The sequence below is a fragment of the Strix uralensis genome, chromosome 35 (genome assembly GCF_047716275.1).
Source record: "Strix uralensis isolate ZFMK-TIS-50842 chromosome 35, bStrUra1, whole genome shotgun sequence".
NCBI lineage: Eukaryota > Metazoa > Chordata > Aves > Strigiformes > Strigidae > Strix > Strix uralensis.
Window position 1 is genome coordinate 1,418,168 of NC_134006.1, and position 129,166 is coordinate 1,547,333.

Consider the following 129,166-nt stretch of genomic DNA (forward strand, 5'->3'; position numbering starts at 1 on the left):
CACCCTGGAGACATGGCCACCCAAGTTATGGGGACACCAGGAGCACCCACAGAACAGGGACACTATGGGGACACTCAGGGTTAGGGCACTGGGGGCACTGGGGGGCACTGGGAGAGCACTGGAGGACAGCAGGGGACACTGGGAAGCACCAGGGAAGCACTGGGGTCACTTGGGGACATTTGGGGACAGGTGGGGACATATCAAGGTGGCATCAGGGCCAACTATGGCTGAGGAAGGAGGTGGGGGGACACTGGGAGCACTGGGATGGGGACACTGGGGTCAGCTCTGGGGACACTGGGGACCCTCAGGGACACTTGGGGATGCTTGGGGACATGCAGAGGTGACATCAGGACCCACTATGGCTGAGGAAGGGGGTGGGGGACACTGGGAGCACTGGGCTGGGGACAGCAGGGGGAGCAATGGGGACCCCTGGGGATGCTTGGGGACCCCTGGTGACACTTGGGGACCCTTGGGGACATGCAGAGGTGCCATCAGGGACCCCTAAGGCTAAGGAAGGGGGGGGGGGGAGGGGGGATGATGACACACTGGGAACACTGGGCTGGGGACACAAGGGGGAGCAATGGGGACATTTGGGGACACTCAGGGATACCAGGGCAGCACTGGGGAGGACACTTGGGGACCTACCAAGGTGGCATCAGGGACCACTATGGCCAAGGAAGGAGCAGGTGGTGCACTGGGAGCACTGGGATGGGGACACTGGGGTAGCACTAGGGACCCCAGGAGACAGTTGGGGACCATTGGGGACACCTGGGGACTGTTGGGGACACTCAGGGACCCGTGAGGACATGCAGAGGTGGCATCAGGGCCCACTATGGCTGAGGAAGGGGGTGGGGGGGCACTGGGAGCACTGGGATGGGGACACTGTGGGGAGCAATGGGGACATTTGGGGACCCTCAGGGACACTTGGGGACACTCGGGGACCCTTGGGGACATGCAGAGGTGCCATCAGGGCCCACTATGGCTGAGGAAGGAGTTGGGGGGGGCACTGGGAGCACTGGGATGGGACATGGTGGGAGTAGCTGGGACACTTGGGGACCCTTGGGGACACCTGAGGACCCTCAGGAACACTTGGGGACACTCAGAGACACTTGGGGACATGCAGAGGTGCCATCAGGGCCCCCTAAGGCCAAGGAAGGCGGTGGGGGGGGGGGGTGGGACACTGGGAGCACTGGGCTGGGGACACAAGGGGGATGCCTGGGGACAAGGGGGACCCTCAGGGACCCTTGGGGACACACAGAGGTGGCATCAGGGCTCACTATGACTGAAGAAGGGGGTGGGGGACATTGGGAGCACTGGGATGGGGACACTGTGGGGAGCAATGGGGACATTTGGGGACCCTTGGGGACACTCAGGGACCCTTGGGGACAGGCAGCGGTGGCATCAGGGCTCACTGTGGCTGAGGAGGGAGGTGGGGGGCACTGGAGGCACTGGGATGGGGACATGGTGGGAGTAGTGGGGACACTTGGGGACACCTGAGGACCCTCAGGGACACTTGGGGACACTCAGGGACCCTTGGGGACATGCAGAGGTGCCATCAGGGCCCACTATGGCTGAGGAAGGAGGGGGGGGACGGAACTGGGAGCACTGGGATGGGGACATGGTGGGAGTAGTGGGGACACTTGGGGACCCTTGGGGACACCAGAGGACCCTCAGGGACACTTGGGGACACTCAGGGACCCATGGGGACACGCAGTGGTGGCATCAGGGCCCACTATGGCTGAGGAAAGGGGGGGGGGGGGCACTGGGAGCACTGGGATGGGGACACCGTGAGGAGCAATGGGGACATTTGGGGACCCTTGGGGACCCTCAGGGACACTTGGGGACATTTGGGGACCCTCGGGGACATTTGGGGACCCTCGGGGACATTGGGGACATACCGAGGGCGCAGCGGGGCCCGCCGCGGCCGGGGGGGCAGGCGGGGGTGGCGCAGTGGGGGCCGCTGTGGCCGGGGAAGCAGCGACACCGCCCCCCCCGGCAGCGCCCCTGGTCACTGCAGCCGAGGGGACAGGGGGGGGAGGGGCGGGGGGGGGGGGGAGGGGGCGGCGGGGGGGGGGAGGGGGGGAGGGGCAGTCGCAGCCAGCCCCGGCGGGGGGGGCACAGAGCTCCCGAGCCAGCGTGCGACCTGCGGGGGGACACGGGGAGGTGGGGCGGTGACACACGGGGGGGACAAGGTGGCACGGCCACCCCCATCCCCCCCATCCCCCCCCCCACCCCCCCAATGTCCCCATGTCCCCCCATGTCACCCCATGGCCCCCCGTGTCCCCCCGACCCTCCCCATGTCCCCCCCAATGTCTTCACAACCCCCCCATGTCCCCATATGCCACATGATCCCATGTCCCCCTGACCCTCCCCATGTCCCCCCCACATTCCCCAATGTCCCCCAATGTCCCCCCCACGTCCCCCAATGTCTCCACCACCCCCATGTCCCCCCCATGTCCCCCAATGTCCCCACAACCCTCCATGTCTCCCCATGTCCCCACAATCCCCATGTCCCCCACCATGTCCCAATGTCACCCCCTGTCCCCCCATGGCCTCCCCATGTCCCCATGACCCTCATGTCCCCCCAACCCTTCCCCAAGTCCCCCCCATGTCCCCCAATGTCCCCACATCTGCCCCATGTCACCCCCATGTCCCCACAACTCCCATGTCCTCCCACCATGTCCCCATGTCCCCCCACATCTCCCCCATGTCCCCACGTGTCCCCATGTCCCCCAATGACCCCACGACCCCATGTCCAAGTCCCCCCATGTGCCCCCAACTTTCATGTCCCCCCACATCTCCCCCATGTCCCCCAACATCCCCCAGTGTCCCCCCACGTCCCCATGACCCTCATGTCCCCCCAACCCTCCCCATGTCCCCACGACCCCCCCATGTCCCCCCATGTCCCCATATGCCACATGTCCTCCCACCACGTCCCAATGTCACCCCATGCCCCCTCCATGTCCCCCGACATGTCCCAATGTCCCCCCATGACCTCCCCATGTCCCCATGACCCCCTCGACCCTCCCCATGCCCCCCAATGTCCCCACGAGCCCCCAATGTCCCCCACCCCCATGTCCCCACAACTTTCACATCCCCCCCACCATCTCCCAATGTCCCCCCATGTCCCCCGCATGTTCCCACAATCCTCGTGTCCCCCCACCATGTCCCCTGTCCCCCAATGTCCCCCCACATCTCCCCCCCGGCCCCCCCGTACCGGTGCCAGCCTGGGGTCCCTGGCTGTCCCCGCACTGTCCCTGCAGCGCCCGCACTTGTTCCTCCAGCTCCCGCAGGCGCCCCAGGACGGCCACCAGCGCCGCGGCCCCGCAGGGGGGACTTGGGGGGGACCCAGGGGGGGTCCCCGCCCCCCCCCGCAGCGCCAGTGCCAGCAGCAGCAGGGGCAGCCCCGGGGTCATGGTCCTGCGGGGAGGGGACAGATGACACCCATGCGGACAACCTGGGGACACTCATGGGGACACACACAGGGGACACCCAGGGGACATGGGGATATCGTAGGGGACCCAGGGGACACCCAGACACCATGGGGGTCACCCAGACCTCACAGAGGACATCAACAGGGACACACGGGGGACACATGGACACCCAGAGGGGACACCCAGGGGACACAGAGACATCATGGGGGTCACGCAGGGGACACAGGGGACATCAACAGGGACACATGGACATGACGGAAGATGCTCAGGGGACACAGGGACACCCGTGGGGGACACCCAGACACCCACAGGGGACACCCAGGGGACACAGGGATATTGTAGGGGACCCAGGGGACACGCAGAGGACACCCGGACATGATGGGGGACACAGGGACACCCACAGGGGACATCCAGGGGACACGGGGATATTGTAGGGGACCCAGGGGACACCCAGACATGATGGGGGACACACGGACACCCACAGGGGACATTGACAGGGACACACGGACATCATGGGGGACACCCAAGGGACACCTGGACACCCATAGAGGACACAGGAATATCATAGGAGACACAGGAGACACCCAGGGGACACCCAGACATCATGGGGGACACCCAGACACCCACAGGGGACATCGACAGGGACACATGGACATCATGGGGCACACCCTGGGGACACAGGGACACCCGTGCGGGACACCCAGACACCCACAGGGGACACAGGGATATTGTAGGGGACCCAGGGGACACCCAGACATCATGGGGGACACCCAGACACCCACAGGGGACATTGACAGGGACACACAGACATCATGGGGGACACATGGACACCCAGAGGGGACACCCAGACATCATGGGGGACAGCCAGGGGACACAGGGACACTCATGGGGAACACCCAGACACCCACAGGAGACACTTGGACACCCATGGGTGACATCCACAGGGACACCCGGCCACCCAGGGAACTCGAGGATATGGTGGGGGACACCCGGACACCCACAGGGGACATCAATGGGGACACACCGACATCATGGGGGACACCCAGGGGACACAGAGACATCTTGGGGGACACCTGGACACTCACAGGGGACACCCAGGGGACACAGAGATGTTGTAGGGGACCCAGGGGACACCCAGGGGACACCCAGACACCCACAGAGGACACTGACAGGGACACCCGGACATCATGGGGGACACATGGACACCCACAGGGACACCCAGGGGACACTCAGACATCATGAAGGGGCACACGAGGGACACAGGGACACCCATGGGGGATGCCCAGACACCCACAGGGGACACCCAGGGGACACAGGGGACATCATGCGTGACACCTGGACACCCAGAGGGGACATCAATGGGGACACACGGACATCATGGGGGACACATGGACACCCAGAGGGGACACCCAGGGGACACCCAGACATCATGGGGGACAGCCAGGGGACACGAGGATATGGTGGGGGACACCCGGACACCCACAGGGGACATCAACGGGGACACACCGACATCATGGGGGACATGCAGGGGACACCTGGACACCCATAGGGGACACCCAGGGGACACAGAGATATCGTAGGGGACCCAGGGGACACCCAGACACCCACAGGGGACACTGACAGGGACACCCGGACATCATGGGGGACACATGGACACCCACAGGGACACCCAGGGGACACTCAGACATCATGAAGGGGCACACGGGGGACACAGGGACACCCATGGGGGACACCTGGGGGACACAAGAGATATTGTAGGAATCCGGGGGACACCCAGGGGACACAGGGGACATCATGGGGGACACACGGACACTCACAGGGGACATCAACAGGGACACACGGACATCATGGGGGACACCCAGGGGACACCCGGACACCCCTAGGGGACACCCAGGGGACACAGAGATATCGTAGGGGACCCAGGGGACACCCAGGGGACACGGGGACATTGTGGGGGACACCCGGACACACCCGGACACACCCAAGGGACACCCGGACACTGACCCAGGGCACCCACCCACAGCCCTCGTGTGACCCGGCACCAGTAACCCCCGGCAGCCCCCAGTCACACCAGTAACATCCCCAGTAACCCCCCAGTGGCACCAGTAACCTCCCCAGTAACACCAGTAACCTCCCCAGTAACCCCCCCAGTGGCACCAGTATCCTTCCCAGTAACATCAGTAACCTCCCCAGTAACCCCCCCAGTGGCACTAGTAACCCCCCAGTGGCACCAGTAACCTCCCCAGTAACACCAGTAACCTCCCCAGTAAACCCCCAGTGGCACCAGTAACCTCCCCAGTAACACCCCAGTGGCACCAGTAACCTTCCCAGTAACACCAGTAACCTCCCCAGTAACCCCCCCAGTGGCACCAGTATCCTTCCCAGTAACACCAGTAACCTCCCCAGTAACCCCCCAGTGGCACCAGTATCCTTCCCAGTAACACCAGTAACCTCCCCAGTAACCCCCCAGTGGCACCAGTAACCTTCCCAGTAACACCAGTAACCTCCCCAGTAACCCCCCCAGTGGCACCAGTATCCTTCCCAGTAACACCAGTAACCTCCCCAGTAACCCCCCAGTGGCACCAGTAACCTCCCCAGTAACACCAGTAACCTCCCCAGTAACCCCCCAGTGGCACCAGTAACCTCCCCAGTAACACCAGTAACCTCCCCAGTAACCCCCCCAGTGGCACCAGTATCCTTCCCAGTAACATCAGTAACCTCCCCAGTAACCCCCCCAGTGGCACTAGTAACCCCCCAGTGGCACCAGTAACCTCCCCAGTAACACCAGTAACCTCCCCAGTAAACCCCCAGTGGCACCAGTAACCTCCCCAGTAACACCCCAGTGGCACCAGTAACCTTCCCAGTAACACCAGTAACCTCCCCAGTAACCCCCCCAGTGGCACCAGTATCCTTCCCAGTAACACCAGTAACCTCCCCAGTAACCCCCCAGTGGCACCAGTATCCTTCCCAGTAACACCAGTAACCTCCCCAGTAACCCCCCAGTGGCACCAGTAACCTTCCCAGTAACACCAGTAACCTCCCCAGTAACCCCCCCAGTGGCACCAGTATCCTTCCCAGTAACATCAGTAACCTCCCCAGTAACCCCCCCAGTGGCACTAGTAACCCCCCAGTGGCACCAGTAACCTCCCCAGTAACACCAGTAACCTCCCCAGTAAACCCCCAGTGGCACCAGTAACCTCCCCAGTAACACCCCAGTGGCACCAGTAACCTTCCCAGTAACACCAGTAACCTCCCCAGTAACCCCCCCAGTGGCACCAGTATCCTTCCCAGTAACACCAGTAACCTCCCCAGTAACCCCCCAGTGGCACCAGTATCCTTCCCAGTAACACCAGTAACCTCCCCAGTAACCCCCCAGTGGCACCAGTAACCTTCCCAGTAACACCAGTAACCTCCCCAGTAACCCCCCCAGTGGCACCAGTATCCTTCCCAGTAACACCAGTAACCTCCCCAGTAACCCCCCAGTGGCACCAGTAACCTCCCCAGTAACACCAGTAACCTCCCCAGTAATATCCCCAGTAACACCCATAACCTCCCCAGTAACCCCTCAGTGGCACCAGTATCCTCCCCAATAACACCAGTAACCTCCCCAGTAGCACCACTAACCTCCCCAGTAACCCCTCAGTGGCACCAGTAACCTCCCCAGTGGCACCAGTATCCCCCCAGTAAACCTCCCAGTAACTCCCCAGTAACCCCATTCTCCAGCAACTCACACCAGTAACAGCAGCAACAATTCCAGTAACACCAGTAACACCAGTAAACCCAGTAACACCAGCAATCCCAGTCACTTCCAGAACCAGCAACACGTCCAGTAACACCAGTAATACCAGTAACACCAGTAACACCAGCAACTCCAGCAACTCCAGCAACTCCAGCACCACCAGTAACACCAGTAAGCCCAGCAGCAGCTCCAGCAATCCCAGTCCCTTCCAGTATCACCAGTAGCGTCAGCAACTCCAGTAACACCAGTAAGCCCAGTAACACCAGTAAGCCCAGTAACACCAGCAATTCCAGTCACTTCCAGCACCAGCAGCAACTCCAGTAACACCAGTAGCTCCAGCAACGCCACCACCAGTAACACCAGTAACACCAGTCACACCAGTAACACCAGTAACACCAGTCACACCAGTCACCTCCGGCTCCAGCAGCTCCAGTAAGCCCAGTAGCCCCAGTAACTCCAGCAGCACCAGTAACCCCAGTGACACCAGTGACTCCAGTCACACCAGTAACACCAGTACGCGGCTCCGCTCAGGCTGGGGCGGGGGCTGGGGGCGGGGCCACATCCCACGCACCTGCCCCCCCCCGTGTTTATGGGCTGGCGGTTGCCCGGGCAACCAAACAGCTGGGCGGGAGCGGCCAGATGTGGGCTGCGGCTGCCAGCGCGGGGGGGCCGCTCCCAGTGACACCAGTGACACCAGTAACACGGCACAGCCTGACCCAGGGATCCCAGTAACACCAGTAACACCAGTAACACGGCACAGCCCGACCCAGGGATCCCAGTAACACCAGTAACACCAGTAACACCAGCCCCACAGCTCCAAGTGCTCCCAGGAAACCAGTATGGTCTGTCCCAGTGCTCCCAGTAACACCAGTAATGAAGCACAGCCTGTCCCAGTGCTCCCAGTAACACCAGTAACACCAGCCCCACAGCTCCCAGTGCTCCCAGGAACTCAGTATGGCCTGTCCCAGTGCTCCCAGTAACACCAGTAACACCAGTAACACCAGTAACACCAGCCCCACAGCTCCCAGTGCTCCCAGGAAACCAGTATGGCCTGTCCCAGTGCTCCCAGTAACATCAGTAATGAAGCACAGCCTGATCCAGTGCTCCCAGTAACACCAGTAACACAGCACAGCCCGAACCAAGGGATCCCAGTAACACCAGTAACATGGCACAGCCTGTCCCAGTGCTCCCAGTAACACCCACCCCACAGCTCCCAGTGCTCCCAGGAACCCAGTATGGCCTGTCCCAGTGCTCCCAGTAACACCAGTAACACCCACCCCACAGCTCCCAGTGCTCCCAGGAAACCAGTATGGCCTGTCCCAGTGCTCCCAGTTACACGGCACAGCCTGACCAAGGGATCCCAGTGACACCAGTAACACCCACCCCACAGCTCCCAGTGCTCCCAGGAAACCAGTATGGCCTGACCCAGGGATCCCAGTAACACCAGTAACACAGCACAGCCTGCCCCAGTAACACCAGTAACACCCACCCCACGGCTTCCAGTGCTCCCAGGAACCCGGTATGGTCTGTCCCAGTGCTCCCAGTAACACCAGTAACACCAGTAACACGGCACAGCCTGACCCAGTGCTCCCAGTAACACCAGTAACACCCACCCCACAGCTCCCAGTGCTCCCAGGAACCGACCATGGCCTCTCCCAGTGACACCAGTAATGTAGCACAGCCTGTCCCAGTGCTCCCAGTAACACCAGTAACATCCACCCCACGGCTCCCAGTGTTCCCAGTAACACCAGTAACACAGCACAGTCTGTCCCAGTGCTCCCAGTAACACGGCACAGCCTGACCCAGGGATCCCAGTTACACCAGTAACACCCACCCCACAGCTCCCAGTGCTCCCAGGAACCCAGTATGGCCTGTCCCAGTGCTCCCAGTAATGCCAGTAACACCAGTAACACCTGTCCCAGGCCTCCCAGTGCTCTCAGTGACACCAGTAACACCAGTAACACCCATCCCAGTGCTCCCAGGAACCCACCATGGCCTGTCCCAGTGCTCCCAGTAACACCAGTAACACCCGCCTCACAGCTCCCAGTGCTCCCAGGAAACCAGTATGGCCTGTCCCAGTGCTCCCAGTTACACCAGTAACACCCACCCACAGCTCCCAGTGCTCCCAGGAACCCAGTATGGCCTGTCCCAGTGCTCCCAGTTACACCAGTAACACCCACCCCACAGCTCCCAGTGCTCCCAGGAAACCAGTATGGCCTGTCCCAGTGCTCCCAGTAACACCAGTAACACCAGTAACACTCGCCCCATGGCTCCCAGTGCTCCCAGGAACCCACCATGGCCTCTCCCAGTGACACCAGTAATGTAGCACAGCCTGTCCCAGTGCTCCCAGTAACACCAGTAACACCCACCCCACGGCTCCCAGTGCTCCCAGGAACCCAGTATGGCCTGTCCCAGTGCTCCCAGTAACACCAGTAACACCCACCCCACAGCTCCCAGTGCTCCCAGGAAACCAGTATGGCCTGTCCCAGTGCTCCCAGTAACACCAGTAACACCAGTAACACTCGCCCCATGGCTCCCAGTGCTCCCAGGGAACCCACCATGGCCTCTCCCAGTGACACCAGTAATGTAGCACAGCCTGTCCCAGTGCTCCCAGTAACACCAGTAACACCCACCCCACGGCTCCCAGTGCTCCCAGGAACCCAGTATGGCGTCTCCCAGTAACACCAGTAACACCAGTAACACCCGTCCCAGTGCTCCCAGTGCTCCCAGTAACACCAGTAACACCCATCTCAGTGCTCCAGTGCTCCCAGTAACACCAGTAACACCCATCTCAGTGCTCCCAGTGCTCCCAGTAACACCAGTGGGGCCATGTCACGGGTGGGGCCATGACTCACCCCCCCCCCCCCCCCCGCTGCTGTTGTTGTTGCCGCAGAACACGGCGGGGGGGGGGGGGGGGGGGGGGGCAGGTCCGGGGGGGGTCAGGGGTCGCCCGGACACTCGCGTCCCCCCGAGAGGCCGCAAATGGGGGGGGGGGGGGTGTGACGTGAGGGGGGGGGGGACACGCCCGGGTCCCCCTTAGAGACTCGGGGGGGAAGGGGGGGGCACGTGGGTTCGCCACGAGGTCTGGCGGGTCCGGCCGGGTGTGGGGCGGGCGGGGGGTCCCCTGGGATGGGGGGGGGGGGGGGGCAGGGGGGGGCCCCGGGTTTTTTGGCCGGGGCGGGTGTTTTGCTCATCGCCCCCGGGCCGGGCGGGGCCCACACGTGTGGGGCCGGGGGGGGGGCACGTGTGGGGCTGGGGGGGGGCACTTGTGGGGCTGGGGGGGCGGGTAAAGGGATTTGGGGGCTGGGGGCAAAGAGGGGAGGGGGGGACACGTATGGGGCTGGGGGGGGGCACTTGTGGGGCTGGGGGGGGGGTAAAGGGATTTGGGGGCTGGGGGCAAAGAGGGGAGGGGGGGGGGCGTCCGGGGGGCAGATGTGGGGCAGGAGGGGGGGAGATGGGGCAGATGTGGGATGGGGGGGGGCACTAGTGGGGCGGGGGGGTACGTGTGGGGCTGGGGGGGCACTTGTGGGGCTGGGGGCGGGGGGGGGTAATGGGGATTTGGGGGCAAACAGGGGGGGCTGGGGGGGGGTGTCCTGGGGGCAGATGGGGGGGGGGGCAGTTGTGTGGCTGGGGGGGGGCACGTGTGGGGCCTGGGGGGGGGGGGGTCATAGGGATTTGGGGGTTGGGGGCAAGCAGGGGGGGCTGGGGAGGGGTCCGGGGGGCAGATGTGGGGTGGGGGGGCACTAGTGGGGCGGGAGGGGCACTTATGGGGCTGGGGGGGGGTCATAGGGATTTGGGGGCTGGGGGCAAGCAGGGGGGGCTGGGGGGGGGTGTCCGGGGGCAGATGTGGGGCGGGAGGGGGCAGATGTGGGGCGGGGGGGGGGTTGCTGTGGGGCACGTCTATGGGGCCCCGAGGCCGGGGGGGGCCGCGGGCTGCGGGGGGGGCCTGGCCCGGCCCCACGGCGGCTCCTGCCAAGGAATTTTCTCAACCTCCATCAACACCATGAGGTCATGGGGGAGGGGGGGGGGGAGGGGGGGCCCAGGCGTCCGGGTGGGGGGAGGGGGCGGATGATGCAGACACGGGGGGGGGGGGGGGGGGGGGGGGGGAATGTCGCGGGACCCCCCCACCCCGCCGCTGCCCCCCAGGATCCCCAGTCCCGTGGGACCCCCGGGACGTGCGTCACGCCTGGTCCCCCCCAACCCCCCCCACGTGGCCGATGTCGCCCCCCAACCCCCCCCCCACGTGGTTGATGTCCCCCCCCCCCACCCCCCCCACCCCCACCCCCCCCCGTGGCCGATGTCCCCCCGGTCCCCCCCAGCTCCCACCTCTGTCCCCACTCCACGGCCCCGCTCTGCCGTCCCCATCCCCCCCCCATCCTCTCCTGTCCCCATTGTCCCCTTCCCCCTCCCCCCCCACTGTCACCTGGTGCCTGGCACCTCCTGGGCATGTCACCCCCCCACACCCCTGGCCCCACACCCCTCCCCCTCCCCCAGTGTCCCCATCCCAGCTCCTGGTGTCCCTCCCCCTCCTTCCCCGTATCCCCATCCCCCGCTGTCCCCACATTGTCCCCCGTTGTCCCGCGTTGTCCCCTGTTGTCCCCCCACCCCACAGCAGCAGCTCCCACGGGGGACCCAGCAGCCCCCGACCCCCCTTGGCCACCTGCAGCGGGTGACATCGTCAGTGGGGACCCCCCGGGTGTGGGGACACGGGGGACGTGGGGACCGGGAACCGAGGGGACGCGGGGAGTGGGGATGCAGGGGACATGGGGACAGGGACGTGGGGGACATGGGGCCAAAGGGCACAGGGGACATGGGGGGCAGGGACACAGGGGATGTGGGGACAAGGGACACAGGGATTGGGGACCCAGGGGACACGGGGAGCAGTGACTCATGGGACACTGGCAGAGGGGACACAGGGGACACCAGGACTGGGGGCCAAGGGAACCCAGGGACCCGGGGGACATGGGGACAGGGGACCAAGGGGACACAGGGGCCAGGAACCCAGGGGACACTGGGCGTGGGGACAAAGGGGACGATGTAAAGAGGAGACCCAGGGGGACCCCCAGCGACCAGGATGCTGCCAGCCAGGGGGACGGAGGGGACACGGGGACAGCAAGGGGACATGGGGACAGCAAGGGGACATGGGGACCTCCTACCTGTGTCATAGCCCCGGGGCAGGCAGGTGACAAGGGGGTGGGGTGACAAATGGCTGCCACCATCTCCTGCACCTGGCTTAAGGTCCCTGGCCTGGGGACATGGCAGGGACATGGAAGGGGACACCGCAGGGGTCACGGCAAGGATGCAGTGGGGACATGGCGGGGACAGCTGGGGACATGGTAGGGACATGGCAGGGATGGCTGGGGACACGGCTGAGAGGTGGCAGGGGACAATGCAGGGACATGGGGATGTGGCAGGAGACATGGCGGGGACAGGGCAGGGGACGTGGTGGGGACATGGAGGGGACATGGTGGGGACATGGCAGGGTTGCAGCAGTGACATGGCAGGGACATGGCGGGGATGGCCAGGGACACTGCAGGGGACATGGCAGGGACAGCTGGGGACACGGTGGGGACATGGTGGGGATGGCTGGGGACACGGCTGAGAGGTGGCAGGGGACAATGCAGGGACATGGGGATGTGGCAGGGGACATGGCGGGGACAGGGCAGGGGACACTGCCGGCATGTGGTGGGGACATGGAGGGGACAGCTGGGGACATGGCAGGGTTGCAGCAGTGACGTGGTGGGGACATGGTGGGGATGGCCGGGGACACTGCAGGGGTCACAGCAGGGATGCAGTGGGGACATGGTGGGGACACGGTGGGGACACAGTGAGGATGTGGTGGGGAGGGTGGGGACATGGTTGGGGACATGGCAGGGACATGGAGGGGACAGCTGGGGACATGGTGGGGACACAGTGGGGATGTGGTGGGGAGGGTGGGGACATGGTGGGGACATGGCAGGGACACGGTGGGGACAGCTGGGGACATGGTGGGGATGTGGTGGGGACATGGAAGGGACAGCTGGGGACGTGGCAGGGTCACGGCAGTGACATGGCGGTGACATGGCAGGGATGGCCGGGGACACTGTAGGGGACACAGCAGGGATGCAGTGGGGACAGCTGGGGACATGGTGGGGACACAGTGGGGATGTGGTGGGGATGTGGTGGGGACATGGTGGGGACATGGCAGGGACACGGTGGGGACCAGCCGGGGACATGGTGGGGACACAGTGGGGATGTGGTGGGGAGGGTGGGGACATGGTGGGGACATGGCAGGGACACGGTGGGGACACAGTGGGGATGTGGTGGGGAGGGTGGGGACATGGTGGGGACATGGCAGGGACACGGTGGGGACCAGCTGGGGACATGGTGGGGACATGGCGGGGATGGCTGGGGACATGACTGGGAGGTGGCAGCATCATGGTGGGGCCGTGGGGACTCAGTGGGGCCGTGGGGATGTGGCAGGGGACAGTTGGGGACACGGGGGGGACGTGGTGGTGTCACGGCTTGAGCCCCAGGCAGCCGCTCGCTCCCCCCTCCCCCCCCCAGCGCTGGGAAGGGGAAAATGACTCCCAAAGGCTCCGGGATGGAGATAAGGGAGGGGGGGGGTGTCACACGCCCGTTAAGGTCACGGGAAAGGACGGACTCGTTAGCGGAGAAATTAATTAATTTAATTCCAAGACTAACGAGAACGACACGGAACAGGCAGAGGGTGTCACATCCCGCCCAGAGCAGGGGGACGAGGGACTCGTGTTCGTCAGCCCCCGGCGGGACAAGTCCCCAAGTGCAGACGTTTGTGAACCGCCCGCAAGGGGCTGATTAGAGACACGTTAATTGGTGAGTGTGTAACGAGCTGTGGGGAGGAGTCCAGCGGGGCTTCGTGGGGGGGAGGGGAAAGGGGGAGGTGGGGGAAGAGGGGGCGGAGACCCCGCTTGGGGTGTAGAGTGGTGGGGGCTCCCTCAGCCTCCTCCTCCTCACACTGAGCCCTCACAGGATCATCGGGGTTGGAAAAGCCCCTGAAGCTCCTCCAGCCCCACCATGAACCTCCCCCTGACCGTTCCCAACTCCACCAGATCCCTCAGCGCTGGCTCAACCCGACTCTTCAACCCCTCCAGGGATGGGGACTCCCCCCCTGCCCTGGGCAGCCCATTCCAACGCCCAACAGCCCCTTCTGCAAAGAAATCCTTCCTAAGAGCCAGTCTGACCCTGCCCTGGCGCAGCTTGAGGCCATTCCCTCTCGTCCTGGCGCTGGGTCCTTGGCTCAAGAGACTCCTCCCCCCTCTCTGCACCCTCCTTTCAGGGAGTTGCAGAGGGCCAGGAGGTCTCCCCTCAGCCTCCTCTTCTCCACACTAAACCCCCCCAGTTCCCTCAGCCGCTCCCCATCAGACCTGTGCTCCAGACCCTGCACCAGCTCCGTTGCCCTTCTCTGGCCACGCTCGAGTCATTCAATGGCCTTTTTGGGGTGAGGGGCCCAAAACTGAACCCCCTCACCGAGGGGCGGCCTCACCAGGGGTCAGATCCCTTCCCTGTCCCTGCTGGCCACAAGCCAGGATGCCACTGGCCTTCTTGGCCACCTGGGCACGCTGCTGGCTCGTTATCACCCCCCCCCAGGTCCCTCTCTGACTGGCAGCTCTCCAGCCGCTCCTCCCCCAGCCTGTAGCCACGCAGGGGGTTGTGGTGGCCCAAGCTCAGCACCCGGCCTTTGGCCTTAAACTCAAACCAAAACTCACTCCCAGCTCCTTCCATCGCTCCTCACAGGATTTATTCTCCAGCCCCTTCCCCAGCTCGTTGCCCTCCTCTGCCCTCGCTCCAGCCCCTCGAGATCTCTCTGGGATTGAGGTGCCCAAACCTGGACACAACCCTCCAGGTGTGGCCTCACCAGTGCCGAGCACAGGGGGACTGTCACCTCCCTGTCCCTGCTGGCCACGCTGGTGCTGGTACAAGCCAGGATGCCGTTGGTTTCTTGGCCACCTGGGCACGCTGCCAATTTGATACCCACGTTCTTTGGGTCTGTCCCCAAGGTCGCCCCCCCACACCTATGTACCCCATGGACGGGGAGGGGTCAGGTGTGTCACGGGATGATGTAATTAGCATGATCATGTCAGCCCTCATTAGCATATTGGGGGTGGCTAACGAGGCAAAGGCCCTTCACCACACAGATGCCCCCTGGAACTTGGGTGCCCCCCCAGCTCCCCACCGCCCCCCGCGACTGGAGTTTCCTCCTGTGCGTGTCTGAGACGTTCCTCACTCGCAGGGCCCCCCCCGGCCCCCCCAGCCCCCCCTTTATCTCTCTCTCAGGCTGGTTTTTCTCACAGGCCTGTTTCTTGAAGGGTCTGTTTTTACAAGTCGTGGCTCACGGAGGGGACAGGGGGAGGTGTCACCGTGTCTTAAAAAAACCCCAACACCCACCCTCCCCCCACCCCTCCCTTGCTCCCAAGCTCAGTTTTGGTCCCGATCCTCTACCTGCCCCCCCCCCGGTGCAGGGGTGGGGGGTGCGGCCAGTCCTGCTGCTTCTTCCACCCGGATGGGGGGTGTCTGCTCCCCCCATGGATCCCCACGGGCCACAGGTGGGTCCCCATTTCCCCGTGGGCCCCCACGGGCTGTGGGTGGGTCCCTGCTCCCCCCGATAACCCCCACAGGTAGCAGGTGGGTCCCCACTCCCCCGTGGACCCCCACAGGCTGCAGGTGGGTCCCTGCTCCCCCCATGGACCCCCACGGGCCACAGGTGGGTCCCTGCTCCCCCCGATAACCTCCACAGGCAGCAGGTGGGTTCTCACTCCCCCGTGGACCCCCACGGGCTGTGGGTGGGTCCCTGCTCCCTCCAATAACCCCCACGGGCAGCAGGTGGGTCCCTGCTCCCCCCATGGACCCCCACGGGCTGTGGGTGGACGTCTGCCCCGCCATGGACCTCCCAGACCCACTTGTCACGCCAGGTCGACGTGGCCCTCCATCCCACCATGCTAGCCCTGGGACTCCGGCCACTAGCCCAGGGTGCTGTGATGGCCAACGTCAACAGTGGCCAACTCTTCTGAGGAGCTGGTGGCCTCCATCCCACCGCTCCGGGCGGGTCTCCACGCACACGGCGCTGACGAGGTGAGTCTGGTCTGAGGGACAGCGGGACCGAGGGACACGGGGTGACCCCGGGCTGGCGGCTGGGGGGGTCCCGGGGATCCCCTGTCCCCTCCCCCGCCCCCCCGCGCTGCCTCCGGCGCTTTCGCTTTCGCTTCTCAACCTGCGCAGACGGGATCTGCCCGGCGCCCGGTGACGTCAGAGGTGGGTCGGGCTGCCATTGGCGAATGGGCGGTGGCTGCGCCAATAGCGGGAAGTGGTGGGGCAGGTGGGCGGGGCTTGTGGCGGGGCCGCAGCGGAGCGGAGCGGAGCAGCGCGATGGGTCCGGGCCGGGCGCTGGGTGTGGGGCTGCTGCTGGGGGTCCTGGGCGCGGCGGCGAGCGGTGAGCGGGGACCCGGGAGCCCCCCGGGCACCGGGACCCCCTGGACCCCCCTGTTCTTGGCACCCGGACCCGACCCTTCACCCCCCCACACCCATCCCCGGCACCAGGACCCCCCTCGGACCCCCCCAGCACCCCCGTGCCCCGATCCCCTTCCTTGGCACCGGGACCCTCCCTGCACCCCTCTTCCCGGGCACCCCAGGTCTCCCGCCCCCCCGGACCCCCCTTTTCCTTGACATCGGACCCCCCGGGCTCCCCTTCCCGGGAACCAGGACCCCCCTCAGGACACCCCTCGCTCCCCCCATCCCCCCCAGTCCCATCCCCCCCCGTGCCCCTGACGCTGCCCCTTCCTCCGCCCCTGCTACCTGGGACCCCCCCAGCCTCGCTGCCCACCCCTGGCCCCCTTCACCCCTGTCCCCCCCCACCCCTCACCACCCCCCGTGTCCCCGCAGGGTCCCACTCCCTGCGCTACTTCGCTGTTGCGGTGTCGGAGCCCAGCCCGGGGGTGCCCGAATACATGTCCGTGGGGTACGTGGACGGGAACCTCTTCTCACGCTACGACAGCGACACGAGGATGGCCGTGCCCCGGGCGGACTGGGTGAAGGGGGCTGTGGACCCGCAGTTCTGGGACAGGGAAACCCAGATCGGACAGAGCAACCAGCAGATTGTCCGTGTGAACCTGGACACAGTGCGGGGCCGCTACAACCAGAGCGGGAGTGAGTGCGGGCTGGGACGGGCTCCGTGGGCCCCAGGCAGGACGGGGCAGCTCTGGTGCTGGTGCCCGATTCCCCCAAAGCCTCACGCAGGGCTGGAGTGGGGGGTGCTGCCGGGGGCTCCGCGCCCCACTGCAGGCCCAGGGCTGCCGCAGCCCCTCAGCCCCGTGTCCTGGTTCTGTTTCAGGGGCTCACACACTGCAGCGCATGATCGGCTGTGACATCCGGGAGGACGGGACGTTTATCAGGGGGTTTTGTCAGCACGCGTACGACGGGCAGGACTTCATTGCCTTCGACATGGACACGATGACGTTCACCGCGGCGGACACGGCGGCGCAAATCACCAAGAGGAAGTGGGAGGCGGACGGGACGGTCGCTGAGCAGTGGAAGCACTACGTGGAGAACACCTGCGTGGAGTGGCTGGGGAAATACGTGAGCTACGGGCGGGCGGTGCTGGAGAGAAAAGGTGAGGGCGAGCCGGGGAGCCGGGGAGCGGGTGCTGTGGGGGCGTGTGCCGGCCCTCACCCGCACCCCCTCCCCAGAGCCCCCCACGGTGCGAGTGTCGGGGAAGGAGGCCGACGGGCTCCTGACCTTGTACTGCCGCGCTTACGGCTTCTACCCGCGGCCCATCGCCGTCAGCTGGCTGAAGGGCGGCGAGGTCAGGGACCAGGAGACCGAGCGGGGCAGCGTCGCGCCCAACAGCGACGGCACCTACTACACCTGGGCCTCCATCGAGGCCCGCCCGGAGGAGAAGGACGAGTACCGGTGCCGCGTGGAGCACGCCAGCCTGCCCGAGCCCGGGCTCTTCGCGTGGGGTGAGCCCGGTGGCCTTGGGCACGGGGAGCGGTGGGCCGGGCTGGTTGCCCTCCCCCTCCTCACGGCCCTGCTCTCCCCCAGAGCCGGAGTCCAACCTGTTGGCCATCGTGCTGGGGGTGGTCGTTGCCGTCGTGGCTGTCATCACCATCATCACCGGATACGTCCTATGGAAGAGCAAGTCAGGTAAAGCGCTGGGGCCGGCGAGGCAGAGGGGTGTGGGAGTAAGGCAGGGCCTGGGGGGCCGGGAGGGGCTGCGGGCAGGAGCCGCTGCGCTCTGGGGAGCCCCTGAGCCTGGCGGGGAAGCGCGGTGGATGCTGACGCCTCTTTCTCTCTGCAGGGAAGAAGAACAAGGACTACAACATGGCGCCAAGTGAGTACCGGGGTCAGGTCCGGCTCCAGCCACTGCCCAGTGCCGGGGCCATCTCGTGGCTCCCGTTTCTAGGCGCTGCTGGCATTTCCCGCCCCCCCGTCCCCCCTGTGCCGCCCGTCTTCCAAGCCTCATGGCAGGGACGTGTGGGAGAGGTCATGTCTCCCCTCTGTTGCTGGTGGCACCATCACAAAGACCCCCAGACCAGCAGTTTGTGGACAAGGAGGTGGCCCTGGGTGACACTGTCTCTTCCTCTGGTCCCCACAGTGATTAACGCCTGACTGCTCCAGGAGGGGCCGGCTCGTGGCTGGATGCGGCCCCCTGCCCCCTCACCGGCTGGATGCAGAGAGAGGACACGGCTGCGGCGGTGGCTCTTCTGGCTGGTGAACTTGCTGTTTGCAGAGGCTTTTGGAATCTTTAAAGATCTTCAGTTTAAGGTTCTTCAATCTTATTTTAATCCCATTTGCTGATACTGAGTTGCTGATAATCCGGCACTGCCGTTATTAACGATGTGTTTTCATTTTGAGGCTGTAACTGATTTCTGCTCCACGTGTACTTGTCCTGGCAAATAAAATAAACGCTTGTCCCCCCGCTCCGTGGGGCTGTGCCTCCTCTCCCGGTGCCTGGGCCGCTCTCACAGCCTCGGGTCGAGCCTGGGCTGGTTTTGGCTGGGATAGAGTTGATTTTCTTGCTGGCGGCCCAGCAGGGCGGGGTGTTGGGGGTGTGTGACCCCGGCGGTGTTGGTAACGCAGCGATGGGTCTGAACAGCATTGGCACAGCGTCAAGGCCATCTCCGTTTGTCACTCGGCCGCCCCGGTGAAGAGACGGGGGTTGTGCAGGAGGTCGGGAGGGGCCACAACCAGGCAGACGACCCAACCTGCCCAGAGAGATCCCAGGCGCCATCAGATTGTACTTGATGAGAAAAAGGCAAAAGAGAGGGTTGAGTGGGACCGGCTCTTCCTCAGGCCCTGGCTGGGTGTCGCTGTCCCTGGGCTGAGGTGGTGTTGTGAGGCTCTCAAGAGTAACAGATAATAACTAAATGATAATTAATTTTACAACAACCACTTGGCGCTCCAGCCATCATTCAGAAAGGGCAGATCCCAATGTCCGTGAGAGGAAAGAACTATCCCTGCACAGACTCCTCGGATTTATCGACAGTCCCAAGCGCAGTAGGGTGGTGCCTGTGCCCAGTCCTGGCAACGCAGCCTGGGCGAGAGAGACGCGGGCTCCTCTCCGGGTGAGGAGGGGTTTGGGGTGCGGTGGCCAGAGTCGGGTAACGGATGCTCCAAGCGGGACGAGGGGTCCTGCCCCTGGCTGGGCTGAGGAAAGGGACAAATGGATGCGACAGCTTCGAGAGGGACCGACCGTCCTTCACTGGATCAGGATGCTCAAAGTTCCCGTCCAACCTGGGCTCGGACACTCCCAGTGAGGGCGTGTTGAGGTTGGCCAGTGCCCTGCGGGGGTGGCTACAGCACTGGTGGCAGAGGTGAAGCCCCCCCGGGCCGCTGTGTTCTGGCAGCAGGACCTCGCTGCCTGGGTAGAGCCCCATCGCGGAGATGGCCAAGAGCCAGGCCCCTGGAGAGCACCAACGCGAGGAGCAAGTAGAGCAGGCGGCCAAAATGGGAGCGGTTCAGGTAGTCCTGGGCTGGGAACGTCGCTGGGAGCTGGTCACAGCTCGGGGGGCCCGTGGGAGAGACACAACGTACGGGTGGGCTCGTGAGGGAGGGGTGGACCCGGCCTGACCACTGCAGCCACCGCACAGGTCCTTCACCCGCGGCAATGATGCGCCGGGATGGAGCGCGGGAGCCTCTGGGCTATGAAGGACGGTGGCTGCGACCTCACGAGGGGGAGGCAGCAGATTAATTACCCCCGCCGGCTCCTCGCTGAACCAATTCTGCTTTATTTGGTGCAAATTTCTGTCCCAATGGGGCCACAGGTTCACCCCCAACCCCCCAATGCTGCCCCCATCCCTGCAACCCCTTTCCCCCCGCACCGCTCCGGTGTTCCCCGACACATCCTGGGTACAAACAGAAGGATTTATTTCAAACTCTGTGTCCTGTGGCCAGCCCTGCCGGTCACCGGCCCCGCGGGCACCTGCTGGCACCTGGTGTCACCCGGTGTCACCGTCCTGGGGCAGGGACAGGGCAGCGTGCCCAGCCTGGCACCCACACTCCCCCCTCACAGCTCTCACAGTCCCTTGTCACAGCTTTTGCTGTCCCCACCCCTGCTCTCGCTGTCCCCACCCCTGTTCCTCGTGTCCCTCTTGCAGCTTCCAGTGTCCCCATCCCTGATCCTGGTGGCCACATCCCATGTCTCAGTGTCCCCATCCATGTTCTCACTGTCCCCATCCCTCGGTGTCCCCAGCTCCTGCTGTCCCTCCCCCTCATTCCCCACTGTCCCCCGTTGTCCCCCGCCCTGCAGCAGGCGCCAGTAGCGGCTGCCGGGGCGCAGGAGCTCCCCGGGGGACTCCAGCTCGTGCAGTCGCCCCCCCTCCAGCACGGCCACCCTCTGTGCCCGTGTGGCCAGGGCCACCTGCCCCGTCACCAGCAGCACCGCGCGTCCAGCCCCGCTGGCTCCAAAGATCTCCTGCTCCACCTGGGGAGGGTGACAGCATCAGTGGGGACCCCCCGGGTGTGGGGACATGGGGGATGTGGGGCCCAAGGACACAGGGGACATGGGGACAAGGGACTGAGGGGACATGGAGAGCTGGCACCCAGGGGATGTGGGGACAAGGGACACAGGGGACACAGGGATTGGGGAACAAGGGGACACAGGGGCAGGGACACGGGGGGACATGGGGATTGGGGAACAAGGGGACACAGGGAACATGGGGACAAGGGATACCAGGGACAGGGGGATGAGGGACCCAGGGGACACCAGGATTGGGGACAAAGGGAACATGGTGACCAAGGACTCATGGGACACTGGAAGAGGGGACAAGGGGCACAACCTCCCCAGGACCAGGGGGCTGCTGGGAGACAGACCCAGGGCACACCAGGACTGGGGGCCAAGGGAACCCAGGGACCCCTGAGACATGGGGACAGAGGGCACACGGGTGTCCCCTCCCACCTGCAGCTGGCTGTCGGCGTCCAGGGCGCTGGTGGGCTCATCGAGGACGAGGACACGGGGGTCCCTCACCAGGGCACGAGCGATGGCCACCCCCTGCCGCTGTCCCCCGGAGAGCTGCACCCCCAGCTCGCCCACCTCTGCACAAGACAGGGGTTAGGGTGGGGACATGGCGACATGGGGACGGCGAGGGGGGGGCCACCTCCTACCTGTGTCATAGCCCTGGGGCAGGTGGGTGACAAAGGCGTGGGCACCTGCCTGGCGGGCTGCCACTGTCACCTGCGCCCGACTCCAGGTCCCCAGCCCGTAGGCGATGTTGGCGTGGAGCGAGCGGGAGAAGACCACAGGCTCCTGGGGGACAGCGGCCACCTGTGGCGGAGGGGACAGCTGGGGACATGGCGGGGACATGGAGGGGATGGCTGGGGACACGGTGGTGACATGGCAGTGACATGGCAGGGGAGTGGCAGGGATGGCTGGGGACTTGGCAGGGAGGTGGCAGGGGACAATGCAGGGACATGGGGATGTGGCTGGGGACATGGCGTGGACAGGGCAGGGGACACTGCCTGCACGTGGTGGGGACATGGAGGGGACAGCTGGGGACACTGCAGGGGGCACAGCAGGGACAGCTGGGGACATGGTGGGAATGGGTGGAGACATGGTGGGGACACAGCGGGGACATGGTGGGGATGGCTGGGGACATGTTGGCGACATGGGACATATCGGGGATGGCCGGGGACATGGCTGAGGATGCAGTGGGGTCATATGGGGACAAAGCAGGGATGCACTGGGGACATGGGGGGGATGTCTGGGGACGTGGCGGGGGACGTGGTGGGGACATGGTGGGGACACAGCCTGGACATGGCAGAGATGTCTGGTGACACGGGGTGGTGGCGGTGCCTTGGTGGGGACAGCTGGTGACACGGGGGCAGCAGTGGGGACCTGTTGGGGACATCGCGTGACCGGGGCAGTGGTGGCACCTGGCAGCGCAGGTTCCGGTGCTGGTAGGCAGGGAGGGGGTGACCGTCCAGCAGCACCCGCCCGGCCCCCGGCGGGCGCAGGCGCAGCACCAGGGACACCAGGGTGCTCTTCCCCGCCCCCGGGGGGGCCACCACCGCCAGCACCTCCCCGGGGTGCAGCTCCAGGGACACGCCCTGGGGGGGACAGAGGTGACACCCCTGTGACCCCTCCCTCAGTGTCCCCGTGCCCTCCCCGTGACCTCCCTGACATGGCCCCACCCTGTCCCCATGGCCCCCACCATGGCCCCACACCCTCCCCACCACCTCTGGGTCCCCATGTCCTTCCCCACCATGTCCGCATGTCCCCACCATGTCCCTGTATCCCCCCAACGTGTCCCCACACCCTCCCCACCTCCTCTGGGTCCCTGTACCCTTCCACAACACGTCCCTGTGTCCCCCCACCATGTGATCATGTACCCCCACCCTGTCCCCATGTCCCCCTACTATGTCCTTGTGCCATCCCCACCACCTCTGGGTACCCATGCCCTCCCCACCATGTCCCCATGTCTCCACCATGTCCTGCTGTCCCCTCACCATGTCCCCACACCCTCCCCACCTCCTCTGGGTCCCTGTACCCTTCCATAACATGTGCCTGTGTCCCCTCACCTCGTGACCATGTACCCCCACCATGTCCCTATGCCCTCCCCACCATGTGTCCATATCCCCCCACCATGTCCCTGTATCCCCCCACCATGTTCCCACACCCTGCCCCGCCCCTCTGGGTCCACATGCCCTCCCCACCATGTCCCCATGTCCCCACCATGCCCCCATGTCCCCACCATGTCCCCACCATGTCCATGTCCCCATGCCCTCCCCACCGTGTCCCTGTGTCCCCACACCATGTCCCCACGTCCCCATGCCTTCCCCACCGCGTCCCCCCATCGCATCCCCGTGTCCCCCGCCCTGTCCCTGTGCCCACCTTCAGGACGGGCTCTTGGTGCTCGGGGTAGGAGAACCAGACGTCCTCCAGCTGGAGGTGGCCCCGCACGACATCGGGTGCCAGCGTCCCCGCGGGTGTCACCTGCTCCTCCTGGTCCAGGAACTCAAAGATCTTCTCGGAGGAGCCCACGGCCTTGGTCATGTTGGGGTAGTAGCGCAGAAGGACCTGGGGACATAGAGGGGACATGGCAGGGAGGGTGTGGGGACATGGGGACACAGGGGACAGGGACAGGAATTCACCCAGGAGGAAATGGGGACATGGGGACAGAGGGGATGGGGATGTATCCAGAAGGACATGGGGACCTAGAGAATGGGCATGGGGACACCGCTGGGAGGGCGTGGGGACATGGAGGACGTGGGGACATGGTGGGGGGACAGGGGAGGGCACATGGACATGGTGGGACCAGCATGGGGACGTGGCAGGGAGGATATGGGGACACAGCGGGGGACACAGGGAGAAGGAGAGAAGGGCATGGGGACACAGGGACATGGCAGGGTGGGGACATGGGGACATGGGTGGCCACGGGGACACACTGGGACTGGCACGGGGACACGCGGGGAGGACGTTGGGGACACGGGCTCACCTCCACGGCCTCGGTGAACTGCATCTGGTAGATGAGGAAGGTGACGAGGTCCCCGGTGCTGATGGTCCCCAAGGCCACCAGCTGTCCCCCGTAGCAGAGGAGCCCCAACTTCAGGGCCAGCGCCGAGAACTGGGGACACCACAGGGAGGTCACCGCTGGGGGACACCAACGGGGGGGTGGCCCTGTCACCCTCCTCACCGTGGCCACCTCTCCAGAGGGACACCAAGGTCCCAGCCTTGCTCTGTCACCTCCCCCGTGCCACCATACTCCCCCCATGTCCCAGAGATGTCACATCCCCCATGTCACCGAGCCCCTGTGCCCCACAGCCACCACGCTGTCCTGCCCCTGTGTCCTGATGTCCCCACCTCATCATGTCCCCCACCCCTGTGCCACCATAACCCCATGTCCCCTAACCCCTGCATCACCACGTTCCCCCAGCTGCATGTCACCTCGTCCCCGTGTCCCCCAGCCCCGTGCCACCACGTCCCTCTGCCACCCCATTGCCATGTCCCATCGCTCCCCCACCATCACATCCACCTGCCCCTGTGACACCGTGTCCCCATGTCCCCCAGCCCTGTGTCACCACGTCCCCATGTCCTGCCCCTGTGACACCGTGTCCCCATGTCCCCCAGCCCTGTGTCACCACGTCCCCATGTCCTTCATCCTTGTGCCATCATGTCCCCCAGCCCCGTGCCACCATGTCCCCATGTCCTGCCACCCCCCACCATCACATCCCCCAGTCCCGTGTCACCCCATCCCCATGTCCCCGTGTCACCCGTCCCCACATCCCATTGTTCCCACACCATCGTGTCCCTCAGTCCCGTGCCAACATGTCCCCATGTCCCCTGTCCCCAGCCGTGTGCCACCCCATCACCATGTCCCCTGGCCCCATGCCACCATGTCCCTGTGCCACCCCATACCCACATCCCATCACTCCCCCACCATCACGTGTCCCCAGCCCCATGCCATGTCCCCATGTCCTGTCACCCCCACGCCCTCACATGCCACAGCCCCGTGCCACCCCATCCCCATGTCCCCAGCCCCCCACAGCCCCCCCGTCCCCGTGTCCGCAGACCCCGCTGGCCCAGAGGGTGCTGGCGTAGGTGGCCGCCTCCTTCGCCTCCAGCCGCTGGACGTCCCGCAGGCGCTGGTGGTACCGCTCGGCCGCCCCGGCCTCGTGGGCGAAGCTGCGGATGGTGGCCATGGCCTGGAAGGTCTCCACCGCCACCTTGGTGGCACCCGCCAGCGCCTCCTGCACCTGCCGCGACAGCCCCTGGGGACAGCGGTGTCACCTCAGGGCCGGTGGGTTCAAAGAGGGGGGACAGGGGGAGCAGGGAGGGGATGGGGGGGGCAAGGAGGGAACAGGTGGACCAGGAAGGGGACAAGTGGGCACACGGAGGGGATGGAGGGAGCAGGGAGGGGACAGTGGGGACAGGGAGGGGACAGGGAGGGGATGGTGGGGACGGGGAGGGCACAGGGACGGGACAACGAGGGGACAGGAGGAGCAGGGAGGGGACAAGTGCGCATATGGAGGGGATGGGGTGAGCAGGGAGGGGAGAGTGGGGACAGGGAGGGGACAGGGAGGGGATGGTGGGGACAGGGAGGGGACACAAGGACCAGGGAGGGGAAAAGCAGGCACAGGGAGGGGACAAGTGGGTACATGGTGGGAAACAGAGGGGACAGCAGGCACAGGGAGGGGACATGGAGTGGTATGGTGGGGACATGGAGGGACAAGTTGGCACATGGAGGCGACAGGGGAGTAGGGAGGGGACAGTGGGGGGGACAGCAGGCACAGGGAGGGGACAGGGGGTGCAGAGAGGGGACAGGGACATACGGAGGGGACAACGGGAACATAGAAGGGACAGCGGACACGGGAAGGGGACAAGTGACCTGTGCCGTGTCCCCCACCCCCGGTACCTGCTGGATCCGGCCGATGCCCCGGGGCAGCAGCAGGAGCACGGGCAGTGACAGGAGGGTGACAAAGGCCAGGTGGGGGGACAACCAGGCCATGGTGACCAGGAGACAAAGGCCCCGCGCCAGGTACCACAGCAAGAGGCTGAGTGTCTCGGCCACCGCCGCGTGGGTGGCCTCCACGTCCCCCGTCACCCGCGCTGTCACCGCCCCGGCCCCCGTCACCTGCAGGGAGGTGACATCCCGGCGCAGGACGGCGGCGAAGACGCGGCGTTGGAGACGTCCCAAGGCCCGGCTCAACGTCCCCGTGTAGGTGACGTCGCAGGTGAATTCGGTGACGGCGCTGCGGGGGTGGCACCGGGGTGGCTCAGCCTGGGGGACGCGTGTGTGTCCCCCCCACCCCGCGGGACACCCCCGCTGCCACCGTCCTACCTGCTGAGCCCCAGCAGCGCCATGGGCCAGGCGGCCGCCACCTCGTCCTCGCTGGCCACCCAGTCGGTGACGCGCCCCGTGAAGTAGGGGACGGCCACCTCCCCTGGGGGGGGCACGACACACACGGCGTCAGGGTCATGGGGCCCCCCCGCGTCCGTGTCACCCCCGCCGGGGGGGGGACCCCGCGGTGGGACCCCAAGGGGCTGCTGATGCATCTGCTCCCCCTGACCCCGTCCCACTGTGTGCTGCCCCCCTAAACTGGGTGCTCCCCCCCATAGCTCACAGTATCCCCCATGGGTGCTGCACCCCAAAGTCATGTGCTGCACCCCCTATGCTGAGTGCTGCACCCCTCAAAGCTGGGTGCTGACCCCCCCATAGCTCAGAGTATCCCCCCCTCTGGGTGCTGCCTCCCCAAAATTGGGTGCTGCCCCCCCCCCCAAACTGCATCCTGACCCCCTCCAAGCTCAGAGCATCCCCCCCTGGGTGCTCCCCACACCAAATCTTGGTGCCCCCCCCGCAGCTCAGAGCATCCCCCCACCTGGGTGCTCTCCTCAAAGCTGGGTGCCGCCCCCCCATAGCTCAGAGCATCCCCCCCCCCCTTGGTGCTGCCCCCCCAAGCTGCATCCTGCACCCCCAGCTCAGAGCACAGACCCCCCCGGGGTGCTCCCTACACAAATCTGGGTGCTGCCCCCACCCCAGCTCAGAGCATCCCCCCCCCCAGCGTGCTCCCCCCTGAAATCTGGGTGGTCTCCCCCCACCCAGCAAGCTCAGAGCCTCCCCCCCAAAGTTGCAGCTCCCCCCCCCCAGCTCAGAGCATCCCCCCCGGGTGCTCCCCGCTGCTCCCCCCGAAATCTGGGTGCCCCCCCCTCAAACTTGGGTGCTCCCCCCTCTCCCAGCTTAGAGCATCCCCCCCCGAGGTGTTCTCCCCCCAAAAAAGTTGGGTGCTCCTCCCCCAGCTCAGAACATCCTCCCCCCCCCTTGGGTGCTCCCCGCTCAAACTTGGGTGCTCCCCCCACCCCCAGCTCAGAGCATCCCCCCCCCCACGGCTGTTCCTGCCCAAATCCGGGTGCTCCTCCCCCCACCCAAGCTGGGTGCTGCCCCCCCCCATCTCAGAGCACCCCCCCGGCTGCTCCCCCCAATCTGGGGGTGTCCCCCCCCTCCAGCCCCCCCCGGTACCGAGGACCGAGGCCGCCATCAGCGCCGCCACCACCGCGCAGCGCCGGCGCTCGGGGCTCAGCAGGGCCAGGAGCCGGCGGGCGGGGGCCGCCCCCATCGTCCGGGCCGGGCCGGGCCCGGGACCCTCGTCACGGTCCGATCACGGTCCGCTCACGGTCCGGTCACGGTCCGGTCACGGTCACGGTCACGGTCCGGTCACAGTCTCGGTCCCTCCCGGCAGCCGCCGCCGTTTCTCGGAAAACGAAACCAGCGGGGCCGGGACCGGCGGCGGCTGCGCAGGGTCCAGCCCCGGGCACCGGGGGGGCACCGGGGGGGCACCGGGGGGTCCCTGCGGGTCCCGGGCACTAAAGGGGGTCCCCGGGGGTCCCCGCGCGCCGAGTCGCTGCTCAGGGGGGTCCCTGGGGGAGGGGGAAGGGCAGCGGGAGAGGGAGGGGCAAGAGCCGGGAGCGCGGCGCTGATTGGCCGAGTCGGAGGCGTCACCGGTTGCTGGGCAGATCGGGCTGGAGCAGGTTAGAACGGCGCGAGGCGAGGGGCGGGGCGAGGACCGGAGGGGGCGGGGCCGCGGAACTGAAAGCGACCGGCGGCATCGTGCTGGGAGGTACTGGGGGGGACTGGGACTACTGGGGGGCTATACTGGGAGCACTGGGTGAGCCTCAGGGTGTCGGGAGGGGCTGAGGACGGTCAGGGGAGCTGATGCGGCCAGAATGAGAGCACTGGTGTTGACTGGGGAGCACCCCAGGGTGCTGGTCAGGGTCTTGGGGATCCAGGCTGGGACTGGGGGACCGGACTGGGAGCACTGGTGCTGAATGGTGAGCACTATAGGGTTCTGGTCAGGGTCTTGAGGATCCAGGCTGGGACTGGGAGACTAGACTGGAAGCACTGGTGTTGCCTGGTGAGCACCCCAGGGTGCTCGTCAGGGTCAGGGGATCCAAGCTGGGACTGGTGGGCTGGAGTGGGAGCACTGGTGTTGACTGGTGAGCACCCCTGGCTGCTCATCAGGGTCTTGGGGATCCAGGCTGGGACGGTGGGGCCAGACTGGGAGCACTGGTGTTGACTGGTGAGCACACCAGGGTGCTGGTCAGGGTCTTGAGGATCCAGGCTTGGACTCCGGGGCCGGACTGGGAGCACTGGTGTTGACTGTCATCTTCCCTAGGGTGCTGAGCGCCATCCAGCAGAGCTGCACTGGGAGCACTGGTCTTTACTGGTGAGCACCCCCGGCCATGGCGCTGCTCCCCGCCGTCCGCCTGGCCTGCCTCCTCCTCCTGGTTGACCTGGTGGTGCTGGCGGCGCTGGCCCGCTTGGCCCCGGCACTGGCCCGCTTGGGCCCGGCAGCCGCCTGGCTGGAGGCCGCGCTGCGGCTGCTGGCGTTGGGCGCGGCCGCGCGGCTGCTGGTGCCGGGGGGTCCCCGCGGAGCCGCCGTCGTCCTCGGCCTCACCCCCGCCACCTTCCTCACCCTGCGGAGCCTCGTTGTGCCGGACGGTGCCGCGCCGGCACTGCTGGCGACGGCCTCGCCGCTCTGGTTGACCTTGACCCACGGCGCGGCCGCCGCGGCGCTGCTGCTCTGGGCCGCGCCATCGCCCGGCGGGGCCGCGGGCGTCGAGTCGACGGCGGCCGTGTGGCGGCTGTTGGCGCTGGCCTGGGCCGAGTGGCCCGTCCTCGGCGGCGCCTTCATCTTCCTGGCGTTGGCCGTGTTGGGTGAGTGATGGCGGATGGGGGGTGGGCATGCGGGGTCCCGGTGTCACCGCCAGCACCGCTGCGGCACTGACCCCCCCTCCCCCGCCCACCGGTGCCTTCCAGGGGAGACCGCGGGGCCGTATTGCACCGGCAAAGCCCTGGATGCCGTCCGGCACGGGGACGGACTGACCGCCGCCACCGTGGGGCTGGTGCTCGCCGCCGATTTGGGCAGGTGGGGGTCCCTGTGTCCCCCTTGGCCGTCCGTCTGTCCCCCACGGCCGCGCTGACGGGGGTCCCTGTGTCCGTCTGTCCGTCCCCTCCCTCCCAGTTCGCTGTTTGCCGGCTGCCGCGGGGGTCTCTTCGTTCTGGCGCAAGCCCGGCTCAAACTGAGCACCCGCCACCGGCTCTTCTCCCGCCTGGTGCGCCAGGATCTGGCCTTCTTCCAGGGGACCCCGGCAGGTAGGGGGGTCCCCATCACCCCCAAGCCCCCACCCCAGGACCCACAACCCCCCCACTGACCCTCCACCGTCTCCGCAGCCGAGTTGTCCGCCCGGTTGGCCAACGACGTGCCCTTGCTGTGCTGGGCGGTGCCGAGCAGCGCCAACGTGGCGTTGAGGAGCTTGGGGCTGGTGTTGGGGTTGGGGGGCTTCATGGTGGGGCTCTCGCCCCGCCTGGCGCTGCTGGCGCTGCTGGAGGTGCCCCTCGGCGTCACCGCGCGTAAGGTCTACGATGTCCGGCACCAGGTGACGATGGGGACAGGGTGGGATGGGGACGACGTGGGATGTGATGGTGGGAATGGGGATGGGTGGGATGGGATGGTGAGGATGGGATGGGACAGTGGGATGGGGACAGGATGGGATAGTGGGAAAGGGATGGGCACCAGGGGGATGGGATGTTGGGAATGGGAATGGTGGGGATGGGATGATGGGATGGAAACCAGATGGATGGGAATGGTGGGGATGGGATGGTGGGATGAGGCCGAGGAGATGGGACGGGGTCATGGGATGGGAACTGTGTGGGGTGGGATGGTGGGAATGGAATGAGACAGATGGGATGGTGGGGATGGAGTGGAGACAGGATGGGACATTGGGAACAGGATGGAGACCAGAGGAATGGGAATGGTGGGGATGGGGACAGGATGGGATGGTGGGGATGGGATGGTGGGAATAGAAATGGTGGGGATGGGATGATGGGGATGGGATGGGATGTTGGGATGGAGACTGGGAGGACAGGACAGTGGGGACTGGATGGGATGGTGAGGACAGGATGGTCGGATGAGTTTGGGGAGATGGGATGGGATGGTGGAATGGGGAGTGGGTGGGGTGGGATGGTGGGAATGGGAATGGTGGGGATGGGTTGGGATGAGATGGTGGGGATGGGGGAGACTGGATGGTTGTGGGATGGGGATGGTGGGGACTGGAATGGGGACAGGATGGGACAGTGGGGACTGGAGAGGTCGGTGGGGATGGGACAGTGGGATGAGTACAGGGAGGATGGGGATGGCATGGTGGGGGTGGGGACCCTGGGGTGTGGGAGGGACCGAGGTTTGGGGCTGGTGGGGGTGTCCCGTTGCCACTCCCCCCCTCCCCAAGGCGCTGCAGCGAGCCACGCTGGATGCCACGGCCAAGACGGCGGCGGTGGTGCAGGAGGCCGTCGCCTCCATCGAGACAGTGCGGACCTTCGCCGGGGAGGAGGAGGAGGAGCGCCGGCACAGCCAGGCAGTGGCTGAAATGCTGAGGCTGAAGAACCAGATGGACGTGGAGTGGACGCTCTTCATCCTCATCCGGCGGGTAAATTCGGTGTGGGAGGGGACCCCGTTTCCTGGCCGCCGCCCCATTGCCCACCCGCTGACCCCCGTCCCTGCAGGTGCTGCAGTTGGCCACGCAGGTGCTGGTGCTCTGCCACGGGCACCGGCAGCTCCGCGAAGGGACCATCACCGCCGGCAGCCTCGTCACCTTCCTCCTCTACCAGGCTAAAGTCGGCCACTACGTACAGGTGAGACCACGTGACACGTGTGCCCCTCCCGTGTCCCTCCCGTGCCCCTCCCGTGTCCCTCCCGTGTCCCTCCCGTGTCCCTCTGTCCCTGGTGCCAGTTCCTCTGCCCCACACAGGCGCTGGTGTTCGGCCACGGCGACTTGCTGAGCAAAGCGGTAGCCGGTCGCAAGATCTTGGACTACCTGGACCGGGAGCCCACAGGGGACGTGGGGGGCACCCACGCGCCCGCCACGCTGCAGGGCCATGTCACCTTCCGGTGCGTCTCCTTCGCCTACCCCACGCGCCCCGAGCACCTCGTGCTGCAGGTAGAGTCGGGGGTCCCCAAGGAGGGGCTGGGGGAGTCTCTGAGCACCTGCCACCGCATCCTGCCCCCCCCTCCCCCCTCCAGGACGTCTCCTTCGAGCTGCGCCCCGGTGAGATGACGGCGTTGGCGGGACTCAACGGCAGCGGGAAAAGCACCTGCGCGGGGCTGCTGGAGAGATTTTACGAGCCTGGGGCCGGGGAGGTGCTGCTGGACGGGGTGCCGCTGCGGGACTATGAGCACCGCTACCTGCACCGCCAGGTGAGGGCAGCAGCGGGCAGGCGGGCGGGCAGCACAACGGCGCCGAGCGGTGCCCGGGCTCAGCCTGCGCCTGGGGGCAGGTGGCGTTGGTGGGGCAGGAGCCCGTGCTTTTCTCCGGCACCATCCGAGACAACATCACCCTCGGGCTGGAGGGCTGCGGGGAGGAGGAGGTGAGGGCGGCCGCTGACGCTGCCGGCGCCCTGGGCTTCATCTCGGCGCTGGACCAGGGTTTCGACACCGGTGAGTGCTGGGGGGCTGTCGGGGGGACCCCCAGGGTCCCGGGTCCCGCTCAAGCCCCAGCCTTTCATCCCGCAGATGTGGGGGAGAAAGGGGGGCAGCTCTCGGTGGGGGAGAAGCAGCGCATCGCCATCGCCCGGGCCCTGGTGCGCCGACCCACCGTCCTCATCCTCGACGAAGCCACCAGCGCCTTGGAAGGGGAGGGCGAGGCGCTGGTGAGTGGCGGGAGGTGCCAGGGGTGGGGGGTCCCAGCCCCACGGCGGGGGCTGAGGGGTGCTGGTATCTCCCACAGCAGCGTGTGCGGAGCTGGGGGGTCCGGACGGTGCTGCTGATCACCCACTGCCCGCGGACGCTGGAGGCGGCCGATCGCATCGTGATGCTGGAACGTGGCGCCGTGGTGGAGACGGGGACCCCGGCCGAGCTGCGGGGCCGCCGTGGGCCCTACAGCCGCCTGCTGCAGTGCTGCCCTGGCGCGGGGCGGCCAGAGACCCCGGGGATGGGCTACAGGGAGAGGCAGCCAGCTCCTGGCCTGGCAGCTGGGCAGGAGGAGGGGGCTGCTCCCACCAGGATGAGGATTTGAGTGAAATAAAGCAGAATTGGTTCAGCGAGGAGCCGGCGGGGGTAATTAATCTGCTGCCTCCCCCTCGTGAGGTCGCAGCCACCGTCCTTCATAGCCCAGAGGCTCCCGCGCTCCATCCCGGCGCATCATTGCCGCGGGTGAAGGACCTGTGCGGTGGCTGCAGTGGTCAGGCCGGGTCCACCCCTCCCTCACGAGCCCACCCGTACGTTGTGTCTCTCCCACGGGCCCCCCGAGCTGTGACCAGCTCCCAGCGACGTTCCCAGCCCAGGACTACCTGAACCGCTCCCATTTTGGCCGCCTGCTCTACTTGCTGCTCGCGTTGATGCTCTCCAGGGGCCTGGCTCTTGGCCATCTCCGCGATGGGGCTCTACCCCATGTGTGTTGGGTTTGAGCGAGTCACGGGGGGGTTTTTGGTAGTGGAGGAGGGGGCTACAGCTGTGGGACATGTGAGAAGCTTCTAGAAGCTCCTCTGGCTCCACGCCGGACCCGTTTTTGCACCAAGGCCGGGGCAATAGTGATGGCGGCTGCGCCTCTGCGATAACGTATTTAAGAAGGGGAACTTGAAGGGGGTTTGGGGGGGACATTGAGAAGGAGTTGGGAGAAGGACACGTCTGTGAACGCTGAGGTCAGTAGGAGGAAGAGGGGAGGTGCCGGTGCAGTGCCCCCCTGTATCCCTTGTGACACGGCAGTGCCCCCCCCGCTCCCATTGGGGTCACCGGGGAAGCAGGGACCCACCTGCAGCCTGGGGGGGACCCCGGGGACTCTGAGGGGAGAAGCCGCCTGCGCTGGTGTAGTTCAGCGCTGGGGGGTGCGACACGGGGCGGGGGGACCCACTGGCCCATGGGAGGGGCTCGTGTGGGGGCTGGTTTGAGGAGGACTGTCTCTGGGCGGGGGGACCGCGCTGGTGTTACCGTAAAAGCCGGCAGAGGAACTCTGTGAGACTTAGTGTGAAGTTTTGGAAGGCAGGCGTCTGTGTTGCGGAGGCACGGGGGATCACCCCACCCTACGTGCACACGCTAAAACTAAAATTCATCCTTTATATCCCTTAAAAACATGAATATTCAGACATTTCCCAAGAAGTCTCCACCTTTCTCCCTGTCTGCTACATTCACATAACGCTGGCGTCGCAAAACTCCACTACGCCTGCGCGGGGGGCTCGGGTGGTCGTTTGGGGCGTTACCCCCCTGCTCCTTTTTTCCTTTTATGGTCATGAGTCTTTTGAGGACAATTTCTTCTCCTTGGCCATTTCCCGGCTCTGTTGCCCGGCCAAGCTGCTCTTTCTCACCCGCCTTGTTTCAGCAGTTCTGCGGGGCTGGGGCTGGTCTCAAGGTCAGGAAATCTTCTCTGCACACTGTAACCGCTCCGGCCCTGGTCAACCCAAAGTTAAACGTTGTTTGGGAAAAGGTTTGTTACTATTTAAGGTCTAATGTGTCACTAATTGTTACAGGCCCCGACGTGCTCGCAGGCACCCGCTCGCGGGACTCACTGGGGCGGGGGGGGGCAAGGCCAGGAGCTCCCCCCGCCCCGAGGGGGAAGAAGCAGCGGGACTGACCGGACCCCCCATCCCCTGCGCCCTGGGGGGGGAGGTGGAGATTTGGGGAGCAAAGCTGAGCCCGGGGAGAAGGGAGGGCTGGGGGGGTCCAAGCTGTGGTAACGCCGCTCCCAGCCCTGCTCTCTGTTACCTGCAGGTCTTGGTGTCTCTATGGAATTTATGTGCTTTTTCTTTTCTTCCCCGAACGAGTCATTTTTTGCCGGTGACGTAAAGGATGACGTCATCGCTCCTTGTCCTTCTCTTGCCCTGGGGCTTTTGCTTCCCTCGGTCCCAGCGCTGGGGGGGAAGGGGCGGGGGGCGAGCGGCTGCCCGGGGCTCAGTTGCCATTTGGGCTCAACCTGCGACAGCCGGGGGGGCAGAGGGGTGCGGGGGGACCGGAACGAGGGACAGCGGGACCGAGGGACACGGGCTGAGCCCGGGCTGGCGGCTGGGGGGTCCCGGGGATCCCCTGTCCCCTCCCCCGCCCTCCCCGCGCTGCCTCCGGCGCTTTCGCTTTCGCTTCTCAACCTGCACAGACGGGATCTGCCCGGCGCCTGGTGACGTCAGAGACGGACAAAGCTGCCATTGGCGAATGGGCGGTGGCTGCGCCAATAGCGGGAGGTGATGGCGCAGGTGGGCGGGGCTTGTGGCGGGGCCGCAGCGAAGCGGAGCGGAGCAGCGCGATGGGTCCGGGCCGGGCGCTGGGTGTGGGGCTGCTGCTGGGGGTCCTGGGCGCGGCGGCGAGCGGTGAGCGGGGACCCGGGAGCCCCCCGGGCACCGGGACCCCCTGGACCCCCCTGTTCTTGGCACCCGCAGCCGACCCTTCACCCCCCCCCCCCCCCCCCCCCATCCCCGCACCCGGACCCCCCTCGGACCCCCCCGGCACCCCCGTGCCCCGATCCCCTTCCTTGACACCGGGACCCTCCCTGCACCCCTCTTCCCGGGCACCCCAGGTCTCCCGCCCCCCCGGACCCCCCTTTTCCTTGACACCGGGACCCCCCGGGCTCCCCTTCCCGGGAACCAGGACCCCCCCCCAGGACACCCCTCGCTCCCCCCATCCTCCCCAGTCCCATCCCCCCCGCGGTGACCCTGACGCTGCCCCTTCCTCCGCCCCTGCTCCCCTGGGACCCCCCCAGCCTCGCTGCCCACCCCTGGGCCCCCTCAGCCCTGTCCCCCCCCACCCCTCACCACCCGCCGTGTCCCCGCAGGGCCCCACTCCCTGCGCTACTTCGATGTTGGGGTGTCGGAGCCCAGCCCGGGGGTGCCCGAGTTCATGTTTGTGGGGTACGTGGACGGGAACCTCATCGACCGCTACGACAGCGACACGGGGAGGGACGTGCCCCGGGCGGACTGGATGGCGAAAAACCTGGATCGAGAGTACTGGGACAGAAACACCCAGATCGGACAGAGCAACCAGCAGATCAACCGCGTGAGCCTGGACATACTTCGGGACCGCTACAACCAGAGCGGGAGTGAGTGCGGGCTGGGATGGGCTCCGTGGGGCAAGAGAGCTCCCCCCAACCCCTCCCAGATCCTGCCCTGCCCCACGCTGCTGCCCCGGCTTGTGCCAGCCCTTCCCTGCCCGGTGTCATTGTCACGGGGCTCCCAGCCACCCTGTGCCCCAGCCCGGGGCGTCCCGGCTGCCCTGTCCCAGCCCCACAGTGCTGGGGATCCCCTGTCCCAGATCCGGTGGGATTCTGGCCACCCCAGCCCAGCGCATCCCCCGCCCCACAGTACCCAGGACCCCAGCCCAGGTCTGGCCGCTGTGTCACAGCCCCTCGCCAGCCCTACGGCAGTCGAGACCCCCCAGAACCAGAGGGGCCCCCACCCCCAGTGTCCCAGCCCCTCGCCCTCCCAGTGGTGCTCAGGCCCCCATCCCAGAGCCACAGGGACTCCCCCCACCTCATCCCATCTCCTGGTCCCCCCCAGGGCATTCGGGACCCCATCCCAGCCCCTCGCTACCTGTGGGTGCCTTGGGGGTGGGTGCCAGCCCCCCCAACGCCGGGTGCAGGGGGGCTTCATCGCGGCTTGATGTGACACCCCGAGGGCTGTGGGCCCCGGGCAGGACGGGGGCAGCTCTGGTGCCGGTGCCTGATCCCCCCAAAGCCTCACGCAGGGCTGGAGTGGGAGGTGCTGCCGGGGGCTCCGCGCCCCACTGCAGGCCCAGGGCAGCTGCAGCCCCTCAGCCCTGTGTCCTGGTTCTGTTTCAGGGGCTCACACATGGCAGCGCATGTACGGCTGTGACATCCGGGAGGACGGGACGTTTATCAGGGGGTTATATCAGCACGCGTACGACGGGCAGGACTTCATCGCCTTGGACATGGACACGATGACGTTCACCGCGGCGGACGCGGCGGCGCAAATCACCAAGAGGAAGTGGGAGGCGGATGGGATGGAAGCTGAGCGGCGGAAGCACTACCTGGAGAACACCTGCGTGGAGTGGCTGAGGAAATACGTGAGCTACGGGCGGGCCGTGCTGGAGAGGAAAGGTGAGGGCGAACCGGGGAGCCGGGGAGCGGGTGCTGTGGGGGCGTGTGCCGGCCCTCACCCGCACCCCCTCCCCAGAGCCCCCCACGGTCCGAGTGTTGGGGAAGGAGGCCGACGGGCTCCTGACCTTGTACTGCCGCGCTTACGGCTTCTACCCGCGGCCCATCGCCGTCAGCTGGCTGAAGGGCGGCGAGGTCAGGGACCAGGAGACCGAGCGGGGCAGCGTCGCGCCCAACAGCGACGGCACCTACTACACCTGGGCCTCCATCGAGGCCCGCCCGGAGGAGAGGGACGAGTACCGGTGCCGCGTGGAGCACGCCAGCCTGCCTGAGCCCGGGCTCTTCATGTGGGGTGAGCGCGGTGGCCTTGGGCACGGGGAGCGGTGGGCTGGGCTGGTTGCCCTCCCCCTCCTCACGGCCCTGCTCTCCCCCAGAGCCGGAGTCCAACCTGTTGGCCATCGTGCTGGGGGTGGTCGTTGCCGTCGTGGCTGTCATCGCCATCATCGCCGGATTGGCTCTATGGAAGAGCAAGTCAGGTAAAGCGCTGGGGCCGGCAAGGCAGAGGGGTGTGGGAGTAAGGCAGGACCTGGGGGGCCGGGAGGGGCTGCGGGCAGGAGCCGCTGCGCTCTGGGGAGCCCCCGAGCCTGGCGGGGAAGCGCGGTGTATGCTGACGCCTCTTTCTCTCTGCAGGGAAGAAGAACAAGGACTACAACAAAGCACCAAGTGAGTACTGGCGGCAGGTCCGGCTCCAGCCGCTGCCCAGTGCCAGGCCTGTCTTGTGGCTCCAGTTTCTGACCACTGCCGGCATGTCCCACCCCCCCGTGACCCCTGTGCCACCCCTCTTCCAAGCCCCATTGTGGGGACGTGTGGGAGAGGTGGTGTCTCCCCTCCGGTGCTGGCGGCACCGTCACCGAGTCATGGAATCGTGGAATCCTGGGTTGGGAGGGACCTCAAGGATCTTCTGGTCCAACCCTTCTGGCACAAGCCCGCTCTAGACAAGGTGGCCCAGCCCCAGTCCAGCTGAATCTTCAAAGTGTCCAGAGTTGGGGAATCCACCACTTCCCAGGGGAGATTATTCCAGTGGCTGCTTGTTCTCCGTGTGAGAAATTTTCCTCCTGTGTCCAAGCGGCCTCTCCCCAGCAGTAACTTGTACCCGTTACCCCTCGTCTTTCCCATGAGCCTCCCGTCCAAAGGGAGTCGCCGTCTCCTCTGCAGCCACCTTAAACACTGGGACGTGGGGGTAAGGTCTGCCCTGAGCCCCGCAGGAATCCAGGCAGACAATGTCCACTGCTCGCCCCCATCAGCCGAGCAGGTCCCTGTGTCGGAGCAGGCGACCGTCCTCCTCTCCCAGGGCTGCAGCGCGGCCGTGGCTCCCGGGCGGCTCCTGGCCCGTGCCCGTAGCCAGCCCAGGGCCGGCAGCTCACGGTTCTTTCTCTCTCGCAGGCTCGGATGGGGGCTCTGGCAGCTCGGCCACAGGTACGGCGTGGGACCAGGGGGGATGGACGGGGCGGCCCCAGCTCTCTGCTCCCCTGTGGGACCCGCAGCCGGAGCAGCACGGGGCTGTGGGAGGGGGACACTGAGACCCCCAGAGCAGCGGGTTGGGGACAGGGAGGTGGCCCTGGGTGACACCGTCTCTTCCTCTGGTCCCCGCAGTGATTAACGCCTGACCGCTTGAGGAGGGGCCGGCGCGTGGCTGGATGCGGCCCCCTGCCCTCTCACCGGCTGGATGCAGAGAGAGGACGCGGCTGCGGCGGTGGCTCTTCTGGCGGGTGAACTTGCTGTTTGCAGAGGCTTTTGGAATCTTTAGTCTTTAAAGATCTTCAGTTTAAAGTTCTTCAATCTTATTTTAATCTCATTTGCTGATACTGAGTTGCTGATAATCCGGCACTGCCGTTATTAACGATGTGTTTTCATTTTGAGGCTGTAACTGATTTCTGCTCCACGTGTACTTGTCCTGGCAAATAAAATAAACTCTTGTCCCCCCCCTCCGTGGGGCTGTGCCTCCTCTCCCGGTGCCTGGGCCGCTCTCGCAGCCTCGGGTCGAGCCTGGGCTGGTTTTGGCTGGGATAGAGTTGATTTTCTTGCTGGCGGCCCAGCAGGGCGCGGTGTTGGGGGTGTGTGACCCCGGCGGCGTTGGTAACTGCCCCTCCCTCTCCCGCTGCCCTTCCCCCTCCCCCAGGGACCCCCCTGAGCAGCGACTCGGCGCGCGGGGACCCCCGGGGACCCCCTTTAGTGCCCGGGACCCGCAGGGACCCCCCAGTGCCCCCCCGGTGCCCCCCCGGTGCCCGGGGCTGGACCCTGCGCAGCCGCCGCCGGTCCCGGCCCCGCTGGTTTCGTTTTCCGAGAAACGGCGGCGGCTGCCGGGAGGGACCGAGACTGTGACCGGACCGTGACCGGACCGTGAGCGGACCGTGATCGGACCGTGACGAGGGTCCCGGGCCCGGCCCGGCCCGGACGATGGGGGCGGCCCCCGCCCGCCGGCTCCTGGCCCTGCTGAGCCCCGAGCGCCGGCGCTGCGCGGTGGTGGCGGCGCTGATGGCGGCCTCGGTCCTCGGTACCGGGGGGGGCTGGAGGGGGGGGACACCCCCAGATTGGGGGGAGCAGCCGGGGGGGTGCTCTGAGATGGGGGGGGCAGCACCCGGCTTGGGTGGGGGGAGGAGCACCCGGATTTGGGTGGGAGCAGCCGGGGGGGGGATGCTCTGAGCTGGGGGTGGGGGGAGCACCCAAGTTTGAGGGGGGAGCACCCAAGGGGGGGGGAGGATGTTCTGAGCTGGGGGAGGAGCACCCAACTTTTTTGGGGGAGAACACCTCGGGGGGGGATGCTCTAAGCTGGGAGAGGGGGGAGCACCCAAGTTTGAGGGGGGGGAGCACCCAGATTTCGGGGGGGAGCAGCGGGGAGCACCCGGGGGGATGCTCTGAGCTGGGGGGGGAGCTGCACCTTTGGGGGGGATGCTCTGAGCTTGCTGGGTGGGGGGAGACCACCCAGATTTCAGGGGGGAGCACACAGGGGAGGGGGGATGCTCTGAGCTTGGAGGGGGTCAGGATGCAGTTTGGGGGGGGGGCAGCACCCAATTTTGGGGAGGCAGCACCCAGAGGGGGGGATACTCTGAGCTACGGGGGGGTCAGCACCCAGCTTTGAGGGGTGCAGCACTCAGCGTGGGGGGTGCAGCACATAACTTTGGGGTGCAGCACCCAAGGAGGGTACTGTGAGCTATGGGGGGGGGCAGCACCCAGTTTAGGGGGGCAGCACCCATTGGGACGGGGTCAGGGGGAGCAGATGCATCAGCAGCCCCTCGGGGTCCCACCGCGGGGTCCCCCCACCCTGTCGGGGGTGACACGGACGCGGGGGGGCCCCATGACCCTGACGCCGTGTGTGTCGTGCCCCCCCCAGGGGAGGTGGCCGTCCCCTACTTCACAGGGTGCGTCACCGACTGGGTGGCCAGCGAGGACGAGGTGGCGGCCGCCTGGCCCATGGCGCTGCTGGGGCTCAGCAGGTAGGACGGTGGCAGCGGGGGTGTCCCGCGGGGTGGGGGGGACACACACGCGTCCCCCAGGCTGAGCCACCCCGGTGCCACCCCCGCAGCGCCGTCACCGAATTCACCTGCGACGTCACCTACACGGGGACGTTGAGCCGGGCCTTGGGACGTCTCCAACGCCGCGTCTTCGCCGCCGTCCTGCGCCGGGATGTCACCTCCCTGCAGGTGACGGGGGCCGGGGCAGTGACAGCGCGGGTGACGGGGGACGTGGAGGCCACCCACGCGGCGGTGGCCGAGGCACTCAGCCTCTTGCTGTGGTACCTGGCGCGGGGCCTTTGTCTCCTGGTCACCATGGCCTGGTTGTCCCCCCACCTGGCCTTTGTCACCCTCCTGTCACTGCCTGTGCTCTTGCTGCTGCCCCGGGGCATCGGCCGGATCCAGCAGGTACCGGGGGTGGGGGACACGGCACAGGTCCCTTGTCCCCTTCCCGTGTCCGCTGTCCCTTCTACGTGCCCGTTGTCCCCTCCCTACTCCCCTGTCCCCTCCATGTGCCCACTTGTCCCCTCCCTGTCCCCTCCCTGCTCCCCCCATCCCCTCCATGTGCACACTTGCCCTCTCCCTGGTCCTCCTGTGCCCTCCTTGTCCCCTCCCTGCTCCCCCCATCTCCTTCATGTGCCCACTTGTCCCCTCCCTGCTCCTCCTGTCCCCCCTCTTTGTCCCCGCCGGCCCTGAGGTGACACCGCTGTCCCCAGAGGCTGTCACGGCAGGTGCAGGAGGCGCTGGCGGGTGCCACCAAGGTGGCGGTGGAGACCTTCCAGGCCATGGCCACCATCCGCAGCTTCGCCCACGAGGCCGGGGCGGCCGAGCGGTACCACCAGCGCCTGCGGGACGTCCAGCGGCTGGAGGCGAAGGAGGCGGCCACCTACGCCAGCACCCTCTGGGCCAGCGGGGTCTGCGGACACGGGGACGCGGGGACGGGGGGGCTGCGGGGGGCTGGGGACATGGGGATGGGGTGGCACGGGGCTGTGGCATATGACGGCATGGGGGTGACAGGACATGGGGACATGGCATGGGGCTGGGGACACGTGATGGTGGGGGAGTGATGGGATGTGGGGATGGGGTGGCACAGGGACATGGTGGCATGGGGCCAGGGGACATGGGGATGGGGTGGCACACGGCTGGGGACATGGGGACACGGTGACATGGGACAGAGGGACGTTATGGCATGGGGGTGACGGGACATAGTGATGGGGTGGCATGGGGACAGGGGACATGGGGACATGTTGGCACGGGACTGGGGGACATGGTGTGGGAAAAATGAGATGTGGAGACAGGGTGACACGGGGACATGGGGATGGGGTGACATGGGGCTGGGGGATGTGATGGTGTGGGGGTGACAGGACATGGGGACATGGTGGCAGTGGGCTGGGGAACACGATGGCACAAGGATGAGGGACATGGGGACGTGGTGACACAGGGCTGGGGGACATGGGGACACGGTGTCACAGGGGCAGGTGGATGTGATGGTGGGGGAGCGATGGGACATGGGGATGGGGTGGCAGAGGGACATGGTGGCACGGGGCTGGGGGACACGGGGATGAGGTGACATGCAGCTGGGGGAACGTGGTGATGCAGGGGTTAGGGGACATGGGAACATGTTGGCACAGGGGTGGGGGACATGATGAGGTGGGGACATCAGGACACAGGGGCAGGACAGCGCGGGGGCTGTGAGGCACAGGGGCTCAGTGACATGGGGGATGTGACATCTCTGGGACATGGGGGGAGTGTGGTGGCATGGGGGAGGTGACAGAGCAAGGCTGGGACCTCGGTGTCCCTCTGGAGAGATGGCCACGGTGAGGAGGGTGACAGGGCCACCCCCCTGTTGGTGTCCCCCAGCGGTGACCTCCCTGTGGTGTCCCCAGTTCTCGGCGCTGGCCCTGAAGTTGGGGCTCCTCTGCTACGGGGGACAGCTGGTGGCCTTGGGGACCATCAGCACCGGGGACCTCGTCACCTTCCTCATCTACCAGATGCAGTTCACCGAGGCCGTGGAGGTGAGCCCATGTCCCCAGCGTCCTCTCCGCGTGTCCCCGTGCCAGTCCCAGTGTGTCCCCATGGCCACCCATGTCCCCACGCCCTCCCTGCCATGTCCCTGTCTCCCTGTGCCTTTCTCTCCATGTCCCTGTGTCCCCAGCTGTGTCCCTGTATCCTCCCTGCCACGTCCCCATGCTGGTCCCACCATGTCCCTGTGCCCTCCCGTGTCCCCCCACCATGTCCTCCATGTCCCCACGCCCTCCCAGCGGTGTCCCCATGCCCATTCCCCAGGTCCCCATGTCCTTCTGGATACATCCCCATCCCCTGTGTCTCCATGTCCCCGTACCCATTCCCCATGTCCCCATGTCCCCATTCCCTCCTGGGTGAATCCCTGTCCCTGTCCCCTGTGTCCCCATGTCCCCACACCCTCCCTGCCATGTCCCCTCTGTGTCCCCAGGTCCTTCTGCGCTACTACCCCAACATGACCAAGGCCGTGGGCTCCTCCGAGAAGATCTTTGAGTTCCTGGGCCAGGAGGAGCAGGTGACACCCGCGGGGACGCTGGCACCTGATGTCGTGCGGGGCCACCTCCAGCTGGAGGACGTCTGGTTCTCCTACCCCGAGCACCAAGAGCCCGTCCTGAAGGTGGGCACAGGGACAGGGCGGGGAACACGGGGACGTGATGGGGGGACGCGGTAGGGAAGGCATGGGGACGTGGGGACACGGCGTGGGGATACAGGGACATGGTGGGGAGGGCATGGGTACATGGACATGGTAGGGGGACATGAGGGGGGACATGGGGACCTCGTGGGGAGGGCATGGATACCCAGAAGTGGTGGGGATGGCACAAGGACATAGTGGGGGGACATGGGGACATGGTGGGGAAGGACATGGGGACCCAGAGGTGGTGGGGAGTGTGTGGGGCCATGTTGGGGGCCATGGGGACAGGGTGGGGCCATGTCAGGGAGGTCACGGGGAGGGCACGGGGACACTGAGGGAGGGGTCACGGGGGTGTCACCTCTGTCCCCCCCAGGGCGTGTCCCTGGAGCTGCACCCCGGGGAGGTGCTGGCGGTGGTGGCCCCCCCAGGGGCAGGGAAGAGCACCCTGGTGTCCCTGGTGCTGCGCCTGCGCCCGCCGGGGGCCGGGCGGGTGCTGCTGGACGGTCACCCCCTCCCTGCCTACCAGCACCGGAACCTGCGCTGCCAGGTGCCACCACTGCCCCGGTCACGCGATGTCCCCAACAGGTCCCCACTGCTGCCCCCGTGTCACCAGCTGTCCCCACCAAGGCACCGCCACCACCCCGTGTCACCAGACATCTCTGCCACGTCCAGGCCGTGTCCCCACCATGTCCCCACCACATCCCCCGCCATGTCCCCAGACATCCCCCCCATGTCCCCAGTGCATCCCTGCTTTGTCCCCATATGACCCCACTGCATCCTCAGCCATGTCCCCGGCCATCCCCGATATGTCCCATGTCGCCAACATGTCCCCAGCCATCCCCACCATGTCCCCGCTGTGTCCCCACCATGTCTCCACCCATTCCCACCATGCCCCAGCTGTCCCTGCTGTGCCCCCTGCAGTGTCCCCAGCTGTCCCCTCCATGTCCCCACCATGTCCCCTGCCCTGTCCCCACCACGTGCAGGCAGTGTCCCCTGCCCTGTCCCTGCCATATCCCCTCCCACATCCCCATGTCCTTGCATTGTCCCCTGCCACCTCCCCGCCAAGTCCCCAGCCATCCCTGCCACTCCTCTGCCATGTCACAGCCACGTCCCCACCGTGTCCCCAGCCATCCCCGCCATGTCCCCATCTGTCCCTTCCGCCACAGGTGGCCGCTGTCCCCCAGGAGCCTGTGGTCTTCTCCCGCTCGCTCCACGCCAACATCGCCTACGGGCCGGGGACCTGGAGCCGGGCGCAGGTGACAGTGGCAGCCCGCCGGGCGGGTGCTCACGCCTTTGTCACCCACCTGCCCCAGGGCTATGACACAGGTAGGAGGTGCCCCTCCCCTCACCATCCCCGTGTCCCCATGTCCCCACACTAACCCCTGTCTTGTGCAGAGGTGGGCGAGCTGGGGGTGCAGCTCTCCGGGGGACAGCGGCAGGGGGTGGCCATCGCTCGTGCCCTGGTGAGGGACCCCCGTGTCCTCGTCCTCGATGAGCCCACCAGCGCCCTGGACGCCGACAGCCAGCTGCAGGTGGGAGGGGACACCCGTGTGCCCTCTGTCCCCATGTCTCAGGGGTCCCTGGGTTCCCTTGGCCCCCAGTCCTGCTGTTGCCTGGGTCTGTCTCCCAGCAGCCCCCTGGTCCTGGGGAGGTTGTGCCCCTTGTCCCCTCTTCCAGTGTCCCATGAGTCCTTGGTCACCATGTTCCCTTTGTCCCCAGTCCTGGTGTCCGCTGGGTCCCTCATCCCCCTGTCCCTGGCATCCCTTGTCCCCATGTCCCCTGTGTCCCCTTGTTCCCCAATCCCCATGTCCCCCCGTGTCCCTGCCCCTGTGTCCCCTTGTTCCCCAATCCCTGTGTCCCCTGTGTCCCTTGTCCCCACATCCCCTGGGTGCCAGCTCTCCATGTCCCCTCAGTCCCTTGTCCCCATGTCCCCTGTGTCCTTGGGCCCCACATCCCCCATGTCCCCACACCCGGGGGGTCCCCACTGATGCTGTCACCCTCCCCAGGTGGAGCAGGAGATCTTTGGAGCCAGCGGGGCTGGACGCGCGGTGCTGCTGGTGACGGGGCAGGTGGCCCTGGCCACACGGGCACAGAGGGTGGCCGTGCTGGAGGGGGGGCGACTGCACGAGCTGGAGTCCCCCGGGGAGCTCCTGCGCCCCGGCAGCCGCTACTGGCGCCTGCTGCAGGGCGGGGGACAACGAGGGACAGTGGGGAATGAGGGGGAGGGACAGCAGGAGCTGGGGACACCGAGGGATGGGGACAGTGAGAACATGGATGGGGACACTGAGACATGGGATGTGGCCACCAGGATCAGGGATGGGGACACTGGAAGCTGCAAGAGGGACACGAGGAACAGGGGTGGGGACAGCGAGAGCAGGGGTGGGGACAGCAAAAGCTGTGACAAGGGACTGTGAGAGCTGTGAGGGGGGAGTGTGGGTGCCAGGCTGGGCACGCTGCCATGTCCCTGCCCCGGGACAGTGACACCGGGTGACACCAGGTGCCAGGAGGTGCACGCGGGGCCGGTGACCGGCAGGGCTGGCCACAGGACACAGAGTTTGAAATAAATCCTTCTGTTTGTACCCAGGATGTGTCGGGGAACACCAGAGCGGTGCGGGGGGAAAGGGGTTGCAGGGATGGGGGCAGCATTGGGGGGTTGGGGGTGAACCTGTGGCCCCATTGGGACAGAAATTTGTACCAAATAAAGCAGAATTGGTTCAGCGAGGAGCCGGCGGGGGTAATTAATCTGCTGCCTCCCCCTCGTGAGGTCGCAGCCACCGTCCTTCATAGCCCAGAGGCTCCCGCGCTCCATCCCGGCGCATCATTGCCGCGGGAGAAGAACGTGTGCGGTGGCTGCAGTGGTCAGGCCGGGTCCACCCCTCCCTCACGAGCCCACCCGTACGTTGTGTCTCTCCCACGGGCCCCCCGAGCTGTGACCAGCTCCCAGCGACGTTCCCAGCCCAGGACTACCTGAACCGCTCCCATTTTGGCCGCCTGCTCTACTTGCTCCTCGCGTTGATGCTCTCCAGGGGCCTGGCTCTTGGCCATCTCCGCGATGGGGCTCTACCCAAGGAGCGAGGTCCTGCTGCCAGAACACAGCGGCCCGGGGGGGCTTCACCTCTGCCACCAGCACTGTAGCCACCCCCGCAGGGCACTGGCCACCCTCAACAAGATGTTGAGGAGACGCCCTCACTGGGAGTGTCCGAGCCCGGTTGGACGGGAACTTTGAGCAAACTGAGTCAGTGAAGGACAGTCGGTCCCTCTCGAAGCTGTCGCATCTGTTTGTCCCTTTCCTCAGCCCAGCCGGGGGCAGGACCCCTCGTCCCGCTTGGAGCATCCATTACCCAACTCCGGCCACCGCACCCCAAACCCCTCCTCACCCGGAGAGGAGCCCGCGTCTCTCTCGCCCAGGCTGCGTTGCCAGGACTGGGCACAGTCACCACCCTCCTGCACTTGGGACTGTCGATAAATCCGAGGAGTCTGTGCAGGGATAGTTCTTTCCTCTCACGGACATTGGGATCTGCCCTTTCTGAATGATGGCTGGAGCGCCAAGTGGTTGTTGTAAAATTAATTATCATTTAGTTATTATCTGTTACTCTTGAGAGCCTCACAACACCACCTCAGCCCAGGGACAGCGACACCCAGCCAGGGCCTGAGGAAGAGCCGGTCCCACTCAACCCTCTCTTTTGCCTTTTTCTCATCGAGTACAATCTGATGGGGCCTGGGATCTCTCTGGGCAGGTTGGGTCGTCTGCCTGGTTGGGGCCCCTCCCTACCTCCTGCACAACCCCCATCTCTTCACCGGGGCGGCCGAGTGACAAACGGAGATGGCCTTGACGCTGTGCCAATGCTGTTCAGACCCATCGCTGCGTTACCAACGCCGCCGGGGTCACACACCCCCAACACCGCGCCCTGCTGGGCCGCCAGCAAGAAAATCAACTCTATCCCAGCCAAAACCAGCCCAGGCTCGACCTGAGGCTGCGAGAGCGGCCCAGGCACTGGGAGAGGAGGCACAGCCCCACGGAGGGGGGGGACAAGCATTATTGTGTGCCAGGATGTTGTGGTTTGAACTCAGCTGGTAGCCAATAACCACGTGGGCAGCTGTTTACTTCCCCTCACCCCTCCATGGTGAAATAGGGGAGAGACAAAAGAAGAAGCTCGTAGGTTGAATAGTAGCAAAACCAACAGTAGCAATACTAGGTCCAAAACGGGTAAAATGCAGCAGTGTCTTACCGAGCGCAGCAAGAGCTACGCAGCCCCCCCGCCCCCCCCGCAGCGACCTGACCGCACCAGAAAATCCCACCACAGCGACCTGGAAACCAAAACGGGGAGAGAGAGAGCAGCGTCCGCCTGGATACTGAGCGTGAGGCCACATGACACGGAATGCTCCAGTGATCCACCCGGACCCGGCCCTCGGCTGTGCTCCCTCTCAGCCCAGGGAAAGTTAACTCTATCCTGGCCAAAACCAGGACACAGGACATGTGCACATGGAGCGGGAATCGGTTGCAACCACAAATTAAGGCACATCGTTAATAACAGCTGTGCCTGATTATCAGCAACTCAGTATCAGCACATAGGATTAAAAAAAGACTAAAGAATTTTAAATTGAAGAACTTCAACGATTAAACCACAAAATAAATAACATTCGTAACAACTGCACTGCCTGAATTTAAAAGTATCAGCAAGCAGCAAGTTCACCAGCCAGAAGAGCCACCGCTGCAGCCGCGTCCTCTCTCTGCGTCCAGCCGGTGAGAGGGCAGGGGCCGCATCCAGCCACGCGTCGGCCCCTCCTCGAGCGGTCAGGCGTTAATCACTGCGGGGACCAGAGGAAGAGACGGTGTCACCCAGGGCCACCTCCCTGTCCCCAACCTACTGCTCTGGGGGTATTGCCGATGGTGCCACCAGCAACAGAGGGGAGACATGACGTCTCCCACATGTCCCTGCTATGGGGCTTTGAAGAGGGGCGGCACAGGGGGGACAGGGCGGTGGGAAATGCCAGCAGCGGCCAGAAAGCAGAGCCAGGCCAGGGAAGGTGCCCTCCTGGACCTGCTTCCTGTGAACAGGGAAGAGCTTGTGGGGGAGGTAAAGGTTGGAGGCCGTCTGGGGTGCAGTGATCATGAGGTGATTGAGGAGAAACAATGAGAGGGGTCAGTAAAACTGCCACCTTGGACTTCCGCAGGGCAGACTTTGACCTGTTCAAAAGGCTGATTGACAAAATGCCTTGGGAGGCTGCCCTGAAGGGTATGGGAGTCCAGGAAGGCTGGACATCCTTCAAGAGCGAAGTCTTAAAGGCACAGGAGCGGGCTGTTCCCGTGTGCCGGATAACGAGCAGGCGGGGAAGGAGACCGGCCTGGCTAAACAGGGACCTTTGGCTGCATCTCCGGAACAAAAGGAGAATCTGTGACCTTTGGAAGAGGGGCAAGGCCTCTCATGAAGACTATAAAGATGTAGTGAAGTTATGCAGGGAGAGCGTTAGGAGAGCCAAAGCGCAGCTACAGCTCAACTTGGCTACAGCTGTTAAGGATAATAAAAAATGTTTCTATAAATTGATTAACAGCAAAAGGAGGATTAGGGAAAATCTCCCTCCCCTACTGGATGCAGAGGAAAACATGGTAACTAAGGATGAGGAAAAGGCTGAGGAGCTCAACACCTACTTTGCCTCAGTCTTTAGCCCTGGAACTGTCTGTTCCCTGGACACCCAGCCTCGTGAGCTGGGAGATGGGGAGGGGAAGCAGACTGAGGTCTGCACAGTTGAAGAGGAGATGGTCAGAGACCTGCTGCACCACTTGGCTGCACACAAGTCTGTGGGACCGGATGGGTTACACCCAAGGGTGCTGAGGGAGTTGGCAGATGTGCTCGCCAAGCCGCTGTCCATGATTTACCTGAAGTCATGGCTGACTGGGGAGGTCCCATTGGACTGGAGGGTGGCAAATGTGACACCAATCTACAAGAGAGGCAGGAAGGAGGATCCAGGAAACTATAGAGCTGTCAGTGTGACCTCGGTGCCAGGGAAGGTCATGGAGCAGGTCATCTCGGGTGCCATTGAAAGTCACATAATGGACAACCAGGGGATCAGGCCTAGTCAGTGGGTTTATGAAAGGCAGGTCCTGCCTGACAAACCTGATCTCCTTCTATGACAAGATGACCTGAGTATTGGATGAGGGAAACACTGTGGATATTGTCTACCTGCATTTTCAAAAAGCATTCGACACAGTTCCCCATAGGATTCTCATAGAAACACTGTCTGCCCATGGCCTGGATGAGCGAACGGTCTGCTGGGTCAAGCACTGGCTGGATGGACGGTCCCAGAGAGTGGTGGTCAGTGGAGCTAAATCCAGCTGGTGGCCGGTCACAAGTGGTGTTCCTCAGGGCTCAGTGTTGGGACCATTTCTGTTCAACACCTTTATTGATGATCTCGATAAGGACACAGAGTGTATCATCAGTAAGGTCACAGATGACACCAAGTGAAGTGAGAGAGTCAACCTGCATGAGGACAGGGAGGGTCTGCAGAGAGACCTGGATGGGTTGGATCGGTGGCCAACATCAACAGGATGAGCTTCAACAAGGGCAAGTGCCAGGTCCTGCCCTTGGGCCACAACAACCCCCTGCGTGGCTACAGGCTTGGGGAGGAGTGGCTGGAGCTGTCTGGAAGAGAAGGGTCTGGGGGTTCTCATTGACAAACAGCTGAACAGGAGCCAGCAGTGTGCCCAGGTGGCCAAGAAGGCTAATGGCATCCTGGCTTGTATCAGCACTAGTGTGGCCAGCAGCAGTAGGGAGGTGACAGTCCCCCTGTGCTCAGCACTGGTGAGGCCACACCTGGAGGGTTGTGTCCAGGTTTGGGCACCTCAATCCCAGGGAGATCTCAAGGTGCTGGAGCGAGGGCAGAGGAGGGCAACGAGCTGGGGAAGGGGCTGGAGAATAAATCCTGTGAGGAGCGATGGAAGGAGCTGGGGCTGTTCAGTGTGAGGAGGAGAAGGGGAGGGGAGACCTCATCACTCTCTGCAGCTCCCTGAAACGACGTTGTGGAGAGGTTGGTGCTGGTCTCTGCTCCCAGGGAATTAGTGACAGAACGAGAGGGAATGGCTTTAAACTGCAACAGGGCAGGGTCAGGCTGGACAGAAGGGAAAAATATTTCCCCGACAGAGTGGTCAGAGAGTGGAATAGGCTGCCCAGGGAGGGGGTCACCATCCCTGGGTGTGTTTAAGGGTCGTTTGGATGAGATGTTGGGGATGTGGGGTAGGGGAGAACATTGTAGAGTCGGGCTGAGTGTTGGACACAATCCCAAGGGTCTTTTCCAACCTGAATAATTATGTGATTCTGTGATTCTGTGAAACCAGAGCCACGAGACAGCCCCAGCACTGGGCAGCGGCTGGAGCCAGACCTGCCGCGGGTACTCACTTGGCGCCATGTTGTAGTCCTTGTTCTTCTTCCCTGCAGAGAGAAAGAGGCGTCAGCATCCACCGCACTTCCCCACCAGGCTCGGGGGCTCCCCAGAGTGCAGCGGCTCCTGCCCGCAGCCCCTCCCGGCCCCCCAGGTCCTGCCTTCCTCCCGCACCCCTCTGCCTCGCTGGCCCCAGCGCTTTACCTGACTTGCTCTTCCATACGGCCAATCCGGCGATGATGGTGATGACAGCCACGACGGCAATGACCACCCCCAGCACGATGGCCAACAGGTTGGACTCCGGCTCTGGGGGAGAGCAGGGCCATGAGGAGGGGGAGGGCAACCAGCCCAGCCCACCGCTCCCCGTGCCCAAGGCCACCGGGCTCACCCCACGCGAAGAGCCCGGGCTCGGGCAGGCTGGCGTGCTCCACGCGGCACCGGTACTCGTCCTTCTCCTCCGGGCGGGCCTCGATGGAGGCCCAGGTGTAGTAGGTGCCGTCGCTGTTGGGCGCGACGCTGCCCCGCTCCGTCTCCTGGTCCCTGACCTCGCCGCCCTTCAGCCAGCTGACGGCGATGGGCCGCGGGTAGAAGCCGTAAGCGCGGCAGTACAAGGTCAGGAGCCCGTCGGCCTCCTTCCCCGACACTCGCACCGTGGGGGGCTCTGGGGAGGGGGTGCGGGTGAGGGCCGGCACACGCCCCCACAGCACCCGCTCCCCGGCTCCCCGGCTCGCCCTCACCTTTCCTCTCCAGCACCGCCCGCCCGTAGCTCACATACTTCTTCAGCCACTCCACGCAGGTGTTCTCCAGGTAGTGCTTCTGCCTCTCAGCTTCCATCCCATCCGCCTCCCACTCCCTCTTGGTGATTTGCGCCGCCGTGTCCGCCGCGGTGAACGTCATCGTGTCCATGTCGAAGGCGATGAAGTCCTGGCCATCATACGCATGCTGATAAAACCCCCCGATAAATGTCCCTTCCTCCAGGATGTCACAGCCGAGCAGGCGCTGCCGTGTTTGACCCCCTGAAACACAACCCGGAGACGGGGCTGAGGGGCTGGGGCAGCTCTGGGCCTGCAGTGGGGCACAGAGCCCCCGGCAGCACCCCCCACTCCAGCCCTGCATGAGGCTTTGGGGAGATCGGACACCGGCACCAGAGCTGCCCCCGTCCTGCCCAGGGCCCACAGCCCTTGGGGTGTTATGTCAAGCCGTTGCACAGCCCCCCTGCATCCAGAGTTGGGGGGGGCTGGCACCCACCCCCATGGCACCCACAGACAACAAGGGGCTGGGATGGGGTCACAAATGCCCTGAGGGGGGACCAGGAGATGGGATGGGATGAGGGCCTGAGCACCACTGGGAGGGTGAAGGGCTGGGACACTGGGGGTGGGGGCCCCTCTGGTTCTGGGGGTCTCGACTGCCGTGGGGCAGGCAAGGGGCTGTGATGCAGCGGCCAGACCTGGGCTGGGGTCCTGGGCACTGTGGGGCGGGGGATGCGCTGGGCTGGGGTGGCCAGAACCCCCCTGGATCTGGGACAGGGGATCCCCAGCACTGTGGGGTGGGACAGGGCAGCCGGGACGCCCCGGGCTGGGGCACAGGGTGGCTGGGAGCCCCGTGACAATGACACTGGGCAGGGAAGGGCTGGCACAAGCCGGAGCAGCAGCGTGGGGCAGGGCAGGATCTGGGAGGGGTTGGGGGGAGCTCTCTTGCCCCACGGAGCCCGTCCCAGCCCGCACTGTGTCCAGGCTCACGCGATATGTCTGCTGGTTCCTCTGTCCGATCTTGGTCTGGGTGTCCCAGTGATCCCCATCCAGGTTTTTCTCCATCCAGTCCGCCCGGGGCACCGTCCTCCTCATCTCGCTGTCGTAGCGGGCGATGAGGTTCCCGTCCACGTACCCCACGGACACGAACTCGGGCACCCCCGGGCTGGGCTCCGACACCCCAACATGGAAGTAGCGCAGGGAGTGGGGCCCTGCGGGGACACGGGGGGTGGCGAGGGGTGGGGGGGTCAGGGGTGAGGGGGCCCAGGGGTGGGCAGCGAGGCGGGGGGTCCCAGGGGAGCAGGGGCGGAGGAAGGGGCAGCGTCAGGGGCACCGGGGAAGGATGGGACTGGGGAGGATGGGGGGAGCGAGGGGTGTCCTGAGCGGGGTCCTGGTTCCCGGGAAGAGGAGCCCGGGGTGTCCCGGTGTCAAGGAAAAGGGGGGTCCTGGGGGGCGGGAGACCTGGGGTGCCCGGGAAGAGGGGTGCAGGGAGGGTCCCGGTGCCAAGGAAGGGGGTCGGGGCACGGGGGTGCCGGTGGAGGTCCGAGGTGCGTCCCGGTGCCCGGGGATGGGGGTGTTCAGGGGGGTCCCAGTGCCAAGAACAGGGGGGTCCAGGGGGTCCCGGTGCCCGGGGGGCTCCCGGGTCCCCGCTCACCGCTCGCCGCCCCGCCCAGGACCCCCAGCAGCAGCCCCACACCCAGCGCCCGGCCCGGACCCATCGCGCTGCTCTGCTCCCCTCCGGTCACGCCACAAGCCCAGCCCACAACAATCCCGACAGCCAATGGCAGCCCGAGTATCCTCTGACGTCACCGGGCGCCGGGCAGATCCCGTCTGTGCAGGTTGAGAAGCGAAAGCGAAAGCGCCGGAGGCAGCGCGGGGAGGGGGGATAGAGGGGGGAGGGGACCCCCCAGGAGCCCCTCGAGACCCCCCAGCCGCCAGCCCGGGCTCACCCCGTGTCCCTCGGTCCCGCTGTCCCTCGTGCTGGTGTCCCCGATACCCTCCTGTCTGCTGGGCCCCGAGCAAAGGGGGGGACGCACAAGAGAACGACCCCAGGGAGATCCCGGGGCTCCAGCCAGGTTTCGGGGTGCTCTGTGCCAGGAGCCAGCGCCGATGGGACCCTTCGTGTGGGACTTGGGGACATCTGGGCTCTGCAGGCAGAGAGACGAGCCCATCAGTCCCAGGTGACCCACAGCAGCCTCATGCTGCCATCGACCACCTCGCCCAGCACCCATGGGTGCCCCTTGCCAGGGCCCGGGGGGACCCCGATGTGGCCCGTGGGCTGACCCCTTCCCTGAGCGGAGGGGACGTGGCCCTTGCTCCAGTCCCCGGACTCCTGGCGGCTGCTCCTGCTTCTCCCTGCGGGAGCCGTGAGGCTGTTCCATGCCTCCGCCTTTCCAGGGTCTTGTGTCGCTGGACCCCCCCGTTCTTGCTCCCACCCTCCAAACGCTTCCTTCTGTGTTTGAGTTTGGCCAAGAGCTCTTTGTCCGTCCCCGCAGCCCTCCGGGCCTCGCTGCCCGATGTCCCGCTGGCTGCGTTCTTTCTCTCTTGAGCATAGAATCACAGAATCACGGAGGTGGAAAAGACCCTTAAGATCATCAAGTCCAACTCTCTGTTTTCCCCACAAATCCTGCCCAGGGGCTTCCAGGAAAAGACCCTTAAGATCATCCAGTTGTTTTCCCCACAAATCTTGCCCGTGGGGTTCCGGGACTGAGGTAGATGCACCGTCCCCCTCCCTCGTGTCCTCCCCACGCTCACACAGGCTGAACCCTGCCAGGTGGCACGTGGTGTGCACCCACGGTCCCCGTTGCCTTGAGCAGGCTCCTGGTAGCCCAGATGCCAGCCTGCAGCGTAAGGAGGGTGACTCTCCACCTTCTCTTTGAGGGGCTGGTGTCACCTCCTGACTGCAGAGGAAGGGACCGACGAGAGGTTCTTTAGCTGATACCTTGAGGCGAATCAAGGTGAAACGACACCAAATGGTCAAAAGGAATAAAATTTATTGATTCCACATTTGAATCACCTGAGCAGTTAATTCTCTGGCAATAAATCAAAGCAATTAGCCTTTGTGCCTGATGTTACTAAAGGGAAAGACAGGAAACAAAGTGAAAAGAAAGGAAAAGGGGAGAGAGAGAGTTCACCACCCTGGGATCCGGTGATGTCCTGCACGGTCAGGTCTTCTGGGGGTGGTGGGTGCACACACAGCAACGCAAACCCTGAGTATTTAAGCACAAAAGTCTCTGCCCTGTCTCCTCCCTCATGTTATCACAGGGAGGAGTTGCCATTGGGAGAACCATCAGGCACCAAGAGTCCAGCATCACGCACTCAGCTCCTGTGCCAAGAAGCCCAGGACTGCACAAATCACCCTGGGGGGGCGTGGGATGGCAGGAGCCCCCAGTGTTCCCAAGGAAGTTACGTGCCACAAGACAATATCTTGGTGCCGCGTCACCGTTTTTTGCCAGCGCCGTGTCCTGTTGCTGCAGCCGTTGAGGGCAGGGTCTGGGTTGCTGTAGCAAGGTCTGTTTAAGACAATAAAGTTCTTACACAAGGCCCACAGCTGGGCCTTGGGGAACAGCCTGTCCCCAGCAGAGACCAAGAGCCATGCTGGGGAGGGGGAGCAGAGGTTCTCCTGCGATCGCTGGGGCTGGCAGACTAGGCAACGGCCAGTTGGCGCCTCAATGGCTGCTCAATTCACCACAGAAAAACAGTCAACACACAGACCTTCTGGGTGCCCATCTACAGCCCCTCAGGGCAGGAGACTTTCTGCTCAGGACCACTTTGCGTGGCCTCAGACCAGGACAGCTTCTCAGCGCCCATCTGCGTCTCACAGCTCAAAACCTCCACTGCAGGGACAGCAATACACAGCCAGGGCCTGAGGAAGAGCCGGTCCCACTCAACCCTCTCTTTTGCCTTTTTCTCATCGAGTACAATCTGATGGGGCCTGGGATCTCTCTGGGCAGGTTGGCTCATCTGCCTGGTTGGGGCCCCTCTCGACCTCCTGCACAACCCCCGTCTCTTCACCAGGGCGGCCAAGTGACAAACGGAGATGGCCTTGACGCTGTGCCAACGCTGTTCAGACCCATCGCTGCGTTATCAACGCCGCTGGGGTCACACACCCCCAACACCGCGCCCTGCTGGGCCGCCAGCAAGAAAATCAACTCTATCCCAGCCAAAACCAGCTCAGGCTTGACCCAAGGCTGCGAGAGTGGCCCAGGCACCGGGAGAGGAGGCACAGCCCCACGGAGGGGGGGGACGTGCACACACGCAGCAGCAATCGCTTACAACCGTAAAATGAAAACACATCGTTAATAACGGCTGTGCGGGATTATCAGCAACTCAGTATCAGCAAATGAGACTAAAAAAAGATTGAAGAACTTTAAATTAAAGAACTTTAACTTAATGAATTTAACAAACTTTAACTTATTGAACTTTAAAGTAATGAACTTTAGCTTAATGAATTTAGCTAAACGAACTTTAGCTTAAAAAACTTGAGCTTAACGAACTTTAGCTTAACAAATTTTAACGAGCTTTAACTTAACAAACTTTAGCTAAACAAAGTTTAAACTAACAAACTTTAGCTAAACTAACTTGATCTTAACAAACTTGAACTAAAAGAATTTGACTTAACAAACTTTAGATAAACAAATTTAGCTTAACACACTTTCATCTTCAAAGATTCCAAAAGCCTCTGCAAACAGCAAGTTCACCAGCCAGAAGAGCCACCGCCGCAGCCGCGTCCTCTCTCTGCGTCCAGCCGGTGAGGGGGCAGGGGGCCGCATCCAGCCACGCACCGACCCCTCGTCCAGCGGTCAGGTGCTTGTTCCTGTGAGAACCAGAGGAAGAGACGGTGTCACTCAGGGCCACCTGCCTGTCCCCAACCCGCTGCTCTGGGGGTCTTGCTGATGGTGCCACCAGCAACAGAGGGGAGACATGACCTCTCCCACGCATCCTCCCTATGGGGCTTTGAGGAAGGGTGGCACAGGGGGAACGGGGGGGTGGGAAAAGTCGGCGGCAGCCAGAAACAGTAGCCACGAGACGGCCCCGACACTGGGCAGTGGCTGGAGCCAGACCTGCCACCAGTACTCACTCGATGCATTGTTGTTGTCCTCGTTCTTCTTCCCTGCAGAGAGAAAGAGGTGTCAGCATCCACTGCGCTTCGCCGCCAGCCTTGGGGCTCCCCAGAGTGCAGCGGCTCCTGCCTGAAGCCCCTCCAGGCCCTCCCTGCCAACTTACTCTTCTATCTGAGACATTTGGCGATGATGAGGATGATGAAGAAGATGACTATGAGAGCCATTTCGACATACTCCATCCACGTCAAGATGGACATGAAGATGCTCAACGACCTGGACTCAAGCTCTGGGGTAGAGGAGGGCCGTGAGGAGGGGGAGGGCAACCAGCCCGGCCCACCGCTCCCCATGCCCAAGGCCACCGGGCTCACCCCACGCAAAAAGCCCAGGCTCGGGCAGGCTGGCGTGCTCCACGCGGCACCGGTACTCGTCCTTCTCCTCCGGGCGGGCCTCGATGGAGGCCCAGGTGTAGTAGGTGCCGTCGCTGTTGGGCGCGACGCTGCCCCGCTCGGTCTCCTGGTCCCTGACCTCGCCGCCCTTCAGCCAGCTGACGGCGATGGGCCGCGGGTAGAAGCCGTAAGCGCGGCAGTACAAGGTCAGGAGCCCGTCGGCCTCCTTCCCCGACACTCGCACCGTGGGGGGCTCTGGGGAGGGGGTACCGGTGAGGGCCGGCACATGCCCCCACAGCACCTGCTCCCCAGCTCCCCGGTTCGCCCTCACCTTTCCTCTCCAGCACGGCCCGACCGTAGCTCACGTATTTCCTCAGCCACTCGATGCAGGTGTCCCCCAGGAAGTGCTTCAGCTGCTCAAAGCCTGTCCCAGCTTCACACTCCCTCTTGGACATTCGCGCCATCGTGTCAGTCGCGGTGAGCGTCATCGTGTTCGTGTCCAAGGCGATGAAGTCCTGCCCGTCGTAGGCCGTCTGATATAACCCCCTGCTGCTCCCGTCCTCCAGGATATCACAGCCGTACACGCGCTGCAATGTTTGACCCCCTGAAACACAACCCGGAGACGGGGCTGAGGGGCTGTGGCAGCCCTGGGCCTGCAGTGGGGCGCGGACCCCCGGCAGCACCCCCCACTCCAGCCCTGCAGGAGGCTTTGGGGGGATTGGGCACCGGCACCAGAGCTGCCCCCGTCCTGCCCGGGGCCCACAGAGCCCATCCCAGCCCGCACTCACTCCCGCTCTGGTTGTAGCGGCCCCGCACTGTGTCCATGTTCACACGGACAATCTGCTGCTGGCTCTGTCCGAGCTGGGTCAGGGTGTCCCAGTGATCCCCATCCAGGTTTTTCTCCATCCAGTCCGCCCGGGGCACGGCCCTCCCCATGTCGCTGTCGTAGTGCACAATGAGGTTCCCGTCCAAGTACCCCACGATCATTAACTCGGGCACCCCCGGGCTGGGCTGCGACACCGCAACATCGAAGTAGCGCAGGGAGTGGGGCCCTGCGGGGACATGGCGGGTGGTGAGGGGTGGGGGGGGACAGGGGTGAGGGGGCTCAGGGGTGGGCAGCAAGGCAGGGGGTGTCCCAGGGGAGAAGGGGCGGAGGAAGGAGCAGCGTCAGGGGCACCAGGGAGGGATGGGACTGGGCGGATGGGGGGAGCGAGGGGTGTCCTGAGGGGGGTCCTGGTTCCTGGGAAGGGGAGCCCAGGGTGTCCCGGTGTCAAGGAAAAGGGGGTGTCCGGGGGGGCGGGAGACGTGGGGTGTCCGGGAAGAGGGGTGCAGAGAGGGTCCTGATGCCCGGGGATGGGGACTGGGGGGTGTCAAGTGTCGGTTCCTGGTGTGGGGGGGCTACCGGGTCCCCGCTCACCACTCGCCGCCCAGCTGAGGACCCCCAGCAGCAGCCCCAGACCCAGCGCCCGTCCGAGACCCATCGCGCTGCTCTGCTCCGCTCCTGTCTCCCCACAAGCCCCGCCCCTCCCCGTCACAAGCCATGCCCACCAGCCACGCCCCTCCCAGCTATTGGCCCCCACCAGCTGCCTGCCAATGGCAGCCCGAGCTCCCTCAGACGTCTTCTTGACACTGGTGTCGTCTTAGACGCTTGTTTTTTAGGTCCCTGCTATCAGGGATGCACTCAGGGAGTTTTTCAGATTGGCCAAGCTCGGTCTTATCTCCACTAGGCAAGGAGTTACAGGTTTCAAAACATCTTACAAGTGGCTAATGGCCACACAGGGTAGTTAGGAAAAGATTATAAAATAAATTACATACATTGCAGAAAAATACAGGAAAAATAAAAGCTAGCAAAACACAAGTGATGGTTAATGTTAAAACTAAATGTTCTACTTTATTGATCCCTGTACACTAGCAAGGTCAGGGGGTCTTGTTATTTCAAGTATAATTGTAGCCGCTTCCCTTCACCTGGAGTGACAATTGATTGTTGTAAAATAAATTATCTTTTAGTTATTATCTGTTTGTCTTGAGAGCCTGACAACACCACCTCACCCCAGGGACAGCGACACCCAGCCAGGGCCTGAGGAAGAGCCGGTCCCACTCAACCCTCTCTTTTGCCTTTTTCTCATCGAGTACAATCTGATGGGGCCTGGGATCTCTCTGGGCAGGTTGGATCGTCTGCCTGGTTGGGGCCCCTCCCGACCTCCTGCACAACCCCCGTCTCTTCACCAGGGTGGCCAAGTGACAAACGGAGTCGGCCTTGACGCTGTGCCAACGCTGTTCAGACCCATCGCTGCGTTATCAACGCCGCCGGGGTCACACACCCCCAACACCGCGCCCTGCTGGGCCGCCAGCAAGAAAATCAACTCTATCCCAGCCAAAACCAGCCCAGGCTCGACCCAAGGCTGCGAGAGTGGCTCAGGCACCGGGAGAGGAGGCACAGCCCCACGGAGGGGGGGGACAAGAGTTTGTTGTGTGTGCCAGGATAAGTACACGTGGAGCAGAAATCAGTTACAGCCTCGAAATGAAAACACAGCGGTAAAAACGGTAGTCCCGGATTTTAAAATTATCAGCAAATAGGATTAAAAAAAGATTGAAGAACTTTAATTTAAAGAACTTTAACTTAATGAATTTAACAAACTTTAACTTATTGAACTTTAACTTAATGAACTTTAGCTTAACCAACTTTAGCTAAATGACCTTTAGCTTAACAAACCTGAGCTTAACAAACCTGAGCTTAACAAACTTTAGCTTAATGAATTTTAGCTTAACGAAATTTAGCTTAACAAACATTAGCTTAATAACCTTTAGCTTAACAAATGTGAGCTTAACCAACGTGAGCTTAACAAACTTGAGCTTAACAAACTCAACCTTAATGAACTTTAGCTTAACAAAATTTAGCTTAATGAAATGTAATGAGGTTTAGCTTAACAAAGTTTATCTTAACAAACTATTGCTAAACAAATTTGAGCTAAAAGAATTTGAGCATAAAAAATTTGAGCTTAACAAAATTTAGGTAAACAAACTTGAGTGTTACAAACTTTAACTTAACAAACTTTAGATTAACAAACTTGAGCAAAAAGAATTTGAGCTTAACAAACTTTAACTTAACAAACGTTCATCTTTAAATATTCTAAAAGCCTCTGCAAACAGCAAGTTCACCAGCCAGAAGAGCCACCGCCGCTGGTGAGAGGGCAGGGGGCCGCATCCAGCCACGCGCCGGCCCCTCCTCGAGCGGTCAGGCAATCGACCCTGCGGGGACCAGAGGAAGAGACGGTGTCAGCCAGGGCCACCTCCCTGTCCCCAACCCGCTGCTCTCGGGGTCTCAGTGTCCCCCTCCCACAGCCCCGTGTTGCTCCGGCTGCGGGTCCCATGGGGGAGCAGAGAGCTGGGGCCGCCCCGTCCATCCCCCCTGGTCCCACGCCGTACCTGTGGCCGAGCTGCCAGAGCCCCCATCCGAGCCTGCGAGACAGAAAGAACCGTGAGCTGCCGGCCCTGGGCTGGCTACGGGCACGGGCCAGGAGCCGCCCGGGAGCCACGGCCACGCTGCAGCCCTGGGAGAGGAAGACGGTCGCCTGCTCTGACACAGGGACCTGCTCGGCTGATGGGGGCGAGCGGTGGACATTGCCTGGATTCCTGCGGGGCTCAGGGCAGACCTTACCCCCACGTCCCAGTGTTTAAGGTGGCTGCAGAGGAGACGGCGACTCCCTTTGGACGGGAGGCTCATGGGAAAGACGAGGGGTAACGGGTACAAGTTACTGCTGGGGAGAGGCCGCTTGGACACAGGAGGAAAATTTCCCACATGGAGAACAAGCAGCCACTGGAATAATCTGCCCCGGGAAGTGGTGGATTCCCCAACTCTGGACACTTTGAGGATTCAGCTGGACTGGGGCTGGGCCACCTTGTCTAGAGCGGGCTTGTGCCAGAAGGGTTGGACCAGAAGATCCTTGAGGTCCCTCCCAACCCAGGATTCCACGATTCCATGACTCGGTGACGGTGCCGCCAGCACCGGAGGGGAGACACCACCTCTCCCACACGTCCCCGCCACGGGGGCTTGGAAGAGGGGTGGCACAGGGGTCACGGGGGGGTGGGAAATGCCGACAGTGGTCAGAAACCGGAGCCACAAGACAGGCCTGGCACTGGGCAGCAGCTGGAGCTGGACCTGCCACCGGTACTTACTTGGCGCCATGTTGTAGTCCTTGTTCTTCTTCCCTGCAGAGAGAAAGAGGCGTCAGCATCCACCGCACTTCCCCGCCAGGCTCGGGGGCTCCCCAGAGTGCAGCGGCTCCTGCCCGCAGCCCCTCCCGGCCCCCCAGGCCCTGCCTTCCTCCCACACCCCTCTGCCTCGCCGGCCCCAGCGCTTTAACCTACTTACTCTTCCATACCGCCAATCCGGCGATGATGGTGATGACAGCCACGACGGCAATGACCACCCCCAGCACGATGGCCAACAGGTTGGACTCCGGCTCTGGGGGAGAGCAGGGCCATGAGGAGGGGGAGGGCAACCAGCCCGGCCCACTGCTCCCCGTGCCCAAGGCCACCGGGCTCACCCCACGCGAAGAGCCCGGGCTCGGGCAGGCTGGCGTGCTCCACGCGGCACCGGTACTCGTCCTTCTCCTCCGGGCGGGCCTCGATGGAGGCCCAGGTGTAGTAGGTGCCGTCGCTGTTGGGCGCGACGCTGCCCCGCTCGGTCTCCTGGTCCCTGACCTCGCCGCCCTTCAGCCAGCTGACGGCGATGGGCCGCGGGTAGAAGCCGTAAGCGCGGCAGTACAAGGTCAGGAGCCCGTCGGCCTCCTTCCCCGACACTCGCACCGTGGGGGGCTCTGGGGAGGGGGTGCGGGTGAGGGCCGGCACACGCCCCCACAGCACCCGCTCCCCAGCTCCCCGGCTCGCCCTCACCTTTCCTCTCCAGCACGGCCCGACCGTAGCTCACGTATTTCCCCAGCCACTCAATGCAGGTGTCCCCCAGGAAGTGCTTCAGCTGCTCAAAGCCTGTCCCAGCTTCACACTCCCTCTTGGACATTCGCGCCGTCGTGTCAGTTGCGGTGAGCGTCATCGTGTTCGTGTCCAAGGCGATGAAGTCCTGCCCGTCGTAGGCCGTCTGATATAACCCCCTGCTGCTCCCGTCCTCCAGGATATCACAGCCGTACATGCGCTGCAATGTTTGACCCCCTGAAACACAACCCGGAGACGGGGCTGAGGGGCTGCGGCAGCCCTGGGCCTGCAGTGGGGCGCGGAGTCCCCAGCAGCAGCCCCCACTCCAACCCTGCGGGAGGCTTTGGGGGGATCGGGCACCGGCACCAGAGCTGCCCCCGTCCTGCCTGTGGCCCACAGAGCCCATCCCAGCCCGCACTCACTCCCGCTCTGGTTGTAGCGGCCCCGCACTGTGTCCATGTTCATACGATACATCTCTTGGTTCCTCTGTCCATTCTTGGTCAGGATGTCCCAGTGATCCCCATCCAGGATTTTCTCCATCCAATCCGCCCGGGGCACGGCCCTCCCCATGTCGCTGTCGTAGCGTGAGATGAGGTTCCCGTCCACGTACCCCAAAAACATGTACTCGGGCACCCCCGGGCTGGGCTCCGACACCGCAACATGGAAGAAGCGCAGGGAGTGGGGCCCTGCGGGGACACGGGGGGTGGTGAGGGGTGGGGGGGACACGGGTGAGGGGGCTCAGGGGTGGGCAGCGAGGCTGGGGGGATCCCAGGGGAGCAGGAGCAGAGGAAGAGGCAGCGTCAGGGGCACCGGGGAGGGATGGGACTCGGGAGGATGAGGGGAGCGAGGGGTGTCCTGAGGGGGTCCTGGTTCCCGGGAAGGGGAGCCCGGGGGGTCCCGGTGTCAAGCAAAATGGGAGTCAGGGGTCCGGGAGACCTGGGGTGCCCGGGAAGAGGGGTGCAGGGAGGGTCCCGGTGCCAAGGAAGGGGATCGGGGCACGGGGGTGCCGGTGGGGGTCCGAGGGGGGTCCTGGTGCCCGGGGATGAAGGCGTGGAGTCAAGGTGTTGTCCCGGTGCCAAGAAAACGGGGATCCGGTGGGGTCCCGGTGCCCGGGAATGGGGGTGGGCAAGGGTCGAGTCCTTGTCCAAGCACAGGGGGGTCCAGGGGGTCCCGGTGCCAGGGGGGGGGCTCCCGGGTCCCCGCTCACCGCTCGCCGCCGCGCCCAGGACCCCCAGCAGCAGCCCCAGACCCAGCGCCCGGCCCGGACGCATCGCGCTGCTCCGCTGCGGCCCCGCCACAAGCCACGCCCACAACCCCTCCGCCCACCAATGGCAGCTCGGTCCGTCTCTGACGTCACCAGGCGCCGGGCAGATCCCGTCTGCGCCGGTTTTGAAGTGAAAGCGAAAGCGCCGGAGGCAGCGCGGGGAGGGCGGGGGGAGGGGACAGGGCACCTCCTCGGGACCCCCCCAGCCGGCTTCCCGGGGTCACCCCATGTCCCTCGGTCCCGCTGTCCCTCGTGCTGGTGTCCCCGACACCCTCGTGTCCGCTGGGGACGCGCAAGTGAACGACCTCAGGGAGAGCCCGGGGCTCCTGCCAGGTTTCGGGGTGCTCTGTGCCAGGAGCCAGCGCCGAGGGGACCCTTCACGGGAAGTGGGTCCCTCAGGCGATAAGGGTGATGTTGACCCCTGACCCCTTTCAGCTCGGGTACCGCTGGAGGCCCCTGGGGAGCCATTCTGAGCCACTCCCACCACGAGCAGCACGGCTGCGGGCGAGGACTCTCCCCTGGGGTCAGGACGATGCCCAAGGAAATTCCTCGAGGTTGAGAGCCCTCCCTTTTTGGGTGAAGAACCAAGACTTTTGGATTGTCGATAAATCCGAGGAGTCTGTGCAGGGATAGTTCTTTCCTCTCACGGACATCGGGATCTGCCCTTTCTGAACGATGGCTGGAGCGCCAAGTGGTTGTTGTGAAATTAATTATCTTTTAGTTATTATCTGTTTGTCTTGAGAGCCTGACAACACCACCTCACCCCGGGGACAGCGACACCCAGCCAGGGCCTGAGGAAGAGCCGGTCCCACTCAACCCTCTCTTTTGCCTTTTTCTCATCGAGTACAATCTGATGGGGCCTGGGATCTCTCTGGGCAGGTTGGATCGTCTGCCTGGTTGGGGCCCCTCCCGATCTCCTGCACAACCCCCGTCTCTTCACCGGGGCGGCCGAGTGACAAACGGAGACGGCCTTGACGCTGTGCCAATGCTGTTCAGACCCATCGCTGCGTTACCAACGCCGCCGGGGTCACACACCCCCAACACCGCGCCCTGCTGGGCCGCCAGCAAGAAAATCAACTCTATCCCAGCCAAAACCAGCCCAGGCTCGACCCGAGGCTGTGAGAGCGGCCCAGGCACCGGGAGAGGAGGCACAGCCCCACGGAGCGGGGGGACAAGCGTTTGTTGTGTGTGCCAGGACATGCACACGTGGAGCAGAAATCAGTTACAGCCTCAAAACGAAAACACAGCGGTAAAAACGGTAGTCCCGGATTTTAAAATTATCAGCAAATAGGATTAAAAAAAGATTGAAGAACTTTAATTTAAAGATCTTTAACTTAACAATTTTAACAAACTTTAACTTATTGAACTTCAACTTAACGAACTTTAGCTTAAACAACTTTAGCTAAATGACCTTTAGCTTAACAAACCTGAGCTTAACAAACCTGAGCTTAACAAACTTGAGCTTAACAAACTTGAGTTTAACGAATTTTAGCCTAATGAAATTTAGCTTAACAACCTTTAGCTTAACAAATGTGAGCTTAACCAACGTGAGCTTAATAAACTTGACCTTAATGAGCTTTAGCTTAACAAAGTTTATCTTAACAAACTATTGCTAAACAAACTTGAGCTAAAAGAATTTGAGCATAAAAAATTTGAGCTTAACAAAATTTAGGTAAACAAACTTGAGTGTTACAAACTTTAACTTAACGAACTTTAGATTAACAAACTTGAGCAAAAAGAATTTGAGCTTAACAAACTTTAACTTAACAAACGTTCATCTTTAAATATTCTAAAAGCCTCTGCAAACAGCAAGTTCACCAGCCAGAAGAGCCACCGCCGCTGGTGAGAGGGCAGGGGGCTGCATCCAGCCACGCGCCGGCCCCTCCTGGAGCGGTCAGGCAATCGACCCTGCGGGGACCAGAGGAAGAGACGGTGTCAGCCAGGGCCACCTCCCTGTCCCCAACCCGCTGCTCTGGGGGTCTCAGTGTCCCCCTCCCACAGCCCCGTGCTGCTACGGCTGCGGGTCCCACGGGGGAGCAGAGAGCTGGGGCCGCCCCGTCCATCCCCCCTGGTCCCACGCCGTACCTGTGGCCGAGCTGCCAGAGCCCCCATCCGAGCCTGCGAGAGAGAAAGAACCGTGAGCTGCCGGCCCTGGGCTGGCTACGGGCACGGGCCAGGAGCCGCCCGGGAGCCACGGCCGCGCTGCAGCCCTGGGAGAGGAGGACGGTCGCCTGCTCCGACACAGGGACCTGCTCGGCTGATGGGGGCGAGCGGTGGACATTGCCTGGATTCCTGCGGGGCTCAGGGCAGACCTTACCCCCACGTCCCAGTGTTTAAGGTGGCTGCAGAGGAGACGGCGACTCCCTTTGGACGGGAGGCTCATGGGAAAGACGAGGGGTAACGGGTACAAGTTACTGCTGGGGAGAGGCCGCTTGGACACAGGAGGAAAATTTCTCACACGGAGAACAAGCAGCCACTGGAATAATCTCCCCCGGGAAGTGGTGGATTCCCCAACTCTGGACACTTTGAAGATTCAGCTGGACTGGGGCTGGGCCACCTTGTCTAGAGCGGGCTTGTGCCAGAAGGGTTGGACCAGAAGATCCTTGAGGTCCCTCCCAACCCGGGATTCCACGATTCCATGACTCGGTGACGGTGCCGCCAGCACCGGAGGGGAGACACCACCTCTCCCACACGTCCCCGCCACGGGGCTTGGAAGAGGGGTGGCACAGGGGTCACGGGGGGGTGGGAAATGCCGGCAGTGGCCAGAAACCGGAGCCACAAGACAGGCCTGGCACTGGGCAGCGGCTGGAGCTGGACCTGCCGCCAGTACTCACTTGGTGCTTTGTTGTAGTCCTTGTTCTTCTTCCCTGCAGAGAGAAAGAGGCGTCAGCATCCACCGCGATTCCCCCCCAGGCTCGGGGGCTCCCCAGAGCGCAGCGGCTCCTGCCCGCAGCCCCTCCCGGCCCCCCAGGCCCTGCCTTCCTCCTGCACCCCTCTGCCTCGCCGGCCCCAGCGCTTTACCCGACTTGCTCTTCCATAGGACGTATCCAGCGATGATGGCGATGACAGCCACGACGGCAACGACCACCCCCAGCACGATGGCCAAAAGGTTGGACTCCGGCTCTGGGGGAGAGCAGGGCCGTGAGGAGGGGGAGGTCAACCAGCCCAGCCCACCACTCCCATGCCCAAGGCCACCGGGCTCACCCCACGCGAAGAGCCCGGGCTCGGGCAGGCTGGCGTGCTCCACGCGGCACCGGTACTCATCCTTCTCCTCCGGGCGGGCCTCGATGGAGGCCCAGGTGTAGTAGGTGCCGTCGCTGTTGGGCGCGACGCTGCCCCGCTCGGTCTCCTGGTCCCTGACCTCGCCGCCCTTCAGCCAGCTGACGGCGATGGGCCGCGGGTAGAAGCCGTAAGCGCGGCAGTACAAGGTCAGGAGCCCGTCGGCCTCCTTCCCCGACACTCGCACCGTGGGGGGCTCTGGGGAGGGGGTGCGGGTGAGGGCCGGCACACGCCCCCACAGCACCCGCTCCCCGGCTCCCCGGCTCGCCCTCACCTTTCCTCTCCAGCTCAGCCCACCCGGAGCTCACGTATTTCCTCAGCCACTCGATGCAGGTGTCCCCCAGGAAGTGCTTCCACTGCTCAAAGCCCGTCCCAGCTTCACACTCCCTCTTTGTGATTTGCGCCATCGTGTCCGTTGCAGTGACCGTCATCGTGTTCGTGTCCAAGGCAATGAAGTCCTGCCCGTCGTACGCAATCTGATAAAACCCCCTGGTGCTCCCATCCTCCAGGATGTCACAGCCGATCATACTCTGCCGCGTTTGAGCCCCTGAAACACGACCCAGAGACGGGGCTGAGGGGCTGCGGCAGCCCTGGGCCTACAGTGGGGCACAGAGCCCCCAGCAGCACCCCCCACTCCAGCCCTGCGTGAGGCTTTGGGGGGATCAGGTACCAGCACCAGAGCTGCCCCCATCCTGCCCGGGGCCCACAGCCCTCGGGGTGTCACATCAAGCCCCGATGAAGCCCCCCTGCACCCGGGGGGGGGGGGGGGCTGGCACCCACCCCCATGGCACCCACAGACAGCGAGGGGCTGGGATGGGGTCCTGAGTGCCCTGGGGGGGACCAGGAGATGGGATGGGGTGGGGGGAGCCCCTGTGGCTCTGGGATGGGGCCCTGAGCACCACTAGGAAGGCGAGGGGCTGGGACACTGGGGGTGGGGGCCCCTCTGGTTCTGGGGGTCTCGACTGCTGTGGGGCTGGTGAGGGGCTGTGACACAGCGGCCAGACCTGGGCTGGGGTCTTGGGCATTGTGGGGCGGGGGATGCGCTGGGCTGGGGTGGCCAGAATCCCACCAGATCTGGGACAGGGGATCCCCAGCACTGTGGGGCTGGGACAGGGCAGCCGGGACCCCCCGGGCTGGGGCACAGGGTGGCTGGGAGCCCCGTGACAATGACACCGGGCAGGGAAGGGCTGGCACAAGCCGGGGCAGCAGCGTGGGGCAGGGCAGGATCTGGGAGGGGTTGGGGGGAGCTCTCTTGCCCCACGGAGCCCATCCCAGCCCGCACTCACTCCCGCTCTGGTTGTAGCGGTCCCGCACTCTGTCCATGTTCACACGGACAATCTGCTGCTGGCTCTGTCCGAGCTGGGTCAGGGTGTCCCAGTGATCCCCATCCAGGTTTTTCTCCATCCAGTCCGCCCGGGGCACGGCCCTCCCCATGTCGCTGTCGTAGCGGGCGATGAGGTTCCCATCCAAGTACCCCACAATCATGTACTCAGGCACTCCCGGGCTGGGCTCCGACACCGAAACATGGAAGTAGCGCAGGGAGTGGGGCCCTGCGGGGACACGGGGGGTGGTGAGGGGTGGGGGGGACACGGGTGAGGGGGCTCAGGGGTGGGCAGCGAGGCTGGGGGGGTCCCAGGGGAGCAGGGGCGGAGGAAGGGGCAGCGTCAGGGGCACCGGGGGGGGATGGGACTGGGGGGGATGGGGGGAGCGAGGGGTGTCCTGAGGGGGTCCTGGTTCCCGGGAAGGGGAGCCCGGGGGGTCCCGGTGTCAAGGAAAAGGGGGGTCCGGGGGGCGGAAGATCTGGGGTGCCGGGAAGAGGGGTGCAGGGAGGGTCCCGGTGTCAAGGAAGGGGATCGGGGCACGGGGGTGCCGGGAGGGTCCGAGGGGGGTCCGGGTGCGGGGATGGGGGGGGGGGGTGAAGGGTCGGCTGCGGGTGCCAAGAACAGGGGGGTCCAAGGGGTCCCGGTGCCCGGGGGGCTCCCGGGTCCCCGCTCACCGCTCGCCGCCGCGCCCAGGACCCCCAGCAGCAGCCCCACACCCAGCGCCCGGCCCGGACCCATCGCGCTGATCCGCCCCGCTCCGTCTCGGCAAAAGCCCCGCCCCTCCCAACCACAAATCCCGCCATTGGCCGCGCCACCGCCTGTCCGCCAATGGAAACCCGAGCTGCTTCTGACGTCACGGGGGGCCGGGCAGATCTCGCCTGTACGGGTTGAGGCAGCGCTGCGGGGGGTGAAGGACACCCAGAGGGGCCCAACCCCAGAATCACGGAGTGGAAAAGACCCTTAAGACCATCGAGTCCAGCCGTGACCCCAACACTGCCACGGCCACCACCAACCCATGTCCCCAGCGCCTCCTCTGCGCGGCTGGAACAAAGAAACTGCCCCAGCAGTGAAGTTTTTAGTGGTCAGCAGATATTCTGGATTAGCAGCGCTGGGGATTCTCCACCATAAGGGCTCCCCCGAACTAGCAGGGGACATCAGTTTACACCCCCCGATCAAAGCGATTCATTAGATCTCCTGGAAAGGGGAGTCTGATGGTAACGAGTTCCCGGAATTCATTTCCACAGCCCCAGCCTGTGCAGTGACAACAGGGTGAGGGGCTTCGGGGCCGAGGGATGCAGTAAGCTGTCTTCTTCACAGTGGTCGCTCGTTGACCTTCGTTCCAGAGTAAAGTCCAGGTGCCTCCCCCCTAAACCAGCAGAATCATCCTCCCTGGAACAGGGTCTCTGTGTCTCTTTGTTCCAGCCCCCCCTTAGCTCAGTTTTCCCACTCTAGGAGTTGCCCAAGTGGCCACTAAAGGCCTCGAGTCTGCTACCAGGGATTTCCGTTGGGAGATGAAAATCTCTCCTTTTTAATGATTATTTATAAATAAATGAGGTCATAGACAGAAGAAATCAATGGTCATTGTAATTCTCATTAAGAGACTAGAAATTAGTAAATTATTGTAAAGCTGCCGGTGTTCAAATAGTCTGAAGTCACACGACCACGCTCACTCGTCCCACGTACGGCCCTCACCCAAAACCCAGCCTAGTTAATCCGTGGGTGAAGACAGATGGATTGAAACCTTTCGTTTGGGCGTGGTTAAGCTGGTTGTAATATTTTAACAGCTACAGACAAGATGAGAAATGGGTGATAAAGCGTCTAGTTTTAACGTTCTTAAAGGTTATAAGATGAACTTCGCAGAAATTAGAATTGTGGAACGGAACATCAAGAGAAGGTTGCATGTCACGTCCCACTCAGATGAGGGGGACAAGTGACTCAGATTCACAAATCCCCAATGGAGCGGACAACAAGTCTCCAAGTCTAAACATTTATTAACTACTCACAATTTACTAACTGAACACACGAGAGTTGGCTAAGTATAGAGCGAGTTGTGGCAAGCAATATAATATGCCTTGCATTGCTTAATAGGAAAGGGAAAAGAGGGAGATAGAGGGAATGGGGAAATACAGATCACCGGTCTGGGTTTCTGCGCTGATCCTGCCGACGAGGGTTCCGGGAGGCACAGGAGACATCCATCTTTTTCGCTGGCATCCGTCTTCTTCGCTTCACTGCACTCTCTCTCTCCCTGGGCCGCGCCCCCCCCCCCCCCCCCCCCCTTCTTGATTTATACCCACTTCCCTTGGGTCCATCCCCTAGGTCGACCCCCATACCTACGTATCCCATGTACGGGAGGGGTGAGGTGTTTCATGGGATGATGTAATTAGCATGATCATGTTAGCCCTCGTTAGCATATTGAGGGGTGTGAACTTTAATGTGCATTTGGTGGATAATGAAGCAAAGGTCATTCACCGGACAGATGGCCCTTGAAGTTTTGGCCAGGTGCCCCAGAGCAGAGCCGTCCTGTCTTCACAGGGCTCCCTCCTCCAGTCCCATCTTGTGTTATTCGGGCAGCCTTATCAGCTTCGACCTCCACAGAATGCACCCTGTGACTCATAGTTTTGTCTTGCGAGTGTTTGAGGCATTTCTTTGATCAGCCTCAACTTTTGCTTTCTTGGGCTGTTTTTCTTAGTTTCTCGCAGGCCTGGTTTCTCGTCTCTCACATCCCACCCCGTGACTCAAACACTCCAAGTTCTTCTTTGACCGTTGTGATCCCAAAAGGTAGAGGGAAAAGGAAGACAGAACGTGAGAGAGCATGTAGCTAATTGCTGCAAGGCATACTATTAAAAGCAAAAATTTGCATAATATCACAATACTAATATTTACAAGGCATCTTCCCCACCCCGTGAGTCCTGAGGATCCCAGTGATGTGACCCATGACCCAGGGTTCCATCCATCAAACTAGTCCATCAGTCAATAAAAAGGTTCTCACTTCCCGTTGTTGATCATCTTCATCATGTCACGGTCTCCTCTATAGAGGTGGTGGCATTGTGGATGGTGATGCAGCATTCTCCCTCAGTTAGATTCAGCACACTGCACAGTCCATGTTCCTTCAGCAATGCTAGCCGGATTCTGCAACGTCATCTTAGATGCTTGTTGGGTCTGCACCTTTCATTCCTTAAAGGCATATCTTGTTAGTACATATAATTGCTAAGTTAAATTTTCTAAAACTATTTGAGGTTACACAATGACATTATCAGGTCTATAGGATTTAAATGGGAATACAATTTACTATTCAGGTACAATTCATTAATGCTTAATTTGTGGGATCAGACCCCTTCAACTAGTCTTTGATGACTGCATCTTGCTGTTGATGGATGTGGTGTTGTAAGGACCACATACAGTTATATGAGCTAGCACTGTAATCTGTTTGGTATTTGCAAGCACCAATTTGCAGTCACAGGTGGCTCACAGGCTTCCTTAATTTTGGAGGTGATTCCCAATAAGGTAACTTAAGGCACAACTCCAGGTTAACCTTCTAATAAGTGAACTCATTAAATGTACCTGTAAAATTTCCTGGATTGTTGATTGTAATTGATTGGCAATGATTTATTCCACACTCAGCAGGTATGATTCCACAAATTATATAATAATGTAAGCAGATTACAAATAATAACTAGCCAATAATGCCTACAACCATTGAAAGTGCTAAAAGTAACATAGGTCTCCTGTTGTCCAGGATCAATGCTCTGTAAAACACATATATACATGACAAAACAATGATGGTTAGAAAGAAGGGACAATCCACCTGGTATTGATGCGGTATTCTTTCCCATGGGCATCAGTAGCCACCCATGAACAAATATTGATGGGAGTTTTTAGGGTTAGGGGTACTTGCCCCACAGTGGGCAAGTCTACTAGAACAGGTTGTCCAGGATAATGGAGCGGGTTTGCAGGGTCTTTAGTCTCTTTTTTCCTGGCGAGTATGGACAGAGGCTTAGGACAGAACACGGTAAGTCGTGGGCGCCCATTAATTCCCCACCGGCTGTTTATCTTCATTACTGTGTCTGACACCCGTTGTGGCCATCCTGGTTCGAGGGGTTTTAGGGCCTGCTTTAACAGTCCATTGGTGCGTTCCACAATCCCATTTGCTTGGGGATAGTATGGAGTATGGAAAATCCACTGAATTCCTTCATCTTGAGCCCACTCCTGAACCACCCCAGCAGTAAAGTGACTACCGTTGTCTGATTGGATCGATTTGGGCTTAGGCAAGCAGCTAAACCAACGTTTTAACCCCTTCACCGTATTTTCTGCAGTTGCTCAAGATACAGCTTCTGCTTGGGACTATTTCCACCCCCACCAATACAGAGCGTTTTCCCTCAGAGAGCCGGAAAGGGCCAATATAATCCACCTGCCAGGTGTCCCATAGTCCCTTGTTGTCCCTTAGGTGTAGGGGTTGGTCCTTAAGAGGGTTGTGCTCTCCCAGCCGAGTACGACATAGACTACACGCTGAAATAATGGTATTGCACAATTCCCTGGTTACGGACCATCCCCTGCTTATCGCTTCTTTAAACAAATCTTTGCTTCCTGAATGACCCCGCTTTACATGCAGCCATTCCAGTAAGTGTTCCCATTTCTCCTCCTCACCTTCTGTAGCAGTTCTCATCAAACGAGTCATTGAATCCACCTGGTTGTTTAGCAGGTGGGCAGGGTGATTTCCTGACTGGTGTGCAGCAACCCATCCTACTAAAAAGGACTTCCGTTTTGCAATGTTTAAGATTTCCTCCCACTTTTCACGCTGCCACACTGGTACCCGATTTACTTCCCAGTGGTTTTGTTCCCAAAATGTAAGCCATTGGGTACATCCCTTGAATATGGCATAGGAGTCTGTGTAAATAAATACTGGGTCTGTAGTCTCAGCTTCTTTAACAATCACGCTCCATACCGCTGTTAACTCTCCCACCTGAGCACTTCCCTCACCCTCTGTTATGATTCGGTCCCCCGAGTCAACATGCAGTGCTACTGCTCGGTATTTCCATACCTTTCCCTCTCTTCTAGAAGATGCATCGGTGAACCATACATTCTTTAGGTGGGTTTCAAATGGGGGAGCAGGTTTTATGTATGAGGGAGGAGGTTCAGGGTGGTCAGAAGGTGGATCTTGTATTTTGAGCACTTTAGGTGCCCCCTCCTCTATCTGATATGTGTGGCAGTAATGATCTAATTGTGCATACCACTTCCTCACTGTGTCTCGCTGCGCAACCCCCACAGGAGGGGGGGTTCCAGCCAGTACTGGTTTCAGGACCTTAAAGAGTCCTCGTAGAATGATTGTTGCTGCCTTATGATTTTTTCAGCTTCCTGCAAAGCTAGGGTAACCACAAAAAGACCCTTCTCCCAGATCGAGTAACGCTTTTCTGCATCTTTGAAACTGCACGAATGAAACCCTATAGGGTGAGTGGTACCCTCCGGCCCACGTTGCCACATATGTATGGAGAGTCCATGAATTGCAAAACCCCACTCAATTTGGAATGGATCTGTTGGATGTATCGGCCCTAAAGCCTGATATACTCCAGCCTCAAAGATTAACAGCTTTAAGGCTTCTTCATGGACAGGAGTCCAGTCCCAAGTAGCCCTTTTGCATGTCAAATCATATAAAGGACGAGCTATGATGGAAAAATCGGGAATATGTTTCCTCCAAAATACCAGCAAGCCTAAGGCATGTTGCAGCTCCTTCTTATTTTCAGGGCTCTTTACTTCTTCCAGGGTAGTTAAAGTTTCTGGGGGAATACACACTGTTCCTCCCCACCACCAAATACCCAGAAACTTTACCTCAGAGGATGGGAGTTGTACCTTTTCAGCTGGAATTTGGAGCCCTAAATTTTCTAGGTGGGTGATTATCTCTGTCTGGGTCTGTCCCACTGCAGCAGCATCAGAGCCACCAATCAGAACATCGTCAATATATTGATATATCCTGACCCCTTCCCTTGGAGGGATTTGAGCAAGCTCCTGTGCTAGTGCATAATGAGCGATGGTCGGCGAATGGCAGTATCCCTGGGGGAGACGTGTAAAAGTAAATTGCACGCCTTCCCATGTAAAGGCAAAGCGATCTCTGTCTGCCTCCTGTATGGGGACCATAAAGAACATATCTTTCACATCAATAGTTGCTAAGATCTGGTGGGCTTGTTCCTGTATGGTTGCAATCAGTTCAGCTATGTTAGGTACTGCAGCTGTTAGAGGACCTGTATTGGCATTTAATCGCCGATAGTCAATTGTCAGACGCCACTTTCCGTTAGGTTTACGGACTGGCCACACTGGGGAATTATAGGGTGAGTGAGTTGGAACGATTATCCCTTGCTCCCGCAGCTCTGCTATTACCGGAGTGATCCCCTCCCTTGCACCTAACAGTAAGGCGTAAGGTTTCACATTAACAGTTTTAGAAGGAGGAAGCGCAGGCGCTTGCTGTAGAAGTCTTATAGAGGCAGTTGGGGACCCAAATTTCCATTCCCTTCCTTTTGAATCCACCCAGGCTTGTCCCTTCAATAGGTCAAGTCCCAGGATATTTGTGGGGAAATTTCCCAGGATCATCATAGCCTCTGTTGCAGTTTCATTCCCAGGTAACCAGCATTTCACCCGAGCAGTCGGCTGTGGCTTAGAGTCCCCGAAAACATCTGTAACCCAGATCTGCTTTTTGTCAGCAATTATGCCATTCCGCTTGGCAACCTCAGTTTGGAGTGCTGAAATCTGAGCACCCGTATCTACTAGAAACGTAACTGGAGTTTTAAAGGGACCGAGCGGAAAGGTAATCAACAAGTCTCCTTTATATTCTCTGTGAGCCTCCTTAAGTGGACCCACCCGCCATCCCCCGGCTCACTTACTGGGGATGGCGCATCCAGTTTCCCGACCCTAAATCAATCAAGTCTTCTTCAGGGGCAGTTGGTGTTTGAGAAGCAATTACCACCATCTCGTTAGTTTCCAGCTCTGTCCCTCCCTTTGCCCGAAAGGTCCGCTCGGTTGGGGGGGGCAGCTTTCTTTTGTCTTTCCAGGCTCGAATGAGCTTTTCTAAAACTGTAGTAGGCATAGCATCCATTAACTCTCAGGGAATCCCCTGTCCAATTCCCTCAGCCCACAAGAGGTTTCTCTTTGCTCTTAAAACTTGCGGAGGGGAAGGAGGCGGATTTTCCTGCTGTTCCACTCTGCGTACCGAGGGCTTAGGTTTACCCATTCCCCTGGTAAGGCCCATTCTCCGGCCATAATTTATTAAGTCCTGAGCTATCTCTCCCCAGGTCATGGCTTCTCCCCCCGCCCGTCTCCCCCCTCGCGGGGCTAATGCATTCCGCACTGCGGAACCAAACGCCTGTCATGCATTAATTGGAGACAAGCAGCCTTCTGCAGACATTCAGTCAAATGATTTACGGTTGGGGTCTCAATACATACTGGATCCCCCCTTTCCAAGGGGTCCAGACCCCCAGCCCAATAAGCAGCTCGTTGAGTTAACGACCACGGCTCTCTGTGGTCGTCAGTAACTAAGAAAACCCCTGGCCCCCAGTACCCCTGGGCCTCATCTTCTGATAACAAAATTCGGTCGCCACCAGTCAAAGACACCCTCCACACGGATTCAGTCAGTTTCCTGAGCTCGTCTGGTATATTTCTCCTGAATTTTCACAAGCTCAGTCGCTGGATATGGTGTAGTTCGAATGGTGACCTGCGGAGCTCTTCCACCCTGACCCTCAGTGGCCTCCATTTTAATTAATGGTTGTAAATTTGCCCCCTCATTTTTGGGGTAAAAAATTTCTCGGCTTATCTCTAAATCCTTTGTTGGATACCAGGGTCTGGCTGCTGCTTTTGCCAGACTCGTAACTCCCTGTTCACTATCCGGAACAGAGCCGAGATCTGTCCGGTTGCAGGTTTCTTGTTCATTCCCCTCTTTTTCGGACCGTGAGATTTTTTCTCGGTCCAAGGCATTTCACAGAGCCGTGTGAAGTCGCTGAGTGGTGTTACGCTCATCAGCTAATTGGCTTTTCAGAACTTCAGTTTGCTGTTGCCAGAGTTTAGCTTTTTGTTCAGTAACTTTACGTTCCTCAACCAGTTGATCCTGGAGAGCTTTTACCAGATCTTGTAAGGATTTGATCATTTCCCCTTCTAATTGTTTCTTAACATGTTTCTCTTTTTGGGCTGCAGTCAGTGCTGCCCCTAATACAGCGCACACTACAGCTTTTCCTTTGCCTGGTCGCGACCCTTGCACCCCCGCAAGTGCACTGATATAGCTTGCCACTGCTTCTGGATGATGCCAATTATCGTGGGCCCAAACCTCTACTAAAGGAGGAGGACAAGCCTTATACTCCTTCAGTTTCTCAAAAATAGGGGAGCAGTCAAGCACCGACATTTCCTGCCCAGTCATGGCTTGCCACTGCTCGAACCTCTCCTGGCTTAGAGCTCAGAGGTCACTTCCCGATTCTCCCTGTCCTTATCGGATAGAGAATCGGTATCCCTCCGACCCTTTCCCAGCGTATAGCTGAGGGGCCAATTCCCAGTTCTCCCTGTCCGAGTTGGTCGGATAGAGAACCAGTATCTCATAAGACTTTCCGACACCGAAGGGGATCCTGCCGACTACGCCAATTTTAGTGTCACGTCCCGCTCAGACGAGGGGGACAAGTGACTCAGATTCGCAAATCCCCAATGGAGCGGACAACAAGTCTCCAAGTCTAAACATTTATTAACTACTCACAATTTACTAACTGAACACACGAGAGTTGGCTAAGTATAGAGCGAGTTGTGGCAAGCAATATAATATGCCTTGCATTGCTTAATAGGAAAGGGAAAAGAGGGAGATAGAGGGAATGGGGAAATACAGATCACCGGTCTGGGTTTCTGCGCTGATCCTGCCGACGAGGGTTCCGGGAGGCACGGGAGACATCCGTCTTTTTCGCTGGCATCCGTCTTCTTCGCTTCATTGCACTCTCTCTCCCCGGGCCACGCCCCCCCCCTTCTTGGTTTATACCCACTTCCCTTGGGTCCATCCCCTAGGTCGACCCCCATACCTACGTATCCCATGTACGGGGAGGGGTGAGGTGTTTCATGGGCTGATGTAATTAGCATGATCATGTTAGCCCTCGTTAGCATATTGAGGGGTGTGAACTTTAATGTGCATTTGGTGGATAATGAAGCAAAGGTCATTCACCAGACAGATGGCCCTTGAAGTTTTGGCCAGGTGCCCCAGAGCAGAGCCGTCCTGTCTCCACAGGGCTCCCTCCTCCAGTCCCATCGTGTGTTATTGGGGCAGCCTTGTCAGCTTCGACCTCCACAGAATGCACCCTGGGACTCAGAGTTTTGTCTTGCGAGTGTTTGAGGCATTTCTTTGATCAGCCTCAACTTTTGCTTTCTCAGACTGTTCTTCTTAGTTTCTCGCAGGCCTGGTTTCTCGTCTCTCACATTGCAGAGGACAGGTGAAGAAGGAGGGTTGTTTGGAGGTGGATGACTTGATGGCCCTGAAATGGACCAACAGACCGTGGGATCAGGAGCAGAACCGCCGATGAGAAAGGACTGATGGAGATTTATGGACAGTTTTGATCACTGAAAGAATAGAAAATTGAAACATCAAGGGCAACTGAGGTGGACTTTGTATGATGTGATGGTTTGGAATCCTGATAGAAGGAGGAGCAGGGACTGATGCAAGTTGCCATTCACGGAGGTGGTGGCTCAACTCTGAGTTGTGCGTGTGATCGTAAAGGCAAACCCGGAGCGAAGCCCATTCTGTTACGAGGATACTGTTATTTGTCGTTGTCAGGCCCTAACGAACGTTTTAATGTTGGGCGTTGGAATGGGCTGCCCAGGGCAGGGGGGGAGTCCCCATCCCTGGAGGGGTTGAAGAGTCGCGTTGACCCAGCGCTGAGGGATCTGGTGGAGTTGGGATCTGTCAGTGCTGGGCTAACGGTTGGACTGGATGATCTTCAAGGTCCTTTCCAACCGAGATGATTCTGTGATTCTAAGGGGACTAAGTTATGAGGGTACAAGCGTGAGACGTAAGAAATACACGTGGTTGTTCAAGCTGAATATATGCACCTTCCAAAATGAACTGCAGGATGAGATTCCTTGTGTTTCTGTTAATAAAATATGCAGATATTGTCAAAACAGGATGTAAATGACTTGCCGGGCATTTTTCCTGGGTTTATCGCATCATTTCTCTAAGATCCACAACACCTTCTGCGTAACAAGTCACATACACAACACTTAAAGGGTCACTATCAATTAAACTCACCAATTTATTTTGTAAACAAAGGTCTTTACAACCACAATTAGTACCACTTTTAATAAGTTTCAGTCACGATATACATATTCCCCCCCCCGTTAAGTTTCCCACAGTTGGGAAACACAACACAAACTCAAGGGAATTAGCAGAAACAAACTTCACTCGACTGTTTCCCTCCCAAAACAAAACGTTCGAAAGAAGTAAACAGACTAAGAGCTGCATCCGTTCAGGTCCAGCAGTCTGTCATTATGGCTTCAGGCAAATGTAACACATTCAGAGTAACCGTAAAACCCCAGGCTCTGCTTCGGGCACCAGAGAGTGTCTGGAGGCCACATACTCTGTTCCTCCACCACCGGGAATAACGTGACGGGGGTTCAGTGAAGCTGTAAGAAGGCAAAGGCAAATATTGTATCGTATTTCCTCTCACGGACATCGGGATCTGCCCTTTCTGAACGATGGCTGGAGCGCCAAGTGGTTGTTGTGAAATTAATTATCTTTTAGTTATTATCTGTTTGTCTTGAGAGCCTCACAACACCACCTCAGCCCAGGGACAGCGACACCCAGCCAGGGCCTGAGGAAGAGCCGGTCCCACTCAACCCTCTCTTTTGCCTTTTTCTCATCGAGTACAATCTGATGGGGCCTGGGATCTCTCTGGGCAGGTTGGCTCGTCTGCCTGGTTGGGGCCCCTCTCGACCTCCTGCACAACCCCCGTCTCTTCACCGGGGCGGCCGAGTGACAAACGGAGTCGGCCTTGACGCTGTGCCAATGCTGTTCAGACCCATCGCTGCGTTACCAACGCCGCCGGGGTCACACACCCCCAACACCGTGCCCTGCTGGGCCGCCAGCAAGAAAATCAACTCTATCCCAGCCAAAACCAGCCCAGGCTCGACCCGAGGCTGCGAGAGCGGCCCAGGCACCGGGAGAGGAGGCACAGCCCCACGGAGGGGGGGGACAAGCGTTTGTTGTGTGCACCAGGACATGCACACACACAGCAGCAATCGGTTACAACCGCAAAATAAATAACATTCGTAATAACTGTAGTGCTTTTTACCAGCAAATTAGATTAAAAATAGATTAAAAAACTTTAAATTCAAGAACTTCAAACCGTAAAATAAATAACATTCGTAAGAGCTGCACTGCCTGATTCTAAAACTATTGGCAAATACAACTAAAAAAAGACTAATGAAGCTCACCTCAACCAACTTTATCTTAATGAACTTTATCTCAACCAACTTTATCTTTAAAGATTCTAAAACCCTCTGCACACAGCAAGTTCACCAGCCAGAAGAGCCACCGCTGCAGCCACGTCCTCTCTCTGTGTCCAGCCGGTGAGAGGGCAGGGGGCCGCATCCAGCCACGCACCAGCCCCTCGTCCAGTGGTCAGGTGCTTGTTCCTGTGAGAACCAGAGGAAGAGACGGTGTCACTCAGGGCCACCTGCCTGTCCCCAACCCGCTGCTCTGGGGGTCTTGCTGATGGTGCCACCAGCAACTGAGGGGACACACGACCTCTCCCACGCGTCCTCACTACGGGGATTGGAAGAGGGGCAGCACAGGGGGGATGGGGGGGCGGGAAATGCCGGCAGCTGGAGCCGGACCTGCTGCCGGTACTCACACGGCGCATTGTTGTTGTGCTCGTTCTTCTTCCCTGCAGAGAGAAAAAGGCGTCAGCATCCACCGCGCTTCCCCGCCAGGCTCGGGGGCTCCCCAGAGTGCAGCGGCTCCTGCCCGCAGCCCCTCCCGGCCCCCCAGGCCCTGCCTTCCTCCCGCACCCCTCTGCCTCGCCGGCCCCAGCATTTTACCCGACTTCCTCTTCCATAGGACGTATCCAGCGATGATGGCGATGAGAACCACGACGGCAACGACCACCCCCAGCACGATGGCCAACAGGTTGGACTCCGGTTCTGGGGGAAAGCAGGGCCATGAGGAGGGGGAGGGCAACCAGCTCGGCCCACCGCTCCCCGTGCCCAAGGCCACCGGGCTCACCCCACGCGAAGAGCCCGGGCTCGGGCAGGCTGGCGTGCTCCACGCGGCACCGGTACTCGTCCTTCTCCTCCGGGCGGGCCTCGATGGAGGCCCAGGTGTAGTAGGTGCCGTCGCTGTTGGGCGCGACGCTGCCCCGCTCGGTCTCCTGGTCCCTGACCTCGCCGCCCTTCAGCCAGCTGACGGCGATGGGCCGCGGGTAGAAGCCGTAAGCGCGGCAGTACAAGGTCAGGAGCCCGTCGGCCTCCTTCCCCGACACTCGGACCGTGGGGGGCTCTGGGGAGGGGGTGCGGGTGAGGGCCGGCACACGCCCCCACAGCACCCGTTCCCCGGCTCCCCGGCTCGCCCTCACCTTTCCTCTCCAGCACTCTCCGCCCGGAGCTCACGTATTTCCCCAGCCACTCCACGCAGGTGTTCTCCACGTAGTGCTTCATCTGCTCAGCGACCGTCCCGTCCGCCTCCCACTTCCTCTTGGTGATTTGCGCCGCCGTGTCCGCCGCGGTGAACGTCATCGTGTCCATGTCGAAGGCGATGAAGTCCTGCCCGTCGTATGCGTCTTGATTAAACCACCTGATAAACGTCCCGTCCTCCCGGATGTCACAGCCATACATGTGCTGCAGTGTGTGAGCCCCTGAAACAGAACCAGGACACGGGGCTGAGGGGCTGCGGCAGCCCTGGGCCTGCAGTGGGGCGCGGAGCCCCCGGCAGCACCCCCCACTCCAGCCCTGCGTGAGGCTTTGGGGGAATCGGGCACCGGCACCAGAGCTGCCCCCGTCCTGCCCGGGGCCCACAGCCCTCGGGGTGTCACATCAAGCTGCGATGCAGCCCCCCTGCACCCAAGGTTGGGGGGGCATGGCACCCACCCCCATGGCACCCAGACAGCGAGGGGCTGGGATGGGGTCACAAATGCCCTGGAGGGGACCAGGAGATGGGATGGGGTGGGGGGAGACCCTCTGGCTCTGGGATGGGGGCCTGAGCACCACTGGGAGGGCGAGGGGCTGGGACACTGGGGGTGGGGGCCCCTCTGGTTCTGGGGGTCTCGACTGCTGTGGGGCAGGCGAGGGGCTGTGACGTGGCGGCCAGACCTTGCCTGGGGTCCTGGGCACTGTGGGGCGGGGGATGCGCTGGGCTGGGGTGGCCAGAACCCCCCTGGATCTGGGACAGGGGTTCCCCAGCACTGTGGGGCTGGGACAGGGCAGCCGGGACCCCCCGGGCTGGGGCACAGGGTGGCTGGGAGCCCCGTGACAATGACACCGGGCAGGGAAGGGCTGGCACAAGCCGGGGCAGCAGCGTGGGGCAGGGCAGGATCTGGGAGGGGTTGGGGGGAGCTCTCTTGCCCCACGGAGCCCGTCCCAGCCCGCACTCACTCCCGCTCTGGTTGTAGCGGCCCCGCAGTGTGTCCATGTTCACGCGGACAATCTGCTGGTTGCTCTGTCCGATCTGGGTCTCTCTGTCCCAGTACTGTCGATCCAGGTTTTTCTCCATCCAGTCCGCCCGGGGCTCCACCCTCCCCATGTCGCTGTCGTAGCGTGAGATGAGGTTCCCGTCCATGTACCCCACTTCTACATACTCGGGCACCCCTGGGCTGGGCTCCGACACCGAAACAAAGAAGTAGCGCAGGGAGTGGGGCCCTGCGGGGACACGGGGGGTGGTGAGGGGTGGGGGGGACACGGGTGAGGGGGGCCAGGGGTGGGCAGCGAGGCTGGGGGAGTCCCAGGGGAGCAGGGGCGGAGGAAGGGGCAGCGTCAGGGGCACCGGGGGGGGATGGGACTGGGGGGGATGGGGGGAGCGAGGGGTGTCCTGAGGGGGGTCCTGGTTCCCGGGAAGGGGAGCCCGGGGGGTCCGATGTCAAGGAAAAGGGGGGTCCGGGAGACCTGGGGAGCCCGGGAAGAGGGGTGCAGGGAGGGTCCCGGTGCCAGGGAAGGGGATCGGGGCACAGGGGTGCCGGGGGGATCCGAGGGTTGTCCCGGTGCCGGGGATGGGTGTGGGGGGGTGAAGGGTCGGGTCCGGGTGCCAAGCACAGGGGGGTCCAGGGGGTCCCGGTGCCCGGGGGGCTCCCGGGTCCCCGCTCACCGCTCGCCGCCGCGCCCAGGACCCCCAGCAGCAGCCCCACACCCAGCGCCCGGCCCGGACCCATCGCGCTGATCCGCCCCGCTCCGTCTCGGCAAAAGCCCCGCCCCTCCCAACCACAAATCCCGCCATTGGCCGCGCCACCACCTGTCCGCCAATGGAAACCCGAGCTGCTTCTGACGTCACGGGGGGCCGGGCAGATCTCGCCTGTACAGGTTGAGGCAGCGCTGGGGGGGTGAAGGACACCCAGAGGGGCCCAACCCCAGAATCACGGAGTGGAAAAGACCCTTAAGACCATCGAGTCCAGCCGTGACCCCAACACTGCCACGGCCACCACCAACCCATGTCCCCAGCGCCTCCTCTGCGCGGCTGGAACAAAGAAACTGCCCCAGCAGTGAAGTTTTTAGTGGTCAGCAGATATTCTGGATTAGCAGCGCTGGGGATTCTCCACCATAAGGGCTCCCCCGAACTAGCAGGGGACATCAGTTTACACCCCCCGATCAAAGCGATTCATTAGATCTCCTGGAAAGGGGAGTCTGATGGTAACGAGTTCCCGGAATTCATTTCCACAGCCCCAGCCTGTGCAGTGACAACAGGGTGAGGGGCTTCGGGGCCGAGGGATGCAGTAAGCTGTCTTCTTCACAGTGGTCGCTCGTTGACCTTCGTTCCAGAGTAAAGTCCAGGTGCCTCCCCCCTAAACCAGCAGAATCATCCTCCCTGGAACAGGGTCTCTGTGTCTCTTTGTTCCAGCCCCCCCTTAGCTCAGTTTTCCCACTCTAGGAGTTGCCCAAGTGGCCACTAAAGGCCTCGAGTCTGCTACCAGGGATTTCCGTTGGGAGATGAAAATCTCTCCTTTTTAATGATTATTTATAAATAAATGAGGTCATAGACAGAAGAAATCAATGGTCATTGTAATTCTCATTAAGAGACTAGAAATTAGTAAATTATTGTAAAGCTGCCGGTGTTCAAATAGTCTGAAGTCACACGACCACGCTCACTCGTCCCACGTACGGCCCTCACCCAAAACCCGGCCTAGTTAATCCGTGGGTAAAGACAGATGGATTGAAACCTTTCGTTTGGGCGTGGTTAAGCTGGTTGTAATATTTTACCAGCTACAGACAAGATGAGAAATGGGTGATAAAGCGTCTAGTTTTAATGTTCTTAAAGGTTATAAGATGAACTTCGCAGAAATTAGAAATGTGGAACGGAACATGGAGAGAAGGTTGCGGAGGACGGGTGAAGGAGGGTGGTTTGGAGGTGGATGACTTGATGGCCCTGAAACGGACCAACAGACCGTGGGATCAGGAGCAGAACCGCCGATGAGAAAGGACTGATGGAGATTTATGGACAGTTTTGATCACTGAAAGAATAGAAAATTGAAACATCAAGGGCAACTGAGGTGGACTTTGTATGATGTGATGGTTTGGAATCCTGATAGAAGGAGGAGCAGGGACTGATGCAAGTTGCCATTCACGGAGGTGGTGGCTCAACTCTGAGTTGTGCGTGTGATCGTAAAGGCAAACCCGGAGCGAAGCCCATTCTGTTACGAGGATACTGTTATTTGTCGCTGTCAGGGCCTAACGAACGTTTTAATGTTGGGCGTTGGAATGGGCTGCCCAGGGCAGGGGGGGAGTCCCCATCCCTGGAGGGGTTGAAGAGTCGGGTTGACCCAGCACTGAGGGATCTGGTGGAGTTGGGAACGGTCAGGGGGAGGTTCATGGTTGGACTGGAGGAGCTTCAAGGGTTTTTCCAACCCCAATGATTCTGGGATTCTGGGATTCTGTGACACTGGGGACATCATGGAGTTGGGAACAGTCAGTGTGAGGTTCATGGTTGGACTGGAGGATCTTCAAGGGTTTTTCCAACCAAGATGATTCTGGGATTCTTTGACATTGGGGGGACACTGGGGACATTGTGGAGTTGGGAACGGTCAGGGTGAGGTTCATGGTTGGACTGGAGGAGCTTCAAGGGCTTTTCCAACCCCAATGATTCGGTGACATCCTGGAGCCATTAGACTGTGAAGAGGATACAGCTCCAACTTGGCAAGCAAAGCCAAGATCCATGTATCTTTAGCTGAACTTTATCTTCATTATAATTCTATTATATTCATTATAATTTTAAAAATTCTCTATATTATATTCATTATAATACTAAAAATCCTGCTTATAGGTCAAGAAAATCCTTGCCCTGGTGATGACCCTTCCCCTGAGCACGCATAGTAGAAGTATTGTGTCAGCAATATTATAATGTTACGTAAATTACCAACCAATCATCATAGAGAGGATGGAGTTGGAAAATTACAAACTTTGCAAATTTTATGTATAAATCTAGTGCAGAAAGTCCTGTCGGGGCACGTGTTAGGAGGAGAAATCCCCCACGCACCCCGCGCTGCAATAACCCGATGTCATTTTTCTAATCTACCGTCTGGTTTGGGGAGTTTTCTTGGGTACGATTTTTGGTGACGCACCCACCGCCCGCCTGGGGATAAAATCTCCCACTTTATTCCGAGGCGACCGACCCCACAGAGCGGGAGGTCTGTGTTAGTGCTTGTGTACGGCCCCAGGAGACCCCACAATAACACCCCCCCGCACCGGGAGGTCTCTGTGAGGGCTCGTGCACAACCCCAGGAGGCCCCACAGTGACACCCGCGACACCGGTGATACAGAGAAATGATTACTTAAGACTTTTTTACTTATTTACTTATAGAAAACTGCTTAGCAACTTATTTACTTACTTCTAGAAAGTGATAGTATTACTTATAATATTTTTTAATATTGCTAAGAATCCTGCTTGCCCGGACTGTTCTGTGGAATTTTACCAAGGACTACTGTGTCCATCAAAACAAAGCAGTTTACTGTGAAAATCTACCAAGAACTGCAGTGTTCAGCAAAATAATCATGTTTTTGTCCTTGAGGAACGGGTGTGCTCTAACGAGTTGGGCCTCTGTAATGAGTAAAAATAGCCACATACGGATTGTAGAAGTTTCATTGGTTCCATTAAATAAGGTAGGATGAGTAAACTGGCTGAAAAACATTTTTGTTGTTCAAGAAATTGGCTAAAAGAATCTGCACATGCTCTGAGGAAAAAACAAGGTGAGAAAGACTACGAGCCTTCCTCCCAAAGACCCCCAGAGACGCCCCCCAGGAGGCAATGCGCAGGTGCAAAGAGAACATAAACTGCTGACCCCAGCCTCTAGAGCTAACCCAGCCTCACTCATGCATATGTATGTTTGTGTTATGGAATCAATGAATATGTATATCCACACTCGGTAAGTTTTTGGTAAAATGTGCTGTGGGTGTGTAAGCTTTGTGGAGAAATCCCCTTGCACCCCGGCGCCGGAGTAAACATACCTGCTGTGTAACTCTATTCGAGTTGTAGAGTCCGTTTTCCGCAAATCACCGGGAGCTTTTTCCAGCCCTTTCGCCCCTCCCCGGCCCCGCTCCCCGCCCCACAGAGGCGGCTGCAGCGCCTCAGCCCCCACCCAAAATGGCGGCCACGAGCCGCCCCGCTCCCCTCACAAACCCCCTTCCCGCCTTCGCGGCTCAGCCAATGGGATAACGAGGAGCTCGCAGCGTCACGAGTCGCCGGGTAGAACAGAGCAGGGCGGGGGTTGCCGTAGGGGCTGTCGGGATAGTGGCGGTTCCGCGGCGGGTGGGGCCGCGCCGCAGCGGGAGGAGCGGCCGAGGTGGGGGGTGTCCGGCCCGGGGGGGGGGGGGTCGTGGGTCCGTGGGCCTCATCTCGGGTCTCTCCGCAGGTCCCCGCCGAGATGTTTTTCACGTGTGGCCCCAACGAGGCCATGGTGGTGTCGGGTGAGTCGGGGTCCCCCCCCCCCCGCCCTCAGCCTCCTGGGGTTCCCCCCCCTTATTTCTGTGCCCCCCCCCCAGGTTTCTGCCGCAGCCCCCCCGTGATGGTGGCCGGGGGGCGGGTGCTGGTGGTGCCGTGTCTGCAGCAGATCCAGCGGTGAGGGGACACGGGGGGGGAGGGGGGGACACACACGCAGGGTGCCAGGAATGGGGGGGGGGTGGAGCGGAGGACGCTGCGGGGGGACAGAGCGGCGAGGGGGGGACGTGGTGACACGGGGGGTGATGGAGGGAGTGGGGGGTGGGACAGCAGGGACATGGGCGGGGGGGGGTGGTGACACCGTCGTGGCCCTTCCTCTCCCCCCCCCCCGCCCAGGATCTCCCTGAACACCCTGACCCTCAACGTGCGCAGTGAGAAGGTTTACACCCGCCACGGCGTCCCCATCTCCGTCACCGGCATCGCTCAGGTACCCCCGTGTCCCTCCCCCACGGGTGTCCCTACAACTGCCACCACCCCTCCCCAGGAGGCACCGGTGCAGCCCCTTTTAAGTGGTGGGCCCCACCCAGTGCTGCTCTGGGGGGTCCTCTTAAAGCGGCACTGCCGTGGTGGCCACACACCCTGGCAACAGCTCTTTAAAAGGGGCTTGGTGTGGTGCGGCCCACTATGAGAGACCAGGTAGCATTCTTAAAAGGGCACCGTCATAACAAGCTCTTAAAGGGGCCGCGCATAGCGGTTGGGCGCCGCTCGGGGTGTGTACGAGTGTGCAAAGCGCGTGTGCAAGGCCGGGTGTTCCCCCGGGGCGTAGGTGAAGATCCAAGGGCAGAACAAGGAGATGCTGGCGGCCGCCTGCCAGATGTTCCTGGGCAAGTCGGAGAGCGAGATCGCCCAGATCGCCCTGGAGACCCTCGAGGGCCACCAACGCGCCATCATGGCCCACATGACCGTGGAGGTAAGAAGGGTGGGGCCAGCCACACCCTCTTGGAAGCCCCACCCCTGAGGCTCCACCCACCCTAAGCCCCACCCCATGTCCCTCCCCCAGGAGATCTACAAGGACCGGCAGAAGTTTTCAGAGCAGGTTTTCAACGTGGCCTCGTCCGACCTCGTCAACATGGGGATCAGCGTGGTCAGCTACACCCTGAAGGACATCCACGATGACCAGGTGGCACCGGGGGGGACACGAGGGGGGGACACGAGGGGACAAAGGTGTCAACATGGTCAGCGCCGCCCCAAAGAACATCCACAATGAGCAGGTGGCACCAGGGAGGGGACACAAGGGGGGACACGAGAAGACAAGAGTGTCAGCGTGGTCAGCGACACCCCAAAGAACATCCATGATGAGCAGGTGGCGCTGGGGGGGGGGACACGAGGGGACACAGTAGGGACAAGGGTGTCAACACAGTCAGCGACACCCCAAAGAACATCCATGATGAGCAGGTGGCACCAGGGAGGGGACATGAGGGGACAAGGGTGTCAACACAGCCAGTGACACCCCAAAGAACATCCACCATGAGCAGATGGCACTGGGGGGGGACACACGAGGGGCGACACGAGAGGACAAGGGTGTCAGCGTGGTCAGTGACACCCCAAAGAACATCCATGATGAGCAGGTGGCACCAGGGAGGGGACAGAGTGGGGACAAGGGTGTCAGCTACACCCTGAAAGAGATTTGTAGTGGCCATGTGGCACCAGGGACATGGGGACGCTGGGGGGACAGAGACGTTAGTGTGGTCGGTGGTGCTGGGGATGTGGGGCTACAGGGAGCTGTGGGGAGGGGGACAGTGACCCCAGGGGTGGGGACAGAGATGGGGACACAGGGATGGAAACATTGGGACAAAGTGGGGACAGGGTCACAGAAAAAGGGACATGGGGACAGAGAAGGGGACAGAAATATTGGGACAAGGACAGAGGAATGGTGGTGTGGGGACAGGGATATGGGGACAGGGACACTGGAATGGGGACACGGACGCTGTCCCAGAGTGGGAACGGAGTCACAGGGTGGGTGCAGAGAGTGGGGACATCCAGACAGGGATGGGGCTGTCCCCAGGGCCACCGGCGCTTGCTGGGGCGGGGCTGGCTGGAGTCGGGGTGTGACGGTGTCCCCGTGTCCCCCTCCCCTGTCCCCAGGACTACCTGCACTCGCTGGGGAAGGGCCGCACGGCGCAGGTCCAGCGCGACGCCCGCGTCGGGGAGGCCGAGGCCAAGCGGGACGCCGGCATCCGCGTGAGACTGTCACCTCTGTCACCCCTGGGGCTCTCCGGGGGCTCCCCTGGTCCCACCTGTGCCCACGTCCCCCCCATTCCCTCACTGAGGTCTCTAAATCCCCCCCAGTGTGCCAGCGGCCACCCCTCGTTGTCCCCAGGTTGTCCCCAAGGTCCCTGTATGTCTCCACGTCCCCCTCCAATGTCCTTGGACCCTTCCCCGGTCTCCCCATGTCACCCAACTCCCAGTGTCCCTCCATGTCCTCATGTGTCCCCCCTCAGTATCCCCATGTCCTCTGGTTTCCCAGTATCCCCCTTGTCCCCTGGTGTCCCCATTGTCCCCCCACACTGCAGTGTTCCCCCAGTGTCCCCACACCTCTCCAGTCCCACGGTGTCACTGTGCCCCGGCATCCCCCATCTCCACGCATGATCCCCCCCATGTCCCCCATCCCCGCAGCCCTCGGTGTCCCCCTGCGTCCCTCCTTGTCCCCATGTCCCCGTGTCCCCGCAGGAGGCCCGGGCGCGCCAGGAGCAGGTCTCGGCGCAGCTGCTGAGCGAGACGGCGATGGCGCAGGCCCAGCGCGACTTCCAGGTGCAGCAGGCGTTGTGCGACGCCGCTGTCAGCGCCCGCAAGGCCCAGGCCGACCTGGCCTACCAGCTACAGGTACACCCGACCCCTCGCTGTCCCCTCAAGACACCTGGGTGGCCCCCCTACAATGTTTAAGACCCGTCCTGGGTCACCTGGGACCCCCCCACATACCCAAGTCCCTCCTTGATGGGGTCTTGGACGCGGGGGTCCTTTCTCTAGGAGATCTGGGTCCCCCGTGGGGTGCCTGGGTCCCTTCTCAGATGTCTGGATGCTCCCTGAATACCTGCATCCCCCAGATTCCGGGGTGCCCCTTAAGACCTGGGTCCCCTGGGATGCTTAAGTCATCCCCCCCCCCCCAGAACCTGGGTCCCCCGCTAGACACCTCAGTCCCCCCTGAACACCTGGGTCACACCTGGGTCCCCCCCCAGATGCCTCAGTCCGCCATGGACACCTCGGTCTCCCCAGCACCTTGGGTCCCCCCCTAACACCAGGGTCCCCCTGGGGTGCCTGAGTTCTCCCGCCCGCCTGGGTCCTGCCCCCCAGATGCCACGGTGTCCCCCCACATCCCCCCGCCAGCCCCCGGGTGCTGTTGCGGGGCTGAGGGGTGCTGCGGGCGCAGGTGGCGAGGACGAAGCAGCAGATCGAGGAGCAGCGGGCGCAGGTGCTGGTGGTGGAACGGGCGCAGCAGGCGCAGCTGCAGGAGCACGAGATCGGGCGCCGCGAGCGCGAGCTGGAGGCCACCGTCCGCAAACCCGCCGAGGCCGAGCGCTACCGCCTCGAGCGCCTGGCCGAGGCCCAGCGGTGAGCCCCGTCCCCAGCGGGTGGGTGCCCCCACCTTGGGTGAAGTTATGGCCCCTTTAAGGGTCGCTTCACCCCTTTAAGGAAGAGCCACACCCCCACCTTGGTGGGTCCCACCACCTTGGGTGAAGCCGTGCCCCTTTTAATGGTAGTCACGTGCTTTAAAGGGGCTCTGTGCCCCCAGCTGCTGGGCCCCACCGTTCTGAAGTCATGCCCTTTTTAAAGGGGGTGGTGCCTTTTGAAGGGAGCCCCACCCCCTTCCAGTAAGCCACACCTCCATATCGGTGGGCCCCATCACACTGAAGTCATGGCCTGTTTAAGAGGAGACTGCCCCTTTAAAAGGGAGTCCTCCCCCCCCCCGCAGGCCACACCCCCCTGTAGGCCACACCCCCCTGAGTCAGACCCCCTGGTGTGGTTGTGCCCCTTTTAAGAGCAGCCATGGCTCTTTGAAGGGAGGCCACGCCCCTCTGGGAAGGCCACGCCCCCAGGGGAGGCCCCACCCTTTCCCAAGCCCCTCCCACCGCAAAGCTCCGCCCCCTCAAGCCCCGCCCCCCGCAGGGCCCAGATGATGATGCAGGCGGAGGCTGAGGCCGAGGCCATGAAGGTGAGGGGGGGGGCGGTAGGGGGGTGGAGCCTTCGGGGGGTGGAGCCGGGGGGGCGGAGCCATGGGGGGCCCCAGGTGTGGGTGGGTGGAGCCATAGGGAGGGGTGGAGCCTGTGGGGGGCAGAGCCATGGGGGGCGGAGCCATAGGGGGACCCAGATGTGGGGGGTGGAGCCATGGGGGGACTCAGGTGGGGGGGCGGAGCCATGGGGGGACCCAGGTGTGGGGGGGGCAGAGTCATGGGGGCGGAGCTATAGGGTGACCCAGATGGGGGGTGGAGTCATGGGGCGGAGCTATAGGGGACCCAGGGATGGGTGGGCAGAGCCATGGGGGGGCAGAGCCATAGGGGGGACCCAGGGGTGGGTGGAGCCCTGGGGGGGGTGGAGCTATAGGAGGGACCCAGATGTGGGGGCAGAGCCATAAGGGGGCGGAGCCATAGGGGGACCCAGATGTGGGGGGGGCAGAGCTATAGGGGGGACCCAGGGGTGGGTGGGTGGAGCCATGGGGGGGGCAGAGCCATAGGGGGCACCCAGATGTGGGGGGGCAGAGCCATAGGGAGGGGCAGAGCCATAGGGGGCACCCAGGGGTGGAGGGCAGAGCCATGGGGGGGCGGAGCCATAGCGGGACCCAGGTGTGGGGGGTGGAGCCACGGGGGGCAGAGCCATAGGGAGGGGCGGGGGCACCCACTTTTTCCGCGGGGGGTGCAGGTGACGGGCGCGGCGCGGGCAGCGGCGGTGGCCGCCCGGGCGCGGGCGGAGGCGGCGCAGACGGCGGCCAAGGCCGAGGCCTTCGGGCAGTACCAGGAGGCCGCCGTCGTCGACATGGTGCTGCAGCGGCTCCCCCAGGTATTTTAGGGGGGTCATCCCCCCCCCCTCCAACCATCGGTTTGGGGGTCCTTCCTATGGGGTGGTTGGAAGGGTCCTGGGGGCATCTGGGGGTCCCTGGGGGGGATTTGAGGGCCCTGGGGGTCCCAAGGGGCGATTTCAGGGGTCCCCCCATGGATTTGGGGTCTCTCCTATGGAGTAGGAGCAGTTTTGGGGTGCCCCGGGGGGGATTTGGGGTCATAATGGGGTCTCTGGGGGTCCCCAGGGGGTAATTTGGGGGTCCCTCCTATGGGGCGGGGTGGTTTGAAGGGCCCCTGGGGGGTATCTGGGGGTCTCAAGGGGGGATTTCAGGGGTCCCCCCATGGGTTTGGGGTCCTTCCTATGGAGTAGGGGTGGATTTGGGGTGCCCCAGGGGGGATTTGGGGATCCCTGGGGGGATTTGGGGTCATAATGGGGTATGTGGGGGTCCCTCCTCTGGGGTGGGGGTGGTTTGAAGGGTCCGTGTGGGGTATCTGGGGGTCTCAAGGGGGTGATTTGGGGTCCTTCCTCTGGGGTGGGGGTGGTTGGAAGGATACTGGGGGCATCTGGGGGTCCCTGGGGGGAATTTTGAGGGCCCTGGGGGTCCCAAGGGGGGATTTCAGGGGTCCCCCCATGGATTTGGGGTCTCTCCTATGGAGTAGGAGCAGTTTTGGGGTGCCCCGGGGGGGATTTGAGGTCATAATGGGGTATCTGGGGGTCCCCAGGGGGTAATTTGGGGGTCCCTCCTATGGGGCGGGGTGGTTTGAAGGGCCCCTGGGGGGTATCTGGGGGTCTCAAGGGGGGATTTCAGGGGTCCCCCCATGGGTTTGGGGTCCTTCCTATGGAGTAGGGGCAGTTTTGGGGTGCCCCAGGGGGGATTTGGGGTCACAATGGGGTATCTGGGGGTCCCCAGGGGGTAATGTGGGGGTCCCTCCTCTGGGGTGGGGTGGTTTAAGGGTCCCTGTGGGGTATCTGGGGGTCTCAAGGGGGTGTTTTGGGGTCCCTATGGGGTTATTTTGGGGTCCCCCCATGGATTTGGGGTCCTTCCTCTGGGATGGGGGTGGTTGGAAGGGCCCCTGGGGGGGGATTTGGGGTCCCTGGGGGGTATCTGGGGGTCACTGTGGGGCATTCAGGGGTCCCCCCCATGGATCTGGGGTCCCTCCTATGGGGTGGGGGTGGTTTGGGGTCCCCATGGGGTGTTTTGGGGCACCCCTACGGAGCGGCGGCAGAGGGAAGAATTTCAGGGGCAAAGAGGAGGGTTTTGGGGTGAAAAATGGCGATTTTGGGACAGCTGAACAAGGATAGAATTTTGGGGTGCCAGGGGCAGGTTTTGGGGTGAAATGAGGGGATTTTGGGGGCAAGTGACAAATGGTGAGCAGGTGGGTAAGTCTGGGGGAACCACAGGGGAATTTTTGGGGTGAACTACAGAGATTTCCGGCAACTTCTGGAGCGGGAGGGATTTTGGGGTGAGATTTGCAGATTTTGGAGTGCCACAGGCAGATTTTGGGGTGAGATCTGAGTATTTTGGGATGTGATCAGGGGATTCAGGGGTGTTGTATGTTTTGGGGTGAAAGCTGGTGATTTTGGAACAGGAGGGATTTGGGGGTGCTGTAGGCAGATTTTTGGGGTGAAATCTGGGGAATTTTGGGTGCTACTGGATTTTGGGGTGAGATCTGGGTCTTTTGGGGTGTGATCAGGGGATTCAGGGGTGCTGAGGGAATATTTTGGGGTGAAACTTGGTGATTTTGGAACAAGACATATTTGGGGGTGCTGTGGGCAGATTTTTGGGGTGAGATCTGGGGAATTTTGGGTGCTACTGGATTTTGGGGTGAGATCTGGGTCTTTAGGGGTGTGATCAGGGGATTCAGGGGTGCTGAGGAAATATTTTGGGGTAAAACTTGGTGATTTTGGAACAGTAGAGATTTGGGGGTGCTGTGGGCAAATTTTGGGGCAAGATCTGGGGTTTTTGGGGACTGGGATCTGGGGGTTTGAGGGTGCTGACAGAATATTTTGGGGTGAAACGTGATGATTTTTGAACAGGCAGCAACGGGGATGGGATTTGGTGGTGCTGCGGGCAGATTTTTGGGGTGAAACCCGCTGTTTTGGTGACAGGTGGCAGAGGCGGTGGCGCAGCCGCTGCTGGGGACGCGTCGAGTGACGTTGGTGGCCGGTGGCTCTGGGGACATCGGGGTGTCGCGGCTCCCAGGGGAGATCCTGGACGTTGTCACCCGCCTGCCCGCCACCGTCGAGGCCCTCACGGGCGTCAGCGTCACCAAGGTGCGCCCCGATGGGGGGGGTCCCCTGGGGGGGGGACATGAGGGTCCCCTGGGGGTGGGGACACACACACAACACCTGGGTCCCCTGGGGGGGGGGACATGGGGGTCCCCTGGGGGTGGGGACACACACACAACACCTGGGTCCCTTGAGGGGGGGGACAGGGATATGGGGGGGACATGGGGGTCCCCGGGGGGGACGGACACACGACAGGGAAATGGGTGACACCTGGGTCCCTGGGGGGGGGGGGGGGTGACAGGGACACTTGGACACCCAAGTCCCCTGGGGGAGGGGACAGGGACATGGGGGGACACACACCGCTGGCTCTATTCCTCAGTCCCCCATCTGTCCCCACAGGCCACCCAGAAGTCGTCCGAGTGCCAGGCCTGAGGCAGTGCCACCCTGTCCCCAAAGTGCCACCGTGTCCCCAAAGTGCCACCCTGCCTGCGAGGTGCCACCACCCTCCGGAGCCCCTGTCCCCAAGATGCCACCACCCCCTGAAGCCCGTCTTGCCAAGTGCCACCACCTCCCGGTGACAGCGTGTCCCTGAAGTGCCACCACTCCACGGTGCCACCGTGTCCCCAAAGTGCCACCACGCCACTGTGCTACCTTGTCCCTGTGGTGCCACCACCCCATGGTGTCACCGTGTCCCCAAAGTGCCAGCACCCCACTTCGCTGTGTCCCTGAAGTGCCAGCACTCCACTGCTCTACCACATCCCCATGGTGTCACCATGTCCCTAAAGTGCCACCAACCCCGCCCCCAGTGCCACCCTCCCCTCAGGGGCTGGCATGTCCCCAGGGTGGGGGGGACGTGTCCTCGTGTCCCCAAATCATTAAAGCTGCGGCGGCTGCACTGGATGGAGCTGGGTCCCTCGGGTGGCTTTGGGGACACTGGAGGGGACATGGGTGACCCCAGATGGGACCTTATGACGGGGGGACCCAGAGGGGACTTGGGGGGGGTCACCAAGGGTGACACAAGGACTGGCAGATCCCGGGGGGGGGGACGGGGAACCCCCCCAAGAGGGGACAAAGGACATGGGGACACAGTTGAGATGCCCCAACCCACCCCCCCATGGGGACCTGGAGGGGACAAGGGGACCCCCAAGGACCATGGGGGGGACCCCAAAGTGGAGCTGGAGGACCCCAGGAGGGCCACGGGGACAGGAAGGGGACAAGGGACACGGTGGTGGCTTTACATCCCGGGTTTATTCCTCGCCCGGGCGTGGCTTTTCAATATGAAAAAAAAAAAAAGAAAATAAGGAAAAAAAAAAAAAGCTTAAAAAGGGAAAAACCAAACCAAAACCAGGATGGATTTGGGGGGGAGGGGACATGGAGGGGACAGGAGAGCCCCTGGTTGGGGACACGGGGGATGGGGCCACCCGGGAGCCCCCTGCAGCTGGACTGGTGGTTTTGGGTGGAAACGGGAGCAAATTGGTGCCCGGGGGGCTGCAATAATTTAGTGGTGATGTCACCCCCGGTGGGGGGGGGGGGGGACATGGGGGGTGACACGGAGGGGACAGTGGCTCAGCGGTGACAAGGGGCCTTCTGGTGACAACGGAGAGGGGACGGGGGTGACGATGATGGCAGTGAAGGACAGGGACGCTCCGACGACTCTCCGGTGACGATGATGATGGTGAAGGACTCTTCAGTGACCATGATGAAGGACTGGGACTCTCTGGTGACGATGAAGGACAGGGGCTCTGCGAGGATGAGGATGGTGGTGAAGGACTCTTCGGTGACCATGATGAAGGACTGGGTCTCTCTGGTGACGATGATGAAGGACGAGGACTCTCCAGGGACGATGACGATGGTGAAGGACTCTTCGGTGGTCACGAAGGGCTGGGACTCTCCGGTGACGATGGTGAAGGGCGAGGACTCTCTGGTGATGCCAGTGAAGACCGAGGACTCTCCGAGGACAATGACAAAGGCTGAGGGCTCTCCGAGGATGATGATGACGAAGGCCAAGGGCTCTCCAGTGACAACAGTGAAGGCCGAGGGCTTTGAGGACAACCATGAAGGCCAAGAGCTTTCTGGTGACAATGGTGAAGATCAAGAGCTTTTCTGGTGACAGTGACAAAGGGCGAGGGTTTTCTGGTGATGATGAGGAAGGGCAACAGCTCTCTGAGGATGATGATGAAGGCCAAGAGCTCTCCAAGGACCGCAGCGAAGGCCGAGGGCGCTCTGAAGACAGTGATGAAGGCCACGGGCTCTCCGATGACGATGGCTTTCTGGCGCCAACAGCGAGACCGAGGGCTCTCCGAGGACACCGATGAAGATCAAAGGGCTCCCCGAGGACACTGATGAAGGTTGAGGAGGATGACGAAGGACAAGGACTCTCCGAGGACGACGAAGGCCGAGGGCTCTCCAAGGACAACGGTGAAGGACGCGGGCTCTCCGAAGACGATGACGGCAGAAGGACGAGGGCTCTCCAAGGACAACACTGAAGGACGAGGGCTCTCCGAGGATGATGAGGGCTCTCCGAGGACGACCGATCCCTCAGGCCTCCTCTTCGGCCTCTTCACCGAAGTCCTCCTCCTCCTCGGCGGTGGCATCTTGGTACTGTTGATACTCCGAGACGAGGTCGTTCATGTTGCTCTCGGCCTCGGTGAACTCCATCTCGTCCATCCCCTCACCCGTGTACCAGTGGAGGAAGGCTTTGCGGCGGAACATGGCGGTGAACTGCTCCGAGATACGTTTGAAGAGCTCCTGGATGGCCGTGCTGTTGCCGATGAAGGTGACGGCCATCTTGAGGCCGCGCGGCGGGATGTCGCAAACGGCCGTCTTGACGTTGTTGGGGATCCACTCCACGAAGTAAGAGCTGTTCTTGTTCTGCACGTTGAGCATCTGCTCGTCCACCTCCTTCATGGACATGCGGCCTCGGAAAACGGCCGCCACCGTCAGGTACCGGCCGTGACGCGGGTCGCAGGCGGCCATCATGTTTTTGGCGTCGAAGACCTGCTGGGTGAGCTCGGGGACGGTGAGGGCGCGGTACTGTTGGCTGCCGCGGGAGGTCAAGGGAGCGAAACCGGGCATGAAGAAATGGAGACGCGGGAAGGGCACCATGTTGACGGCCAACTTGCGAAGATCGGCGTTGAGTTGACCGGGGAAACGGAGGCAAGTGGTGACGCCGCTCATGGTGGCCGAGACGAGGTGGTTGAGGTCACCGTAGGTGGGGGTGGTCAACTTGAGGGTGCGGAAGCAGATGTCGTAGAGGGCTTCGTTGTCGATGCAGTAGGTCTCGTCTGTGTTCTCCACCAGCTGGTGGACGGACAAGGTGGCGTTGTAGGGTTCCACCACCGTATCCGAGACCTTGGGGGACGGGACGACGCTGAAGGTGTTCATGATACGGTCGGGATATTCCTCACGGATCTTGGAGATGAGGAGGGTGCCCATGCCGGAGCCGGTGCCGCCGCCCAGCGAGTGGGTCAGTTGGAAGCCCTGGAGGCAATCGCAACTCTCCGCTTCCTTCCTCACCACGTCCAAGACCGAGTCCACCAGTTCGGCCCCTTCCGTGTAGTGACCTTTGGCCCAGTTGTTGCCAGCGCCGCTCTGGCCTGGGGTGGGGGTGGACACACGGTGGGGACGTCATGGAGGAGCTCCCCGGGGGAAACTGAGGTCTTGGGGAGGGGGGGGGGGTGGACTTTGGTTGCTCAGTTTGGGGGCTTTTGGGCCAACCCTAGGGACTATGGGGACCTCCATCAACACCCTTGGGGATGTCCAGCCAAACCCTGGGGACCCTGAGCTCCTTGGGGACCTCCATCACCCTACTTGGGAACCTTCAGCCCACCCTTGGGGACTCCATGCTTCTTGGGGACACCCATCACCCTCCTTGGGGACCTCCGGCCCACACGTGGGGACACCCATCACCATCTTTGAAGACATCCAGCAAACCCTTGGGGACACCAAGGGACTTGGGGACATTCATTCTTGTTCTTGCCTATCTCCAGGCCAAACTTGAGGACCTTGGGGACCTCTATCACCCTCATTGGGGAACTTCAGCCCAGCCTCGGGGACCTTAGGCTCCTTGGGGAGCTCCATCACCCTCCCTGGGGACCTCCAGCCCACCCTTGAGGACTTTATGCTCCTTGGGGACATCCATCACCGTCTTTGAAGACATCCAGCAACCCCCTGAGGACACTAAGGGCCTTGGGGACCGTCACTGTTCTTCTTGCCTACCTCCAGGCCAAGCTTGGGGATCTCCATCAACACCCTTGGGACCCTGAGCTCCTTGGGGAGGTCCAACCCAACCTTGAGGAATTTATATCCCTTGGGGACCTCCAGTCCACCCTTGAGCACTTTATGCTCCTTGGGGACATCCATCACCATTTTTGAAGACATTGAGCAAATCCCTGAGGACCCTAAAGACCTTGGGGACCTTCAGTGTTCTTCTTGCCTATCTCCAGGCCATCCTTGAAGACCCTGGGGACCTCCATCCCACCTTTGGGGACATCCAAACCAACCTTCATCACTTTGGGCACCCTGATCCCACCCTTGTGGGAACCCCCATCAACATCATTGGGGATGTCCAGCCAAACCCTGGGGACCCTGATCTCCTTGAGGACCTCCAGCCCACCCTTGAGGACTTTATGCTCCTTGGGGACATCCATCACCGTCTTTGAAGACATCCAGCAAACCCCTGAGGACCCTAAGGGACTTGGGGACCTCCATCCCACCCTTGTGGGAACCCCCATCAATACCCTTGGGGACCCTGAGCTCCTTGGGGACCTCCCTCACCTTCCTTGAGGACCTCCAGCCCACCCTTGAGGACTTTATGCTCCTTGGGGACATCCATCACCATCTCTGAAGACATCCAGCAGACCCTTGAGAACACTAAGGGCCTTGAGGACCTTCACTGCTCTTCTTGCCTATCTCCAGGTCCAGCTTGGGAACCTCCATCAACACCCTTGGGGATGTCCAGTCAAACCCTGGGGACCCTATGCTCCTTGGGGACCTTCAGCCCAGCCTTGAAGACTTTATGCACCTTGGGGATCTCCATCATCCTCCTCGGGGACATCCAGCCCACGTGTGGGGACATCCATCACCATCTTTGAAGACATCTAGCAAACCCCTGGGGACACTAAGGGCCTTGGGCACCTCCATCCCACCTTTAGGGACCTCTATCAGCCTCCTTTATGCTCCTTGAGGACACCTGTCACTGTCTTTGAAGACATCCAGCAAACCCTTGGGGACACTAAGGCACTAAGGCATTCTTGTTCTTGCCTATCTCCAGGCCAAGCTTAAAGACCTTGGGGACCTCCATCTCACCTTCAAGAACCTTGAGCACCTCCATCACCCTTGCTAGGTATCTCTGCCTGACCCTTGGGGACCTCTATCCTCCTCCTCTGAGTTCCCCAGCCTGACCTTGAGGACCTCCACCCCCCTCCTTCTCCATCTTCATGACAACCTTGGGCACCCTGAGCACCTCAGGGACCTCTGTCCAACTCCTGGGGACCTCCAGTCCACACTTCAGCTCCTTGGGGACCACCATCACTCTTCTTGGGGACCTCCAAGTGCTTTGGGGACCTCTTGTTACCTTTCTTGGGGACATCCAGCCCACCCTTAAGGTCCCCACCGTTCTCCTTAGGTATCTCCATCCCACCCATGGGCACCCTGAGCTCCTGAGAGCACCTATCTCCTAGGGGATCCCTATGCACCTCATTTGGGGACCCCTGACCCCTTTGGGGACCTCAACAACCCTCCCAGAATCCAAGGGGTGCAGCTCTGGGGACACAAGGAGACACCCTGGCCACCAAGAAGGGGACAATAAGGACCTGCCACCCTACTGTGAGGGCCGTCAAGGAGTGAGGGGTCACTCCACTGGGACTAGCACCCATGGGCCACCACTGGGACCCCATGGGCCACCACGGTGGGGACAGTGGGGACCCACCACCCCACCCCATGGTGATGGTCACCCAAAGGTAGCCACCACAGGGAGCTTCATAGCCACCAAGTGAAACCAACTGCCACCCTGCCATGACAGGATATCCCAGGGTCACCTACAAGGAAGGACATGGAGGGGGGGGGAACATGGGGGGACACCGGGTGACACGGGGACTCACCAAAAACGAAGTTGTCCGGCCGGAAGATCTGCCCAAAGGGTCCCGAGCGCACTGAGTCCATGGTGCCCGGCTCCAGGTCCACCAAGATGGCCCTCGGCACGTACTTACCCCCTGGGGACATTGCCATGTCACCGGGGTGAGGACGGTGACAACACCGCTGCGTCACCTCCCCACCCCCCTAAAAACCCCCAGAAACCACCCCAAAACCCGAGAAGGTGGAGGGAGGGTGTGGGGAGGAGAATGGGTGAGCTGAGCACGTCAGGTCTTGGGTGGAGAGGGATGAGGGGGGGTGATGGGGACAGAGGAGTGACAGCGGGAGGGTGACAGGGTGACACCGTACCGGTGGCCTCATTGTAGTAGACGCTGATGCGGTCGAGCTGGAGGTCGCTGTCGCCGTGGTAAGTGCCGGTGGGGTCGATACCGTGTTCATCGCTGATCACCTCCCAAAACTGGCGATAGGGGGTGGGGTCAGAAAGGCTCCACCCACCCACCCCACCCCCCATGCCTGGGGTACCCCCCTGAGTGGGGTTGGGGTGGCCCAGACCCATGGGTCCCTTGGAGGGGTGGGGTGGGGTGGAAGATCTGGGTCCTCCCTTGGGGCGGGAGGGGGCGGTATAAGGGGTGGAACTTGGTCAGGGGGTGTGTCTGAGGGGGTGGAGCCTGGGGGAGGAGGGGGAGCCTCATTGGATGAGCCAACCCTGGGGGCTGAGCCTGGAATCTTGATTGAGCAGCCAGTCCAGGGGGTGGAGACTTTAAAAAGTGGGCGTGGCCTCACTGCAGGAGCAAGACCAACCCTGGGGGCAGAGCCAAGCTGAGCAGCACCAATCAGGGCCAAGGGGGAGGAGCCAACCCTGGAGGAGGTGGGGTGTGTCAAGGGGCAGGGCCATCCCTGAGGGAGGCGGAGTCTCACCACCCGCAGGGGCGTGGCCAAAGTGGGGCGTAATCACCCCCCCACCCCCCCCCAAAAAAACGGGCAGGCGGGAACCGGAACCCGCGTTTGAATCGTGGAGGCGCTTCCAAAAACGTTTAATTTCAGAAATACCCCGAATTTGCTTTTTCCATCCCGCCCCAACAATACCCATCTCTTCCCTCAAAAAAATTAAATTCCGAAATTCCCATTTTCCTCCTCAAAATCTGCCCGTGGGGGGTGGGGCGGCTGGAAACAAAGGGTGGGGGCGGGGCGGGCACTCTGGGGACCCCAACACCCCCCCCAAGGTCATGGGGAGGGGGGAGACAGGGCCACGCCCTTTAGGTGAAAACAGGCCAAAACCCCGCAATTTTGGGCTGATGGCGGAGGAATGGGTTAAAAGTGGCGATTTGGGTTAAAAAAGATCATTTGGGAAACTGAAAAACTGCATTTACGGGCATCCCAGCACTGCAGGTTTTAGCGAGCTAAAATTACAGTTTTTGGTGAAAAATGCTGGCGTGGGGCAGTAAAAAGAGAATTTTGTGGCTAAAATTTTAATCATGGGATGAAAAAGTCTGGTTTTTGGGGGGAAAAAAACCTAATTCGGGCACTGGAAAGTTTGAGGCTAAAAAATGCTTCTTGTGAACAAAATGGTTTTAATTTGGAGTTGCAAAAAAATAGTAATTCTGGAGTGAGAAAAGCCTATTTTGGGGGTAAAAACTGGTATTGTGACGTTAAAAAACCCATTCCGGAGCAGAAAAAAATGCTTTTTGGAGTCAAAAAGGCTCATTTTTAGCCATTTCTGAGAACAAAGATCCTATTCTGAGGCTGAAAACGTCCATTTTGGCGGCACTAAGGTCCTGTTCTGCGGCCGAAAACGCCCATTTTAAGGCAAAAACTGTCGTTTGTGAGGGGAAAGCCTCATTTTGGTATAAAAAAAATAATTTGGGGCTGAAAAAAATGTTTAGGGGTGGAAAACCCTATTGTGAAGCAGAAAAAATACTGTTTTGGCACAGAAAAGAACCTATTCCGAGGCCTAAAACATCCATTTTGGGGCCGAAAGTACCTTTTTGCATAAAAAATCCCCTATTCGGTGGTCAAAAATCTATATTTTGGAGCAAATTCCCCGAATTTGGGGCAGAAAAATATGCATTTGGGAGCACAAAGATCCTATTCTTGAGCTGAGGACCTCCATTTTGGGGCTGGATACCTCCATTTTGGGGGCTGAAATCCCCCATTTTAGCTGCAAAAAAATCCACTTCGGACTGAAAAAAAAAAAAAATCCTTGTTGGGGCTGAAAAGCTCCTTTCCGGTCCTCAAAAACCCACTTTGGGGCAAAAATAAAGCTGTTTGGGGACTGAAAAATGACATTTCAAAGAACAAAGATCTTACTCTGAAGCTGAAAACCTCCATTTTGCATCTGGAAAATGCTTTTGGGGGCAGAAACCCTTATTTTAGCGCTACGAAAAAAACATTTGGGGGACAAAGAAAATAATTTTGGGACTAAAAATCTTTATTGCGGGGCCGGAATCTCTTTTAGGGGACAGAAATGCCCATTTTAGGACTAAAAAATTTATTTCAGGGAACAAAGCTTATTCCGAGGCCGAAAAACCTCCATTTTGGGGCCGGAAACTCCAACTTTGAGGCTAAACTTCTCCATTTACGTCTGAAAACCCTCTATTTTGCGTTCCAAAACCCTATGTTTGGGCTGGAAAAGAAAATATTTCGGGACAAAGAGATCCCATTTTAAGAGCAAAAAATACCCACTTTGGAAATAAAAAGACTCTCCTGAGAAGCGGCACGCCCCTATTTTTGGGCTGAAAACCTTTATTTTGGGCTTAGAAATCCTTTAAGGACGGAAAAGCCCCGTTTCGCGGCCGAAAACGCCGTGGGCGGCACGCCCCATGTGGGGGCAGAAATCTTTATTTTGGGGCACAAAACTCTCATTTTAGATTAGAAAACGCCTACGTGGTGGTCAAAATACCTAATATGGGGGGTGCAGACCCCATTTTTTGGGGCCAATACCCGCCATTCTGGGGCTCAACAAGCTGCAAGGCGCAGGATGCCGTGATTTTGAGTTAAAAATCGCAGAATTTGGGCTTTTAAAACATCGCTTGGGGAACGTGTGTGTGAAAACCCCTGGTTTTGGGCTAATCCGCCCCGTTTTTTAGGCTCTAACCTCTCATTTTAGGGATGAGTTTGCTCTAATCGAAGCAAAAATCGCAGATTTGGGGTCGAATATCGCTAAGGGGGAATTCAGGGGGCCGAATAAATAATTTTTTTTAATGAAAAGCGCTATTCTGGGGCTGAAAACCCGCATCCCGGGGCCGCTGCCCTCAGGCGCGGCGGGAAACCGCCATTTTGGGGCCGCGTGAGAAGAAGGGGGGAGGGGCGGGGCGCCCCCATTTTGAGGCCGGAAACCTCCATTTTGGGGCCGAACCTCTTCACTTTTGAGGCCGAACCCCTCTATTTCGGAGCCGCGCTTTTCATTTTAGTCTCTCGCCGGGCGAGAAATGCTCGATTTTAGGCTGAAATCGCCCCGATTCGGGTCCGCCTTTGTCTGCGCGCGGAGGGGGAGGAGCTTCTTAAAAGGGGCCGCGCCGCTGTGGGAGGGAAGAATGGGGGGGGCCACCACCCCCCCACCCCCCGACCCGATGCCGCCCGCCCGATGTTCACCTTGGCCCCGATCTGGTTGCCGCACTGGCCCGCCTGGATATGGACGATCTCCCTCATGGTGGCGGCGCGGGTCGGGCTGGGCGCGGTGACGGTGCCGGAAAGGTGGGCCCCACCCGGTCTTAATGGGCGATTCGGTGGCGCAGCCCCTTTAAGGCGGGAGCGCTGTTGCGAGCGCGGCGGCGGCGACAATGGCGGCTCCCGCGGTCCCGCGGCGCCTCATATAGACAAAGCGGCGGCGGCCGGCCCCGCGCTCCCATTGGACGGCGACGCCCGCTCGCCGCGCTCCCATTGGACGGGGCGTGCGGGAGGCCCCGCCCCCAGGGCGCTGCTTGCACATACCCCCTCACTGCGGCCACTCCGCCGCCTCTCTATGGTTGGAGGCGGGCGCTCTGCCCCGCCCACAGCCGCGCTGCCAGGCTTCGGAGGACCGTCCCGGCCCCTCTCTATGCTCCGCGCTGGACGGACGCGCGCGGTAGCCAATGGGAGCGGCGGGTGGGCGGTGACGCGGAGCGGTGACGGCCAATAGAAGCCGGGAGGGCGGGACAGGGGGCCGGCGGAGCGGGAGGGGTGAGTGTCGGGGCCTTGTGAGGTGGTTTGGGGGCTCCGAGGGGCGGTTTGGGGGGGGTCCCTGAGGCAGTTGGAGGGTGAGGGGCACTTGGGAGGGGTGTGGGGCAGTTTAAGGGTCCCTGAGGCAGTTTAGGGCCATGTGGGGCAGTTGGGGGGGTCCCTGGGGTAGTTTGGGGCTCTCTGCGGCAGTTTGGGGGGGGTCCCTGAGGCAGTTGGAGGGTGAGGGGCACGTGGGAGGGGTGTGGGGCAGTTGGGGGTGTCCCTGGGGTAGTTTGGGGCTCTCTGTGGCAGTTTGGGGGGGGTCTCTGGGGTAGTTTGGGGCTCTGGGTCAATTTGGGGGGTCCCTGAGGCAGTTTAGGGCCCTGTGGGCAGTTGGGGGGTTATCCCTGGGGTAGTTTGGGGCTCTCTGTGGCAGTTTGGGGGGGACCCCTGAGGCAGTTGGAGGGTGAGGAGCACTTGGGAGGGGTGTGGGGCAGTTTAAGGGTCCCTAAAGCAGTTTAGAGCCCTGTGGGGCAGTTGGGGGGGGTTGCTGGGGTAGTTTGGGACTCTCTGTGTCAGTTTGGGGGGGTCCTTGGGGTAGTTTGTGGCTCTCTGGGTCAATTTGGGGGGTCCCTGAGGCAGTTTAGGGCCCTGTGGGGCAGTTTGGGGGCATCCATGGGTAGTTTGGGGCTCTAAGGCAATTTGGGGCGTCCCTGGGGCAGTTTGTGGCTCTCTGGGTCAATTCGGGGGGCTCTCTTGGGGCAGTTTGGGAGCTCTCTGGGGCAATTTGGGGGTCCCTGGGGCAGGATATGGGACTGGGAAGGGCAATTTGGGGTGGCAGTTAGAAACCAGGGGGGCATAAGGAGCTGGGGGGCAGTTGGGGGGGGGCAGCTGGAGGATGGGGGAGGGAGTTGGGGGGGTCCATTGGACCCAGAGGGGCAGCTGGGGGGGCAGTGGTGACCAAGGGCCATTTGAGGGGGGGCAGTTGTAGCTGAAGGGGGGCAGTTTGGGGGGCAATTGGGGACTGGAGGGGGGGGAGTTGGAGGGGGCAGTTGTATCTGTGGGGCAGTTGTTCCCCCCCCTCAGACCATGAACCGAAGATGTCACCAAGGCCTCAGCACCGTGGGGGGCACAGGTACGTGTGGGGGGGGTGTGTCCCCCCCCAGTGTTGGGGTCCCCTCCTGGACACCTGAGTCCCTTGGAGGGGCCAGGGGGTTCCCGGACGCCGGGGTCCCCATGAAAGGGGGTGTCCTGCAGCCCCCCGGATGCCTGGATCCTCTTTAGGGTGGAGACCGGAGCCGGGGCCCCCCCTCGCCAGCGATTCGGAGGACGACGAGTTGCCCTGGCGTGAGTGTGCGGGGACGGGGCGGCGGGGGAACGCGCTGTTATCGTAGGGCCTACAGAGACACAACGAGGTGGTGGTTATGGTAGGACCTACATAAACACCACCAAGACAGGGGAAGACAGTGGGGGGAGGGAGATAAGCCTGGATGTCTGGGTCTGATAGGACTCTCTGGAGTTACTGTAGGTCCTACAATAATAGTTGGTGCTCTGCTCCCCTAGGCCCTGCCCTCAGAGGTGCTGCCTCACCCCGAGTCGTGCCGGAGAGGTGGGTGAAGCCCAAAAACTTATTTCCCTTTGTGGGTTCAGGATCTTTGGGGTCCTTTTAGGGGTGGGCCCGGATGCCTGAACCCCTGGCCTTCACCCCTGCAGTGACCCGGAGGAGCCAGATGTGCACCCAGATGTTCAGAGGCCCCGAAAACGCTGCCGCACCCTTACGTGGGGCCACCTCCCAGATGTGGCCAAACCCTGCCCGGATCCAAACGTCGGAGGACCCAAAAAGCGCCGTTTTGGCCCCCAAGCCGCCCCAGATCCAGATGTGGGGAGAAAAACAGCTGCTCCGAGTGTTCAGCCCCCAAATCACCCTCTGAACCCCCGAAAGGTGGCGGGTCCAGATGTTGATCCAGATGCAGAACATCTAGAAGGCACCAACGTGTGTCTTGATGTCAAAAGCGATACAGCTGTGGAGGTACTCCCCAAATCTGCCTTTTTTCACCCAAACAACTGTGACCAGGCCACCCCGGAGGTCAGCAGTGACACAGATGTGGAGGAAAAGGGCCCGAATCCAGATGTTGGAGATGCCAAAAATGGATGTCGGACGCTTGTGGTGGACAGCGACACAGATGTGGAAGAAGCCGAGTTTTGCCCCGACGTTGAGAGCACAAAAATACGACAAACTGCCCAAAACGTGCCTAAAACCTCAGGTGTGGAGATGGACCCCCAGAATCCAGATGTTGGGGGTCCCAAAAATGGATGTCGGACACTTTTGGTGGACAGTGATACAGATGTGGAGATGGAGAGCTCAAACTCAGCTGTCGAAGGGGTCCAAAATCAGATGCTCACGGTGGACAGCGATACAGATGTGGAGGAGGATAGAGCCTATCCAGATGTTGGACGCTCCCAAACCCATCGAATGACCCAAAATGTACCAAAAACCCACAATATTGAGATGGAGACTCCCAATGCAGATGTTGGAGGTTCACAAAAGGGACATCGGGTGCTCGTGGTAGACAGTGATACAGATGTGGAGGAGAATGAAGCTGATCCAGATGTTGGATACACTAAAACCCACCAAAGAACCCCAAACATACCAAAAACCCAAATTATTGCGATGGAGACGCAAAATGCAGATGTCGAAGGATTGCAAAAGGCTCATCACATGCTCGTGGTGGACAGCGATACAGATGTGGAGGAGGACGGTTCAAATCCAGATGTTGGGTGTCCAGAAAGCCACGGAACAGCCCCTGGAGACCCAGATGTGAAGGTCAAAGCCATAAATCAAGATGTTGAAGGGCGACGGATTCTCCTGGTGGGGAGCGATACAGATGTGGAAGAGGACACTTCCAATCCAGATGTTTGGGCTCTGAAAACCCATCAAGCAACCCAAAATGTACCAAGAAACCCACATCTGGAGACGGAGAGCCCGAATCCGCGTGTTGTAAGACCACGAAACAACCGTTATGCACTTGTGGTGGACAGTGATACAGATGTGGAGGAGAACGAGGTGGATCCAGATGTTGAGTGTCCAAAACCCCATAGAATTACCCACAAAAACCCAGATGTTGAGCTTAAAAGCTCAAATCCAGATGTTGAAGAAGCCCAGAATGAACCTCAGAACCTGGAGGTGGACAGTGACACCGATGTGGAAGAAGACAACCTGAGTCAAGGCGTTCTTCACCCAAAAAGCCATGAAACACCCCAAAACACCCGGAAAGACCCAACGGTGGTGGTGGAGACCCCGAATCCAGATGTTGGGGGCCTCAGCCACGGCTCAGTGACCTCAGGCGGTGACAGCGATACAGATGTGGAGGACCTCAACCCCCTTCCCGATGCTGGAGCTCCGGAACCACACGCAGCAGCCCGTGAGGTCCCGGATCCAGTTGCTAAGATGGCCGCTGTGCCAGATGTTGACCCCAAGGGGCGGACGCGGACCAATGATGATCCAGATGTGAAGGCCTCATTCCCAAATCCAGATGTTGACGCCCTCAAAGCCCAGTGCCCGGCCCCAAATGTGGACAGCGATAAAATCGTTGGGAACAACGGTGTCATTCCAGATGTTGGGGCGGTGCAGGGACATCGGGGCACATCTGGTGACCCAGATGTGACGGCGACGCCCCCAAATCCAGATGTTCCCTCTCCAGCGAGCCCCCGGGATAGCAGCGACACCGACGTGGAGGAGGTGGCCCCTACTCCAGCTGTTCGAGGCCTCCGGAGCCGAATCCGGTTCCAAAATCACCCCCATCCAGATGTTGCGTGTCCCACCCCAGGCAGCGATACCGATGTGGAGGAGGCGGACCCAAAACGCTGCAAATTGTCCCCAAAAAGGCAGGATTTTCCCCCCGAGCCAGAGCGCGACGCAGAGGCGGAAAAGATGTTCCCAACCCATCGCGTCGTAGCCCCAGATCCAGATGTTGGGCCCCAGCGCCGCAGCGGGGCGACCCCGGCCGGGGGCAGGGATCCAGCTGTGCTGCCAGATGTTTCCGCCCCTAAATCGCCCTGTTTGGACCCAAATTGGAGTGTCGGCGCTGATGGAGGATCTGGGAGCGCCGGGGCCATTCCCCACAACGGGGCCACGGGTGCAGCGGTGACAGAGTGTGACACTGAGGGTAAGCGGGGCCCCCCCAGACTCCTGGGGGTGCCCCCCCCCGTGGATGCCTGGGGTCCCCCCAAATACCTGGGGCCCCCCCAAATCCTGGGGCCCTTCTCAAGGCTCTTCCTTCCCTCCCCCCCTGCCCTTTTCCAGAAGACCCCGACCTCTTTTTGGAGCCCACCCAGAGCTTCTTGCCACCGGTAGCCGAGGGTAGGTGGCCCAGATACCTGGGTGTATGTGTGTCCCCCCCCCCCCACCCCAGGACACCCGGGTGTCCCCCAAAACACCTCGATGCCTCCCCCCCCCCCCCCCCCAAGGCTACCTGGGTCCCCAGTGTGACTCTCCCGCAGGCGCAGCCTCAAGTTGGGACCCCGAGGAGCCCACCCAGCCCTTCTGCCCCCCCGAGGAGGAAGAGGAGGAGGAGCAGGAGGAAGAACAGCCCCTCCCAAAGCCCGCCCGGGATTTGCTGGACGTTGGGGTCCCCCCAACGGTGACACCGACCCAGGAGGGGACAGGGAGTGGAGCAGCCACCAGTGGGGAGGTGAGTGCGAGGGGAGACACCCCCCACACCCCCCCCACCCCACCCTGGGACCCCCCAAGGGGGACCCAGGCACTGACACCCCCCCTGCCAAAGGTAGGGGAGGGGCCTCGCCGCAGCCAGCGCCTGGCCAGGAGCCGAGGGGGCGGAGCCTCAGGGGGCGGAGCCTCAGGAGAAGGCGGAGCCAGCAGGGGAAGGGGCGGGGCACCCCCTGTCCCCACCCCTGTGCGGCGCAGCCCCCGCCTCCAGGCCCGCCCACCACCACCACCACCCCCGGAGCTGCCAGTCACGAGGGGGCGGGGTCAATCAGAGCCCCGCCCACCGGCCAAGCCACGCCCCCGTCGGGCGGGCCCCGCCCCATCACGGATTCAAGCGGAGGTGGGTGTTGCTGAGGGCGGAGCCTAAGGGTGGTGGGCGTGGCCAAAATATGGGGCGTGGTTGTGGGTGAGTGGGGTCTCCATGGGGCCCTGCCCTTGCTGGCTGCTGATTGGTGGAGACCAGGGTGGGGTGTGGCTAAAAGGGGGGGGTGGGTGGGGCTTGTTGGGATGGGGCGGGGTCTCATCCCACGGCTCCACCCCCCAGGAGGAAGAGAAGGAGCCGCCAGAGGTCACCAGGCCCCAGCTCCGCCCCCGGGGGGGCCCTGGCTCCACCCCCCCCAAGGTATTGTGGGAGAAGAGAGGGTCAGCACCCAGGGGTGTCCCTCGGTGTCCCCAATGTCACCTTTGAGTGTCCCTGTGGTGTCCCCAGCTGGTGTTCATGGGGGTGGGAGTAGCCCCAGGGATGTCCCCTATGTGTCCTCACAATGTCTCCATGTCCCCAGGTGCTCTTCACAGGGGTGGTGGCCACCCCAGGGATGTCCCCGGCATGTCCCCAGCATGTCCCCATGTCCCCAGGTGCTGTTCATGGGAGTGGTGGCCACCCCAAGGATGTCCCCAGCATGTCCCCAAATCCCCAGATGCTCTTTACAGGGGTGGTGGCCACCCCAGGGATGTCCCCAGCATGTCCCCATGGTGTCCCCATGTCCCCAGGTACTGTTCACAGGGCTGGTGGCCACCCCCAGGGATGTCCCCAACATGTCCCCGCATCCCCAGGTGCTCTTCACAGGTGTGGTGACCTCCGCAGGGATGTCCCCAATGTGTCCCCATGGTGTCCCCACATCCCCCACTGTTCTTTAAAGTGGTGGTGGCCACCCCAGGGATGTCCCCAAAGTGTCCTTGCGGTGTCCCCATGTGCCCAGGTGCTGTTCACAGGGGTCGTGGCCTCCCCGGGGATGGAGGTGGCCCTGAGGACACTGGGGGGGTCCATGGCCACCTCCGTCTTCGACTGCACCCACCTGGTGACCGACCGCATCCGACGCACCGTCAAGTTCCTTTGCGCGGTGGCCCGCGGTGTCCCCATCGTCACCCCCGAGTGGCTCCACAAGGTCCCAGAGGGGTGGGGGCCTGGGGACAATGAGAGGGGCCTTGGGGACAGGAGAAGGGACCTCGGGGATAAGGGGGGGGGGGTCTTTGGGGATAAAGGAGGGGTCCTGGGGGACAGGGGGGTTCTGGCTGACAAAGGAGGGGTCCTTGGGGCAAGGGGCGTCCTTGGGGACAGGGGATGGTGGCCTTGGGGACAAAGGGGGGGGGGTCCTTGGGGACAAAGGGGGGGGGTCCTTGGGGACAGGGGATGGTGGCCTTGGGGACAAGGGGGGTCCTTGGGGACAGGGGATGGGGTCCTTGGGGACAGGGGATGGTGGCCTTGGGGACAAAGGGGGGGTCCTTGGGTGCAGGGGATGGTGGCCTTGAGGACAAAGGGGGGGTCCTTGGGGACAGGGGATGGTGGCCTTGGGGACAAGGGGAGTCCTTGGGGACAAAGGGGAGGTCCTTGGGGACAGGGGACGGTGGCCTTGGGGACAAGGGGGATCCTTGGGGACAGGGGATGGTGGCCTTGGGGACAAAGGAGGGGTCCTTGGGCACAGGGGATGGTGGCCTTGGGGACAAGGGGGGACCTTGAGGACAGGGGGTGGGATCCTTGGGGACGAGGGGCCTTTGGGTGACAAGGGCAGGGGCCGTTTGGGGATGGGAGGGAGCTGGGAGGGGGGATGTCCCTGAGGTCGGGGGGTGCCACCGCGTGTCCCCCGTGTGTCCCCAGAGCGCCAGCAGTGGCCGTGTCCTGGGGGCGGGTCCCTTCCTGGTGCAGGACAGGCAGCAGGAGCGACACTTCGGCTTCAGCCTGGCCCAGGCCCTGCGCCGCGCCCGCTGCCACCCCCTGCTCCAGGTGACTGTCCCCAACGGTCCCCAACTGTCCCTAAGTGGCCCCAGCTCTTCTCAAGTGGCCCCAACCCTCCCTGAGAGGCCCTGAACCCCGCAACAGGTGGCCCTGTCCCCCCACCGAGTGGCGCACCCACTGGGTGACACAGCGCCTGCTGTCCCCTGCTGTCCCCTGCTGTCCCCCGGTAGCGCCACGGTGGCCCTGTGCCCCCAAGTGTCCTTGTCCCCCATTGACTTAAGTCCCCACCCTGTGGTCTCAGAGGCTTGGGGGTGGCCAGTGGGTGTCCCCCCTCCTCCGCTGGTGGCCCTGAGGGACCACCCTGTCCCCAAAAGTGTCCTCGGTCCCCCAAGTTGTGTCACCACACCCCCCCCCATATGGCCTCGGTCCAGTGTGGTAGACTTGGGGGTTGTCCCAGGGAGGGACTGACAGACGTGTCCCCTCTGTGTCCCCTCTGTGTCCCCAGGGCTACGAGGTCCATGTCACCCCCAACGTCCGCCCCGAGCCCGAGCACATGAGGGACATTGTCACCTGCAGCGGTGGCACCTTCCTGCCCACGATGCCCGACACTTACGGGGTGAGGGGACAGTGGGGACGGGGCGGAGGGCGGGGGGGGGCGGGGCACGTGGGGGGCCCAGAGCCACCAGGGAGGGGACATTGGGAGACATGAGGGGCCCAGAGCCACCAAGAGGGGGGACATGGGGGTCCCAGAGCCACTGGGGAGGGGACCAAGGGGACATCAGGGGACATTGGGGGCCCAGAGCCACCAGGGAGGGGACCAAGGGAACATCAGGGGACATGGGGGGTGCCAGAGCCACCGGGGAGGGGACCAAGGGGACATTGGGGGTCCCAGAGCCACCGGGGAGGGGACCAAGGGGACATTGGGGGATGTTGGGGGTCCCAGAGCCACTGGGAAGGGGACCAGAGGGGTGTTGGGGGGACATCGGGGGGGGGGGGGTGTCCCAAAGCCATGGGGGGGGACATGGGGGGTCCCAAAGGGTGTTGGGGGGAGGTGTCAGGGGGTCCTGGGGAACTTTGGGGCTCCCCAGGGGAATTGGGGGGGGGGGCCATCAGAGTTGTGGGGTCCTGGGGGGGGGGGGGGGGTCAGGGTGTCTTGGGGGGCCCCATTGGGATCAGGGGCTCCGGGGGGGGGTGCCTGGGGGTGTCAGGACATCCCAGGGGTCCTGGGGGGCCCCATTTGAGTTAGTGGGGTCCTGAGGGGGGGAATTGGGGGTGGGGGGGGTCCCATTGAGGTTGGGGGATCTGATTAGAGTTGGGGGGTCGGGGGGGGGGGGGTGGGGAGCTGCTGGGGGCCCCGGGGGGTTGGGGTCCCACTGTGGGGGGAGGTCAGGACATCCCAGGGGTCTCGGGGGGTCCCATTTGGGTTAGTGGGGTCCTAGAGGGGGAATTGGGGGGGGGGGGGTGTCCCATTGGGGTTGGGGTCTCCTGGGGGTGGTGCTGGGGGGGGTCAAGGTGCCCTGGGAGGGGGTCAGGGCATCCTGGGGGCTTTGGGGGGGTCCTACTGGCGTCAGGGGCTTCCAGGGGAATTTGGGGGGGGGGTCAGGGTATCCCAGGGGTCTTGGGGGGGTCCCATTGGGGTTGGAGGCTCCTGGGGGGATCCTGGGAATCCCAGGACATCCCAGGGGTCTTGGGGGGTCCCATTTGGGTTAGTGGGGTCCTGAGGAGGGTAATTGGGGGTTGGGGGGGTCCCATTGAGGTTGGGGGGTCTGATTAGAGTTGGGGGGTCCGGGGGGGGGTGAGGAGCTGCTGGGGGTCCCAGGGGGGTTGGGATCCCACTGTGTGGGGGTTCAGGACATCCCAGGGGTCTTGGGGGTCTCATTTGGGTTAGTGGGGAATTGGGGCATAATTGGGGGTTGGGGGGGGGTCCCGTTGGGGTTGGGGGGTCTCATTAGACTTGGGGGTCTGGGGGGGGGGGGGGGGGAAGCGGAGGAGCTACTGGGTGTCCCGGGGGGGTTGGGGTCCCACTGTAGCACAAGGGGGGTCAGAGCATCCCAGTCTCTCCTGCAGAGGATCCCACTGGGATTCCCAGGGGGGGCAGAGGGATACTGGGGACCCCAGAAGCTTTGGGGTGCTCGGGGGGGGGTCCTACGCCCCCCCAGTGACCCCCCCGCTCCCCCGCAGCCGCGGCGGCTGGTGATCTCGTGCGAGGCGGACGCGGGGTGCTGGGCCCCGGCGCTGGGGGCCCGTTTGCCCTTGACCTCAGCCGAGCTGCTGCTGACGGGGCTCCTGCGCCAGCGCCTCCAGGTCCAGCCCTTCCTCCTGCCCCCCCCCTGCTTCCCACGGGACCCCCCCAAATCTCCCAACGGCTCCTACAGCTCCATTGGGGATCCCTCATCCCCCCCCCGAAGGGTCCGGGGAGGTGCAGACCCGTGGGCGGAATCGGGGACCCCCCCGGGATCCCCCCGGGACCAGGCGGAGGCCGGCGGCCCCCCCCACCCGCCAATAAAAAGGCGTTTGGCAGCAAAAAAAAAAAAAAAAGGGGGTGATTTGGGGTTTGGGGAGGGGGGAAATGGGGGTGTCACCTCCCGGGTGGGGCTGGGGGACCCCAAGCCCCCCCCTCAAGCTTTTTGGGGACACAGGGGTGTCCCTGGGGGTGGGGGATTGCAAGATGTCCCCTCTTTTGAGTCACCTCCTGCATGGGGAGCCCCAAACCCCCCTTTTTTGGGGGGACGCAGGGTTGTCACCCCCTCAATGGGGTGGGGGACCCCAATTCTCCTTTTTTGGGGGGACACAGGGGTGTCACCTCCTGGGTGGAGGACCCCAACCCCCCCCTTTTTCAGGGGACATGGGTGTGTCACCCCCCCCAGTGGGTTTGGGGACCCCAATTATCCTTTTTGGGGGGACACAGGAGTGTCACCTCCCTGATGGGGTGGGGAACCACACCCCCCCCCCCATTTTGGGGGGACACAGGGACATATGGGGACAAGGAGGGGACAGGGGGAGACACAGGAGGTGGCAGAGATGTGGAAGGGACATGGGGGGGGGGGAGGGGAGGTCCCTGTACATGGCTGTGGTGGCCCTGGGGCCACCAGGACCCTCTTGAGCCACTGTGGTGGCCTTGGGGACATTGGACTTGCCTGTGGGGACAGGAGGACCCCCTTGTGTGGTCCTGGTGGCTTTGGGGACACCAGGAACCCACTTAGAGGGGACACAGAGGGGACACGAGACAGGTGACACTTAGGCACATGAAGGGGACACATGGGAGGGGACGTGGGGACACGGGAGGGAATGTGGGGACACGAGGGGATGTGGGGACATGGGATGGGGACACGGGGACACGGGAGGGGACGTGGGGACACTGGGGGGGACGAGACATGGGATGGAGTCACGGGGACACTGAGAGGGATATGGGGACACGGGAGGGGACATGGGGACACTGGGGAGGACATGGGGACATGGGATGGGGACACAGACTGGGGGGGACGTGGGGACACAGGAGGGGTGTGGGGACACAGGAGGGGACATGGGGACATGGGATGGGGATGCGGGGACACAGGAGGGAATGTGGGGCCGGGGGGGACACAGGGACACAGGATGGGGACATGGGGGGACGTGGGGACAGGGACACACATTTGGGGACAAAGTGACCCAGAGCCAGGATTGCAGCAGTGACACGTTGATGCCAGTGGTCCGCAACAAAGCCACTTGTCCCCAACGAAGCCACCATCCCCTACCGCGGTCCCTGCGGCAGTAGCCCCGGGAGGGCGGCGGTGGCCTCCCGGCAGCGCTGGGCCACAACGGTGGCCACGGTGGCATTGGGGGTGACCAACAGCCCCCGGACCTTCTGCAGTGTCCCCAGGAGGTGGCCACGGGCCAGGCGGGCACTCGCGTCCCACAGCGCCTCGGCCACTGTCACCGCTGCCAACAGGTCCTCAGGGCCACCAGGACCCCCCTGGGCCACCCCAGGAGCCTCGGGGCCACCGTGTCTGGTGGCCTCGATGTCCTCAAGGCGACACCGCAGGTGACGGTAGAAGAGGGTGGCCCCGTGGCAGGCGGTCACCAAGCGTCCCAGGGGCTCGTGGGCCACTGCCACCAGCCGTCCCCGCTCCCTGGCCACCATCGTATCCAACATTGTCACCACGGTCGCCTCGGTGGCTTTGGTGGCCGCCTGCAGCCCTTCGCTGGCCTCAGCCACTCGTGTCGTGTGGGTTTCCACTGCCTCGGCCATCGCGGCCCACTCCGAGGCCACTGGCAGGGCCCGGGCGGCCTCCAGCACATCCTGGCATGCGCTGGTCTCACGGGCCACCGCCACCGCCAGGTTGCCCTTGCTGACCCCAGTGGTAGCCCCCGTGGTAGCCACGGCCCCACAGGCATCCTGCAAGCGCATGGCGTCCTCTGCTATCGTGGCCCAGGCGGCCTCTACCGATGCCACCGACTCCCGCCACTTACGGGTGATGGTGGCCACGGTGGCCCAGTTGTCCCCCGCGGTGGCCAGTGCACGACGGAGGTAGGTGGCCTCCCCCTGACGGTGCTCCATGGCCCGGCAGATCCTGAGAATGAGGGTGACCAGCCCAGCCCGCAGCGAGCCCGCTGGCTTGGCCAGGGGGACATCCCCTGGGGTGGCCCCCAGCTCGCCCAGGATGGCCACCACGGTCACCAATGGCTCCAGCAGATTTGGGGACACCTGGGGACAGGGACACAGCCAGTGGCAGGGTCCCCCCATGGCCCTTGTCCCCTCTGAGGTCCCCTGATGGCAGCCAGGGGTCCCCCAATGTCCCCTGTCCCTGCCATTGTCCCCACGGTCCCCCTGGGGTCCCCCCCCCCATTCCCGGTGACCCCACGTCCCTCCCCATCCCCCTGTCCCTGCTCTTGCTGTCCCCTGTCACCGCTGTTCCCTGCCAAGCCCTGTCCCCTCTGCCACCTCTGTCACCCCCCTGCCACCCCCATCCCCTCTGTCACCCTCCTCTTCCCACTGTCACCCCCCTGCCACCCTGACCCAGTGCCCCTGCCACCCCCCTGCCACCACTGTCCCTCTTCCACCCCTTCTGCCACCCCCTGTCCCCTCTGTCACCCCCCTGCCACTCTGATCTTGTCCCCCTGCCACCCCTGTCCCCTCTTCCACCCCTTCTGCCACCCCCCTGTCCCCTCTGTCACCCCCTGCCACCCTGATCCTGTCCCCCTGCCACTCCTGTCCCCTATTCCACCCCCTCTGCCAACTCCTGTCCCCTCTGTCACCTCCCTGCCACCCGTGTCCCTTCTTTCACCCCCTCTTCCACCCTCTCTGCCTCCCCCTGTCCCCTCTGTCACCACCCCTGCCACCCCCCGTCCCCTCAGTCCCCCCCCGACCCCTCCCTGTCCCCCACCTTTCCCCCTGCCCCTCCCCCCACCAGCCAGTTCCGAGATTTGTCCCACCTCGGGGGGGACGGTGGCCCCGGTGGCCTCAGGGGTCTCCATAGGTGGTGGCAGCGATGGGGACGAGTTGGGGACACGCTGGGGACACGGCGGGGGGACACGCGGGGCTGGGACGGGGCGGCAGCGGTGGCCTCACGCAGTCCCGGGCCTGGGCCAAGCTCGGCCCACGGGGGTTGGGCGAGGGGACGCTGCCAGTGGGGACGTCACCCGCCCCGTGACACTGCCACGGCCACCCACCGCCCTCGGGGGGTCCCCCCCGTGTCCCCAACGGGACCCCACGGCTCCCAATGTCCCCTCCATGTCCCCGATGGGAACCCACGGCTCCCAGTTTCCTCCCCCCCCCCCCCCCTCCCCCAGCTGTTCTCAGCAGGACGCCGCGGCCTCCAGTGTCCCCCCCGATGTCCCCCGATGGGCCACCCGCAGCCCTCAGTGTCCTCTGTTGTCCCCCCCAGTGTCCCCCATTGTCCCCAATGTCCCCAACAGGATCCCCTGCCCCCCGGTGCCCCCTGATGTCCCCAATGCACCCCCATGCTCCCTGAGGTCCCCCCAAAATGTCCCCAATGGGTCCCCAGCACGGCCACCCACAGCCCTCAGTGTCCCCCAATGTCCCCCCTGATGTCCCAACATCCCCCGATGTCCCCAATGTCCCCCAAAGGATCCCCTGACCCCCAGTGTCCCCCGATGTCCCCAGTGCACCCTCAAGCTCCTGATGTCCCCCCCAAAATGTCCCCAATGGGGCCCCAGCATGGCCATCCATGGTCCTTGGTGTCCCCCAATGTCCCCCCAATGTCCCCAGATGTCCTTCAATGTCCCCAACAGGGTCCCCTGACCCCCCAGTGTCCCCCAATGTCCCCAATGCACCCTCATGCTCCCGATGTCCCCCCAAAATGTCCCAAATGGCTACTTACAGCCCTCAGTGTCCCCCGATGTGTCCCCCAATGTCCCAATGTCCCCTGATGTCCCCCGATGTCCCCAATGCACCCCCATGCTCCCTGATGTCCCCCCAAAATGTCCCAAATGGGGCCCAGCATGGCCACCCACAGTCCTCGGTGTCCTCCGTGGTGGCCCCAGCATGTCCCCAGTGCTGGCCCTTACGATGTCCCCGGAGTGTCCCCAATGTTGGGACCAAGGTGGCCTCAGAGATGTCCCCAACACAGCCCTGGTGTGTCCCCAATGATGTCCCCAGTGTCCCCAACACGGCTCTGCAGATGGCCCTGATGTGTCCTCACCATGTGCCCCATGGCTTGGGGACATCCAGCTTGGGGACATTGGGGACACTCCTGAGTATTGATGGCTTGGGGACATCCTGGTGTCCTCTGAAGGGGGTGGGGTGGGGGGGTGTCCCCTTCCCCTGGTGTCCCCATGTCCCTGTCATGTCCCCAACCCCCAGTAACAGGTCAGGGGCTCAGTGTGTCCCTGAGGTTTATTGGGGGGGGACAGGGGACGGTGTCGCCTACCTGTCCCTGGTGGCCTTGGACCAGAAAGGGGACATCCTCGATGTCCCCAGGTGGGACAGGGGACATCAGGGTGTGCCCAGGACAGAGAAGGGACATCCTGGTGTCCCCAAGATGAAGAGGACTCTCCTGGTGTCCTCAAATGGGACAGGGGGACATCCTGCTGTCCCCAAAAGGAGGAAGACCCTCCCGGTGTCCCCAGACAGATCAAGGGGACATCAGGGTGTCCCCAAGATGAGGAGGATCCTCCTGGTGTCCCCAGATGGGACAGGGGACATCCTGGTGTCCCCAAGACAAGGAGGATCCTCCTGGTGTCCCCAGATGGGTCAAGGGAACATCAGGGTGTCCCCAAGATGAGGAGGACCCTCCCGGTGTCCCTGTCCCTACTCATCCCCTGGCAGAGCCTCCCGTGCCCGGGCCAACCTCTGCGTCCCCTCCTTGTCCCCCATCTCTGTCGCCAAGGCCACCATGATGTCCCCAAGGGCCTGGGCGCTGGCAGGGAAGCCTTGGGCCGTCTCCAGGTCCTGGGTGACGGCGTCCACCAAGGTCCTCAGCTGACGGGTCACCTCCTCCAGCGTCCCCAGGGTGTCACTGAAAGCGGTGGTGGCCTCGGCGGTGGCCTTGGTGACAGCAGCGATGGCCCTGGCCCGGTGGCGGTAGCGGTCAGCTTGTTGACGTTGGTGGCTGACGGCAGTGGCCAGGTGACGCTCGGCTGTCTCCGTGCCGTACAGGGCCGCCTGGCAGGTGACGATGATGGTGGCCAGGGAGGTGACAAGTTCATTCTCCTGGGTCACCCCCAGCGCTTCCCGCACCACATCCAGGGACACTGCAGGGACATTGGGAGGGACACGGGGACATCAGCCCCTGTCCTCGGCCCCTCCCAGTGGCCCCTGTCCCCTCCCAGTGGCTCCAATCCCATCCCAGTGTTCCCAGGCCCTCCCAGTGGCCCCAGTCCCCTCCCAGTGGCCCCAGTTCTCTTCCTGTGTCCCCATCCCCTCCTGATGTCCCCCATCTCAGTGTCCCCATCCCATCCCAGTGTTCCCCATCCCAGTTTCCTTGTCCTCTCCCAATTTCCCCAGTCCCCTCTCACTGCCCCCAGTCCCATCCCAGTGTTCCCAGTCTTGACCCAGTGTCCTTGTCTTCTCCCAGTGTCCCCAGTTCCATCCCAGTGTCCCCAGTCTTGTCCCAATGTCCCCAGTCCCCTCCCAGTGGTCCCAGTCTTGTCCCAGTGACCCTGTTCCTTTCTGGTGTGGCAGTGCCCTCCTGGTGTCCCCTTCCAGTGTCCCCACTTCCCTCCCAGTGTCCTTGTCCCCTCCCAGTGTCCCCCATCCTGTCCCAGTGTCCCCAGTCTTGTCCCAGTGTCCCACAGTCCATACTGGTTGGGGCAAGGGAAGCTCTATACCGGTCTATACTGGTCTATAGGGCATTCTACTGGTCTTTACTAGTCCCTACTGGTCTACAGTGTCTCCTACTGGTCCCTATTGGTATATACTGGTTTGAACTGGTCTGTAGAGCTCCAGACTGGTTTATAGTGGTCAGAGCAGTGGAAAGCTTCTACTGGTCTACTGGTCTGTAGGGTTTTCTACTGGTTCCTACTGGTCTATAGGGCCTTCTGCTGGTATTACTGGTCTGAAATGGTCCATACTGGTGAGGGCAGGGGAAAGTCTCTACTTGTCTGTACAGCTCCTTACTGGTCTGTAAGGTTCCCTACTGGTCTGTACTGGTCTGTAAGGTTCTCTACTGGCATTACTGGTGCATGCAGATCTGCAGGGCTCCTTACTGGTCTGAACTGGTCCATTCTGATCTCTACTGGGCAGGGCAAGAGAAAGTCTCTACTGGCCTGTAGGGCTTTCCTACTGGTCTGTACTGGTCTGTAGGGTTCTCTATCACTAGCACTGGTCTCTAAGGTTGTCTACCAGCCTTACTGGTCCAAGCAGATCTGTAGCAGATTCCTACTGGTCTGAACTGGTCCCTTCTGGTCTATACTGGTCAGGGCAAGAGAAAGTCTCCACTGGCCTGCAGAGTTTCCTACCAGTTTGTACTGGTCTGTAAGGTTGTCTACCAGCATTGCTGGTCCAAGCAGATCTGTAGGGCTCCTTACTGGTCTGAACTGGTCCTTTCTGGTCTATACCGGTCCGTACTCACGCAGGGGGGTGCAGACAAGCATCAGCACTATGGCGACGTCTCGGATCACGCGCAGCACCCGGCGGCGCCGGCGGTTCTGTCTCAGTTCCCGCTCCAGTTCGGCAGCGCGGGCGGTGGCGAGCGCTTCCAGTGCACCGTATACACCTTCGGCATTGACCCCCGGTGTCGGTATCACCGGCGCCGCCGCCGCCATCGTCTCCACCAGCACCGTGTTCAGCCTCTCCCGTGCCTCCTCCGCATCCTCCAGCACCGCTTTCGCCTCCGCCAGCGCCTTTGTCACCATCCCCGGTGTCCCCAGTGCCTCCGCCAGTCCCACCAGTGCCCCCATTGCACGATCCAAGACCGCCTTGGCCCAGGCCACATCAGGGGAGGACATCCTGGGGGGGACACAGGGGTCTGGGGGGGGGGACACAGGGGTCCTGGAGGAGGGGCACGGGAGTCCAGGGAGGGGACACAGAGGTCCTGGGTAGGGACCCAGGTGTCCTGGGGGGGACACAGGGGTCTGAGAGGTGACACAGGGGTCCAGGGGAGGGACACAGGGGTCCCGGGGGGGGACACAGGGGTCTGGGAGGGGACACAGGGGTCTGGGGGGGGACACAGGGGTCCGGAGGAGGGACACAGGGGTCCTGCAGAGAGGACACAGGCGTTTGGGGGGAGGACACAGGGGTCCTGGGTAGGGACCCAGAGGTCTGGGCGGGGGAACTCAGAGGTCCAGGAAGGGGAACACGGGGGTCTGGGGGGGGACACAGGCATCTGGGGGGGGACACAGTGGTCCTGGCGTGGGGACACAGGGGTCTGGGGGAGGGGACCCACCCTGGGGACCCAGGTGTCCTTCGGGGAACCCAGGAGTCTAGGGAGGGGACACACAGGGGTCTAGGGAGGGGACACACAGGGGTGCTGGGGAGGGGACACAGGCGTCAGGGGGGGACACAGGGGTGCTGGGGGGGGACACAGGGGTTCAGGGGAGGGGACACAGGGGTCTGAAGACGGGACACACCCTGGGGACACAGGGGTCCTGAGGGATGGTGGGGGGGACACAGTGATCCGAAGGGGGGACCCAAGGGTCTGGGGAGGGGGCACACCCTGGGGACCCAGGTGTCCTGGGGCTGACCCCAGGTCCGGGGTGGAGGACCCTCTCCAGGGACCCAAGTGTTTTGGGTGGGGGGTGTCACACACCCCTACAAGAGGGACACAGGCGTCTGGGTGTGGCCGCCATTGTGGCTCTGAGGGACCCAGGCGTTGGGTGCAGGAACCCATCGACTTCCTTTTCCACAGCCGCAGAGGGACCCAGGCATCCGGGTGTGGGTGTCCCCCCCTTTCCCCTACCTCCCCCTCCACCCCTGGGGTCCCCCCACAAGGGACCCAGGTATCTGGATGTGGGTGTCCCCCCCCCACCGCCAGCACCTACCTCCTTGTGTCCCTTGTTTCCAGGCCACAACACTGGTGGCATCTGCGTCAGCTGCCCCTCCCATGTGGTATCGAGGCATCTGGGGCAATGGGAGGGACCTAAAAATCTCGGTCCTGTCACCCCTTGGACCCCATTTACGCCCCCAGGACTCAGATTTAACCCCTCAGGGACCAAAATGTATATTCCAGAGCCCAGATTTACCCCTCAGGGGCCAGGTTCATGCTCCAGAGCCCAGATTTTCCCCCTCAGGTTACCATTTACCCCCCTCAGGACCCAGATTTACCCCCTCAGAGCTCCCTTTATCCCCTCAGGGCCAAGATTTACCCCCTCAGAGCTCCCCCCATCCCCTCAGGTGCTAGATTTATACCCTCAAGGCGCAGATTTAGCCCCTCAGAGATCACTTTATCTCCTCAGGGCCCAGATTTACCACCTCAGGGCTCCCTTTATCACCTCAGGACCCAGATTTAGTCCTTCAGGGCCCAGATGTAGCCCCTTGGAGGCCAGATTTACCCCCTCAGGGCCCAGATTTACCCCTTCAGGGCTCCTTTTATCCTGAAAGGGCTCAAACCAATGAATTTCTGATTAAGACTAAACTGTGATACATGAAAGTTGTGCTTGTGTTTGTTTCCCAAGGACTCCTCAACTGTTTTCCCATGGCCTCTTTGGCCAGACTAAAGTAAAACGCCCCCTCTAGAACTCACTGGTAACAGACTCAAAGCCCTCACTGGGCACTTGGGCAAAGTCAGATGAGGGGAACTCGAACAAAACGACACAGAGATACAATCTCGGGAGGGTGAGCTCGCCGATTTAGGACGAAGACACCTGGGCTTTACTGTGCATGCTCTGGGGAGGACCACGGACTTCATCCCTCGGCCCCCGAAGCCCCTCAACCTGTTGTCACTGCACAGGCTGGGGCTGTGTAAATGAATTCCGGGAACTCGTTATCATCAGACTCCCCTTTCCAGGAGATCTAATGAATCGCTTTGATCGGGGGGTGTAAACTGATGTCCCCTGCTAGTTCGGGGGAGCCGATGGTGGAGAATCCCCAGCGCTGCTAATCCAGAATATCTGCTGAATGGTTCCATTGGTTTCTGACTGGTGAGGCAATTTCTTTGTTTCAGTTGGCGACCCAGGTGGGACCCTCTCTGCCCGGCTGCAGGACCCATCGAGACTGGGACTCTCTCAGGTACCCCTGGAGCTTTCTCTGGAGAGACTCCTCTCCTCAATCGGATCGCTGCGGGGACAGACAAGGACCATCTATCAAACGGGTATTCTTTAAAATGTCTTTTGGGAAAGTAACTGTGCTGAGGTATTGGCTGCATGGGAGCTTGACAGTCACTGAAATTTGGGGTTGGATCCGGTTCATTTGGTAGCCGCCCGTAAGTCGTTACTGTTTAGACGCAGGGTCAGCGTATGCGGGACTGCCGGCGTCTTAATACGCACACGTTTGGTAACTCTGTCATTCGAGGGCCTCTGCTCATCTCCTCAGGATTTGTAGAGTGAACAGATGTTTGGTAAAATACTTGTTTGCATTTGGTAACTTTATGAGCTCTATACCTCTGCTCACCTGAAAAGCAAACAGAGGTTTGTGAACGAAACGGTTTAAAATTTTAAAGTTTAACAGCTGTTGACTTGCTTTGTATCCTGAATTTTTAAGATCGTGTGTGTGCGTGAGACGTACAAATAAGAATGAAGCGAGTGTGGAGTCTGGATCAGCCGTTCTGTTATCCCGCAAGGAACAGAGCTGGAGATGGAAGAAATAATTGATAAATAAATGTTGTGATCTTAATATACATAATTTTGAATGAATGTGGGAACGCGAGTGCTGTCTGTTACACCCAGAAAACGATTGTAAACATTTGTATGTTTTAGAATATCTGTGGTGCGAGCAAAACCTGTCGGTCGAGTTTGGGCAGGATATTGACTGCCCTAAGTGTCAGGTTGGGAATTCCTGGGAAAACCGAGAACGTTGATCATCGTACATGATAAAGGTGATTTGTGGCTGGAGGAATAGAAATCAGACATGGGAGGCAAGCAAAGTGGAGGAATTTTAAAGAAAAGTCCCCTGGGATGTATTTTGACACATTGGAAGGATACAGGGGGGTCCGCAGGTGGTGTAACTAATAGAAAGACTTTGATAAAATATTGTGATCAGTGGTGGCCATTGCATAAGCTAGAGGATGGAGCAAAATGGCCCAGGAATGGTACTTTAAAATTTGATATTTCGCTGCAGTTGATGTTGTTCCTAAGCCGAGAGGAAAAGTGGGGTGAGGTGCTGCATGCAGATATGTTTTTCACTTGAAGAAACCATCCTGAGTGGCAGAAGGAGCGTGGCATGAACTCAGCCCCGCAGGATCCTCTCGTGTTGGCGCTGGAGAGAGAACAGAAAAAGGACCGGGGCAGGTTGAAAGGGTGTTGTTCGGGGTGTGGTGTTGGAGAGAGAGGCCTGAAAATAGAAGATGGAGAGGAAAAGGCAGAAGAGGGAATTGAGGATTATGTGTCCCCACCTCTCTAAATGCCAGAAGCACCCCCGGAGAGGAGGAGGAACACAGGAGAGGGGCGGTGGGAGGCAGCATTCCAATCGCTGCCCGGACTCGTAAAACAGGTCCAGTGCCAGGTCCAACTCTACAGGCACCGCTCAGACCCGCGACGGGACCGGGAGGAACAACCCGAATTAAAGCGCCCTTTAATGTGAGTGACTTGGAGGCTTGGACAGAGGTGGTGAGAAACTACCGGGATGACCCATTAGGGGTCACAAAAAGATTTGAATTAATAGTTAAAAACCAGGACCCCGACTGGGAAGATACGGAGTTAATGCTGGATGCGATGACAGAAACAGAGACACAATTGGGTTTGCAAACAGCTCGTACTCACGTGCAGGCACTAATTACTGCTCATGTCTTGCCTGGGGTGGTTGATCAATATGTTCCCCCAGCCCACCCGAACTGGGATCCGAACGATAACACCGACTATAAGCTGTTAAAACGATACCAGGATTGGGTGAAATTTGGATTAGAAAATGCAACCCCTGAAGCTGTAAATTGGTCGGAGTTATACGCTGTGAAACAAGGACAAACTGAACCCCCTAGAGAGTTCTAGGTGGGCTGAGAGCTGCAATGCACAAATGCCCCACTTTAGACCCCTCCTCTGATGTGGGGCAGCAGCAATTGGTGTCATTGTTCCTGGGACAATCATCTGAGGATATTAGAAAGAAGCTTCAAAACCATAAAGAACCGGAAATGTGAGATTTAGAAAAGCTGATTGAGGAAGCTTGGAGAGCGTCTAGAAATCGGGATAATGACAGGAAGAAATTGGGAAGGGCAATAGCCAGGGCCACTGCTGCTGCTCTGGATCAGCAGCATAAAAGCAGACGCACAGGGAGGGGAAGCGGAGGTGGAACGCGAGGTGGTGGAAGAGGGGGATTCAGTTCGGGGATCAGAACGGAGTTGAGAAGCGATCGGTGTGCGTGTTGTAGGGAGAGTGGCGCTGGAAGGAGGAGTGCCCCGAGGTGGAACAAGGTTCTCCAGGGCTGGGACGGCGGCAGAACTGGAGCGACGGGGACCTGGGGAATCCACCCCAGCGGCTGCGCTGGTTAAAATAAAGCTGGGGAACAGGGGTGAGAAGTTCAATTTTTAATAGATACCGGAGCCTCTCACTCTGTTTGGAACCAACATTTAACACCTGTGGACAGACATTTTGTAACTGTGGGTGGAGCCACTGGCCAGACTGAAAAGGCTTTCTTCATGCAACCTATGAAGTATAAATTAGGGAAACAAGTAGCTACACACAAAGTTATTTGCCCGGATCCCCTAAACCATTGTTAGGGAGAACAACGAGGAGCAAAGATCGGGTTTGGTGCTGAAGGGACCGAGTTCAAAATAAAGGAAGATCAATTAATCAAAATTTTAAGCTCGTCTCTGTTACAGACTGAAAAGGAGAGCACGATGCCGACAGAAACTCTGGAGCAGGTATAGCCAGGAGTGTGGGCTTCTGGAACACCAGGTAGGGCTCAGATTGCCAAATTAATAGAAACCAAATTAAAACCAGGAGCTGCTCTGCTGGGGATTAAACAATATCCTTTGCGTGCAGAAGATCGGATAGGGGTTAAAGAAATTATTGATAATTCTTTGCAATTCGGGCTGTTAATTGAATGCGAATCAGAGTATAATGCCCCCATCTTGCCTGTAAGAAATGTGATGGCCAGAGCTATGGGTTAGTTCAGGATTTAAGGGCAATAAACAAAACCGTAGAAGACCTGTGGTGGCAAATCCTTCTACTTTGTTAACTGAATTGAAAGGAGATCAGGTATGGTTTACCGTCTTGGATCTCCAGGATGCCTTTTTCTGCCTGGCCTTAGCAACACAAAGCCCAAACTTATTGGCTTTTGAATGGGAGAACCCTGATACAGGGAGAAAACCCCAGTTACCCTGGACAGTGTTACCCCAAGGTTTTACAAACAGCCCGACTCTCGTTGGGAATCAATTGGCCCCGGAACTTGAAACCTGGACCCCGCCCTCACCAGAAGGAGCTTTACTACAATATGTAGAGACCTTTTCATAGCTACAAGGACGAAGGAAGATTGTGTACAACGGACTGTCAGTTTGCTTCGTTTTCTGGGACTTAGTGGATATCGAGTCTCTCCACAGAAAGCTCGACTGGTCCAGCAGCAGGTGACCTATTTAGGATTCGGGATTTCGGGAGGACAACGAGAGCTGGGATCGGAGAGGAAAGAGGCCATCTGTCACACGCCTGAACCCAGGATGGTAAAAGAACTCTGAGCTTTCCTCGGGATGACAGGTGGGTGCTGATTGTGGATAAATAATTATGGACTTTTGGTAAAGCCGTTGTGTTCCTTGCTAAAGGAAAACCCATCAAGATCAATGTGGACCGGAGAGGTTAGAAAGGCTTTTGAACAATTAAAGAAGGAATTGATGAGAGCTCCCGCCTTGGGCCTCCCTGATGTTTCTAAGCCCTTTTGGCTGTTTTCCCGTGAGAGACAAGGCGTGGCACTGGCAGTGCTGGCCCGACAGCTGGGACCCTGTGAGCGGGCAGCCGCTCACTTTTCTAAGCAGTTGGATGAAGTGAGCAAAGGACGGCCTGGATGTTTGAGAGCAGTTGCACGAGTTGTTCTCAATATTCAAGAAGCCCGAAAGTTTACTATGGGCCAAAAGGTGACGGTATTGGTGTCCCATCCTGTCACGACCGTCCTGGAACAAAAGGGGGCCATTGGCTTTCTCCTTCCACATCTCTAAAATATCAAGCCATCCTGGGGGAACAGGATGATGTAAACATTGGGACCACTAACACTGTGAATCCAGCCTTTCCCCAGCAGGACCACATCAGAGCCTGTGACCCATGACTGCCTGGAGACCATGGAGGCTGTTTATTCACAGAATCACAGAATCCCAAAATCATCTCGGTTGGAAAAGCCCTTGAAGATCCTCCAGTCCAACCATGAACCTCACACTGACCACCACTCCCCACCAGCCCCCCTTCCTTGGGGAGGGCCCAGCCCAGCACAGCCCCTCTCCTGAGCTCCTCCATCAGTCGCAGAAGGAAGTTCTCATCTCCGCGGTGCAGGAACCTCCTGGATTGCTTTTCCCCTGCTGGGTTGTGCCCCCCAACAGCTCGGGGTGCAGGGGGTTGAAGTGCCCCCAGTGAGGGTGGGGGGGCCCAGGTGGGGACCGGGGGGGTCTGGGACGGATGGTGGGGGGTGAGAGAGCAGATCCACAGGGCCTGGAGTGATTTTGGGAGAGCTGGGGTGAGGAAAGGGGAGAAATGGGCAGCTGGGGTGGGCTGGTGGCTGCTCTGGCCTGGGGGAGAATGGGGCACCCGAAACATGGCCAAGGTCAATGTCAGAGCAGGGGCATCCCCTGCCCCACGCACAGAACACACTCCGGATACCCCCTGCAGTGTCCCCAGCGCTGGGATGGGGCTGATGGAGCAGCAGGGCCACTCCACACGCCTGTCCCCAGCCTGTCCCAGGGCCAGCCGGGCAAGTGGGGCCAGGGCTGGTCCCACACATGCACTGGGGGGTGCTGGGTGCTGGGAGGGGGCTCAGAGGCTAGAAGTGGCTGGCAGGGGAGGGAGTTGGAGAGCGAGAGCGTCCTCAGCCACAGAGATGACGGGTGGCCAGAACTTGCCCACCCAGCAGGGCAGGACGTTGGGGTCCCCCAGCTCCACTCGGCACTTGGGGAACATCGTCACTTCGGGGTGTCTGGGGACAGCCCAGGAGTTAGTGCTGCCCTAGAGCCTGGGCTCAGCCTGGACCCACAGCGCCTGGGGCACATAGGAAAGGCCCCGTTGTGCCCCACAGCCAACCCAGGGAGACCCCAAACCCTTTGCTTCGGGCTGTGACCAGGTGCCCCCACTGTGAGGGAGAACAGGGTGTTGTGCAGGGTCCCCAGGGGAAGGCAGCGGCCAGGCCGTGGCTGGGTTCTTCCCTCAAGGGCTCTGGGGGAGGATGCAGCACTTGGCCAGCCAGTGCAGCCAGGGCGTGTCCCCGCTGCTGCTCTGCAGATCTCCCTGCACCCCGCAGCTCAACAAGGTGCTACACTCGGGCAGGTGCCAGACGCTCTCCTGCTTCTGCAGGTCCACAGGGAAGATCTTATTGGCCTTGAACGCCATCCCAGACTCATTTGGGTTGGAAAAGCCCTTGAAGCTCCTCCAGCCCCACCATGAACCTCCCCCTGACCATTCCCAACTCCACCAGATCCCTCAGCGCTGGGTCAACCCGACTCTTCAACCCCTCCAGGGATGGGGACTCCCCCCCTGCCCTGGGCAGCCCATTCCAACGCCCAACAGCCCCTTCTGCAAAGAAATCCTTCCTAAGAGCCAGTCTGACCCTGCCCTGGCGCAGCTTGAGGCCATTCCCTCTTGGCCTGGTGCTGGTTCCTTGGCTCAAGAGACTCCTCCCCCTTCTCTGCACCCTCCTTTCAGGGAGTTGGAGAGGGCCATGAGGTCTCCCCTCAGCCTCCTCTTCTCCAGACTAAACCCCCCCAGTTCCCTCAGCCGCTCCCCATCAGACCTGTGCTCCAGACCCTGCACCAGCTCCGTTGCCCTTCTCTGGACACGCTCGAGTCATTCAATGGCCTTTTTGGGGTGAGGGGCCCAAAACTGAACCCACTCATCGAGGGGCGGCCTCACCAGTGCCGAGCACAGGGGTCAGATCCCTCCCCTGTCCCTGCTGGCCACGCTAGTGCTGGTACAAGCCAGGATGCCATTGACCTTCTTGGCCACCTGGGCACACTGCTGGCTCATGTTCAGCCGGCTGTCAATCAACACCCCCAGGTCCCTCTCTGACTGGCAGCTCTCCAGCCACTCCTCCCCAGGCCTGTAGCGCTGCTGGGGGTTGTTGTGGCCCAAGGGCAGCACCCGGCATTTGGCCTTAGTGAAGCTCATCCAGTTGCCCTCAGCCCATCGCTCCAGCCTGGCCAGGTCTCTCTGTAGAGCCTCCCCACCCTCGAGCAAATCAAAACTCCCACAAATGGGTGTCATCTGCAAACTGACTAAGGGGACACTCAATCCTTCATCGAGGCCATGAAGATGAACAGCGCCCGCAGCCAGCGGGGCCTCGAGAGAGAGCGGGGCAGAGGCTGGGTTGCCTCCCAGCCCCGCTCCACACCCCCCACTGCCCCCTTGCCCAGCCCCACATGCACTTGCTGAGTGGGGCGCTGCCTTCCTGGGCCCTGGGGCACTTCCCAGCAGCAAGAAAGGTGCTTGGGGACAGCCTGGCACGGCCCAGTCTCTCTGTCACCGCCTCACCCGCACCTTGCTTGTCCTGGGGACACGGGGTGGTGGGGAACAAGGCGACTGGGGGGGGCCCTGGGGCTGGCGGGGCTGCAGGTAGGCTCTGGGGGGGCAGCAGCGGTGGCAGGGTGGGGGCAGGACACCTGGTTCCTGGCGGGGGTGCTGGGTGCCGTGTCAGGGTGCAGGGCAGCGTCCCGTGACAGGGCACTGCAGGAGGGACGACAGTGGCCATCAGTGCGGGGGCTGGATGGGGTGACCCCCCCCAAAACCACTCACCCCAGAGCCCTGCTCCCCAGTCTTGCCCCCCTCAGGGGGGTCAGGCACCAGGAGAGGGACACGGAGCCACTGACCAGAGCAGGTGAGGGGACATGGGATCCCTCAGCCCCGTGCCCACCCCTGGGCCAGTCCGCAGTCAGCCGAACGATGACGGGTGTCACCCGACTCGCAGTGTGTCCCCCACCATTCCTCTGAGGATGCAGAGCACTGACCCGGCCACCCGGGGCCTGGGGAAGGGAGTGTCCCCCACTGTCCCCCTGTCCCCAGACGACCAGGGCCGGCGGCTCCTGGGACACTTTATTAGGCAGATCTGGAACGGCTGAGGGCCACCGTGGGGGGGCCCTGGGGACCCCGGGGCTCCAGAGCAGCGACAGCCAAATGGGAGCCAGGGAGGGAGGGAGGGGGTGAGGGGGGAACCCTGGGGATGAACGCGGGGCCAGGGGGCTCCGGGACAGGGCGGTGCGAGGCAGTGGTGATGCGGGGGGGCAGAGGATGGGCAGCGGCGCAGCGGAGCTGCGGGGGCAGGAGGTCGCTCAGGAGCCCTGTGGGGAGAAGAGGGGGTGAGCACCAGGACGGGGGACGGCATGTCCCCAGGGCTCTGCCCCGGTGCCAGAAGGGTACACGCTCAGCCCCCCCGCTCAGCGACCCCCCCACTCACCTTCTTGCACACGTAGAGGCCGAGTCCCAGCGCCAGGAAGATCATCCCCAGCACAAAGCCCCACACCCCCGTCAGCATCTTGCTGTGGGCGCCGTCCCACTGCAGCTCTGCGGGGCCCAGAGCAGGGGGTCAGGGCTGGGGGGGCCCGGCCCCCTCCCCACCCGCCCCAGGGGCCGGGCAGGCCCTTACCCCAGCGCTGGCTGACAGGGTGCTGCAGGCTGACGTGCTCCACCTGGCACGTGTAGGTGTCCCCGCGCTGCGGGGTGGTTTCCAGCATCACCAGCACCTGGTAGGTCCAGTCTCCGTTGGGGATCACGTCCGTGGACACCACGCGCTCCGTCTCC

General features: G+C 61.8%; 15 protein-coding genes and 2 long non-coding RNA genes across 43 annotated transcripts in view; 6 read left to right on the plus strand and 11 right to left on the minus strand.

Annotated features, from left to right (window-relative positions):
• Positions 1–3,416, minus strand: part of TNXB (tenascin XB) — a 57,625-nt gene extending 54,209 nt beyond the window's left edge. The window contains exons 1-2 of the mRNA XM_074854209.1: positions 3,161–3,416; positions 1,899–2,048 (exon numbers count right to left, since the gene is read on the minus strand). Coding sequence (XP_074710310.1) covers positions 1,899–2,048; positions 3,161–3,416 — 406 coding nt within the window. The remainder of the gene's footprint in view (positions 1–1,898; positions 2,049–3,160) is intronic.
• A 7,704-nt stretch (positions 3,417–11,120) lies between these two features.
• LOC141936978 (uncharacterized) lies at positions 11,121–16,438 on the plus strand. Of its 3 annotated transcripts, none has more exons than XR_012626856.1 (3): positions 11,121–11,181; positions 13,876–14,007; positions 16,104–16,438. It is a non-coding gene; the product is annotated as an uncharacterized LOC141936978 (long non-coding RNA). The 3 variants fall into 3 exon arrangements; XR_012626858.1 differs by lacking the exon at positions 16,104–16,438 and adding an exon at positions 15,501–15,554; XR_012626857.1 differs by lacking the exon at positions 16,104–16,438 and adding an exon at positions 14,164–14,395.
• Positions 16,439–16,493: 55 nt separating this feature from the next.
• LOC141936957 (class I histocompatibility antigen, F10 alpha chain-like) lies at positions 16,494–38,691 on the plus strand. 5 transcript variants are annotated; one of them, XM_074854375.1, is made up of 8 exons: positions 16,494–16,621; positions 17,071–17,334; positions 17,519–17,797; positions 17,874–18,146; positions 18,229–18,330; positions 18,485–18,517; positions 38,147–38,179; positions 38,357–38,691. In XM_074854375.1, the coding sequence occupies exons 1-8, from the start codon at positions 16,558–16,560 to the stop codon at positions 38,368–38,370; spliced, it is 1,062 nt and encodes a 353-aa protein (XP_074710476.1). In that variant the 5' UTR covers positions 16,494–16,557; the 3' UTR covers positions 38,371–38,691. The 5 variants fall into 5 exon arrangements, with proteins under 5 accessions (XP_074710476.1, XP_074710478.1, XP_074710479.1 ...); XM_074854374.1 differs by lacking the exons at positions 16,494–16,621; positions 17,071–17,334; positions 17,519–17,797; ... (1 more) ...; positions 18,229–18,330; positions 18,485–18,517 and adding exons at positions 34,835–34,964; positions 35,426–35,689; positions 36,428–36,706; ... (1 more) ...; positions 37,138–37,239; positions 37,394–37,426; XM_074854377.1 differs by lacking the exon at positions 38,147–38,179.
• On the minus strand, positions 20,537–28,004 carry LOC141936952 (antigen peptide transporter 1-like). 2 transcript variants are annotated; one of them, XM_074854361.1, is made up of 10 exons: positions 27,639–27,787; positions 26,463–26,565; positions 26,037–26,373; positions 25,195–25,392; positions 24,120–24,248; positions 23,516–23,701; positions 22,558–22,731; positions 21,790–21,949; positions 21,584–21,720; positions 20,537–21,109 (listed from the first exon to the last, which is right to left on the minus strand). In XM_074854361.1, exons 1-10 carry the CDS (start codon positions 27,733–27,735, stop codon positions 20,702–20,704), a joined length of 1,929 nt encoding a protein of 642 aa, XP_074710462.1. In that variant the 5' UTR covers positions 27,736–27,787; the 3' UTR covers positions 20,537–20,701. The 2 variants fall into 2 exon arrangements, with proteins under 2 accessions (XP_074710462.1, XP_074710464.1); XM_074854363.1 differs by lacking the exon at positions 22,558–22,731 and having other exon boundaries at positions 27,639–28,004.
• On the plus strand, positions 28,168–33,022 carry TAP2 (transporter 2, ATP binding cassette subfamily B member). 5 transcript variants are annotated; one of them, XM_074854358.1, is made up of 12 exons: positions 28,168–28,236; positions 28,792–29,333; positions 29,436–29,544; positions 29,641–29,771; positions 29,850–30,055; positions 30,905–31,102; positions 31,179–31,307; positions 31,424–31,612; positions 31,696–31,869; positions 31,950–32,109; positions 32,170–32,321; positions 32,399–32,717. In XM_074854358.1, the coding sequence occupies exons 2-12, from the start codon at positions 28,859–28,861 to the stop codon at positions 32,684–32,686; spliced, it is 2,211 nt and encodes a 736-aa protein (XP_074710459.1). In that variant the 5' UTR covers positions 28,168–28,236; positions 28,792–28,858; the 3' UTR covers positions 32,687–32,717. The 5 variants fall into 5 exon arrangements, with proteins under 5 accessions (XP_074710459.1, XP_074710460.1, XP_074710461.1 ...); XM_074854359.1 differs by having other exon boundaries at positions 32,185–32,321; XM_074854360.1 differs by having other exon boundaries at positions 32,200–32,321.
• Positions 33,710–34,780, minus strand: LOC141936977 (uncharacterized). Its single transcript, XR_012626855.1, has 2 exons — positions 34,369–34,780; positions 33,710–34,054 (listed from the first exon to the last, which is right to left on the minus strand). It is a non-coding gene; the product is annotated as an uncharacterized LOC141936977 (long non-coding RNA).
• Positions 38,692–38,819: 128 nt separating the features above from the next.
• Positions 38,820–45,447, plus strand: LOC141936953 (antigen peptide transporter 1-like). Of its 3 annotated transcripts, XM_074854364.1 has the most exons (10): positions 38,820–39,257; positions 40,095–40,197; positions 40,287–40,623; positions 40,932–41,129; positions 42,102–42,230; positions 42,668–42,853; positions 43,242–43,415; positions 44,035–44,194; positions 44,264–44,400; positions 44,875–45,447. In XM_074854364.1, the coding sequence occupies exons 1-10, from the start codon at positions 39,161–39,163 to the stop codon at positions 45,280–45,282; spliced, it is 1,929 nt and encodes a 642-aa protein (XP_074710465.1). In that variant the 5' UTR covers positions 38,820–39,160; the 3' UTR covers positions 45,283–45,447. The 3 variants fall into 3 exon arrangements, with proteins under 3 accessions (XP_074710465.1, XP_074710466.1, XP_074710467.1); XM_074854365.1 differs by lacking the exon at positions 43,242–43,415; XM_074854366.1 differs by lacking the exons at positions 38,820–39,257; positions 40,095–40,197; positions 40,287–40,623 and having other exon boundaries at positions 40,645–41,129; positions 42,076–42,230.
• Positions 45,448–47,443: 1,996 nt separating this feature from the next.
• LOC141936974 (class I histocompatibility antigen, F10 alpha chain-like) lies at positions 47,444–52,750 on the minus strand. Of its 2 annotated transcripts, XM_074854414.1 has the most exons (7): positions 52,649–52,750; positions 51,936–52,205; positions 50,983–51,261; positions 50,634–50,906; positions 50,450–50,551; positions 50,263–50,295; positions 47,444–47,677 (listed from the first exon to the last, which is right to left on the minus strand). In XM_074854414.1, exons 1-7 carry the CDS (start codon positions 52,710–52,712, stop codon positions 47,664–47,666), a joined length of 1,035 nt encoding a protein of 344 aa, XP_074710515.1. In that variant the 5' UTR covers positions 52,713–52,750; the 3' UTR covers positions 47,444–47,663. The 2 variants fall into 2 exon arrangements, with proteins under 2 accessions (XP_074710515.1, XP_074710514.1); XM_074854413.1 differs by lacking the exon at positions 51,936–52,205 and having other exon boundaries at positions 52,649–52,727.
• On the minus strand, positions 47,444–81,664 carry LOC141936958 (class I histocompatibility antigen, F10 alpha chain-like). 11 transcript variants are annotated; one of them, XM_074854382.1, is made up of 8 exons: positions 81,534–81,664; positions 80,828–81,091; positions 79,813–80,091; positions 79,464–79,736; positions 79,280–79,381; positions 60,620–60,652; positions 59,870–59,902; positions 47,444–47,677 (listed from the first exon to the last, which is right to left on the minus strand). In XM_074854382.1, the coding sequence occupies exons 1-8, from the start codon at positions 81,595–81,597 to the stop codon at positions 47,664–47,666; spliced, it is 1,062 nt and encodes a 353-aa protein (XP_074710483.1). In that variant the 5' UTR covers positions 81,598–81,664; the 3' UTR covers positions 47,444–47,663. The 11 variants fall into 11 exon arrangements, with proteins under 11 accessions (XP_074710483.1, XP_074710489.1, XP_074710484.1 ...); XM_074854388.1 differs by lacking the exons at positions 79,280–79,381; positions 79,464–79,736; positions 79,813–80,091; positions 80,828–81,091; positions 81,534–81,664 and adding exons at positions 65,661–65,762; positions 65,844–66,116; positions 66,193–66,465; positions 67,205–67,468; positions 67,915–68,039; XM_074854383.1 differs by lacking the exon at positions 47,444–47,677 and adding an exon at positions 55,674–55,810.
• On the minus strand, positions 55,675–57,971 carry LOC141936959 (class I histocompatibility antigen, F10 alpha chain-like). The gene is made up of 7 exons (XM_074854391.1): positions 57,861–57,971; positions 57,232–57,495; positions 56,775–57,047; positions 56,426–56,698; positions 56,221–56,343; positions 56,075–56,107; positions 55,675–55,810 (listed from the first exon to the last, which is right to left on the minus strand). Exons 1-5 carry the CDS (start codon positions 57,922–57,924, stop codon positions 56,225–56,227), a joined length of 993 nt encoding a protein of 330 aa, XP_074710492.1. The 5' UTR covers positions 57,925–57,971; the 3' UTR covers positions 55,675–55,810; positions 56,075–56,107; positions 56,221–56,224.
• A 3,482-nt stretch (positions 81,665–85,146) lies between the features above and the next one.
• On the plus strand, positions 85,147–93,491 carry FLOT1 (flotillin 1). 3 transcript variants are annotated; one of them, XM_074854369.1, is made up of 13 exons: positions 85,147–85,215; positions 85,285–85,339; positions 85,415–85,490; positions 85,707–85,797; positions 86,137–86,280; positions 86,371–86,490; positions 87,456–87,551; positions 88,041–88,193; positions 88,738–88,919; positions 89,475–89,520; positions 90,225–90,362; positions 92,472–92,636; positions 92,991–93,491. In XM_074854369.1, exons 2-13 carry the CDS (start codon positions 85,297–85,299, stop codon positions 93,021–93,023), a joined length of 1,287 nt encoding a protein of 428 aa, XP_074710470.1. In that variant the 5' UTR covers positions 85,147–85,215; positions 85,285–85,296; the 3' UTR covers positions 93,024–93,491. The 3 variants fall into 3 exon arrangements, with proteins under 3 accessions (XP_074710470.1, XP_074710471.1, XP_074710469.1); XM_074854370.1 differs by having other exon boundaries at positions 85,206–85,339; positions 92,991–93,046; positions 93,201–93,491; XM_074854368.1 differs by having other exon boundaries at positions 85,206–85,339.
• Positions 93,492–93,820: 329 nt separating this feature from the next.
• Positions 93,821–102,471, minus strand: TUBB (tubulin beta class I). The gene is made up of 4 exons (XM_074854400.1): positions 102,276–102,471; positions 99,033–99,141; positions 98,693–98,803; positions 93,821–96,187 (listed from the first exon to the last, which is right to left on the minus strand). The coding sequence occupies exons 1-4, from the start codon at positions 102,330–102,332 to the stop codon at positions 95,130–95,132; spliced, it is 1,335 nt and encodes a 444-aa protein (XP_074710501.1). The 5' UTR covers positions 102,333–102,471; the 3' UTR covers positions 93,821–95,129.
• A 346-nt stretch (positions 102,472–102,817) lies between these two features.
• On the plus strand, positions 102,818–112,645 carry LOC141936868 (uncharacterized). The gene is made up of 14 exons (XM_074854210.1): positions 102,818–102,842; positions 103,908–103,956; positions 104,106–104,168; positions 104,385–104,430; positions 104,535–106,987; positions 107,125–107,181; positions 107,322–107,512; positions 107,606–107,887; positions 108,092–108,169; positions 108,747–108,932; positions 109,643–109,768; positions 110,226–110,336; positions 111,902–112,272; positions 112,588–112,645. The coding sequence occupies exons 2-14, from the start codon at positions 103,911–103,913 to the stop codon at positions 112,643–112,645; spliced, it is 4,068 nt and encodes a 1,355-aa protein (XP_074710311.1). The 5' UTR covers positions 102,818–102,842; positions 103,908–103,910.
• Positions 112,646–113,380: 735 nt separating this feature from the next.
• Positions 113,381–115,281, minus strand: LOC141936896 (uncharacterized). The gene is made up of 2 exons (XM_074854254.1): positions 115,133–115,281; positions 113,381–114,404 (listed from the first exon to the last, which is right to left on the minus strand). Exons 1-2 carry the CDS (start codon positions 115,172–115,174, stop codon positions 113,451–113,453), a joined length of 996 nt encoding a protein of 331 aa, XP_074710355.1. The 5' UTR covers positions 115,175–115,281; the 3' UTR covers positions 113,381–113,450.
• Positions 115,282–116,567: 1,286 nt separating this feature from the next.
• Positions 116,568–120,170, minus strand: LOC141936897 (uncharacterized). Its single transcript, XM_074854255.1, has 3 exons — positions 120,140–120,170; positions 118,732–119,108; positions 116,568–117,412 (listed from the first exon to the last, which is right to left on the minus strand). The coding sequence occupies exons 2-3, from the start codon at positions 119,105–119,107 to the stop codon at positions 116,970–116,972; spliced, it is 819 nt and encodes a 272-aa protein (XP_074710356.1). The 5' UTR covers position 119,108; positions 120,140–120,170; the 3' UTR covers positions 116,568–116,969.
• Positions 120,171–128,570: 8,400 nt separating this feature from the next.
• The window catches only part of LOC141936975 (class II histocompatibility antigen, B-L beta chain-like), a 1,725-nt gene continuing 1,129 nt past the window's right edge, over positions 128,571–129,166 (minus strand). Inside the window, exons 3-5 of the mRNA XM_074854415.1 lie at positions 129,012–129,166; positions 128,823–128,929; positions 128,571–128,706 (exon numbers count right to left, since the gene is read on the minus strand). The exon at positions 129,012–129,166 is cut by the window's right edge and continues 127 nt beyond it. Of these exons, the coding sequence (XP_074710516.1) occupies positions 128,698–128,706; positions 128,823–128,929; positions 129,012–129,166 (271 nt within the window). The 3' untranslated portion in view covers positions 128,571–128,697. The remainder of the gene's footprint in view (positions 128,707–128,822; positions 128,930–129,011) is intronic.
• Positions 128,636–129,166, minus strand: part of LOC141936963 (class II histocompatibility antigen, B-L beta chain-like) — a 68,945-nt gene continuing 68,414 nt past the window's right edge. Inside the window, exon 6 of the mRNA XM_074854397.1 lies at positions 128,636–128,706. Coding sequence (XP_074710498.1) covers positions 128,698–128,706 — 9 coding nt within the window. The 3' untranslated portion in view covers positions 128,636–128,697. The remainder of the gene's footprint in view (positions 128,707–129,166) is intronic.

What these genes read in the sequence shown, in the direction of transcription:
- LOC141936957 (XM_074854375.1), top strand. Translation starts at nt 16,558, where the DNA reads ATGGGTCCGGGCCGGGCGCTGGGTGTGGGGCTGCTGCTGGGGGTCCTG. An exon ending in CCGCTACAACCAGAGCGGGA is followed by an intron (nt 17,335 to 17,518) that starts GTGAGTGCGGGC and finishes GTTCTGTTTCAG; the next exon opens with GGGCTCACACACTGCAGCGC. An exon ending in CCTATGGAAGAGCAAGTCAG is followed by an intron (nt 18,331 to 18,484) that starts GTAAAGCGCTGG and finishes TTCTCTCTGCAG; the next exon opens with GGAAGAAGAACAAGGACTAC.
- LOC141936952 (XM_074854361.1), bottom strand. Translation starts at nt 27,735, where the DNA reads ATGGGGGCGGCCCCCGCCCGCCGGCTCCTGGCCCTGCTGAGCCCCGAG. An exon ending in GCGCTGCTGGGGCTCAGCAG is followed by an intron (nt 26,374 to 26,462) that starts GTAGGACGGTGG and finishes CCACCCCCGCAG; the next exon opens with CGCCGTCACCGAATTCACCT. An exon ending in ACCGGAACCTGCGCTGCCAG is followed by an intron (nt 21,950 to 22,557) that starts GTGCCACCACTG and finishes CCTCCGCCACAG; the next exon opens with GTGGCCGCTGTCCCCCAGGA.
- TAP2 (XM_074854356.1), top strand. Translation starts at nt 28,859, where the DNA reads ATGGCGCTGCTCCCCGCCGTCCGCCTGGCCTGCCTCCTCCTCCTGGTT. An exon ending in TCTTCATCCTCATCCGGCGG is followed by an intron (nt 31,103 to 31,178) that starts GTAAATTCGGTG and finishes CCGTCCCTGCAG; the next exon opens with GTGCTGCAGTTGGCCACGCA. An exon ending in GGACCAGGGTTTCGACACCG is followed by an intron (nt 32,110 to 32,398) that starts GTGAGTGCTGGG and finishes TATCTCCCACAG; the next exon opens with CAGCGTGTGCGGAGCTGGGG.
- LOC141936953 (XM_074854364.1), top strand. Translation starts at nt 39,161, where the DNA reads ATGGGGGCGGCCCCCGCCCGCCGGCTCCTGGCCCTGCTGAGCCCCGAG. An exon ending in AGTTCACCGAGGCCGTGGAG is followed by an intron (nt 42,231 to 42,667) that starts GTGAGCCCATGT and finishes CTGTGTCCCCAG; the next exon opens with GTCCTTCTGCGCTACTACCC. An exon ending in ACCAAGAGCCCGTCCTGAAG is followed by an intron (nt 42,854 to 43,241) that starts GTGGGCACAGGG and finishes TGTCCCCCCCAG; the next exon opens with GGCGTGTCCCTGGAGCTGCA.
- LOC141936974 (XM_074854414.1), bottom strand. Translation starts at nt 52,712, where the DNA reads ATGGGTCCGGGCCGGGCGCTGGGTGTGGGGCTGCTGCTGGGGGTCCTG. An exon ending in GGCGGTGCTGGAGAGGAAAG is followed by an intron (nt 50,907 to 50,982) that starts GTGAGGGCGAGC and finishes CCCCCTCCCCAG; the next exon opens with AGCCCCCCACGGTGCGAGTG. An exon ending in CGTATGGAAGAGCAAGTCAG is followed by an intron (nt 50,296 to 50,449) that starts GTAAAGCGCTGG and finishes TTCTCTCTGCAG; the next exon opens with GGAAGAAGAACAAGGACTAC.
- LOC141936959 (XM_074854391.1), bottom strand. Translation starts at nt 57,924, where the DNA reads ATGGGTCTCGGACGGGCGCTGGGTCTGGGGCTGCTGCTGGGGGTCCTC. An exon ending in GGCCGTGCTGGAGAGGAAAG is followed by an intron (nt 56,699 to 56,774) that starts GTGAGGGCGAAC and finishes CCCCCTCCCCAG; the next exon opens with AGCCCCCCACGGTGCGAGTG. An exon ending in GCCTGGGCTTTTTGCGTGGG is followed by an intron (nt 56,344 to 56,425) that starts GTGAGCCCGGTG and finishes CCTCTACCCCAG; the next exon opens with AGCTTGAGTCCAGGTCGTTG.
- LOC141936958 (XM_074854382.1), bottom strand. Translation starts at nt 81,597, where the DNA reads ATGGGTCCGGGCCGGGCGCTGGGTGTGGGGCTGCTGCTGGGGGTCCTG. An exon ending in GCCCGGGCTCTTCGCGTGGG is followed by an intron (nt 79,382 to 79,463) that starts GTGAGCCCGGTG and finishes GCTTTCCCCCAG; the next exon opens with AACCGGAGTCCAACCTGTTG. An exon ending in CCTATGGAAGAGGAAGTCGG is followed by an intron (nt 60,653 to 79,279) that starts GTAAAATGCTGG and finishes TTCTCTCTGCAG; the next exon opens with GGAAGAAGAACAAGGACTAC.
- FLOT1 (XM_074854369.1), top strand. Translation starts at nt 85,297, where the DNA reads ATGTTTTTCACGTGTGGCCCCAACGAGGCCATGGTGGTGTCGG. An exon ending in AGGACATCCACGATGACCAG is followed by an intron (nt 86,491 to 87,455) that starts GTGGCACCGGGG and finishes CCCTGTCCCCAG; the next exon opens with GACTACCTGCACTCGCTGGG. An exon ending in CTGAGGCCGAGGCCATGAAG is followed by an intron (nt 89,521 to 90,224) that starts GTGAGGGGGGGG and finishes CGGGGGGTGCAG; the next exon opens with GTGACGGGCGCGGCGCGGGC.
- TUBB (XM_074854400.1), bottom strand. Translation starts at nt 102,332, where the DNA reads ATGAGGGAGATCGTCCATATCCAGGCGGGCCAGTGCGGCAACCAGATC. An exon ending in GCAACCAGATCGGGGCCAAG is followed by an intron (nt 99,142 to 102,275) that starts GTGAACATCGGG and finishes CCCTATCGCCAG; the next exon opens with TTTTGGGAGGTGATCAGCGA. An exon ending in GCCGGACAACTTCGTTTTTG is followed by an intron (nt 96,188 to 98,692) that starts GTGAGTCCCCGT and finishes CCCCCACCCCAG; the next exon opens with GCCAGAGCGGCGCTGGCAAC.
- LOC141936868 (XM_074854210.1), top strand. Translation starts at nt 103,911, where the DNA reads ATGAACCGAAGATGTCACCAAGGCCTCAGCACCGTGGGGGGCACAG. An exon ending in GAGCAGCCACCAGTGGGGAG is followed by an intron (nt 107,513 to 107,605) that starts GTGAGTGCGAGG and finishes CCCCTGCCAAAG; the next exon opens with GTAGGGGAGGGGCCTCGCCG. An exon ending in CCCCCGAGTGGCTCCACAAG is followed by an intron (nt 108,933 to 109,642) that starts GTCCCAGAGGGG and finishes GTGTGTCCCCAG; the next exon opens with AGCGCCAGCAGTGGCCGTGT.
- LOC141936896 (XM_074854254.1), bottom strand. Translation starts at nt 115,174, where the DNA reads ATGGAGACCCCTGAGGCCACCGGGGCCACCGTCCCCCCCGAG. An exon ending in GGGCCACCGTCCCCCCCGAG is followed by an intron (nt 114,405 to 115,132) that starts GTGGGACAAATC and finishes CCCTGTCCCCAG; the next exon opens with GTGTCCCCAAATCTGCTGGA.
- LOC141936897 (XM_074854255.1), bottom strand. Translation starts at nt 119,107, where the DNA reads ATGTCCTCCCCTGATGTGGCCTGGGCCAAGGCGGTCTTGGATCGTGCA. An exon ending in GCTTGTCTGCACCCCCCTGC is followed by an intron (nt 117,413 to 118,731) that starts GTGAGTACGGAC and finishes ATGTCCCTGCAG; the next exon opens with TGTCCCTGGATGTGGTGCGG.